The sequence below is a fragment of the Eublepharis macularius genome, chromosome 12 (assembly GCF_028583425.1).
Source record: "Eublepharis macularius isolate TG4126 chromosome 12, MPM_Emac_v1.0, whole genome shotgun sequence".
Lineage (NCBI taxonomy): Eukaryota > Metazoa > Chordata > Lepidosauria > Squamata > Eublepharidae > Eublepharis > Eublepharis macularius.
Window position 1 is genome coordinate 77,047,217 of NC_072801.1, and position 124,761 is coordinate 77,171,977.

The 124,761-nt window shown below is 49.3% G+C and overlaps 5 protein-coding genes and 1 long non-coding RNA gene across 18 annotated transcripts; 2 read left to right on the top strand and 4 right to left on the bottom strand.

Annotated features, from left to right (window-relative positions):
* Nucleotides 1-16,964: 16,964 nt before the first annotated feature.
* On the bottom strand, nt 16,965-44,357 carry ZFHX2 (zinc finger homeobox 2). Of its 2 annotated transcripts, XM_054992958.1 has the most exons (10): nt 44,284-44,357; nt 32,576-35,010; nt 31,619-32,088; nt 31,015-31,246; nt 29,303-29,368; nt 28,460-28,506; nt 26,444-26,644; nt 25,593-25,725; nt 21,033-24,479; nt 16,965-20,166 (listed from the first exon to the last, which is right to left on the bottom strand). In XM_054992958.1, exons 2-10 carry the CDS (start codon nt 34,953-34,955, stop codon nt 19,334-19,336), a joined length of 7,809 nt encoding a protein of 2,602 aa, XP_054848933.1. In that variant the 5' UTR covers nt 34,956-35,010; nt 44,284-44,357; the 3' UTR covers nt 16,965-19,333. The 2 variants fall into 2 exon arrangements, with proteins under 2 accessions (XP_054848933.1, XP_054848934.1); XM_054992959.1 differs by lacking the exon at nt 44,284-44,357 and having other exon boundaries at nt 32,576-35,257.
* LOC129338605 (uncharacterized) lies at nt 17,860-41,123 on the top strand. Of its 3 annotated transcripts, XR_008597960.1 has the most exons (5): nt 32,560-32,635; nt 35,968-36,109; nt 36,222-36,400; nt 38,921-38,957; nt 41,043-41,123. It is a non-coding gene; the product is annotated as an uncharacterized LOC129338605 (long non-coding RNA). The 3 variants fall into 3 exon arrangements; XR_008597958.1 differs by lacking the exon at nt 32,560-32,635 and adding an exon at nt 17,860-17,945 and having other exon boundaries at nt 38,921-41,087; XR_008597959.1 differs by having other exon boundaries at nt 38,921-41,087.
* On the top strand, nt 43,825-54,038 carry THTPA (thiamine triphosphatase). Of its 7 annotated transcripts, XM_054992963.1 has the most exons (6): nt 44,790-44,944; nt 46,666-47,046; nt 49,528-49,749; nt 50,782-50,847; nt 52,481-53,128; nt 53,326-53,976. In XM_054992963.1, exons 3-6 carry the CDS (start codon nt 49,671-49,673, stop codon nt 53,469-53,471), a joined length of 939 nt encoding a protein of 312 aa, XP_054848938.1. In that variant the 5' UTR covers nt 44,790-44,944; nt 46,666-47,046; nt 49,528-49,670; the 3' UTR covers nt 53,472-53,976. The 7 variants fall into 7 exon arrangements, with proteins under 7 accessions (XP_054848944.1, XP_054848939.1, XP_054848938.1 ...); XM_054992964.1 differs by lacking the exons at nt 44,790-44,944; nt 46,666-47,046 and adding an exon at nt 43,859-43,934; XM_054992965.1 differs by lacking the exon at nt 46,666-47,046.
* Nucleotides 54,039-54,244: 206 nt separating this feature from the next.
* On the bottom strand, nt 54,245-79,464 carry AP1G2 (adaptor related protein complex 1 subunit gamma 2). Of its 2 annotated transcripts, XM_054992960.1 has the most exons (22): nt 79,387-79,464; nt 78,102-78,306; nt 77,537-77,661; nt 75,950-76,091; nt 75,215-75,311; nt 74,057-74,133; nt 72,847-72,942; nt 72,303-72,383; nt 71,630-71,728; nt 71,186-71,241; nt 69,178-69,291; nt 68,961-69,101; nt 68,798-68,852; nt 68,149-68,271; nt 63,646-63,735; nt 63,424-63,554; nt 61,072-61,176; nt 58,427-58,580; nt 57,725-57,845; nt 56,260-56,426; nt 56,056-56,154; nt 54,245-55,151 (listed from the first exon to the last, which is right to left on the bottom strand). In XM_054992960.1, exons 2-22 carry the CDS (start codon nt 78,303-78,305, stop codon nt 55,047-55,049), a joined length of 2,382 nt encoding a protein of 793 aa, XP_054848935.1. In that variant the 5' UTR covers nt 78,306; nt 79,387-79,464; the 3' UTR covers nt 54,245-55,046. The 2 variants fall into 2 exon arrangements, with proteins under 2 accessions (XP_054848935.1, XP_054848936.1); XM_054992961.1 differs by lacking the exons at nt 77,537-77,661; nt 79,387-79,464 and having other exon boundaries at nt 78,102-78,216.
* Nucleotides 79,465-86,056: 6,592 nt separating this feature from the next.
* On the bottom strand, nt 86,057-99,440 carry JPH4 (junctophilin 4). Its single transcript, XM_054994991.1, is given in 6 exon segments — nt 86,057-86,137; nt 89,843-90,376; nt 90,378-90,463; nt 92,032-92,150; nt 97,536-98,322; nt 99,062-99,440. Coding segments are annotated over 6 exon segments (1,986 nt in total).
* Nucleotides 99,441-102,890: 3,450 nt separating this feature from the next.
* On the bottom strand, nt 102,891-115,260 carry LOC129338979 (dehydrogenase/reductase SDR family member 4-like). 3 transcript variants are annotated; one of them, XM_054993564.1, is made up of 9 exons: nt 115,179-115,260; nt 114,483-114,677; nt 113,242-113,419; nt 111,769-111,870; nt 110,559-110,629; nt 109,146-109,197; nt 105,729-105,863; nt 105,589-105,644; nt 102,891-103,629 (listed from the first exon to the last, which is right to left on the bottom strand). In XM_054993564.1, exons 2-9 carry the CDS (start codon nt 114,614-114,616, stop codon nt 103,515-103,517), a joined length of 843 nt encoding a protein of 280 aa, XP_054849539.1. In that variant the 5' UTR covers nt 114,617-114,677; nt 115,179-115,260; the 3' UTR covers nt 102,891-103,514. The 3 variants fall into 3 exon arrangements, with proteins under 3 accessions (XP_054849539.1, XP_054849540.1, XP_054849541.1); XM_054993565.1 differs by having other exon boundaries at nt 114,483-114,581; nt 115,179-115,252; XM_054993566.1 differs by lacking the exon at nt 110,559-110,629.
* Nucleotides 115,261-124,761: the final 9,501 nt, after the last annotated feature.

Consider the following 124,761-nt stretch of genomic DNA (forward strand, 5'->3'; position numbering starts at 1 on the left):
GCGGAGGAGTGGGGACTCAAACCTGGCTCTCCGGATTACAGTCCTGCCGCTCTTAACCCCTGCACCAAACTGGCTCTAGACCAATGAGTGTGGACATGGGCAAGGAGAGACCCCGATGTTGCATTTATAGGCCATCTTTCCTCAGAGCTGGGGTGGGCGGGTCTCCTGTTTAGCTTTTGGTCCGGCTTGGACATGCTTAGCTGCAGCAATGTAACAGTGCCAGGTGCCTCAGGGCTGTTCCGAGGCATTCTTGCTACAACGATTTACGTATCGGAGGTCAGTTCTAGGTGGGTAGCCATGTTGGTCTACAGTAGAACAGCAGGATTGGAGTCCATGGCACCTTAAAGACGAACAAGATTTTTTGGAGTGTAACCTTTGAAGCATCAGAGCTCCATTCTTCTGACTCTGGAAAGCTTACACCCTGAAAATCTTGTTGGTCTCTCAGATACCACTGGACTCAAATTCTGCTGTGTAGGAGGTTGCAGCTGTGAGCACCGTAGTAAAAAAAAAAATCCCCTTTGGTTTTGGGTGGGGTGGGATGGAAACAAGACTGACAGAGGCGGAGAGTTGGTTTGATTTGTGCTGCAGGAGGGGGTGTAGATTCGCCAGAGCAACGGGAGGAAAGCTGCCCAAGTGTCTGCATGCGTTTTTTATAAGTCGAGCCAGTGCACTGTGTGTTTTCGGCTCTTTTTTCCAGACGAAAACGTGCTGCTCCATTTGCAGGAAATTTGCTCTCTTCTTTTGGTGTCTGCAACTGGAGATGGGGATGCAAGAGGAACCCAGCAGAGAGCTCAAATAGCTGTGGGTAAACTTTTAAGGAAGAAAACAAAGCCAGCTTCTCCGCTGCCTTTGGGTGTTTTTTCCCCTGCCTGCTGCAGTCTGATGTTAATTTAGCCCTGATGGGCTAAATTACGCAGGCTAGTGCCTTTCGAGCAGTGCCTGTGTAGGCAGGTGGTCATTTGGACAGCAGATTCGAGGTTCAAGCCCAGCTTCTCCAGCTAAAAGGGGGTTTCACCAAACAGTCCAATTAGACAGGCGTCTAATTCTTTTGCGTATAACCACAAACCCTCACCCAAGGTGTTTAAGCTCTCAATGTGTCTTGACTCTTGTTGCCTCCAAGCTTTGGGAATCTTCTTGGCACCGGCAGAGACAATGGTGTGCAGAATTCTAGGCTGGGCGAAGATTTCAAGCCAGAAGTTCATTGGGTCGCGAGGGCCACTTATACCTCAACCTAGTTTCTCTCTCAGGCTTCTAAAGAATATAACCCTCATATCTGACAAAAAGAGATAAGCAAATGGATATTCTATAGGGGCAATACAAGGCTGCTGCCAGGCCTCCGGAGTCCTCCTGTGCAATCAGGTTTTGTAATTTGTGGCACGAGCTCTGGCAGCTGACTTTCCCAGCCCTGCTATTCCAGAGCCTTTTTCTTAAAATGTGGGTGTCAGGAATTGAACCCGGGGCCGTTGGTATGCAAAGCACGTGATCGACTGATGAGCTGCAGTTTTTAATGGGGTGGCAGGATTTCCCTCTTGCATCAGGACTCCTTTCACCCAAACGGATGCTTTTGGGGGCAGTTGCCGGCCTACTCTTGACAATCTTAAAGAGCATCCATTTGGGGAAAAAAACCCCACAAACCTTTTGTTTGAATCTACTTTCAGCTATGGAAGAGTTGAAGGGGGTGGTGGGTTTTCATATACGTGCCTTAAGGATAAAAATTAAACCAGAATTATATTGTCAAAGGCTTTCACGGCCGGAGAACGATGGTTGTTGTCAGGAACTACAATGCCAAGACCACGGCAATACAGCCCGGAAAACCCACAACAACCATCGAAGAATAAATACTGGTGTTGATCTGCCCATAGTCCAAGAACTGTACTGTAGGTTTACCGTCTGGTTTGTGAAAGGCTGTCACACCCTTGGGAGTAAGATAATAGTACGTGGCCAAAGCCCACCGCTGTTTACTCGCCTTCTGCATTAATGTATATGGGGGAGGGAGGCTGGGCTTGGCAAGTTCCATCGCTGGCCGGAGGGGCGAGCGTTTGCCCCGCTGAAAATTCTCTGCATCTGTCAAACGCTTACCAGGAGGCAGGACTGTGTGCTTAGAAAGGAAGTTCTGATTCATGCCGTCTCTGCAAATTAAGCCAGCCAGCACTGTTCCTTGCCTCTGGAGTTTGTTGTTCTGCAACTTTTAGCTATTTTAAGTAATTTTGTTCCTGCTAATTACAAGGAAAAGAACAAAGAGCAATACATAGCACTGACGCCCCTGCCTCGGACGGCCGAAATATCTTAAGTCGGCAACTCCTCTGTTTTATGCAAGTCAGCACGCACTTCCAAGCATGGGGTGGGATCCAGCCAGCTTTTCTGGCGGTGAAAAAGGGAGGAGGGGTCCCTCAGGATCACCAAAGACTGCTAGGCTGAAGATCTTGGGACCTCCATGGCCAAAAAGCCATCTGGGGCTGGGGCTATGGTAAGAAGAAGAATAGGGTGAAATGGATAGAAACAACTTGCCACATCCAACTCGTATCTTTGTCCCCTTGAGGGCTAGAATGTTGCTTTTTATTAATAGAAATTTGGCTTTTTTAGGAACCTGAATTTCACGGTTTGTCAACGTGTGTGCTGCGCCCACCCCCCCACCCCCCACAAGCCCACCATCCCCCATTCCTAGCTGAATGAGACTTCTCTAGGCTTAAAGTGGGAGTGCCAACATGTAAGCCCATTGTGGGGCTAGAAAATTGCTTTATTCAATGAACGAAAGCTTAAGATTCTTGGAGTGTTGCATTCTTCGTCCAGATAATAAACACAGCGTTCATGAAGCCCACGAAAACTATACACTAAAGATTCCTGTAGCCCCTTTAAGACTAACCAACTTTATTGTAGCATAAGCTTTCGAGAACCACAGCTCTCTTCATCAGATGCATCTTTTGAGGACAAAGAGACCAGTGGTTCTCGAAAGCTGACGATGCATCTGACGAAGAGAGCTGTGGTTCTCGAAAGCTTATGCTACAATAAAGTTGGTTAGTCTTAAAGGGGCTACTGTACTCTTGACTATTTTGCAACTACAGACTAACACGGCTAACTGCTCTGGATCAAAAACTATACAATTTCTCCAGTTTTCAGCTGCAGCTTACCAGTATCCCTGGGGAGTATTCCATTTGCAAAGGTAGTTGTTTGGGAGCAGATAACCTACGGTGGGTTAGGTTATCTAAAACATTACGCCTTTCCCAGAAGAACCCTAGCGAGTCAAAGCAGGGCTGATCAGCTCCCGCTTCCTCTTTCCCTACCGTAGCCAGCTGCATGCTTCTGGGAAGCTCCCAAGTAAGGTGCAAAAAGCAGAATCCCTTCCTGCAGGTATGCTACCCCTGAGCATGGAGGTTCTGCTTAGCTGCAGTGGCTAACAGCTTCTGCTGGGCCTCTCCTCTTAGGCTTTGTCCGTTCTCCTTTTTAAGCCGAGGCCATCCCACGTGGCAAGTAACCAGCAGCGTGGAGAAGCGGCACCTTCTTTTGTCCGCCCAGAATACGAGAGAGCTATAAAATTATACACGCTCATCCATCTACCGTTGATCAATTTTATTGGGTCTCCCTGAGTTTCTGTATTTTTAGAAAGACAGAAAGTTCTCGACCCACTTTTCTCCCTCCCCACTCCAGCATAATCTTTGGATCTCTGTCGTGTTTCCCACCCCCTCTGTTGTCTTGGAGTGGGGGGCAGGAAAGCCCCAACTCTCAAAATGGATTTTGTTCATTTTATTAGGTCAAATAAATCACTTTTTAAAAACTATGCCTACTTGATTGACTTTTCCTCAGTGTTGCCGCTCATAATGAACACAGCCCCATCACAGCACAGAACTCAGGCTTCCATCCTGTTAAAAATAAACTTATTAGAAAGCAAATCAAGGGTATTTTGATTCCGTTTTTATTTACCTGATTTATACCTTGCCGTTCTCCCCAGTAGAGACCCAAAGCCGCTCGCTTTTTTTGCCTTCTTCATTTTATCCTCACGACCACCACACGGTGAGGTGTGTCTGGCTAAGAGGGCATGGCTGGCCCAAGGTCACACACTGAGCTTCCAGGCCGGAGTGGATGATTTGAACCTGGGTCTTCCAGATCCTAGTCGGACACGCTAGCCACTAACCCACGCTGGGTTTTGAGGTGAGGTAAAACGGCACAAAGCTAAAGAAACAGTCACTCCCTCAGCATAGCCTAACTTGCAGGGCCGTTGTTAGGATCGAAGGGGCGGGGAAGAACCACGCAAGCTGCTCTCAAGACCCTTGTAAGAGGAGCTGGATAAAAATGTGGGAAGAAACTGGAGGAGAAATTGATAATATACACCAAAGGAAAAGTTTCCAAACTTTTTTTAACAGGACAATCTTACTTGTGGAATAATGATAAATGATAATGGTAATGATAATGAGCCCATCTGTGGGGTGGGCAGGGTATAAATCTAATCAAATCAATAAAAATAAAATAAATAATAAATAACAACAACATTCGATTTATATACTGCCCTTCAGGACAATTTAACACCCGCTCAGAGCGGTTTACACAGTGTATTATTATCCCCACAACAACAGTCACCCTGTGAGGTGGGTCAGGCTGAGAGAGCTCCGAGCTGCGACTGATCCAAGGTCACCCAGCTGGCTTCAAGCGGAGTGGGGAATCAAACCCGGTTCTCCAGATTGGAGTCCTGCTGCTCTTGATCACTACACCAAACTGCCTCTCACACCAAACTGCCACTCAAACCAAACTGCCTCTCGCACCAAACTGATTTTCCTCCAGGCTGCCAAATTACATAAAATAGATCACTGTTTGCAAGACGGTGACAATACATCTCATTCTCGCTGCTGAGAAATGTCGGTTCTGGGGGGGGGGGGTACGGGGGTGTATGTGTGGAAAGACTTTTTTGAAGGAGGGGTTTAATTTGGTGATCACCATAACTAATGTCCCCGCTTTCTCAAACCGCACCCCCCACCTCCACCCCTGCTGTTATGAGGCTCTTTTCAGTCCTGGAACTCTTAATAAAATAAAATAAAATAAAGGGTTACATGATCTGGGTGCATTTGGAGTTTGCAGTTATAAGGCTCCAAGCTGAACAACAACAATAATAACAACATTCAATTTATATACCTCCCTTCAGGACAACTTAACACCCACTCAAAAGTATGTTATTATTATCCCCACAACAATCGCCCTGGAATGCCGAAGGTCTTTGTTTCAGTTCTCAGATATAGCCAGCACTGGGAAGGGGCTGTGGCATAAACCGATGGTCTGATTTAGTATAAGGCAGCTTTATGGGTTGACTTTTCTCTGTCTGAGAACCCCAAGGAGACGTACCTGAGCTCAACGGGCCGGTGTTCTGATTCGGCATAAGGCAGGTCAATGACAGCCAGAGGCCAACGCTTGCATCGTAATTTGAGGACAGGACGTGGCTCAGTGGTGGGGCCAAGGCTGTTCAGTCCCTGGTGTCTCTTGGTGAGGGGTCTGAGACCCTCCCCAAACCACCAAGAATTTTTCAACCCAAAGTTGGCATCTCTTAATAAGTTCCAGCACATCTCATTTTGAAAGGCAACACTCCTAATAATGCAAGAAGTCTAACTTGAAAATATTACAATGAGGAGCTAGATTCCCTGGTGTCTCTTGGTGAGAGGGGCCTGAGACCCTTGGGATTTGCTGCCAGTAGGCAATTCCACAATTAGGTGGAACAAAGGTCTCACTCTGTATCCATTGGCATGGGGCAAGGTCTGAGTGCCTGAGAAGGACCGGGTAGCTGCCACCAGTCCGAGTGGACAATACTGCCCAGATGCAGTTATAAGGCAGCTTCCGCTTCATGTATGCCTGCGATAGTCGCTCGCAGCTCGCACGCAATGGCGTACCTATCTTTGAACCTTCTTTGAATGTTTTTAGGTCACAAGGGGTCTGCATTTGCCATCCAGCCAGTCCCTTAAAATTTCACAGGTCCATCAGAGCATCCTCGCAGATCTCCACTTGTATGTTGGCACACAGACTCTGATTTTTGCCAAGTGCTACTGGCATACTGAAATTTATTTCTGCAGCCGTCAGGACTACAAACTTGTTTTTAAAAAGTGCTGATGGGCATTGTAAAAAAAAAAAGTGGAAAATGTGTACCGCAATAAGCCAAGGTGTCATCCTTTCCTAGTTGAGTTGAATAACCAGTTCAGCCTGAGAGGGGGAGCCTTCAGGAATAGCAAGGTGGGGAGGTCTGTAATGGGAGCTGAGAATTAGTGACAATCACCCCGTCCCTTTCCATTCGTGGGAATTTTCTCCACCATTCAATCCAGTTTGGTGTTGGGACTGTTAATTTTTTTAAGATGCTTTTTAGATATTGACTGTGATTCCAATTTCATTTAAAATGTTGCCAGTTCATGGAAACGTTCCACCATCACCCCTCCCTGCCAAAAGAATGCTAGTTAAGTATAAATCAACACACACACACATATTGGGTTTTAAAACTTTTTAATTGACTGTAATATTTACTGTAATTATCTTTATTCTTTCCCCAAATGTCTTGCTCTGGTTCCTCTTCTCTCTTAGCCCAACAGGCACAACTCCCCACCCCTCTTAGTCCATAGGTTATATCCCTCCTGCCCCATGAAGAGGAACCAGGTATCTCTTGCTGTCAGCGATGCCTTCTGTTTTTCAGCCACATTTTTTTTCCTCCGTCATGGTGCCCACTTCAGATTCCTGCTGAACAGCCCCTCTCCCCCCGCAACACCCCCGCCCCAGTATCGCACTGTCGGAATGTTAATTAGCATCCAGGATTTAATTAATTCAGCTGCCAATTAGTGCGGAGGTGGGGGAGGGGGGATGCAGACGGGGGCACAGATGGTTCTCTATGGGTTGGCACGGTGCCACTTGCTACGAAGGTTGGGGTGGGCGAAATGAGAAGGAGTCAGTGTGTGTGTGTATCAGGGGGGGGGGAGTCCGTTCTCCGGAAGGGACGCCAGGCTTGGTTGTGCACATACACAGCCCTTTTCTCCCCCCACCACTTCCCCCCCGGCCGTGGTTGGCATAAAGAGCAGGGCACCTGCACCAGAGGAAGTAGATGGCATGGGTGCTGGAGCGAGGTTGGCGCTGGTGAAGGAGCGTAAGAGAGAGAGAGAAAGGAGGAAAGGGTGATGGGAAAGGAAGAGAGCGAAGGGCTACTGTTGTGTCGAGGTATTAGAGGCAAGGAAAAAGCAGAAGATGGACAGAATGGGGAAGCGAGACTCGGAGAAGGATGGGGGGAGGAAGGAGAGGAGGTGGCATATGCCAGCCTGATACCCGGAGTGATTCTGCACAGGGGAGGGGCGATGACAGCTGGCACAGAGCAGCCGCCCACCCTGCTACCCTCCTTTCCCTCTGCGGTATTTGCTTTGCTCGCCAGCGCTAATGCCAACCGGACGGGGTGGGGGTGGGGAAGGCTGAGAGTGAGATGCCAGGTTGGTGCATGATTACAGGGCAGGGTGGGGGTAAGGAACGAAAGGAGGCAGCAGCTGGCAAGGCTGTGCCCACGGGGAAAGGAAGGCAGAGAGGGCCAGCGCAACTGACTGGCACTGGGGGGGCGGCTGGCGCGGGATGTCTTGTATTCGTGCAGCCTTCGACGGCTGGCACCAAGCCCCCTGGCTCCATCCACGTTGCTTGGCACCAGCCGGCGGCTGGTGAGGAACTGGGAGGCATGGAGGGGAATGAAAGAGCTGAAAGGGAAGATGAGAGGAAGACTCAGTAGGCTTTGATGGCGACGGGCATCAAAGCCCGGACCCGGGCAGATCTGCGGGCACTTGGGACGAGAGACCAGGAATGAAATAAGAATTGGGTTCGGAGAGGGAGGGAGGGAGAGGGTATGCCGTTGAAATCCATTTGGGAAGCTGGTTGGGGGAGGTTGACTAGGAAGGGCGATTGCTGCATGAGGAGGGGGGAGGAGAGAGTAGGGGCATATTGGGTGTGTCGTGGGGGGCAGCTGCCCAACTGAACAATTGAGACATGGGTATTGGCACCCTGATCAATTTTTCATTCTACGCCTCCTCTTTTCTCTTTCCCCCCCTTTTCACCCTTTCACACCTGTGCCCATTTGAACTTGGCACCGAGTCAAAGCTGGTTGGGGCTGGCATCCACCCGCATTGGCACGTGAACAGAGTCACTGATCTTGGTGCTGCTGCAAACAGCAGGAAGAAGAAGAGTCTGATAGTCATTGCCGTCTCTGCCGTCCGGGCACAGCCTTGGAAAACTGGAGCTGTTGGTGGGCCTGGGAAGGTATAGGCATTAGAAGTGGGGTGGTTTTTGTTGGGCAAATCTCTCTCTCGCCTGCTCTTTTCTGCCTAGCCTTCCATTTTCTGTAATCTTAACCTGCACGTTTTACCGCCGGATTGAGACAGTCTATAGGTCAACGCCAGAAGCTGGAAGGATCTGGAATCTTCTACCCGTGTCCTTCATGAATGATCTAGGTAAGGCTCCAGTTTTTTTTCTAGGCCTTCCGGAATAGATTGTTGGTTCCAGGTTGCCATTTGAGAAAATCTAACTTGTGTTTTTGTGTAGAGGCAAGATGGCTCCCTAACCGTCTTTCAGAATGGCAGAGAGAACGAGGGGCTGACCTGTCACCAAGGAAATGCTTCGTTCTGATTGGTGGAGGGGGAGGCCGACAAGAAACCCACCTCTCTTCTACTACTCCAGGTAAGTTATGATAAGGATGGTGGTAGGAAGTGGGTGAAAGTGGCTAGTTGGAGGCGGGGCATTCACCCTCCCTTTAATCCTCTAATAACAATGTCAAGTGAAGGAATGGAAATGAAAAAGACAGCAAAAATCTTAATTTTTGAAAAATTCTGTTGAGTTCTTTGGGTTTCTTTTTAAGCGGCTGAATTGTTCAACATTCATCAGTTTAATTTTTTTTTCAATAGTCAATGAAAGAAAAAAATCATCAGGTTTTTGGTTACATTTCTCTCAGATATATTGACTCTTAAGTTAATATATTGACTCTGAGATAAATGTACATTGACTCTAAGATAAATTTAATATGAAATATTGAAATGTTAAAGCTTTTTTTTTTTGGTTTGAATAAATTTCCCTCTTGTAACTCCTCGCATTTGTTTTAATTATTTCAATGAAATCCCAGTGTTTATGTTGTCTGTGAGAATCTGAGGTGGGTGCTTTTACTATCTTAGGGTGGGGAAACTCCCTAGAAAGCCAGTTACAAAAGAATTTTGATGAAGGTGATAGTTTATGCTATGTGAGCAAATCACAAAGAGTGTGATCTTGTATACTGCTTGAAGCTGCAGTCAAAGAATTAGCAGGTTAATTCAAATCTGTGAAATTCAGTCTCCTATCTCATCCTTTTTTCTTAGTTCCATCTTGGTCTCCTCAGCCCTTTACCTCGCACCTCTTTCTTTGTCGCCTGCTGTTCCCCTGGCTTCCTGGTTTTTTTCAATACGCTGCCTCCTATCGCCCTATTTTCAACCATCATGCAGCTGTACTTCCTGCTTCTTTGTCTCCTTAATTCCCACTACCTTTTGCTATTCTTTAGCATGTCCCAGAATATTACTAGCCCTAGGTTCTACACGAGACTTAAGTTCCATCCAGACAGAAAACTGGAATTGCTTTATTCCCTGAGCACTTAGAATATTTGTGAACATTCTATGCCATCACTGCAGGCCAGCCTATTGATGTTAGACGCATCACCATTCTAATAAGCACAATACAGTCTTCATGGGATTAACGACAACTCCTTATTGGCTGGGAAGTTATCTAAAATTTGCTGCCTGAATCGAGAGATGCACGTAGATGACTTAAAACAAAGATGCCGACACAGACAGCTCTGATTAAAATCTGATTAAAGCCACACATTTTAATCTATGATTAATAAATTACTTGATTAATCATGTCTATCAGGTCTTCAGCTCTAATAGACTCTAAGAGACAATTTTCATCAAGGAGAATTATTCTCATTTTCCAGAAGCTTCAAAGCAAAAACCATTATGTTGCCAGGCTCTGAGCTGCAATCCGCCTGCAAGAGGATTAGTTTCCATCCAATCCCAAGTCCCATCAGAACTTCAAATTCCCAAACCTTTACGGCTCATCGGTCATTCATGGAAGGGTCTGCATGTTCGGTGGAAAGAGAATGTTTATTTTCACACATTTCCGGTGCAGAGACCATGCAGGTTTTATAGTAATATGTTTTACAGGTAAACATTAATCTGAAAATTATAAGGCTAAATTTGTGTTCAGAGGTTGCTTAAAACTTAGTTAATTAATTTCAAATATTTATATCCTGCCTTGTCTCAAGGTGACTTGTAGGATTTATGTATTCTTTTGTCAGACACAGGTGGCTATCTATACTAGTCCTCCAGAACGTGTCCAGCTCCTGCCAGGTCCAATTCAATGTGCTGGTTTTGGCCTCTAGAACTCTTAATGGCTTGGAAGTTAGAGACCACAAAGCCCACCTCATAACACTATTCAAAATCTACCCACAGGCCCTTCTGACTGTATTACCCCACACCAGATTTAAACATTGTTATCCTATTGAGTATTTCCGGGGATTGTACATCTTTCTTCCCTTAGAGATCCATCAGGCTCTCCGTATTTGCCATAAATACTTCTAATCTTTGGCCTGGTGGAGACATCATGTGAAGCCATGGTTTGTTTTCCTTAACCATGGTTAAGCATGATGTCTGAATAGTTAAAGCATAGCTAAGGACTGGATGCATGATGAGACTGTAAAACTATGATTTTAAGTGGCTTGCAATAACTATGCTTAAGGGTTACATCTGCAAATTACAGTTCTGACAGCTGACTGAGTAGTGTCTGCTGAGACCACAGCTTAGATTGGCACCCAAAGCCATATTTCCTCCTGGTATTTGGGATCACAACCAGGGGTGAAAGCAGCAAACCATGGTTAAGCAATAACCATGCCTTTAGTATTCTGGGTTAGATCCCACAGATCCCTTCTGTTAAAGATAGAGCCTTTAGCGCAGGAAGCTTTCTGGGGAAAGCAGTGCCATGCGCATAATGCGCCAGCAGGATCCAACTATGACTTCCAAGGGACTTTGGTGTTTGAGGAGACATTTAATAGCCCACATTAATTTTAATTTTTGTCTCATGGCTAAATGGTTGACTGGTTCCACGTGTACATGCATCTCAATTCTTCAGCAATTGATGTTTGGCATGAAACATGTAATTTACCCCAAAGACCATTCATTAGATGTCCAAATTCTGGCTGTGGCAGCAAGTCAATGACGAACAAGCAGGGCTTTTTTTTCTGGGAAAAGAGGTGGTGGAACTCAGGACGGCACAATGACATCACTTGGGTCAGCTGGAACAAGGGGGGAGTTTTTTAAAGTTTAAATCGCCTTCGGTGAAAATGGTCACATGGCTGGTGGCCCCGCCCCTGATCTCCAGACAGAGGGGAGTTTAGATTGCCCTCTGTGCCACTGGCACAGAGGGCAATCTCAACTCCCCTCTGTCTGGAGATCAGGGGGCGGGGCCACCGGCCACGTGACCATTTTCAAGAGGTTCCGGAACTCCTTTCCACCAAGTTCCTGCTGAAAAAAAGCCCTGCGAACAAGTATGTGTAAATGAGCTGATTGTTTTTTATATTCTTGTCGTTTAATTGTAGTTAACTCCCAGAGCCCTTTGGGGAGACGAATAGAACCAATATGTCAATTCAGTAAGCCAATAGTCACAGCCCAAACGGAAAGATCCTCTCAACTTATGCATCGAAAGATCAGGGACTTGGCCCTCTTCCTCTCATTTTGGTTTTGCATCACTTCCTACTTCCTGCACTTTTTTTTTTGCATCCTGAAGGATCACAGAAGCACTTTAGACATTTTCAACAGTGGAAGTAGATGGTTTGCTGATTGCAGGAAAGGCTTTTAGCCAAAAGGAAGCTTCATGTTGGTGGGCCCCATTCTTTGTATGGGGGGGGGGGCTAGGCATCATGCCAGTTCACTGATTAACTCTCTAGAGGTGATTGACTTCAGCAGTGCTCCCAGCTAAATCAATGTTTATCAGTAATGGAGCTAAATCAATGTTTACCAGCAATAGTAATTCACATGCGTACCATCAAGGTTTCTTTGGGTAATGAGTAAGTGAACGATCGCTGTCCACAGGGCAAATGTTTCAAGAGCTCTTTGTGGAGACACGGCTGCAGTAGTCTTAATTTCAAACCTATTTCGCAATCATAACATCCAACCTGAAAATCCCCGGAGCAGTAGTTCCGGAAATAAGAATTTTTGACACCATCAGAAGATTGCGGTTTCCAGGGCTGTTGGGGGGTTGGAAACTACAAAGGCTGAACAGGTTTTGAAAACGGTTCGTATCTGTAGTGTAGACATACTTTTAGAAGATGTACAATATTCTGTGGAGTAGGGTTTAAGGAGGTCGAAAATCCACAAGAACCGGCGGCATCCTAATTGATTGGTGTATTTTTGGTTACAGTGGAGGTGTGTTGATGAACCCATCGATTTGCGGAGGTTGAATCGGGGCAGATTTTAATCAGCTTTTGGTAAGTGGCAAATACTTTTTTGTTAATGATCTTGTGATATCATAGCACTGAGAGGTGTCAAAGGGGGTGGCTTTGGCATGGAAACGTGGGAGAAAAGACGGCTGTTTTCTTGGGACTGATGAGGGCGAAGGGTCTTGTAGGAATTGTTAGTTGTCAGGAAATATACCTTTTTTCCCTTACATTGGCAATGAGAGCCTCAAGGTCCCATTGCTGAGAATCAGGGCTTAATTTGGACTGTGCGTGACCAGAGCTTGTGTTCAGGGACAGAGTCTCTAGGCTATTTCAAGTCGAGCGCCCCTGTATCTATGCAGACTATACCATTGCAGAGGAGGAAGTCGCATGCCTGCAGTGTTCACAAGTGGGGGGGGGAATAAATCTCACGTCAAAGCAAAAGTGAGATTAGAACTGTTCATTGTGACATGAGCAAGGAGAGTTTTTTAAAAATGGAGAACGTGCAGCCTCTCCCTCGTTGCCACTCTCTGTGATGGTATAGTTCAAAAAGGACTATGCTTCTATTTCTGAACCCTTTGATCAGCCTAGAGTCACACTTCTCCCACGGTTTTCCCTGAAAAGGACAAGAGAAGAGCTCCGTCTTGCTTAGGGTGCCCCTACAGGATCACAGCCCAGTTCTTCTCCCCCTAGCCCCATGGAAGGCACCCATGGCAAAGGGGAAGCAGCATGGAGTCAAGGTAATAGGCACACTCCTAAGTCCAGTTCTTGCCAGTTTACTTTTGGCCTTCACTGCATGCACATTTCCAACCTTTTTCCTCCTGCAGTCCTGAGGACTAGAAATTTGCTCAAAAACAGAACTTTGACGTTGTCAAAAAGCCAAAGTTTGCTAGAGACCTGGGTTTGTGTTGCGCAGTGTGTTTGTGAAAACGAGAAAAAGCACAGCCTTCGCTATAAAATCCAGATGACTAAGCCTTGGTGCTCATCCTTAGCGGGGTGTGGTGGTGGTGAGAGTGCCCTCAAGTCATAGCTGGCTTACGGCGACCCCTGGTGGGGTTTTCATGGCAAGAGACTAACAGAGGTGGTTTGCCATTGCCTGCCTCCACAACCCTGGTCTTTCTTGGAGGTCTCCTATCTAATTACTAACCAACGCCGGCCCTGCTTAGCTGCTGAGAGCTGACAAGGTCAGGCTCACCTGGTCTACCAGTTCATGGCCTTAGCTGGGTAGTGAAGGTGTTTTTTGCTTCGTTATGTGTAAATTATATTGATCTGTTTGAAAGATAACCTGGAAGACTGGATTGTACTTAGGTGCGAGATGGAGGTGGGGGCATCTTGTGAGGAGAGCTACTGTAGCCATAGGAGACCTGTGAAGAGACTAATAGAACAATTTCTGTTTTATTACTACACCAGGAACTGCAAGACGGGGGGAAACTTGTGCGAGGTGAATGGAAAAATGGAGGTCATGTGCTTTTGGCAAGAGAGGAGTGGACAGGCAAGGAGTTTTGTAGGTTGGAGTTGTGGGTTAAGAGTGCAGCTATAAGGGCAGGGAGTAAAGGCTGAATTTTGTCTACTGGGTTAAGCAGAAGTCTGTGACAGAATTCTCCTCCTTCCCACAATGTCTGAAGAAGCTTGTAATGCATTGGAGTGATGTGTGGTTTGCGCATTCTGTGCATAACAGCTGCTAGGCTTGGAGGGGAGGAGAAGAGGGAAGGGGAATGTTTAGCACATGCCAGATGAAAACATGGTGAATTGTATCCCATCTCTCCTCTAACCAAAGCTAGAAGCCTTCCTCACGTTGGTCTTCTGTCAATGGAAGAACCAGTTAAATTGAAGGATGACTCCTTATGCTGGAGGAACTTCCTTTACCCTCTAGGGCAGAATACTGCCCAAGACTTCTGTCCCTCTCATACTGTTGCAGTGGGAGGCAGGCCAGACCTCCTCCTCCCCCCTCCCTGTTTAAGAGCTTGGCTGTGGCTGAACAGCATCTGAAGGGCCACATGAACATGCCATCAGCTCAGGTCATGCATGACCCATGGCAAAGCAGAGCAATGCCCCACCCCTCCTCCAAGACACTTAAGATGAGGAGACATGGAGTTGCCGTTTTATTCTCACAACAGCCTTGTAAGCTAGGCTCACAGGCGAGTAACATGGTAGCTCAAGGAGCTTCATTTTTTTAACATTTGATTTATATACCACCCTTCAGGACAAACGCCCACGCAGCGTGGTTTACAAAGTGTGTCATTATTATCCTTACAACAATCACCCTGTGAGGTGGGTGGGGCTTAGAGAGCTCTGAGAAGCTGTGACTGACCCAAGGTCACCTAGGTGGCTTCAAGCAGAGGAGTGAGGAATCAAACCTGGTTGTCCAGATTAAAGTCCTGCTGCACAAAACTGTCCAAGCCAGGATTTGAATTTAGGTCTTCCTGGGCTAAGTCTAGCATTCTGTCCTCTACCCTGTAAAATAGCTTTTTGTGGGTCTAGATAGGTCAAGTGTGTGAGCCTTGAGGCGGGGACTTGGGTTTGTCACAGCCTGAGCGAGCCTGTCCAGCCAACCCCCATGTTAAAAGCACGAAGGCCTTTTGAACAGGTTCCCTCAGCTCCAAGGGCAGCGTCCATTTCCATAGCAGCAGAAAGGGCAGCAGAGACCGCTATCCCCCCCGTTAGCAATACACCATGTGGTTGGCTTGAAAGCCAGACTATTTCCTTCCATGTCAGTAAAATGTTTGGGGTAGCACAGTTGAGATGAGGGGGGCAGCAAACGTGTGAATGCATTTTATCTGGAAAGATGGGCGTTGGGGATAAATGGATAGAGAGCGCCCAGGTGTGCCAGGGGTCTAATGCAGGATATGGGCTTGGAGGGGCCCTTCAGTCTGGCTTTGAGAGCAATACAGCGAAGTAGGATTTCACCTGGTGGCCCAATCCTGAACATGGTTATTTGGAAGTAAGCCCTGTGAGGGCTCATCTATGCTGCATACTGTCTTGTGCGCCCCACACAAGGTGAGGGTCAGAAACCTCCTCGACAATCAATAAAAAGTCATGTGGCACCTGGAAGCAAATGTTTTGTAATCTAGAGGCCCCTTCAGCAGCTGCCTGAAGTGAAAACCGTGGATATAGAGGGGGGAAATGTCAGCAGTGGAGTCTACCGTTTTCTCCCTCAGTATCAATTTTCTTCAGGCTGAAGGTTCTCTTCCCACACCTGACAAAAGCGGCCTCTTGTACCACAATACAACTAACTGATTGTCTTAAAGGTGCCACAAGACTCCTTGTGTGTGCTGCAGCAGAGTAAAACAGTGACCACTCTGGAATTTGTCAGCCTACACAGCAAGCTTCATGTGGACTTTGGATTGCTGTGGGCTCTTCATGGCAGCTTTGGCATGTAGGCCGGAGGGCGAAAATGCTCATCTCCAGGAGGAGGAGAACTCCTCTGGCTACACCAGGCTGTTGTTATAGATCTACATGGATTAGCTTGATAAGGGAAGGCAAGGAATAATATAGGCCTGCTTTGTGGCAGCAACCTAGTTTTCCCCCCTCATATCTTGTAAATGTTATGTGGACTGCCCACCTCAACATCTGTACAGACCGAAACACATTTTTTTCATCATGAAGGCTGCTTGCTTTTGGAAGTTCTACAGAAAATTATTTCTAGAGGTCTTACGGTTTAAATCTCAGAATGTGAGAGCAAAAACAGGAGATCCTTTCTTTGTCTTAACCAAGAGCTGATAAGCCAGGGCTCATTAACCACAAAATAACACCTTCGATTTGTATGTGCAGAGATTTGGATCCTTTGAATGGGCTCATTCAGAATTGGGAACTCTCTCCGACTCTGGCTTCCCCATGAATGTGGTGAATGCAGAACAAAATGGCGGTAATGGAGACCCCAGTTATTCAGGGGCTCCGTTCCTCATGAAGTTGTTTTCATTTGCCCTGTGTAAATAAATCCAGCTTCAAACTACATATTTAAATTGCTGTCTCGAGTGCCCGAGAACTGTAGGAGACAGAAAAAAGGCAAAGTGCATCTATAATACATAGGGTTGACAGGTCTTTCTATCCTCCCTTCAGGAGGTGAGGGGACCTGGCACTTACCTCGCGCCAGCAGCGTATCGTCCTTTGCACGTGCATATGCGATGTCACTTCCGGGGGTGACATCATTACAGCGGATGCGTGAGCGTTCCTACACTGCCGATTTGGCCTGTTTGGGGCCAAAATCGGCCCCAAATGAAGCACAGGAGTATTTGCACAGCTGATGTGACATCACCCCCAGCAGAAGTGACGTCATTGCAGCCCCACCCCCGGGGAGCGCACGCATCGTGCATGTTCCCGAGGTGGCGGGTGACCTCTGGGGGGGGCTTGCCACCCCCTGCCAATCATTGGTGGGTTGGCTCCTATCCGCCACATATAAGTTGGAATCAAGAGAAGGATGGCCTGAAATGAATGCCTTCAGAAGTTCATTTCTGAAAAGAATCCGTAATACTTTACAAAAGACATACCAAACTTGGAGAAGATCAATATTGTTATTCTTTGGCCACCACCTCCTGCCAAAAGCATGGGGGGAGGTTTTGGATTTTTTTCAGATCATTTCTTTAATATAATCTTTATTTCTTTTTATTTTTTTAATCGTTCCCCAACCCCCCTTTTAAATACACAACAGAAAGACATTTCCCCCCATTTTGGGGTGTAGAGTTGTAGGGAGAAGGGGGTCTGAGAAAAAACAGAGTGGTCCAGAGGGTGAGCCGTTGTATGACCCCCATCCCTCCGTAACACCCCACATGTAGTTCGTTTGGTTATTTGTGTTTTGTTTTGTAACCCTTTCTTTACCCCACAGGTTTCCACGTTTCATCAACTTCTTAAAATTCACGTCCATCTTTGTTGGGCGGAAGGGCATCAAAAAGACTTGGGGGATGAAAAGAATATGAAAAGAAACCCCAAAAGAATCAACACAGAGGAGGAAAAATGTGAGGGGTTCTCTTTTTCTTTTTTCTTCATCTTATGTCTATTTTTTTAAACAAAAAAAATCCAGGTTGCTTTTTATTATTCCTTTTTGTTGGTGGGTAATTCTCTCTCTCACGGTTGGTTTTCTTTTCTCTTTTTTGGTTATTGTAAAGAAGTTTTTTTTTTAAGAGCTTTGGATTCATAAGAGGATTTGTGTTCTTTTTTTTTCTTTTTTCTCTTTTTTGTGAGGACGTCGGCACACGGTACAAGTTTGTGTGTGACGGGAGGTTCCTTCTTGTTTTTTTTTTCTTTTTTCTTTTAAAGCCATCGGAGTAGATTTGTGTCGTTTCCCGCACAGAGACGGAAGTCACGTCTATCAGGAGGAAAAAGACAGCGAGGTTGTTGGTTTTATTTGGTTCCCCAGTGGACATAAAGATCCACCTGGGGAGGAGGAGGAGGAGGAGAGAGAGAGAGGAAAATGGTGGGAAAGAAGAGAGGTGCCTTCTTCCTTTCCCTGTTTGGTTGCTGTTCAAGTCGTTCGAATCTATCAACAGTTCGGGAATCTGTCCATCCGTCTTTGACGGTAATTTTTTTTTTATACACAATGGGCGGAGCATGCTCTGGGAGGGGTGCAGGGTGGGGGGACTCAGTTTCTCATCTTTGCCCCCCTCCCCCCTTAAGTTTTGTCTCCTTGGGTTAATAATTTTTCTTTCTTTCTGTCCATTCTTTTTGTTTGCTTTGCTTTTTTTTGGCCTTTTTCAGTCAGTAACACAGTCAAAGAGTAGGAGGTGGGTGTGAGAGAGGGAACTCAAGCAGGTGTGTGTGTGTGAGAGAGAGAGACAGAGAGAGAGAGGCTGGGTGCACAAGGAAATGTGTTGAGAGTGTGCCAGCAGCTGTCGGGTGGGGTGGGGGGAGAGGTGTGGCTCTATCCCACACCTATGGTAAGGAGAGGGCTTTGGGCCACCTGTGCAAGGGAGGTATGCAGGCAAAGGAATGGGATTTTGGGGTGCTTGGACTGACGCAAGCAGAGAGAGAGAGTGCCATCTTTACATACCAAAGCTTGTGAAGGAAGAGAGTGCTCACCTTCTAAGGTGAAAAGCCCAATTCTTGAGGAACATCTGAAGGTGTTCGAGTGGCAGAGATCATCTTAAGATGTTCCTGATAGAAAATGTGAACAGTCCATGGGAACAGGGTGAGGATATTTGAGGAGTTTGTAACATAAAGACGTGGGAGAAGTGGAGTCTTTTGTGTGTCTCTCACATCTGAAGTACATGTGTATGCCACAAGAGATGGAAGACTGGAATACACAGGTAGGTGGCAGGAAAGAAGGGCTGGCAAGTAAGGAGAGGGCTGCAAAGAGCATGAATTGGTATCCATGCTGGATTTGGGGAGGTCCAAGTGAGATCCAGTTATCCTTTTCTGGGTGTAGGGAAGAGGTAAGGAACCTGCCTTCTGGTGATATGGAAGGGATGGGTTCAGTTGTACAGTAGCCATATTGACAAGGGCAGCAGACCAATGCAAGAAGATGGGAATGGTTGAGGGAAATAGACGCACACTTTTGCAGATTGTACAAGACTGTTCTAAAGGTAGCATTGTTAGGGTCTGGGGTTCTTAGCATTGTTAGGGACTGTGGCTATTCAACTCAAGGATAACTGGTCTTCTCTTGGGATGGTGTGAGCTTTGGGTGGGGGGGCTGCACAGTTGAATTTACCTGGCCCACATGGCTGCCAGTAGGGTGGGATATAGGGTGTTGCTTTAGGGCAGTGGCTCGGGACAGGTGGCAAGAGGCTGTCTCTCAGATTGATTGGTCTTTTTTCCTTGCTGGCAATAAAAGGGGTCAAGGCTGGGTTGGGTGTTGAGGGGGACGGTTCTTGAGTATGGGCAGAGGGGACACCCAAGTGGGTGCCCACCCCTCCACTGGCTGGTTGGTTAGTCATTCTCTCTCAATGGGTGGCAGTGTGGCATCCATCTCTATAAAGCTAGAAGTGTCGTAGAGGTAGCGTTACTTTTTGGGTTGGAGTCCGAGTGAGGTAATTTGGATTCCTCTTTGGCAAACACCGATGCGGTTGCTGCGTTGGATCCGGCCTTGCGCCGGTGAGCACTGGAGCGCAGGTGAGCCCCCAGTGCCTCGCGCCCGCTCACAAGCACCTCGCAGGCCAGGCAGTGGTAGGTGCACACGGGCACCCGCAGCGGGGGCGGGGCTGCTGGCGGCTGGCGCCCGAAGTAGCAAAAGGCAGCCTGGTGGGCTGCAGCCGCCCCCTCGCTTTCAAAGGCTGCCTTGCATTGGCGGCAAAGGTACTGGTGAGTCACGTCAACTGTAGAGATGCCAGGGGCCTCGGACACCTCAACGGACGGCTCTGGCGTGGGTGCTGGGAGCAAGGGGTTGGGCAGCAGCCCCATGAGCGTCTGAGGTATGACGGGGTTCATGGGGAAGAGCCCCTTCTTCATGCCGTAAAGCTGCTGGAAGTAGGCCCCGGGCAGCTGGGCTCCAAATAGGGAGGGGGCTGCTGCTGTTGCTGCCGGCAACGGGAAGGGCAGAAACTGGCCACCCAGCAGGGCCGGCACTGTGGCCTTCAATGTCTTGAGGTTCTTCATCGTGGCAGTGGAGGTCAAGGAGGGTTCCTGGGCTGAACTTGAAGATGGGTCCGCCTGACTGTCACTCGGGGCGGTTTCTGGAACAGGAGCAGGCTCTGTGGAGGGACCAAGCTGGGCCGGTTCTGGTGTGAGGCGCTGAGGTATGGGAGGGCCTGCCTGGGTCGAGGCCAGTGGGGAGCTCAGAACACCAGAGGAAGAAGAGGAAGGGCCTGTTGGAGAGGTAGAAAAAAAATCAGTGTCTGCGGTCGTCCTTTTCGCTGTCCCCTACATCTTCCACGCATGTTTCCTGTAGGCATTCTTGGTGCCTGCCAAGTGTTTTTAGAAAGTGGGTGGGGCCAGGTGGGGCTTCTACCAAACATGGCTTCTGATTGACCATTTAGAAATTTGGTTGGCTGTGCAGATTTTTAAAAACATTGCTTTGACAGAAGCTGCTTCCACAGCACAAGGATATTCAGTGTGTGACTGAAGGTAAGCAGTATTAGCCATTTTGTGGCTGGCTCCGCCTCCTGCGGCAGCCATTTTGTGGCTGCGCCCACCACACTGTCAGAAATCCAAATGTGCCCGCAGGCTCAAAAATGTTGGAGATCCCTGTTCTAAAGCTTGCTTCTAAAGGTGACAGGTAAATCCCTCCCCAATGCAATACCTGTTTTCTTCAGTTATCTTTTTCATTCTGTCTGGAGTCCTTAGTAAGCCAATGTGGATACAGGCAGCAGAGTTGGAGGATGAGGGTCCTGTCCTGCCTACACCCCCAGAACCCCCCAAATATATTGACGTGGGAGAGGGAAAGGAAGGGGGTGGGTAAGCTAATGAGAAGGTGAAGACAAAGCTGGAGGTGGGAGAGGACGGCAAATGGCGTTAAGAGTGGGAATGAAAATGAGAGACGGACAAGCTGCAAGTGAAGCTGTTTGGGGACTTGTACTCAAAATGGTAGACAGCATGAATTGTAGGGATGGAGATGTCAGGACAGCTTGTGGAGAACTGGTGATGCATTAGGTGGGAGGGGTGAGGATAGAAAACAAGGACCCTCCCCCCCATCTTATCTTCAACATACCTTACCTGTTTACCTCTCACTCACCTGGTACAAAAGAGGCCATACTCCCAAGGGGTGGTGGCACAGTAGAGGGGGGCATAGAGGCGCCCAGCCTGGTTGGGGATGGCGTCCCTTTGTCTGGCACCAGCTCGTAGCACTTGCTCTCGCTTTTGAGCTGGGCCTTGATGGCCTCCTTAAGTCGGGCTAGGTGGCCACGAGAGAAGAGGTGACCACGGCAGGACACGTAGAAATCGTACTTGACTTCACAATAAGTGCATTCAGACTGAGTGTGCGTGTTGGGAGGCCCATCGTCACCGCTGCTGGTACCGCCAGAGGCCGCCTTGGCCTTTTTCTCTTTGGCCCTGGCGTTCTGAAACCACACCTGAATCACCCGCTTGGGCAGCCCGATTTCCTCGCCCAGCACCTCGCACTCTTGCATGGTGGGCGTTCGGTAGGCCTCGTAACAAGCCTTCATGATTTTAAGCTGAAGACTGGACATCTGAGTGCGGTACCGACGCTGGCCCAGAGAGTCATGCATGCCTCCGGGACCGCCCTCGGTTGCTCGACTCCGTCGGCTGCCTGGGGAATCCAGATCAGCCAGAGAAGATGTCGAGGATGACGAATCGCTCAGCTCCCCGCCTGACAGGCTTCGGTCCTCGTTCTCCTTCGGCGCCTCTTCCTCGGCGGCTTCGTCCTGGGCTTGTGAATCCACAGGAACTTCTGGCTTGCTTGGCAGTGGCTGAGCACTGACCACAGGGAGGCTGGGGGCGAAGGCAGCTCCATAAAGGACAGGAGGGTCTCGTGGTGGAGGGCTGAACTTTGGGAAGGTGGTAGGGAGCGCTGGGGAGGGCTTGGTGGTTGGGATGGCGGCGCTGGTGTTGCAGCGGAACTGGCCCTTCCTCTCTCGGGCCCTCGTGTTCTGGAACCACACCTGGACCACCCTCTTTTTAAGCCCAACTTCTTCTGAGATACAGTCAAGCATCTTCCGGGTCGGGTTGGAGTCTTGCATGTACCACCGATACAAGATCTCCAGTTGTTCTGGCAAAATGGTGGTGCGCAAGCGCTTGTCTCGTGGCGGCTCGTTATCCCCTCCTGCCATGCTAGCGCATTCGCTGCCAGTGGGTGACAAGCTCCCGTCCTCGTGTTTCCGTTTCTGTGTGCGGGAGGGATCAGGAGGAGCAGCACGCTCGCCAAACGCCAAGGAGGGCAACTCCAGGAGTTGTTGCGGAGGTCCGACGGTGACTGATGGAGGAGCGGCTGCTGGCGCATGAGTGATGTGGTGGGCGTTGAGAAGATCAGCGCTGGAGAACTTGGCTGGGCACTGGTTGCAGGGGTGGCTGGCTGAGCTGTCTGGCAGGGCTTCTGGAGATGGCAGCTCTTCCTCAGGGAATTTGTCTCCAGCTCCATCGGTCTTAGTGGCTCCATCAGTGGCTGAAGGCTCCTGGTGTTCCTCTTCCTCCTCCTCCTCCTCCTGCTCTTCTTCCTCGTGAGTCTCATTCTCTTCCTCGGCACCGTCTCCTTCCCCTTCCTCGGGCTGGTCGTTGTAACACTTCTTCAGGTGACGTATTAGCTCAAAGATGCAGCGGAAAGACGTCCGGCATTTCTTGCAGGCAGGCTGCGCGGCAGTGTTTCCGCTCCCCACCCCGGCTTCGCTTCCGCATTTGCGGGCCTTCTGACGTGCATTTTGGAACCAAACCACAATAACTCTATTGGGCAAACCCAAGAGCGCGGACAGACGCTCGACCTCGCCGTCTTTGGGATAAGCGCTCGACTCAAAGAAGGACTGCAGAGCCTGAGACTGGAACTCTGTGAATTTTGTGCGGGAGAAGCGCCGGGTGGCAGGAAAGCCACCCCGGGAAGGGTCAGGACCCGCAGAGGAATTGCCACCTTCCTCCTCCTCGCCACGAAACCACAGGGATTTCAAGTGCTCTGGAGACACCCGAGGAGTCTCGCCTTCGGGTGGTGGAAGGGCCACTGGGATGGGTTGCATTAAAAAAGGAGGGCAGAGGGAGGGAATATCCAGAGGAAGGGAGGCTGGTGGGACAGTGATGGCGGAGTTTTCTGTGCTGGCAGCAGCAATGGTGGTTGTGGGAGCAGCAGCCGTAGTGGCAGTGGTCTCAATGGGGAGTGCCGGAGGAGGGGGTGGATACATGCTGTCGTAACTCTTGCGGAACTGTGCAGCATAACGATTGAGCGCCTCAAAAGGCAGGAAGCGCCGGTGTACATGCTCCTCGTGTGTTTTCAAGATGAGCATATTGGAGAACTGTTTGCCGCACGTGCCGCACTGGAGCTTGCCCGCCGGGGGTCGAGGGGGGACAGCCAGGGCTGTTGCCGCTGCAGGTTGCTTGCCTTCGTTGTACTGGATCACGAGTTCGAACCCGAAGTTCTCCAGCAGGGCCTTGGCCGCTGTACGGGACGCCTCACTCCCGGGCTGAGCCCCCTCTGCCTCCTCTGCTTCCGCCTCTTCTGTCGGCTCTGGCTTGGTGTTGCTGGCTGCTGGGGCCTGCTCTTCCTTGGCTGGGGGAGGTGGCAAGAGTACAGGTGGAGTGGCTGGGAGGGTCAGAGCTGGCGCTGCTAAAGCCAATTTGGGGGCCACCTTGAGGTCATGTAAGTAAAAGGGGAGCAGAAGCTGCTGCTGTTGCTGCTGCAGTTTTAGGAGAGACTCTGGGACCAACGGGAAAGGTGGCAGCAGCGGTGGCGTAAATAGGGGCGTGGGGAAACGTTGCAGCTCTGCCGTAGACGGTGCCAAAAAAGGGAGAGCCGGCACTGGCATGCAGCCAGCCTCCAAGAGCTTGGGGGCCTCCGTTTCCACCGGTGCCTCGCTTGGGGGCTCGGCTTCGGCAGACACCATCTCCGCTTTGCCAGCAGCTTCCATCTTAGCGACACGGGAGCGGGTCTGGTGCAGAACGGAGCGCATGTGGATTTCTAGCGTGGAACTCTGGTTGTACGAAACTCGGCAGGTGGTACACTTGTACGGCTTGTCCGAGGATGGCTGGAGGGCGCCCGGGGTGCCTGGCTCGCCTCGGGATGGCGCCGAAGGGTCAGCGGACGCCTTCTTCATCTTGTGCAGGTGGGAGACAGAATTGTAGTGCACCAGGAGTATGTTCTTCTGGGTGAAGGATTCCTTGCACACTGTGCATTTGTAGGGGCGCCCTGGGTCCAGAAACTTGTCTAAGGCAAAATTGGTTGCCTTGCGATAGGACAGCGGGTGCCGGGGATCCTGGCTGGGCTGGGCAGGCAGTGAGGCCTCGGGAGGCTCTGCTGGGGCCTGGGATGGCTGGGGCTGCTCTTCGGGCGGGGCGCTCGGACGAGGAGGGTCTTCGTCTTCGGACTCTGGTGGAGCAGCCGGGGGAGGAGTTGAAGAGGTGGGGGGCGGCTTTTCCGGGGGGGCGGCAGGTGGTGCTGGGGAGGGGACAGGGGCAGGAGGTGTTTCAGGGCACAGCACTGGAGCCGAAGGAGCTTTTTCCCCAGAGGGTGCTGGTGGTGGTGGTGCTGGGAAAGGAAGAGGCATAGAAAAGGGATTGTTAGAAACAGGTCAACGTGCAGCATCCAGGCCCCTTCGCAAGATCTTGGGTGCAATACAGAATGGGGCACATGTCGATCTTGAAGGGGAAGGCCTGCTTAAAGGAGTCTCCAGGTACCACGTTTACCTGAGGCTGGCTAGGCCGCAATGGAGATACCCAGGGTCATGTTAAGAACTGACGGCTAGTTGCCAGAGTACGGGATCTGCTATCTAACGATGCACGGTGACTTTCTTTTCCCCTTCCTGGATTTTCCCTCTGGCTTTCCTGCCTTGCAACCAAGCCCCCAGTCATTCAAAAGCCTGGATCGGAATAACTTCTGCTGCATCAAAGACGAATACAAGTCTACGTTTGCATAATTGGGTTGGTTGCATTTTGGGTATAGAGCCATCCATCTTCTCTTTATCCTTAACAGATATCCCTCTGCCGCGGTCACGTGCCACTGGCGCTTGTATTTGTACTGCGTTACTGCTACGACTGGCCGTTTATCACTGACTGCGTTTATGGCGTCGACGGAATCTTCACCCTTTCATTTAAAAACGAGCGAGCGAGCGAGCTTCTAACCCCCGTGGCTCCAAAATGAAAAGCCTGAGAAGATGGTGGCGGGGTCTGGGATGAGGCACAGCCGAGAACCGTGGACCAGCCGGCCGGCAGCCTTTTACCACTTCCATTCACAGGGGATGCTAAGAGAGGAGGCTGGAGCCAAAGACAAATGAGCTTGTAATGAATTTAACCGAAAGCTTACTGTGCAGAGGGGAGACTGTGGTGTGTAGAGGCAGTGTGGTGTAGTAGTTAGTGTTGGACTAGGTCTCAGGAGACCCAGGTTCAAATCCCCATTCGACCACGAAACTGATCGGGTAACCTTGAGCCAGCCCGTCTTTCTCAGCCTAACTTCAGAGGGTGAAATGGAGGGGAGCCACATACTCTGCCCTAAATTTCACGGAGGAAGGATGAGATAAAAAAAAAACACGTGGAAATAAGATAAGGAGAGCGATACCTGAGATCTCAATTCTATTCTGAACAAAGCCAACCAGAAAACATGAAGGCTCTCCTATTCGAGCTGCTGGAAGAAGGTACAGCTTACCGACAAGGGGGCTTTGGGGTTCACTGGCACCTCCTTGCTCAGGGCTGGACGTCCCATCTGGCTTTGGTGTGTCAGGAGAAAGGCTGAGGCCCGGTACAACTTTGGTGGCGAAGGTCATTTCCACAGTGGTGGCCTTGTGAAAGGCAAGGAGGGAAGGGAGAATCAATGGAGTGCAAAAATCGGGTTATGACTAGGAAAGAGTCCAGTAGCACCTTTAAGGCTAACCAATTTTATTGTAGCATAAGCTTTCGAGAACCACAGCTCTCTTCGTCAGATGCATCTGTAGCACAAGCTTTTGAGAACCACAGCTCTCTTCGTCAGATGCATCTGTAGCACAAGCTTTCGAGAACCACAGCTCTCTTTGTCAGATGCATCGGCAGATGAAGAGAGCTGTGGCTCTCGAAAGTTTATGCAACAACAAAGTTGGTTAGTCTTAAAGGAGCTACTGGACTCTTTACTATTTTGCAACTACAGACTAACATGGCTAACTCCTCGGGTTATGACGGACTCTCTGCAGAGCTGTTCAGAAAGCTGCAGGATCCTGTGAGGGAAAGGAGGCTTGAAGCCCCAACCCCAATCCTACCACCAGCCACAACCACTATGGCTCTCACGTGGTGTGCTGTCCCACCCCCTGTAGCTGCCAGAGATTTTCCTGGTCTATCTCTTGGCAGCAGCTGCTGACAGGCCTACTCAAAAGGCCAAACTACCCCACTGGACCCGCTCAATCTCTGCTGCCCAAGCACAGCAGCTGGGACAGAAAACAAAGGGTGTGTGTGTGCCTACTCTAAGTGGAAGGGGGAAGAGAAAGCAACACCCCCCCCCAGCACACACACACACAAACTGATACTTACCACCAGCAGTAGCTTCTCCACACACTCAGGCACCACGTTGTGGATGTGGCTGAGGTGAAAGTGGAGGTTGGTCCGGCCCACCAGCTGCTCTTGGCACAATGGGCAACGGAACTTGGGCTGCACGGCATGCTGGGAGACGGTGTGAGCCCGCACGGCTTCGGCAGTCTGGTCCACGAAGTTGCAGTACGGACAGCAGAACACCTGAGTGTCGGGAGAGGAGGAAGAGAAAGGCGTTGGAGAAGGATGGGGGTTACGGATGACCCGACTCCCTGCTTCGTAGCTGGGGGAGGGGGGAGGATTTGTACTGAAATCTTAGTAACCATCCCAACAGCAAGAAACATGAGGGAAGGCAGGAGGGGGGGGGGGCGGAACAAAAGTTTTTAAAAGGGTGAAGTTGCGAAGGCGTGTCAAAGGTATCGGCTCTGTATTCCCAACCTGCTTGTCTCGCTTCCGGGCCATATTGGCACAAAACGCCTCCCCTCTCTCCCTAGCTCTGCTTCTCTGCTTTCCCCTTCCTTATAAACAAATGGCCGACTGCCCCATGTGGCTGAGTGAGGAAAGGCCGAGGCGGAAAGGCCGAGGCGGATGATTTGTCAAAGTTCCCACCTCCAGACGGAGACTGCCCAGTTTTCTAGCCACCGTCTGTTGGAAAGTACAATCGAGGATTCGGGCCAGGGGTGGACTGCCGTTTATGTTTTTCATAACTACACTGGGAGGTGGTGAAAGATTGCGGTGCTTGAGAACAAGAAAGCCTGCCGGCAAACACCTCCCTGCGTACGATCTCTGTCTTCATCTGCAGCAGGGGCATAATAATGCCAGCCAGTTTTGCCAAGCTGTTTTCAGGATCACTGCAAGAATGGAGGGACAGCTTTGCATTTCGGCCTGACAGGAGGTGGGAGAGTACTGGTTTTTCAAAGCTCTGGACTGGTTATCCTCACAGATTCAGGGGCCCAAAAGCGTGTATTTAATAACAACAATAACAACAAAACATTCATGTAGCATGTTCAATGTCCCCTGTTATAGTAATATAATAATAATATTTGATTTATATACTGCCGTTCAGGACAACTTAACACCCACTCAGAGTGGTTTACAAAATATGTTATCATTACCCCCACAACAACAATCACCCTGTGAGGTGGGCAGGGCTGAGAGAGCTCTGAGAAGCTGTGACTGACCCAAAGTCGCCCAGCTGGCTTCAAGCGGAGGAGTGGGGAATCAAACCCGGTTCTCCAGATTAGAGTCCTGCCGCTCTTAACCATTACAGCAAACTGGCTCTTGCAACCCTTCCAGTCAGGAAGGCCAGTATGAAAAGAGCTCTGCAAATTGCAGCCAGAGTTGAAATTCCAGATCAGAAGTCTCCGCCAGTATGCAATGCCAGCTAAGTAGCAGTGTTATGAATAACCTACTGCATTCCTAATTGGCTTGGTTCAATTTGGGTCCAGTGAACGGGCTGTGTGTGTCTGTCTCCCCCACCTCCACCCGTTCAGCTTCATTGCTGTCTTCATTCAGCGACAGACAGACTCCAGGCCAGAATGAAATCTACCCACTGAGGTATTCCACTCAGATTTAGTGGGATTTCATGGCTGCTCCACTCAAAATATGTTGGGGCAGTGGGTGTTTTACTCTCACAGCAGTGATTCAGAGGGAGGAAAGAGGTTGCTTACAGACACATGTTCCAACAGAACAAACTTCAAGCCCGTTAGCCCATTGAAGACCAACCATCTTTTCCAGGGTTCACGAGTCAAAGCTCACTTTGTCTGAGACTTTCGAGCGTCATTTGTGTACCGGCTTAACATCTGGATGGCCAGTGTGAGGTAGGGGCTAGGAAATGGGGAGACCCAGGTTCGAATCCTTGTTCTGCCATGAAAGCTCATTAGACGACCTTGGTTGGGTAAGTCACTCTCTCAGCCGAACCTGCCTCGCAGGGTGGTGGTTGTGAGGAGAAAAGCAGGCTGTAAACATCTAAAGAAATCTATACAATAATGCACCCACCCACCCCCCGGCCCTACTTACTGTAATGTTGCCCACACCTCCGGCTTTTGCTTCAGTCTCGTCGGAACCTGCAAGCAGGGGGAGATTTTCAAAATGTGAATAGGGGACTAAACATAGTAAGGGGCCCTGGATGCAGAGGTAGAGAGGAGTCCAGAGAGCTGGCCAGGTATTGAGAGATGAGCTTTAGGGCCAGGCTTGCAGAGATGCCTTTTTGGCCATGCCACCCAAGGGGTAAGTGCTTAGGGCATCGCAATTAGGAGGGCACTGTTGCCCTGCAGGGGTTTCGCTTTCTTCCAGCCCTCAGCGGCACAGCTGGCAACTGGCACCCTCTCCTGTACTGCCCCCAGCAGATTCCAAGCCCAGAGTCCTTCAGCGTTTCCGCAGAGGTTGGGCTTGGCGTGGACCCAAGTGGTGAAGACCTGGGCCCAGGAAGAGAAGATGCACCTCAACAGGGCAACAAACCAGCCCTGGCTACTAGGTTGGGAAGGTTGGCATAGAAGGGTAGAGACTAAAAGATCCCACTGGGTTTGGCTTGCATGTGACTCGACATTTGTTCCACAGCGCTGAGAACCCATGTCCTTCCAAAACGAATGTTAAGGCGGACAGGTTCCAAAGGATGGTGAAAAGGGGCATCGTACATCTGTGCCCAGAAGCACGCATGGGTTTTCATGAGGTTTTCAACGGGATGTTGCTTTTGTTATTAAGGCAGGAGTTGCTAGGGTGTAGAAGGGAGAGGGTTTGCCTGAAGAACACATGCAGGAGGAGCTGAGGGCCGGGCTCACGAGGACTGCAGGTGCGTTTGTGTATGCACAGGAGCAATAAACTAAGGGATACGGTTTGTATGAGAGAGGCAGGCCCACTTACCAGGCATCTGAGCTTTATTCAGTGTTTCTTTCTCTGGGGACTGCACTTCCATCGCTGTTTCCTTCCCTGGAGTTAAGAAGGAAGTCAAATGAGAAGTAAAAAAAGGGTGCCCCCAGGTGCTCCGAGCACCATAAACCCACCCACACCCTTTCTGGGCTGCTTTCCTCACTTCCGTTTTCTAAATGCCCTGATTATTTTGTCTGATGGGCTAATAGTCCTTCCCTTTCTTTCATTCAGGAGTTTGAAAGGCGGGAAAGCGAAAAAAGTACTGAGAGCAAGAGAGATCGAAAAAGGGAATTCCGCCACGATGTTGTGAGAATGACGCACGGTCCAGGACTTTATCCTCGTCAGATACTAATTAAACTCTCAACCCAAGTGGGATCGTTAATATCGAACGGGTTTGCCTCCCTGCCTGGCAGTAGCAACCTCACCGCCATTGGCAACTCAATTAACGCTATTCAATACACCCGCCAAGATGTTAAGACCTCCATTTCTCACCACGCAGGGTGTCCGTCTCTTCATACCCCCCCCTTTCCAACTTCACTTCTTGGGGTCACAGCTACCTCAAAAGTTTCTCTGGATCCCCCCTTCTAAGCATTCCCCTCGGAAGCCTTCACGTCATCCCCATTTTACCTTCCGCTTCACCCAATATCACCCCAATTCTTCACTCATCTCTGCTTCGGATGCCTTTTGCCCTTGCTCAAAGGCCCCCCGTTACCGCATTCCCCATTTCAAGGCCTCCCCCTTTCCCCTTTTTATCTCGTAAGGTTGATCCTTGTTGACTTCTGATCACAAGGAGAGACCCTGCCCTGGGTCAAGGGTGTTTTGAAAGGTAAATGGAGGCTGGGAACGGGGCCAACCGGCGTCACTTGGAAGGGCTCCCCCAGGGCGCAGGAGGGGAGCCGGTAGGGGCAGCTACTGGCTGGAGAGGGGGGAGACAAAAATATATCTCTTTCCTCCGTTCCTTCTTTCTCTCCTCCCCCCCACCCCCACAGCTGCGGTTCCTACATCTTTCTCATTTCTCCTCTCCTTCATTCTTCCGACGGGTTGCTAGGCAACAGCCCCAGTATCTGTCATAATCCATTATGAAGGGGGGGCGGAGGTTGGCGGCAGAAGAGGAGGAGGAGGAGGGAACTACCTTCGGCGGCTTCGCGGTTCAGTATCCACGGACACAGGCCGTGCATTAAGCACAGAGCCAAGGGGGCCCGTGATGGAGGCACGGCAGACCATGTGGGCTCTGCCCCTTGTTTCTCCTTCAACAGCCTTAATTCCCCCTCTACAGCCACCAGTTTGCTATCACCAAGGCAGAGCATGAGAGGGAGGGCAGGAAGGGTTGCATCAGTGCTTAGCTCTTGTGGCCCCTTCTTACATGCCCAGGGTAATGCCGATCGCCACTTTGGGGTCAGGAAGCAATTTTCTCCGGGCCAGTTTGGCCAAGGATTCTGGAGGGTTTTTGCCATCTTCTGGGCATGGAGCAGGAGTCACTGGGGGTCTGTGGAGGGGGGGAGGTAGATGGGAATTTCCTGCATTGTGCAGGGGGTTGGACTAGATGACCCTAGAGGTCCCTTCCAACTCTATTATCTTTCTGCCCCTGCCTCAACAAACAGCCCCTTCAGTGCCCCCGCCCCCACCCCAGCCACATTCCCCAGCCCTCATCCTTGTTGGCACAGGCCTGCAGCCTCACGTGCGCGCGCAATCCACGGGGCGGTTACCGGTGGGGTTTGCAGGGGCGAGGCAGATGTATCTCTCCAGGCCGGGGGTGCCTTCCCCGTTCTGCAGCAGCTGGAGGCGCCACTGGCCATGGGCATCACGGTGCTGGGGGGAGCGGAGGTGCTGGATCATCACCAGGCGGTTGGAAGCATCGGTGCTGCAGAGGAGGCAGCGGAACTGGGCAGGTTCAGGGCCCAGCGGTGATGCCGATGTGTTCTCCAGCTCCAGGAGGAACTGGCGGGAGAGACAAAACAATGGTGGAGGGCAAGAGACCGGTGGTGCCACCTGGAAATCAAGCCCTACTTCTCGCCCCCACCCCCTCTTTTCCTTGGCAGAGTCTCAGTTAGGTCCCTTGTCAAGTTAGGTCACTTGGCAGCATCTGAGGAAGAGGAAGGGCCTTTCCTTTCAGGGGAGATGCCAGCCCTTGGCCCTGGGGCCTTCTGTTTACAAGGGAGGCGCTCTGATCACTGATCCAGTAGGTTGGCCTTCCTTCCTTGGGGGTTTCTCACAAGACCCACTGCTGTTTTGAAGCCCTTCTTCCCCCTTGATTGTTGCCCCTCCCCACCCTGGGGAGCGGTTCCCCCCCACCTGCAACCAGCTTAGTACCTTGTAACCTTGCAACGCCTCCTGGTGGCTGCCTCCTGCAACGTGCAGGCGCATCTTCTCCTTGCTGTTGGTCTCATATTCACAGAGGTTGCAGTGAAGGTGAAGGGGCGGGCCCAGAGGAAGGTCCGCCCCCAGGTGGGCTCCACTGTTACCTCCTTCGCGCAGGTGGGCCACCAGCTGGTACTTCAGGGCGTGCTTGTCAGTCTTGAGGTGCAGTTGGAAGTTGGCCTTCAGCTGGGTGCCGTAAGCACACAGCCGGCACCGGTGCAGGTCGCCCGACACCTCTTTCCATTCTCCCTCGGGCAGCGAGCGTGGTGCCGACGCGTGCCTCAGGAGCGCCTCAAGGCTGTCGGTGCCGAACACCTGGCAGACCAGGCAGCCAAACAACCTCTGCGAAGAGCCCGGGTCCGATCCGGAGTGGGGCGGCAGCGGGGAAGGCGGGGCAGGCTCTGGAGAGAGTGACGCGGGGGCTGCGCAAAGCAAGGGAGACAAAAATGAATGGACGGCTATAAACGATTCCTCCTGGATGAATGAGAGGTATAAAATATAAATGGGGGGTTGAGAGAGAGCAGCAAGAGGATGGAACAAAGGAGAACTGGAGGGGATGAATGGAAGGAAGGAGGCTGGAGGAAAGGGGATCATGTCAGCTGACTATTGGAGGGGGGTGAGACAGAAAGTAAAACCAGGACTGAAAACTATTATAATGAGTGAATGAATGTCGAAGAAGATATGCAGCCAGCAAAGGGAAAGCAGAGGAGCGCAGGAAGGAAGCAGGTGACGAAATGTCAATAAAACATGGGTGATGGCCTGAGAACAGATGTTTGCTGCTTAATACCAGTGGAAAAGTTGAGTGACCGGAGGCGCGGTCAACCTCTCAGTCCTGCATGGCCTGGTCTGATGGCGGCCAGGGAGCGGACAATGGCCTCAAAAGAGCAGGGGAACGGCGGTTTTCCTTACCTGAACCCAGGGAGGCCATCTTCCGGCCAGGGGTGCTGACGTGTGGGAAGCCTCCGTTGAGTAAGAGTTGCGTTTGCTCCATAGGCTTGTCCCCCCGCAGAGCTGGGCTGGCCCCAGAATGAGTGTGGTGGGCATGGGGGAGATGGGAGTGGCCGAGGGCCTGTGCCCCATAGAACTGGAAGAGCTCTGGCTGCGGCTTGCCTCCTGGCGAGGTTGGCGGTTGCCCCAGGAGTCCCGGCAGGGCCAAGGGCAGCCCTTGATGGAGCAAAAGCATGTTTTGCATGTGCTTCTCGGACGTCATGTGGATGCGAAGGTTGCGTGAGATGTTGGTCTCGTAGCTGCAAACCTTGCACTGCCAGGAGGACTTGCCTTTAGGTTCCTTCTCCTCGGGAGAGGACGGGGTGGGGGCTGTGGCAGGTACCACCGAAGAGGTCCCGTTGCCGCCCGTGGCCTGGTAGCCTTGCAGGTTGGCTAAGTGCTTGTCGGACTGCATGTGGATGCTCAGGTTGCCCTTCGTTGTCGTCGAGTAGTTGCAGGCCTCGCAACGGTAGGGTTTGTAGCCACAGTTGTAGCTTTCGCCCCTGGCCAGGCGAGGGTGAGGCCCACCGGTGCTGCAGTAAGCGCAGTGGCTGTTGTTTTCGGGGTGTTTCTCCTTCATGTGGACGTCCAGCGTTTGCTGGTACTTGTAATGCCAGTTGCACTTGGGACACTTCAGAGTTTTGCAGGAGTTGCGTGAATGCAGCAAGGACATGTGGCCAGATAAACTCAAGCCAGAGTAAGCCATGGCTGTAAAATCTTCCCCAAAGCCAAGCGGGGCCGACCCATTGTGGCTGCTGTTCACCTCGAACCCAACGCTGGCGATGTCGTTGGCCGTCCCCATGTTACCAACACTGTGAGCCAACTCAGCAGCGCTGGCATCATGGGCTGACCCGGAGTTGTTGGTGTCTGCGGTGTGGGTTAGGTCATCGCAGGTTCCTTTGAAGCCTAACCCGGAATCATTGGGTTTGCCAGCTAATTCGGCTTGAGCAACGTCATGAACCAGTCCTACACTGACCGCTTCATTGGTCAAGCCAGCAACCTTGTTGACCAACTCCGCGTTGATGTCTTTCTTGGCCAACCCAACGTCGTTGTCAACCTTTGTCGGTGGTGTCTCCAAGACGGGGGCGTTAGCACCCATGAGTGGGCTTTGGACATGTGAGCTTTGGTCTGGGGGAAGCCTTCCCTCCTCTTTCTTTTCTTCACCCTCCTCTTTCTCCTCCTCCTCCTTTTCGTCCTCTGGTCTGTTCTCCAGGCCCCCCTTTGCCCAGTGCGCATCGCCGACCCTTGAATCTTTGGCATCAGGTGGCTCGCGTTGTCCCTCTGAGCTTCCTTTCTTCTCTTCCTCCTCCTCCTTCTCTTCGGATACATTCACCCATCTGCTACACATTCTGGCACTGAGGTCTGCCTTGGTGATGGGGCTATTTGGTTCTAGGAAGCCAAGTGTGGTGCCCTGGAACACGGCAGAAGCCCCTCTGGATAGGGCCTGGCATTGGTTGGTGCTCAGTTGCACCCGGTGGGCCACATGAGCGTGGGCTGCCAAGGAACGGCCCCGGTGGAAAGAAAGGCGGCATATTAGGCACAGCCAGATGGGTGGCCTCGCTCGCTCCTCTTCTTGGCCAAGGTTGGCTTCCCCTTTGGGGTTTTCCTCATCCTCCGCATGGGTGGTGGGGGCATCTTTGGGTTTGGTGGGAACGTTTTTGGCAGGTGTGGTTCGAGCGGGGGCCCCAGCCAGTCGGTAACTGTAGAAGGCGCCATGAGGGGTCCACTCGCCTGGCGCTGAGGTATTCTGGGACATTTGGTCAGTAGACGTAAAGCCTTGGTTAGGGCCTCCGCCGCGCTGGACGTGGAGGATAGACACCGGGGGAGCTGTGGTGCAAGGGGAGCCCTTTGGTAAGAGAATGTGGCCACCACTGAGCAGATAGGCCGAGCCTTTGGCAGAGAAGAAGAGCCGGGCCTCGATTCCACCCTCCTCTCCATCGTCGTCTCCGTCATCTGCTGCTGCTTCTTCCTTACTCCCATCTTCTCGAGGGCATGTCGGCTGAGGGAAAGGGGACGGGTTTGGTATCGCTAGGCCAAGGTCAGCTTGCCGTTGTGGTGAGGTTAAGATGGCTGCCGGGCGTTTCGTGGGGCTGGGCACTGCCTGGGAACTGGAGCTGGGCCAAAGGACTTCATCAGGAGAGGTGGCAGAGGAGGAAGGGTCCGAGAGGGGGGGTTCTTTGGTGGCTGGAGAGGCAGGAGAGTCCTGAGTGGGCCAAACTGTAGCCCTGTCATCCTGCCCATCGGCCGGGAGGACAGCAGCGGTGGAACAGGAGGAGGAGGCAGAGTTAGAGGGGGCGTCCATGGCGGTGCAGGCGTGAGGGGGGCGGAGGGGTCATCTCAGCACGGGAGCCGAGACCCTGTGAGGAAGCAAGAAAAAAGACAACGGTGTGTAAATCATTCCCTCCCACCTTTAACCTAAAAGAAAAAGCAGAGAAATGATCCTCCTAAATAACCTCTCGCAGGCACCCTGGATGTTGTATCCAGATTGTCAAGAGGACGGGTGGCATCTAAAACACCACCTCTGTTCCTCCCAGAGATAATTCTGGAGGAGACTCACACTGCTGTCTTTGCCACCCAATGCAACATCAAACTTGCATGTGAGAACCAGCCAGGTACACAGTTTTTGTACTGTGCTGGACTTGTGTGTGTGTGTGTGTGTGGTGGGGGGAACCGCAGCCAGATGCAAGCTATCGAGGGATGTTCCTTCCCATGTGAATCCGCTCCAGCTCTGGGGACAGGAGAACAAGAACCCCAGGCATCAGATATGCCTTGGGGGGTGGGGGGGGGGAACAAGATGCCGCCCTCTTGGTGACGCCAGCTCCCAAACCTTGCAAAACGTGTGTTTTTCGGATCTGGGCTCAGAAGAGATTTGCAATGCAAATTAATAGCTTAACCTGCTGCTAGCTGATAAACGACAGGATGGGCGGAGGGGGGGGGATCCCTCTGCCGTGAAATTCATATAGCACCTTGTCACACCTCCATCCCAGCATTCTCTGCTCATATCCCACATGCTCTTCCTCCTTCCACTCCATTCAGGTTCATGTCCCTCTTCAACCTTCCACTGCCACAGAAGTGTTCCTGAGCATGTGCTAAGAGCCTTCCCTCACCACTAAGCAGCCACAGCTAGTTCAATGCAGGTGTGTCTCTCTGATTAACCACAGTGTCCGTACTCTGTGACACCTTGACACAGGCAGGGCCCATGCATCCATTTCAACAGCCACCATTAATTCACACCTTGCAACATACTAATATAAGGGTTGCCAAGCTGGCTTGGACCAGAAATCTGTGCAGCTCCATGTTCTTTTTTCCCATAGTGGCAAGAGGCACGGAGAGGGCCATGTCCCTGAAAACGGAGATTCCCCATCTGGCGGTTATGACCAGTAGCCAACAACAGCTTGGTCTAACATGGAGTCATCATCCATATCAGAAAAAGAAATGACAGCACATCCTCTGGCAGTGAGTTCCACTGATTAACATGTACACAGATCAATGTGTATTCCATTTCCTGACTAGCAATTTCAGTCTCATTCTGGGAATTCACTTTATCTACCTGTCTACCAAACTTCAGTCTCCAGCAACACAGTCCACATCTTCATCAGCCTACCAAGAACAACAACGTAAGGATGGAGGCGCGCGAGTAGACTTTCCTGCACTGCAGGGCCAGTCTAGGATGGGCCTAGATCCTTGAGAACGATCCAGCAAGTGCCAGGATTATGGGCCAACGCAAGTTCAAAGGGATCTCCTCCGGTAAGAAACCTTGCAATTCCACCTGCGATTTCTACTCCTTTGCTTTTTTGGACTGCCGCCCACGCAGGTCACGCGCAAGGTTGTCTTTCTGCCAAGCTCCCCGAGCACAACTAAATTATGTACTTAAACCAGATCGTAACAGGTGTGAACTGTCACGGCCTCCCTGCCTCTCCCAAGAATCCTGGGAGGCGAAGAAGTTGAGAATCTGGGGGCCAAATTCCATCACCCGCTCATCGAACTACAGTTCCCAGAGTTCCTTGCTTGGGAGCCATGACAATTAAACAGAACTGAAACTGGTTTAGTTGGAAGACCCCCAAGGGACTGGTGGTGGTGGTGGGGGTCATATGTGGCATTCATATTGGTGTAATTTTACCAGTTCCTCCCCACTCAGTGCCCCCTCCCAAACCTATCCATCTCTCCTGGAGTTGCCAGAGACCCCAACCTCCCCCTCCCCCTTAAGGTTATTATCTTTGTGTCCCTGGAGTAAAGACACCCTGTTAACATTTAGTATTTTCTGTTAATTCCTGCACTTGATGGAGGAAAGAATAGACAGTAGGGGGGGGCGAGAGGAGAAAGTGCTCTGGCCCCTCCTGCCCCCCTTCCCTTCCCCCCTTCAGAGGGTGGTTAGTGGATGCAAATTGTCTCATTAAGGAGAGAAGGAGGCGGGAGACATAATTAGACGGCTGCTGCATATTTATTATCAGGGAGCTTGAGACACAAAGGCGTGGGGGGGGGGAGAAAGTGTAAAAGGAGGAAAGAGAGAATGGATGGACGGATGAACGGAGAGAAGGAGAGAGAGGGAGGAGGAGGCACAGAAAGTGTAAAAGGAGGGAGGAAGAGAAAAAGAATGGATGGATGGATGGAGAGAAGGGAGGAGGAGGAGAAAGCATGAAAAATGAGCTCTGAACTAAAGCGAGCAGGCAATGAAAAAGGACCGAGGGAGAGGAGAAGATAATGCAGGAGGAAATGGAGCAGACACAATTGAAGGGAGGGAAGAGATAAGGAGCCCTTCCTGGGAGGCAAACCCCACTGACTTCAATGGGGCTTACTTCCAGGTGAGCCTGCCCAAGATAGAGGCAGGAACGGGGGGGGGGGGTCCGGTGGATGGAGTGGAAGGGATTCAAAGGACAAAGCCTGGTGGGCGAGGGAGGGAAAAGGCAGCTGCGATGTAGGAGATGGGCGACTGGGCGAGCCAGGCCCAGATCCTGGCCAAGGAAGCCCAATTCAGGCTGTTGCCATCCTCCAGGTGGGGCCTGAAGGTCTCCTGGAATTCCAGCTGATTTCCAGATTGCAGAGACCAGTTCCCCTGGGGGGAATTTAGGGCGTTTATACCCTGCCGAGGCCCTCCCCCCTCCCCAAAGCCCACCCTCTCCAGGCTCCACCCTAAATCTCCAGGAATTTCCCAGGCCAAGAGTTGGCAACCTTAGGTCGGAGGGAGAGAAAGCTCCAGAGAGGCAGGCAGAGAGAGAAAGGGAGGCTGAGGATGGGCTCGGCTGGGGGGAGGGAAGTGGAGGGAGGGGCTCCGTGCAGGGCGATTAACGGGGAGATTAATGGCGAGGGGTGACAGGGGAGGCAGCGCGAGTCAATAAAACGAGCAGCCCGGTGACAGGCAGCGCTTTAAATTACCCTGCGCAGCGGGGGAGGCAGCCGCGGAGCGGAGGCACTGGCTGAGCTCCTCCCCAGCCCTGGGCTGATGATGATGATGATGGTGATGATGCCCTGGTTTGGATTTCCAGCCCCCCCCCCCCACATATCCCATCCTCTCTGCTCTCAAGTCAGGCCCAGGCCAGTACCCCCCCCCCCCCAGCATCAAATATTTGCTAAACTGGTCACTCAAATGAGACCTGTGCTGGGGGGTGGGGGGTCTGGAGATTGCTTTTGCCAACAGGGGTGGCTTTTGTAGATGAGATCCAAGGAAGAAGGCCTGATCACTGCAGATTGTATTTGGGGGGGCAGAGGGGGGAGAACCAGGGCTGGCAGGATGAGGCTGTGCAAAGAGACACCCTAATGGCTCCGCCACTTTCACCTCCCCTCCTCCCCGCCTTGCTTTTGTTTAATCCCGCAATGCATTTAGGATTTCATTTGTATGTGATTTGCATACAATATTGAGCCAGAGGCACTCTGGTCTTCACACCCTCCAATCTGCTGCCTTTGAGGGTGGGGGGAGAGAGAAAGAAAGCTGGAAGAAGAGATGGGGGGGCCTCCTACACACACCCCAATTGTGTATGCAAATCTACTTTTCCCCATCCGTGAACCAGAGGTCGGTGCATGGGTGTGAAAGTTAGTTTGGGAGTCAGAAGACAAGCCTTCCCTAGTCTCAGCTATACCAGCACCCCAAAACCAACCTCTGCAAAACATGCTAGAACAAGAACCCGTTTGGGGGGGGGGGGGAGACAAGCTTTCGGAGGAAGAGAAGAAACCAAAATTCACATTTGGAAGGACCTCCAAATGTGAATTTTGCTTGTGAGAAAATTCCAATTTATGATCTCCTAATTGGATTTTATTTTATTTTTTCCCCAGGCATCTTACAAATTATGGATACAACCGGATTTAGGAGGTATTGAATTTCACAGGCTGAGATTTCCACTTGATTACCTTAACAATTCATCAATAAGACATAAGCTTTGGGGGGGGGTGTTAAAAGGCATTCTTCCCGTCCCCCCTTCCTTAAAATCTTAGCTTCAGTACTGACATTTGAAAGTTGCCAGGAGAAAGGTGGATTTGAATTGTCGGGTTTTGCTGAGTTTTGGACCTGCATGAAATTTCATTGCAGTGTATACGCTGCTGCGCTCGGAAGCTCCGTCCTCCCCAAGGGCATCTCTGTCTTAAACACCCAATTGCACGACACCAGAAGGAAAGAGAGCAGCTCAGGGTACAATGTCTGCATCCATTGTGAAAGCCAAGAAGATGTGGTTGGGGGGGGGCATACACAATGGGCGCCATTTAGCATGCACACGCGCGCACACACAGCTATTGGGAATTTTTGAAAGAAGCCCTTTCACTGAGGAGTACTTTAAGAAACAGACTCTTTGCTTGGAAGCTCCTTGGGGCAGGAACCTGGGAAAAGAACTAGTTTCAACGCCGACAATGTATTTATGGAGTGCCGTTTACTTTCGGTCCCTTACGGTCTTAAAATTTGACACAAGGGAGGAAGTAGCAAAGGGGAGGAGGAATTTGCTTTCATTTCAGGCGCACACGTTCAAGCTTAGCTAAACCTTTAAATGGGTTCCTTTTGACGGGCCAGGATATGCCAGCATCACCCAGGGTGTTTGGGCATGACCTCCCGAAAACCACACAATACTCAACTGCTTTCTGCTGTTTTAAAACTGTCTTATCTGGAAGAGTTTCAGCTGATGTGCTCGTGTGGACAGCAGATCCACTAATACTAGGACGATCTGGGTGCTAAGCTTCACTCAGTTATGAAAATCAACGCCAGTCGGCCTAACCTACCTCGCAGGGTTGTTGTGGGAACAAGGGTGCAGCAGCTGAACCCTGCGTGCCACGCTGAGCAGCATAAACATGCAATAGTCATTGTGGAGACTCAAAGATCCCCACCTGTGTATGGCCCTTGTAGGCAGTCAGTTCAACCACACAAGCAGACTAGGCGGCCACCTAGGGTGGCAGAAATTCAGGGGCAGTTGCCACACAAGGAGCAGTGGGTTTTCTGCCACTTCCAGAATGGCTACCTTCCTGTAAGGACATGGCCCAGAATCCCTTGCAGAGGACTCCAGGGCGCACACTCAGTTTTTTGCAGGGATATTAGCTCCTGCTGTCGCCCCAGGCCGAAAGGAACCTGGAGCCAGACCAGAGTGTAGGAGATGCTTGGCTCGGGCAACTTTGGGCGTGTTTGCCATGTTTCCTCCTCCGTCCTGAGGCCAGCTGCAGGGGGATTGGCCCCAGTCAAAGGAAGGACAGGCTGTGTCTAGTCTATGCTGTAAAACAGAAAATCGAAATTTTGCACTCAGAATAGATTTCTGTGGTCTGCGTAACTGGGGTGGGGGCATACAGAGTTACACTGGACATCTCAAAGTCCACCCACCCACCAGTCCTGTGGCGACATTCCTACCTAGCTTCTAGTATTTCAGCAGGGATAACTCACATATTTTCAAGCCCATGTTTGCTTTTATAAGGACTAGAAACCTGATGAGCAGATGGAGTGCTATTGCTATAAGGTGGTTGGTTGTATTCACTTTGTTCTGCGCGCACAGTTATTCACACAAAAGGGAAAAATGGGAGTATCTTAGGCCTTGACACTCTAAAAACGCTGTATAAATATCCTGTCCTGTAACTATAGGCACACTTTCAAGGCGTACACATAGGTCTGTTCTCATACAAATATCACAAGTAGCCCCAATAAGACCTTGAAGAAACTTCTCTCTCTTAGACCTTCAGTTTTACACACACAAAGACACACATTTGCTTTCGCAAAGATTCAAAGACGTTGCCCTCACCTCTACATCCATGTGTGGATGTTGTCTTTCTAATTTTCTTTATTCCCTCCTGCTAGGCTGTATCTCTCAGGATTGGCCTAACTTATTCACGGACTGAAGGTGTTTTTTTTTTTTTATTAAAGAAAGCTCCAAACTTTTGGGATTCTTCTAGCATCTTTACCTCTCCTCCCTTCTCCTTTTTTTCCCTCTAGGGCTGAACAGCTAAAATGATTAAGATTGTTGTGAAACTCAGAGGCTTGCAACCACTACTTGGGTTGTTTCTAATAAAAACCTGAACTACTGTTGTTATTGTGTTATGTGGAGCATTGTGGATTAATGCTGGAGGGAGGGCCTTCTTCTCTATGTTGTATTATAGTGGACCAGGGACGTGTGTGTGTTTTGTTGCCATCTAGCCATTGTACTGTGTATATTGTCCACAGGAGTCATATAAGCTCTGGCAGCTCTCGTGTATATTTATTTATGAAGTATTTTGTAGGGTCTTGTCACTTCACTGGACTGTATGGGCTTGTATGCTGTATGGTAGGTACATCATGTGTTTCATCCCAGACTCCATCAGGACGAAGCCTTTTGTGTGAGAAACTGTGGCACATTTGCTATTCTTGGGTCTAACCAGAATATTTTTCCCTGGGATTGAATTCTATGTAAGACTTGGCCTCTCAGGTTAGACCAAAGGATGTTTTCAAGAAACCTTCTTACAGACCGAGCAAAAGAAGATGACGCTCTAAGGGGGTTGGCTGTATTGTGGTGTGTGGTTGATGGAGTGTACGGCATAGCCTATCATTGATTTATTGACCCCCGTGTGGGATTGTACAATTTTCGTCAGCCTCAGAACTAATTTTCAAACCAGGGCAAAGTCCTGGAACATGTCATAGTAAGAATTATCCATCTGCCTCATTGTGACAGGATAGCCCCAGCCAACTCACAATTATCACAAGCTTTGGGGCCCAAACAGTCAAAAATAACAGAGAACCTGAGTGAGATGTGGAAGGGCTGGGTTCGAGACTTGGCTCTGCCAAGAGCGCGCAGCCTTCGGAAAGTCACTCATTCTCAGCTCCTGTTCCCCAAATGTTGGTGTATAAGCAACGTGTGTTTTGTTGGTGTATAAGCAAAATTGATGGATCCTAAGACTCTTGGCAAGGAGAAAGTGTGAGGAGCTGCATGCCTGAACCGTAGCACTTGATTTGTGTGTCGTGTGTGTTCTTTTGTGTGTTTCCTCAATTACTTTGGTGCCTGCTTCCATGTTGTGCACTATATTGAAGTTATATGATAGTGGTTGGCATCCCTTAGTTTGGAAGGCGTCTGAAGGATGTTAAGAAGAACCCTGATGGATCAGATCAAATGCTGCCTCTTGCCTCCCTCACTGGCCAACCAGGTGCCTCCAGAAGTCCCCAAACAAGGCCACAATCTTTTGCCGGCAATTGGTGTTCAGAGAACCAGGTTGTTTCAGGTAGCATCCTGGCTAACGGGCACCAATAGGCCATGGACATCTCTAGTCCTGCTGAGTCAGTGGCTGCCACTGTATCTTGTGACAGTGAGTTCCATAAGCTCTGTTGGCTGTCTGGGGGCTCAGCTCTCTGTGATGTATTGCTATACCGCTTATGGCTTTCCAACACTTCTGACCACTGTTTCCTGGCCCTTACACAGACTTGGCCATTGCAAACCGCACCGGAAAGAAGTCACTCCAAGACCAGGAACAGAGGCAAAACACTCTATGCGTTATGTACAACAGGCAGCCTAAAGGCAAGCGGGATATGCAGAGCGCCAGAGACCCAGGAGGCTTCTTGGATGCTAATATAACTCCTGCAACGCAGCATTCCCCCCACGCCTGGCCTGGCCTGTCGGTCAAACACACTCATCTCTTCCTCTGGCCCGACATGACTAATTCCTGATGTGACTTTCAGAAATCCAGAGTTCTAAAACACGTGGCCCACCGAAAAGGGAACTAGGCAGGGCTCTAGAAACAGAAAGGAAAGTTGAAGTTCATTTCAAAAATTGCCAATGCGGTTAGAGGGTCCTCTCCTTTTTAAATTTCACATCGTTTCAAATTTTATTTCTAAAGCAGCTTCAAAGGGTACTCGTTGATTTTTTAAAGAATGTTCAACATCCACTTGAAACTCCCCCCTCCTCAGCTGCTGTGTCTGGAATCGGCACTTAGGGAGGGGGGAAGAACAAGAATTCAAATTCTGAGTGGCAAATTCAAATTGAGAAATTTTGACTTGAGGTTTTGTTCACTCTGGATTAGCCTGAACTGTAGCTGGAAGCCCACCCCTGCCACCAAGTCATCTGGGCAAGTCGCACACACACACACGTTTTCCCACCTGCATGCAGGGCGTCACAGTGACCCACCACAGAGGACGGTCACAAGGGCAACCCGATCGAGAATCATGAAGCTTACTTGAAACCACTGGATAGGAGACCTGTGCCACCTGGTAGCCTATTCCTTGGGGATTAATGGAGTTAAATCTCAAGACAGACTCATTTCGGAAATCAGCGCTAGACCCCATCAAGTAAAGGCAAGCTAGAATGCTTCCGAGCATGTGCAGAGTGCCTCTGGCATTCACAACCCTGCTCCCCCTACAAGGCTCTAGGATGGGTTCCAGCAGTTGCAAAGCAAGGGCAGGAGCCAGAGGCGCATCCCCAGATCAGACAAGGCAGGCAAGGGGGCTCGATCCCCTCTTCCCTTTGTAATCCTCCGGCCAGAGAGAAGGAAAGCATCCCCCCCCCCTCCAGATCTGGGGCTCCCTGCCTCGCTTTCCCCCGCCGTCCCTTTCCCAATCGCAGCTTCCATTCGAGCAAATTCCGGAATGGAGAGCCGAAGGCAGCCAGAGTGGAGGTGAGCCAGCCAGAGCCGGGCGGGGAGGGAGGGAGGGAGGCAGGCAGCGGAAGAAAGATTGTAAAATCAATTAAATGAGTTGCTAACGGAGCGGCGGTGTCGACAGTCTGTCGCCGGGTGCAAAATATGAGCTGCCCAAATACACTCGCGGCGCGCACACCTCCGCCAGCCGCCCTTCCGGGTCCCTCCATCACGCCGCCTGTCAAGAGGGCTGCGCGGGGGGAGCCCCGGGCCAGGGCTCGGCGGGCAGGTGAGGAAGAGCGGGGCGCGGGGGGGGGCAGGATCGGGGCCGGGGGGAGCCCAGAGCCGGCGGCGCAGGCGAGGGGAGGCTTGGCGAGGGCAGGCGGCGGGGATGGGGGCCCGGGCGGGGGCGCAGGTGTGGCGGGGGGGCGCGCCGGGGTGCCTCCCCCCCCCGGAGCCAGGCGAGCCCCTCCGCGCCGGGCGCCCCTCCCGGCGCGCCCCAGGGCCAGCGCCCGGCCACCCTCTGCCTTGCCCGGGCGGGCGCGCTGCCTGCCGCCCGGCCGCCCGCCCCGCCGGCCGGGCTGGGCTCGCTCTCGCGGCCGGCTCGGCGCGCTCGATGGGAAATCGATGGCACTTACACCTCCGCGGGAAGGAAGAGGGGACCAGCAGGCGCCGCCGACGCTCCCGGCCGCCGGGCGGGCTGGTGGGCGGGAGGGCGAGGGGGCGGCCGCAGCCGGAGCCGGAGCCGGAGCCTCCTCCGCCGGCGGCTTCTCTCCTCCGCGGCCGGCTCAGGCAGGCAAAAATCGATGGGGTTCGCCGCGCCGGGGCTTCCCCATTGATTTCCACTCGTCCGCCTTCCCCGCCTGCCTCTTCGCTGGCGCCCCGGACCTGGCGGCGGCTCCAACACAATGGAATAATCAATGCCTCCCCCGCCCGCCTGCCTCCTCCGCCTCCGCCTCCCTCCCTCCCACTGCCAGCCGCCGCGCGCCCCCTCGCGCGCCCCCGCCGCCGCGCCCTCGCGCGCGCGCCCCCGCCGCCGGGAGGAGGAGCCGCCGGGCAGGTGCGCCCGCGCCGGGTGGGAAATGTAGTCCGGAGGCGGCGCGGCGGCGGCTCTCCGGGCGCGCCCTGCGCCGCGCCGCGCCGCGCCACGTGGGCCGGCCGGCCGGGATCGGGGCGCTCGGGCCGGCTGGCGCCTGGAAGCCTTTGGTCCCGGGGAGACCCGAGGCGCCGAGCCCGGATAGAGCCCCTCTGGGTGCCTGGAGGCTCGGGAGCAGGATCGGCGCCTTACAGACGCACCAGGTCGCTTCGTGTCGTTTGTTTGGGGCGTGAAGGGGACGGCTTTGGAGAACCGGAGCGCCCTCCTTCAGAGACAAGGAGGAGTGGACGACCCGGTCAGGCTGTTGCAAAGAAGGGAATCGGGAGGGCAAGTGACAGTGCAAATAAGCAGCTTGCGCAGGGGAGGAAATGCAGAAAATTAGCCTCGATAGTGAGAGAACACCAGGGCTGAAGGCCAGTGGCGCCTTAGAGACCAGCAAACTAGTAAAGAGCCCAGTGGCACCTTTAAGACTAACCAACTTTATGGGAGCATCAGCTTTCGAGAACCACAGCTCTCTTCGTCAGATGCATCTGACGAAGAGAGCTGTGACTCTCGAAAGCTAATGCTACAATAAAGTTGTAGCATAAAGATACGAATTTTCAAGAGTAAAGAGAAAATGCGGAAAGATATGAATATTCAAGAGTAAAGATACAGATTTTCAAGAGTAAAGCTTATACGCTGAATATCTTGTTGGTCTCTTAAGATGCCACTGGACTCATCCTACTGCAGACCGACATGGCTACCCACCTCGCTATAAGAAACAAAACTACCTTCATGGAACCCTTAGAAGGGTGTAACTCCACATAACAATCCTCCTGTTAAGAAACTGTGTTTTAGTCCAGTGGAAACTTGTGGGGGACTACGTCCCCCTAGCTGGGACTCCCCGTCTATTAGTTTAGCAGAAGTAGCAGATAGTCTCTGCATTTTTCCTGGCTGGATTTGAATCTTTCCACATTACAGCAGGATTTGAGCCCAGTCGCACCGTAGAGACCAACAAGATTTTCACTTTCCAGAGTCAAAGTTCCCTTCTTCAGATTCAGGGAGGAGCGGAGATCCTTGAGCCTTTATATCCCATATAGGAGGTGGGTGGGGTGAAAAGGTCCCAGTTGGCTCTAATCCTGCTGTTCTAGTGCAGACTAACACGGCTACCTACCGGAATCTTTCCTCCTTGCATTTTGTTCATTTCGTGGCCCCACGCTGTTTGCTTCCTACATTAAACCACAGCATCGTGAGGGGTTCTTCCATTGCACCTGAAGAAGTGGGGTGTAGTCCGTGACAACTCTAGAGATTTTCTTTCTGGGGTCCCCCCCCCCCCCACTATCAGAGTATGTGGATCCATTCTTTCAGATGCACCGTTCCCTACTTTTTTATATGAGGAAATGAAATCCTGCCCTCCAGTCATTGTTGATTTATGGCAACCCCTGGTGGGGTTTTCCTGGCATGAGATGATCAGAGGTGGTTTGCCATTGCCTGCCTCTGCAACCCTGGTCTTTATTGGAGGTCTCCCACCCAATTACTAACGAAGGCCGACCCTGCTTAGCTTCTGAGATCTGGCAAGATCAGGCTCTCCTGGGCTATTTTATATAGGAGGTTTGAAAAACAAAAGATCAGCAAAGCAAAGGACATGAAGGACAAGATGAAACGTAATGATGTGAAATTCAGACCTAATGAAGAGAAATACGCTACATACCCATGATCGTAGTGTAACCCTTAGAACAATCTTACAATGCAGAGTAGAATGATGGTTCCCAGATGGGAACGGGGCTCCGGCTGTGAAAGATCAGGGCATCTAAGACCACTGAGTAAGTTCATTGCACAAGTGAAACTTGAACTTGGAGCCTTCTTAGTTGACGGCTCAGCCTTTCTGCCACACCAGCTGTATGCCGAGACCCCACCTGGGCTGAGCCCTCTTTTTCACTTCCAGGGCTTATTCATGAACATACATACTAAGAGGAGGCCAAAGTGTTCCTGAGCAAGTGCGGAGTGCATTTCCCTCACTGTGGGATAAACAGAGACTCTTCAGGCACCAGGAAGAAAGTTTTCTTGATTCAAGGCTGTTGTTCCCAGGTAGTCTTGAGTCCGCTGAGAAAGTCTGAAAAGGAAATGGAAATGTACAATAAGGAGGCCAACTCCTGCCTCCTTTGAACAGGAGTTGGCTGCCCATTCTATGCTCTGTCTCTAAGCTGAGGCCCCTCCGATCTTGGCACCTGCCTTCTTGACCAGACGTGAGACCTTCAGGTTACCCATTTGATATTAGAACCTATTACTCTCTCCTTGGGCTGCTGGCTGCTCTCCAAGAATCCAGGTAGGGGTTCCCTCAGTCTTTTGAAAAGTGTTGTGGATTTGAACACAGGACGCTACACTTTAGGGGACAGCTCTTCTGCTGTGACTATCAATGAGGCTTATAGGGAATGTTTCCCCTCATTGCCATAGTCCCTGTTTCCAACAAGAGGGGGGGGGAGACAATTTAAATAATTAAATTAAGACGGCTAGGCATTGCAGTCCCCCCCTCTCTCCCCAGTTGCAAAGGGTTCTGGGAGATGTAGTTCTTTCCAAGGACAAGCATGGTGTAGTGGTTAGAGTAGCAGACTAAAATATGGGAGAGCCAGGTTCGAATCCCCGCTCTCACAGGGTTGTTGTGGAGATCAAACGGAGGAGAGGAGACTGGTGTAAGCCACCTTGGATCTCCACCTAGGAATGGTATATATAAAATAAACAAATAAAACTAACACCCAGGACTTCCTAGGTATTTGATTTCTGTGGAATTTCCAGCCGGTGCATTCCTTCTTCCCTGTTCCCAGATGCGTGGAGTCTAGTTGTGGTTTCTTTGGGATGAAGGGAAAGCGCCGGCACAGCCCTGGACACCGTCTTTGGTACAGGGTTGGAAAGAAATTCTGAATTTCAGCCTGCGTAGGCCCCAATCCAAATGGCCATTCAACACAGACACATAACGAGGCAAGATGGATCTGGGACGCCATTAAGGGGCAACATATAATTCTGATCCGGGGCATGAATGCGCCTTTTAACGTTTTTCTTGGCGGAGGGGTGGTATGTTCTGAAAAGGTAGAACAGGCAGGCCAGGTATGAGCCACAGAGCAGTTGTAGATTCCAATTCCAGCGAAGACCTTAAATCTAAAGGGCAGGTTTAACGCTTTGAGGAGGAAGCTAGTCTGGTTTTTGGATAGCAGAAGAACAGGAAATACTTGGGAGGAGGAGGAGGGCAATTCAGCCCCACAGCCTGGGGGACAGAGCCTTGGGTCAGTCGTAGGGTAGGAGGGGATTGCTAATTTTTGCCCTGGCCTTGCTTCTGTCCAGCAGTCTGACACACAGGCATTTGGGTTGCTGCCTCCTTTACATCTGCTCAAGAGCCAGGCCCATTAGATTCAGTGGGGTTTACTTTTGAGGTAATGCATAGAAAGAAAGCACCCCTGCTTTGGCCACTGCATATTTCTGGGCATGCCGCAGAGCCGGGCGGTGAACTCTTGCGGGGTCCCCAAACGGGGGCTGCATTCCATTGAGTGCATCATGACTTCTGCATGACTTCCCTGGGCCAGGATTCATTCATTCATTCTCTCTCATCCTGCCTTCTCCCAGTGGATTTAAGGGGGGACTACCAAATTGCAAAGGCATAAATTGACAAAATTCAAACATAAAACTTTGCTTGTGCAGCGTCTTGGTGGCAAGCTTTCGAGACTCAGGAGCAGGGCCAGAAAAAAATTGGCAGTCCTCCTTTCTCTGTCCTCTTCCAGCTTGATCGTTCCAGAGGGGGAGCCGTGTTAGCCTGTTACAGTGAAAATAAACCACAATTTTATTCCAACATAAATTTTCACTCTGCTATGAGTGGATCCTGGCCGTGCGACTTGTTTCCCGTAGGAGATATGAAACCAAAAGCAGGACCCAGGAGCTATGAAGTGCAGGAAACACTTCAGGGTGGTGTTCAACAATGATGTCAAGCTAATCAGGAAAAACAGACTGTTAACGAGTTACACTAAGCTAAGAGTTGTGGAGTCCCTGGTTTTACTGAAGAAGTAGACGGTTGTGGATTTTCCGGGCTCTATAGCCGTGGTCTTGGCATTGTAGTTCCTGACATTTCGCCAGCAGCTGTGGCTGGCATCTTCAGAGGCATCTTCAGAGGAGAGACAGAGATCTCTCAGTGTCACAGTGTGGAAAAGATGCTGGCAGGTCATTTATATCTACTCAGGAGGGGGGGGGCTGAGTCATCCTGTAAGAGTTTCCCAGGGTGTGGAATGCTAATGGCGGGAGGCTTCACTGTATCCCGAGGAGGTTCTTTTGCATCTGGATTGGTGCTTGATATGCTAATCTTCTCTGCAGGGCTATTGTCGGGTATAGAGTGTTTTGTTAGCCTGGTGTTTTTCAGGACTGGAAACCATGCTCTATTCATGCTATATTCATTCATAAATCTGTTAGGTCTTTAAGATTCCTACTTAATGCTCCAGGTTGGACGTTCTGATGTATCTCATAGTAACAACACACCGCATTTATAATGCCCTTTTGTGTGTGTGTTCAAAGCAGGTCCCAAAATGATCTTACCAGAGCCCTGCAGGGTAGGCCAGTTCGATTTATCCTCTTATTGAAGAAGGGGTGGAAGACTGCAGAGCATGGCTCGTCCACCTAGTGAATTTTGGGTAGCGGGAAGATGTTGAGGATTGCAAGTCAGGCTGTGTTGAAGCTACTCCCCAGACATGCATGGTACCCCCCCCCCCCCACACACACACAACAGCTCTACTTCTCCCACAACCCATTTAACCACCTCCTCTCCTTGCAGTGAACCAACCAACCCTGGCAGAAGAATGACAGTGGCTGGCGCTGTACCCCTCCAGCATCCTAAGAAAGATTATTATTATTATTATTAATTGTTCATCTCTTTTCTAAAACGAGTCACTTTAAAGCGACTTGCCCAAGAGAGAAATGCCAGGATCCGCACGGCCAACCAGAAGTGATACTGGGTCACGGATCTGCAGGGGGAACTCAAGAGCCCTGGTTTCAGGTGGGTAGCCGTGTGGGTTTGCAGGAGAAGAGCAAGATTCAGGTCAAGTGGCACCTTAAAGACCAACTAGATTTCCTGGGTATGATTTCCTGGCTTTCAAGAGCCGAAGCTCCCTTCTTCAGATACATTTAGAAATGGAAGTATGCAGGGTTTTATCCGGCCAGAAGGTGGGAGTGATGCTTAAATTAAGGGTGTGTGGTGTAATAATGCTGTAATGAGCTTGATAAGAGTTGGGGTGGGATAAGCAGAAAAGCAGCATCTGTAGTGTGAGAAGACTCCAATATCCCTATTAAGCCTGGGAAGGGGGCATTGTTCCAAATTTGCGAATAAATGCAGTATCAGCAATTGTCGTTCTAATTTTCCTTTGAAGTTTCTCTGCTTGAGAAATCTGCTACAGCGAAATCCTAAGCAGAGTTACTCCAGTCTAAGTCCATTGGGCTTAGACTGGAGTAACTCTGCTTAGGATTTCACTGTTAGTTCTGGTTTTTTCCGCCTCCCTTTCTTTTCGCTTTCCCTTCCTTGAGAACTCAGGAGTCCTGGATCCTGGCTGGGAAGGGGTTAAGCCTCATCTCCCCCCCTTCCCCCCTTCTTTTGCCTTGCTCTCCCCTCCCCCTGCTGCTCTTAATTGCAGCTTTCCGGTTGCCCTGGCAACTGTGATCGAGGGAGCGAGACAGTCGCAGGGGGAGAGGAATAAAAAATAGAACGTGGAGAGGAGGGGATCAAAGGCAAAGCCAGGAAAGAAGGATGACAAACTCCAGATGCACCTGCTGGGGGGGGGGAGAGGGAGGAGCATGGGGGACTACAACTCCCAGGTGCCTTTGCAGCCAAATCTCCTCCACCAACGTTATTGGAATGCTCCCCGCCCCCCAAAAAATCAGGAATTAAAAGGGGGGAGAAAGACAAGTGTTTATTTAAAATAAAAATAAATTAAGACGTCTGGGCGCCGCAGTCCCCCCTTTTCTCGCTAGCTCCAGTTGCAAAGGATTCTGGGAGATGTAGTTCTATATTTATAAGCCGGCTATTTCTTTGCAGGAGTCATGGCGGCTGGCGTTGCTTGCAATGCTCCGGCTGCGGTTTGTGGCTCCCACGCAGGCAAAGGTTAGTGCCGAGCAACGCTCCCCCCGCCCCATGCACACAAATTAAACAATGCCTCGCCCTGCACCCAGGAAGCGCTGTGCTGCGGGGAGGGGGTAGAAAGGGCCAGGAGAGGTAATGCCAGGGGTTGCCAACTCCAGGTCGGGAAATTCCTGGGGATTTGGAGGTGGAACCTGGAGGGGTGGAGTTTAGGGGAGGGACCTCAGTGGAGCCCACCCTCCAAAGCAGTAATTTTCTCCAGGGAAATTGATCTCTGCGGAATGGAGATCAGTTGTAATTCCAGGAGATCTCCAGCCACCACCTGGAGGTTGGCAACCTTACTTACCGGACGGGGCTCATTAGAGCAAATGAAACTAGAGATGGGGTGGGCTTAGGGTGTTCTGCGGGCCCACCCAGGCAGGTACATCTCTGCTTCCCATTTGCTCCAGGGTGAGCTTTGCCCTGGGACTGGGTTTAGGTGGCTGCGTAGGGCTAGGGTTGCCAGCCTCCAGGTAGTGGCTGGAGATCTCCTGGAATTACAACTGATCTCCAGGCCACAGAGATCAGTTCACCTGGAGAAAATGGCTACTTTTGGGGGAGGACTGAATGGAATTATGCCACGCCAAGTTCCTTTCCCTCCCCAAACCCCACTTTCTCCAGGTTTCACCCCCCAGATCTCCAGGAATTTCTCAGCATGGAGCTGGCAACCCTACATAGGGCAGACCTGAAAAGTGACACCTCCAAAGAAGTGAGTTTGGCAGAAATGTCTGAGGCGGATAGAGGATGGATGGAGCAGACGGTGTGGCGGTGGAGCCAAAGGAGGTGGCAAAAGGCTGGTCAGACCACCAGATTCTGCGTATGACTAGATGGAGTTGCCTTATCCTGAGCGAGCCCCTCCATCTCCCTGGCCTAGTTTCTTCTGATGGGCAGGGGCATTCCAGGGTCTTGGACCAAAAGGGGCCTGATCCTACCAGGCAGGGCTTTTTTTTTCAGCTGGAAGGTGGTGGAACGGAGTTCCAGCACCTGGTGAAAATGGTCACATGGCTGGTGGCCCCGCCCCCTGATCTCCAGACAGAGGGGAGCTGAGATTGCCCTCTGTCTGGAGATGAGGGGCGGGGCCACCAGCCATGAGGGCAATTTAAACTTTAAAAAACTCCCCCCTTGTTCCAGCTGACCCAAAGTGACATCATGAGTTCCACCACTGAGTTCCACCACCTCTTTTCTCAGAAAAAAAGCTCTACTACCAGGGATTGAACCCGGGACCTCATGGAAACAAGGCGTGTGTACAGAGAGAAGTAGGATGGCAGACTCTGACATAATGTGGAAAGCTAGTGAAAGAACTGTGTCTTTGGATGCAGCCCTTCAAGAGGGCTGCACAGTGGAGCAGTTTTGAAAGCCCGACCCGGGGCTTGCAAAATGTTTCTGAGCATGTACAGACTGCCCCCCTCGTGGCCAGCTGACTGCTAGGTCTTCAGCACCTGGGAGTGGGGAAACGGGAGTCTGTCACAGTTGCAGGCAGCAGCGTCGAGGCTGGCTTGCCTCTGGAATTTCTCTTGGAAAATTAAAAAGGATTAGAAGCAGCACGGAGACCTAGAATCGGGCCAAAGTCCAAGAGCATTTGAGTTTTAGTGCATTTTTCTTCTCCTCTTATCTGCAGCTGCAGCCAGCCCAGCCTCAGGAGCCATCGAGGTGGAACAAAAGTTCCTCTTTGGGCCTGGCACCGAAGAGAAGCTGGTGACCATGGGTGCGACTCTGGTGGGAAGCGTCTCCTTCCGGGACCGGTACTTTGACACGCCAAACTGGCGCCTCACCCTGGCTGACCATTGGCTCCGAGATCGCGAGGGGGCTGGGTGGGAGCTGAAATGTCCCCTGCCTTTAGAGGGTGCTGGCATTTCAGGCCCAGCCACAGAAAGCCAGAGCCCCCGGGGCTTCCCGCAGGCACATGATGGATCTCTCCCAGACCATTCTTTGCAGCTGCTAGAGGGAGCTGACAGCCCAGGTCCCACTACTCAATACCAGGAAGTGACACGCACCCAGGATATCGTGGCCCGTGTCTGTGGTCTGCTGGGCGTGGACTTGGCAGCAGGTTGGCACGACAACGTGGCCAAAGCAGTGGAGGAACTCGGCCTGGAGGAGTTTGCCAGCTATGTGACCTCTCGACGTAAATATCAAGTGGGCGAGCTGAGCATCGACCTGGACGAGGCAGATTTTGGCCACGCCGTGGGGGAGGTGGAAGCCGTGGTTGAGCACCAGGAGGATGTGCCAGAGGCCCTGGAGAGGATACAGAAACTGGGCAGGCAGTTGGGTGAGTGTGGGCTTGGCTGCCTTCCTTTTGCTTCTGGGGCTGCTCATTGAGGCATGGATCACTCGTCAAGATTTTAAAACTGATCCAGAAAAAAATTACTGTGACGTTTTAGAAGTGCAAAAATGTTCAAACGTCGTTTGAGTATCATGACAGGATTTGCGGGTTTGTAAATTCCTCTCCCTTTCTTTCTCTCCCAGCAGGCTTTGATGAGAAAACCCGAATCCATGGAAAGATGTTTGTTTACCTGCAGAAATTCAGGCCCGCCCACTACGAAAGCCTGGTGCGAGCCAGGGGGCTGAAGAAAGTGGTGCGCACGGCAGCTGTGGCAGGGGAGAAGGGCTGAGCACAGCTTCGGGGTGGGGGGCCCTATCCTTGGACAGGAGACCCCCTGGCTCTCCATCACAGACAGTTCTGCTCTAGCATCATCCTCAGAAGAGAAGGATGAGTTTTTATGTGAATAAAATAGAGAAGCCCCAGGTCTGTCCTGCTTGCCCAACCTTTGGTCACAACTACGTGGAGGAGGGCTGAGGAGAGGGGAACCATTGACTGTCTGGGGCGGAGAAGGAAGGCAGAAAGAGCAAGCAGACAAGCATTTCGCAGGTTCTGGAAAACGGATATATAGCATTCAGCTGCCGCCTTCTGCATCCTTTCAGTCCATTCCACCACCACCACCCTGCCCCAACCACTTAATGCATCTGATTGTGTGAGCCCCTCTCTTCAGCTGTCCTGGTTTTTGGCATTCCATGGCAGACCCTTCAGTAAGAAAGTTCAGGAGCTTTGGGTGACATCACAGCAGTTCAGCCAATGGTTGGAGGTTCAGGGGAGAGGAAGTCAGGAGATAGTTTTTGGCCAATTAGAAAGAGTATTGCAGAGAGAAAGAACATCGGGAAATTTATTCACACTTAAAAACTCAAGACCATTCAGTGAGATTGACATGGAATAAATTTAAGGAGAAAAAAACCCCCAAATGAAACGAATGCTACTGTTTTTTCACACAATACATTGTAAATCTGTGGAACTCATGGCCACAATATGCTGTAACAGTGGCCACTTGCCTCAGAGGCCTTGAAAAGAGACTCGAAGAATACATGGAGGCTGGGATAGGAGGCACCTGTTGGAGGCTAGATACTGGGATAGCCAGAAATATGGCCTTGTTTTTTCCATCTCCGGTTGAGGATCCTCACCCAGGGAGGGCCAAAACCAACACCCCTTGCTTCTGACATCTTTCCCTGCAACCCCTGGTTGTCCACTCTTAGTAGACAGAGTACTGGATGACAGGGCCCCTTGACTTTACTCAGCTTAGCAGGGGACTGACTGTTGTGGGGGAGGGGGGGCACACTCATTGCAGGTGCTGCCTCCAGAAAAGATTGGACATCCCCGTTTCTGTATAGCAGCAGAGCAGAAATGCAGATTGGGGCAACGGACAGGCATGGGTGGTGTGTATTTATTTTGCTGGAGAATTCTGATTTTTCCCCCCTTCGCTCTTTATCTTCATTGATTTCCACTTAGTCTCGCTCAGTTGTTGTGGAATCTCCCCATCGAGCTGATCAATTGAATTGATTTGCCAGCTGTTGGGAGGGAGAGGGGATTCCCCCTTCTGTTCCCCCATTACTCTGTCCTGGCTTGGCTGTGTTTCCCTTTTTTTATTTGGAGGATCTCCCCTGCAAGAACGTTGTGCCCCCCCATCTGCCCCCAATGCAGTCATCTAGGGCCACGCCACCACCAAAGCAACCCCTGGGCTCCCACCTGCTTGTGTATTTAATGGTAGAGAGGCCTCCAGGGTAGAACAAAGGTGCCACCTGGTGGTGAGTTGTTGCAATTGCAAAAGCAAGACTTTAGTCCAGTAGCACCTTACAAGGGCTTTCTTTTGAAGAAAAGCCAGGAGACAGCGTTGGTGGTCCCTTGGGTTGCTCGCCAGTCACTGCCATGCGGCCTCTGGGAATGAGCTGACTTCTTCAATCCGCTGGACCGCCGTCCCAGAGGGCAGGGTGTAGGCAAGACGCAGCCGCATCCGGAGCGGGAGCTGGGATCGAAAAGGGACAAGTCATAGAATCATAGGGTTGGAAGGGACCCCCCAGGGTCGTCTAGTCCAACCCTCTGCACAATGCAGGAAATTCACAATTGCCTCCCCCCAACACCCCTAGTGACCTCCGTTCCAAGACCAGAAGATGGCAAAACACCGTCAGGATCCCTAGCCAAATTAGCCTGGGGGAAATTGCTTCATGACCCCAAAATGGCGATCGGCATTACCCTGGGCATGTAAGAAGGGGCCACGAGAACGAAGAGCTGATGTAACCCTTCCTGCCCTCCCTCTCGTGATCTGCCTAGGTGCACAGAACCAGCAATATTAGTAATGCTTTCTGTTTATATCCTGCACTGATGGAAATTCTGCACACAGAACAGCTTCATCTTGGAACTGTGCAAACTTTATGCAGGTACTGAATGCAGGATTTTAAACTGGGAAAACCCCAGCTCTCTTTTTGAAGACAGCCAAGTCCCTTAGTCCTTAAGGTTAGTAGGAGAAAGAGGAATGTGTGTGTTGGCATCATAGAGAAAGATGCTGAGTTTTTGCTGCCAACAGCGAGTTTCTGTTGCCGGAGAAACCGCGATGAGGCCAGGGCAGCTGCTCCAGAGAAACAGGAAGTAATGTTGCTTATGGTGCCTGTTATGCTAGGAGGACAGAGACTTCCTGTGAATGGGCAGGAAGTGACATCACAGCAGAGGAAAACGTTGAATATGTCTGTGTGATGTCACCAGTAAAGTATCCAATAGGAAGTCTCTATTGTCACGTTATAGGGAAGAGCACAGCAGAAGAGACATCAGTGCTTTGCCGCTGACAGTAACTGCTTTTGAGGGCCAGATGACAAAGGGCATCTGTACAGGCTTCTGCCTTCAATAGGATCTTGGCCCCTTCCCATCATTCTTACCTTTCTAGGGTTCAAGATGCGAATTAGTTGAGTGATAGGGGGACCACCCTGACCTGGGACTGTGGAACCGCTGGGGGCCAGGAGCTCTACCTGGAAGGACTGTTGGAAAGAGGAGAGATGAGCAAGTTGAAGGTATTTCTGCTAAAGACGCAATGGTGCATGCCAGGGTCATCCTGTGAGCAGCTGCCATCAGCCTCGGCTCACCTTGGGCACAGCCACTTGCAGAGAGAATCCAGTCACGTCACCGGGAGCCCTGTTGGATACCGTGGCCGTGATGAGCAGTAACGTGGGTTCCAGTGGTGGGCGCTCCATTGAGAATTCAACCAGCAGCTCATCTTGTTCATAAACAGCCAGTGGGGAGAGAGCAGCGGCTGGTGGGACAGGGAAGCCAGTGGACAAGCACGTTTTTAGCGGGGTATTGAATGTTTCCCACCTTCCTCTCACCCCACCATCAGCCAATCAACAGAGGATGTAACTTTTTCCGACGGAATCCAAGCAAGGCCTTAATAAATTGGCGCTCAACTTGCAGCAACCCAGGAAAAGTTGCAGAGTTACGGAGTGCATCTGAGCATGTGCAGAGGGCCTTCGCTCTGAGTAATCACTGCAAGACCACACACATCTGACATCAGGGCATCTAGGTGGCAAGGAAGCGACTGAGGGAAATTTGACCTTGGCCACGTCCTTTCTGTGCGCCGTATTGCTAACAGGGATCACCTTGGAAGAGCTGTACACCTGGGCCAATTCCAGATGACTAACCTTAAGGCGCTTCATGCCGCCCTCTTCCGGATCGCGACGGGGAAAATGTGAAATATCGCGTTTCCTCGCGCGAGTTTTGCGTGTCGTTGCGCAAAACTCGCGCGAGGAAACACGATATTTCGCATTTTCCCCGTCGCGATCCGGAAGAGGGCGGCATGAAGGGCCTTAAGGTTAGTCATCTGGAATCGGCCCAGGTATCCCTGGAGAGGAAAGGCTCTTTTGTATACCCTGACAATGCCACAAACATCCTTAACGGTAATGTTGGTTCTGTAAGAAATTTCAACGTTGATTTTTTTTTAAATTAAGAAGAGCAGTTTTTTAGTCTTCATTGTTTGTTACACAGAAAATAACAGTAGCACTTTAGCGTCCAACTTGGGACAAAGGCAACAGCTACTCAGATCAATTCATGGAAGGTCAAAATAAAAGCCCAGAGAAACGGAGGCCTAGAGGAATATTTTTGCTGTCGAAGTCACAGACTCTGCGAATCATTCCTGGGTGGCTTGCAGGGAGTATTGGCACAGATATTTAGAGGAGGGGATGTACAGAGAGGATGAGACCCTTTGCCATGTACTTGGGAGGCTTTGAAGGGAAGGACACCTGCATTTTTGTGTCTTGTTCGCCCCATTCTTATAGAATCATAAAGTCACAGAGTTTCAGAATCATAGAGTTGGAAGGGCACCCTAGGGTCATCTAGTCCAACCCCTGCACAATGCAGGAAATTCACAACTGCCCTCCCCACATCCTCAGTGACCCCTGCTTCATGCCCAGAAGATGGTAAAACACCATCAGGATCCCAAGCCAAACTGGCCTGGGGAAAATTGCTTCCTGACCCCAAAATGGCGATTGGCATTACCCTGAGCATGTAAGAAGGGGCCACAAGAACTAAGCACTGAAGTATTCCATGGTGCTTTACCTGGGGGTTTTAGATCCCTGAGCAAGTCAAGGAAGGATCCCGTTGCCACTGGGGTGCTTGTGACAGGCTGCAAAGGAGAAGGATCTGTAGGGTCCCCAAGAAGATTCAAGAGATCAGAGACCTAGAGGAAAACAAGACAGTGCTGAAGAGGTTGCAAAATAGTAAAGAGTCCAGTAGCACCTTTAAGAATAACCAACTTTATTGCAGCATAAGCTTTCAAGAACCCCAGCTCTCTCCGTCAGATGCATCATGTGATGAAGAGAGCTGTGGTTCTTGAAAGCTTATGCTACTGGACTTTTTACTATTTTGCAACTACAGACTAACACAGCTAACTCCTCTGGATCGATGCTGAAGAGGTGAACAGCTCCCTCTGGGGGGCAATGGGGAGGGGCACAGAGATAGGTTGCAGAGACAGAAAACTGAGGAAGGGAAATTGCACAAGACAAAGCTGGCACGCACACAAACCCAGACTCATGTACTATTTTGCTCATGTTCAAGTATGGGCCAGCCACACACACTCAGCCTAACCTACCTCACAGAGTTGTAGTTGTGAAAGTGCAGTGGAGGAGTGGAGAATGCTGCCAGCCAATTTGGGGTCCCCATAAGGGAGAAAGATTAGGGTATAAATGAAGCCAATAAATGTGGTTCTCCTTAGCTCTTTGGCACCTCCTGGTACCAACCGTTTGTAGATGTCATGCTTACCTGACTAGATTCTGGTGGTTCGGAATTGCCAGACAGCACCGCCTCGGAGATATGTAGGGAAATGCTGGTCTCTCTTCCAGGCTGTTCTTTCTCACTTCCATCCTCGCTGTAGCCAGCTTTTTCCACTAAGGGCATCTTCTCCAACAAAGATGACCTAAAAGAGGTAAAACTGGTAAGAGTGGGCCGGAGGGTGGCAGGTGCACCTGATTTATCATTTCCCATCTTCTTCCTCCTCTGCCTCCCAGTGCTTCATGGTTCCTATGCACATCTCCCCCTCCCTGCCTCAATCTCTTGGGACTGCATGCAGCACAACAGAGAAACGGGGGTTCGCCATCCATAACACATGACATGTCTGCAGACAATCTGAGGAATTCTTGTTTATCGAATTTACCTCCACTTCACAGCAAGTAAAGCTCATACCAAGACTATTTCCAAAAATAAAATAAAATAGAGTTAGGGCATTTAGAGCAGGTGGGAGGGGCCTGAATGGGTAGGTGGAGCCAGATGGAAGGGCTTGAATGACTAGGCGGAGCAGGGGGTGGAGCTTTCATCACTAGCAGTTTCACAAGGGGGGCCACCCTGCAGTGGCTCTACTTGGAACAATCTAAACAGAAGGTCAGGACACAGACCAGCATGCAACCATCTGCTAGGCCTGTGCAAAATCCAGCCATCCATCATTGCACACACTTCCTATTTAATTATTTGCTAGAAGATTTATAGCTCACTTCTCCATTTACCGCGACTAGCAATCGAGCCAATTGAAAAACAGCAAATCTACAAGCGTAGCCCCGTGCGTCTGGCACAAAACTAAGGGCCAAGCTAGAAAGGACACCAGACACATGTTTTTTAACGTGTCAGGGATGCAATGTGTTGCAATCCCAACGGAGAGAGGAGTACAGGACCGTGTCCCTAGCGCAGGGAGGGGAAGAGCTGGTAGTTCATCTCTTCACTGAAACTGCAAGAAAACAATTGCAAAATTCCTCTCCCCCAGCGACCCTGCGTGGCTCTCTTTTAAAACTGTCTTTGAAAAGCGCTTCTCTTTCCCTGCACTAGAGACATAACGCTGTTTTCAACTACATTTCCCAGGTAACATTGCATCTCCCTCACTTGTAGCTTGGCCCTGAGCAGCATGAGAATCTGCACATTCATATTATTTGTTTGTTTGTTTGTTTGTTTATGTCATTTATAGTCCGCCTTTCTCACTGAGACTCAAGGCGGATTACATAGTGTGAGATTAGCACAATCATTATCAAGGATATTTCCATATAATATCAAGGACATTTCCATAAACAATGTGTAGGGTAAATAAATACAAGTTTACAAAGACAGAGCATTAGCAAGGATCCAATACAGAATTGAAGAAACAGCAAATAATCAATTCTATAACTGACATCAGGCAGCATGAAGAACAGGTAGCTCATAGGAGCACATATTTAAAACAACAGATGGCGCATAAGGCAACATAGGCTGATTCCGCACACGTTGGATAATGCACTTTCAATGCACTTTATATCAATCGTTTGAGGTGGATTTTTTGTTCTGCACACAAAAAAATCAATTCCAAATGATCTATAAAAGAGGATTGGAAGTGCATTATCCAACGTGTGCGGAATCAGCCATAGTGGTGAAATCTATGGTCTTTAACTCATTAGCGAAGCATCTGAGAGCCCCTCCCTACAATACAAACGCCTTTTTGAATAATTCAGTTTTGCATCATTTGCGGAAAGCTAGGAGAGTGGGGGCTCTCCTGACCTCCTCAGGCAGGCTGTTTCACAGGGTGGGGGCCACCACAGAGAAAGCCTGTCTTTGGGCTAAATCAAAAAGAGTCCAGTAGCACCTTTAAGACTAACCAATTTTATTGTAGCATAAGCTTTCGAGAATCACGTTCTCTTCGTCAGATGCATCCATGCATCTGACGAAGAGAACGTGATTCTCAAAAGCTTATGCTACAATAAAATTGGTTAGTCTTAAAGGTGCTACTGGACTCTTTTTGATTTTGCTACTACAGACTAACACGGCTAACTCCTCTGGATCTATGTCGTTGGGCTGTTGCTGATTTTGCCCAGGTAAAGCAAGTTCAATTCTTATGGGGGTTCACCGTATTTTTAAAAAGAAGATGTTAATAAGGAATTGGGAAGGAACAGGGTGTGGAGATTGAGGGGAGGGGTCTGGAGGGGCAAAGGGATGAAAAGTGCTTTGAGGAATCCTGAACTGGAGATGCTGAGGATTGAACCCAGTACATGCCAACACATGACCTACCCCTGAGCCACGGCCCCTCCCTGATGGTGGAGCTGAGATTGTCAAGGGTCTGAATTTCTGCATCTGATATGAGATTCTGCGCTGACACACAGGCTGATTCCGCACACGTTGGACAATGCAATTTCAATGCACTTTATCAATCATTTAAGGCAGATTTTTTGTTCCGCACACAAAAAAATCCGTTCCAAATGATCTATAAAGAGGATTGGAAGTGCATTATCCAATGTGTGCGGAATCACTGACAGCACTCACGCAAGTTTGACATGGCACTGCTCTCAGACTCTTTACAGACAGAACTTGGGGGTCCTGGAATTCTCTCATTTTCATCCAACAGGGGCAAAGATTTCCTGGATTCACACCCTCCCGTGTCCACCTAGAGAACTCACCTGAGATGGTCATATTTCCGGAAAAGGGCGTTATATTCTACTGCCCGCTGCTGCAATTCGATGTCGTGACAGCTGCAGTAAATAGAGACCAACCTTCGGATCCGGCTTGAAAGGGGAAAAAATGAACATGAAAAGGTTAGGACTCAGCAGGGCTTTTTTTCAGCTGGAACGCGGTGGAATGGAGTTCCAGCACCTCTTGAAAGTGGTCACATGGCCAGTGGCCCCGCCCCCTGATCTCCAGACAGAGGGGAGTTGAGATTGCCCTCCGCGCCTAGCTGGGCGCGGAGGGCAATCTAAACTCCCCTCTGTCTGGAGATCAGGGGGTGGGGCCACTGGTCATGTGACCATTTTTGCCGAGGGCAATTTAAATAAAAAAAAAACAAACCCTTGTTCCAGCTTTCCCAAAGTGACGTAATTGTGCGGTCCTGGAAGCGTGCGTGCACTTTGCGCTCACACATGTGGCACCACCTCCTACCAGGAGTTGCCCCCTGTGCTGGCAACCCACTGAGTTCCACCACCTCTTTTCCCAGAAAAAAAGCCCTGGGAATCACCTTAATTTTAAGCAGAAGAGCAGGAAGCAAAAGGAGGGGGAGAAAAGCGGGAAGGCTGAGGAGAAAAGCAGTGGGGGCAGTGAAATTTGAGGGTTATGTACAAATTTAGGGCACTTGGAGTTTTTTTAGGGGTGTCAGCAGTTGGCGGATGTATTTGTTTTTAAACTCAATTCTCCTGAAAGCAGTTCACCAAACCCTTAAGTACAATTTTTAAAAAACCAGATAATAATAGTGTTGCTGTGTGTATGTTAAGAGTCAGCGTAGTGTATTTCTTAGAACAGGGCTCTTTAACTTTTTTGAGCCTGCAGGCACCTTCGGAAGTCTGACACGGGATGGTGGGCACAACCACAAAATGGCTGATGTGGGAGGTGGAGCCAACCACAAAATGGCTGCTGCGGGAGGTGGAGCCAACCATACACCCAAAGGAAGTCCATGTTTAGGTGGAGAAGACGAGTAATTTTAAAAATACACTGAAAAAGAGGAATGAGAGAGAGAATAAAACCAACACTGTGATGGCAGCTGCCACCAAAGCAATCTTATTTTAAAGCAATGGGATCTGCAATGGCCAATCAGAAGATGTGCTTGGCTTTCACCCCACCTGGCCCCACCCACTTTCTGAAAACACCAGGTGAGGTGTTTGCGAGCACCATGGTGCCCTTGGGCACTACGTTAGGGACCTCAGTGTTGGAATGTCGGATTAAGATCAGGGAGATTTAGGATCAAATCCCCGCTATACTTGAGCCAGTCATGACCCCTCTCCGCCTAACCTACCTTTGGAGATCATTATGAGGCTAAAGCAGGGAAAGGAGAATTGTGTTTGCCTCTTAGAGCTCCTTGGAGGAATAGAGGATTATGCTATACTAGACTGACTGATCTGTGTCTTAGGTTGCTAATCCGAAAGTGGCTTTAAACAAGGACCACAAATGGGATACAACACACCCCCTGGGCAGATATGAAGGGCACACAGTAACTTTGACCGGAAGCTCTCTGATACGCCGTCTCGTGGCAGCTTCCATGAGTCTTTCCACACAAGACATCTGACACGTGAAGAACACGTGTCGGGAGATGCAATGCTAGCTAGGAAGGGTAGTTTAAAAAGACAGAGCCAGTGGTAGCGCAAAGGCTTTGCTGTACACTGAAGCTGTGTGAAGGGGCTGTGAAATGCCAGAAGGGAAACTTCAGCCCATTAGAACCTCCTCAGGTCTGGAAGGCAGCTCCAGCCCATTTCCATTCCTTGCTGCCCTCTGGTTGTGATCCCACACAGTTTTAGACTGGAGAGGTGAAATTGACAGAGCCTGAGAGCAAAAATGAAATTAACACACTCTCTGAAGAGTGATCTCCACAGGCTCTGTCTTTTAAAACTATGCTTCCCGGCTAATATTGCACCTCCCTACACTTGACAAACACACGCTGAGGCGCCTCGTGTCGAGAGATTCTTAAGAATTGATGGGTTTTAGGGGCTGCCACTGGAGGAAAGAATATTTGACTCTGTGAGCCTTTCCATGGTTCCTGTGCCCCTCCATAAAGAGGGAGCCGATGGATAAACAAGTCATGTTACAACATGGAATCACTGTCCCTTAACAACAATTAACAGTTCTTCCATACTGATAGTCTTGGGGGGTGTTAAAGGCAGTTTCCTTTCCTCTCCTTTTTCAAGGGCTCCTTAAGGGCAGAGAACAGATCCAAATATGCTGGAGTCATTGCAAGCACAGAGCTGGGGGCGGGCTGCTGTTTTAGGTGTCTCAACCTGAGGTCCAGGAAAGGGCCGGGGCTTTAAGGAGTTTGGACCAAGCAAGCTCACTTGATGCTGTTGCCTTGGAGACGAGACCCGAGTTTCATGAGGGCGGTGAGCGCGTAGCCCCTGGTGGCTGGGAGGGAGAGGTGCGACTGGAGCACCCGCTCCAGAAGGGAGAGCATCTCTTCTGGGTCTACCTGCACAGGTTGAGGAGGAGAAGGGTTTCAGCGGGGTTGGGGGGGGGGTGCGATGCGAGCAAATCTCCTCTGCTCTCTCCCAACTCCTTACCTGCTTAGGCTCCACCTCTTCACAGCTCCCAGCCAATAGGAGGTTGCCGTACTCCCCAATGCACCAAGTAGCCACCTGCACCAAGGGTTGCTGGTGAGGGGGGGGAAATGATAGAGTAGAGAAGATAGATGATATATTTTGTACTGGGCACATCCGCTCCTGCATCCCTTCTGGGACAATTTGTATGGCCTGTCAAAAGTAAATGCCCCCCCCCCCGCACTTTTATAATAGCTCTGCACTTTGCAAACCTCAAAGCTCAGAGACTCTTTTGCAATCTGAGACTTTCAAAAGAAACAGGATAGCAAAATTCGAGTCCAGGAGCACCTTAAAGACTACCAAGATTTCCAGGGTATAAGCTCTGGAGAATTAAAACTCCCTTAGTCAGAATGGGAGTTTTGCCAAGGCCAAGCCTGCTCGATGAAAGCAAATTAAATTTCCAGCTTTGCTGAACCTCAGTTCCAGGTAAAAGCCTAATCCCTTTTTCGTTCTTTCACGGTTTCTTTCATGCACTTAAGTTATTTGTGTACTATGTCATAGCCACAAGGTTCTCGTGAAGGTGCGCAAGGATAAAAGCAATCAGTGACATCAAGAGCGAGTGCTGACACTAAGAACAGCATCAATTAAGCTGTAAGAACTGCAATGTGGCTGCAGCCAAAAATAGGAGGATGCGACTGCATTAAAATTGATTTATGAGCAATAAAAATCCAAGAAAGCGGATGACGGAGAAAAATGAGACATATGCACGCACGCATGTAAAAATGAATCACAGCAAGCCCAGGAGAATAAAAATGTTTTTATCGGGCGCTCAGAATTTAACAAAGAAGGCCTCTGATGTATAGTGGTGGGGAGTTCCGCAAGCAAGCTGCCACTACACAAAAGACCCTGACTCTTGAGGCCACCCATATTACTTCACTAACAGAAGTGCAGGAAGCTTAAAAAAATTTCAACTCTATACTGGATCCTCGCTAAAGCTATGTCTTTGTAAACTTGTATTTATCGATCCTATGGCGTTGTTTATGGAAATGTCCTTGACACTGCATGGAAATGTCCTGGATACTGATTGTACTAATCTCCCACTGTGTAATCCGCCTTGAGTCTCAGTGAGAAAGGCGGACCATAAATGGCATGAAATAAATAAATAAATAAATAAATAAATAAAAAGCTGATCTTCCGTGTCCGAGCAAATGCATGAGGGAGACGGCAGGTCTTACTTTCTAGCCAATCTATTGTTTAAAGAGGTGATCCCATGTGATGCTGAAGATCACCGAGTGGGCTTTGTGATTGAGTGCGAATCTATCGTTTGACGGTGACGGTGACGAGACAGTTCCGCCAGGTCTTAAACACGTCACTGTCAGCCAGCATTTGGTTGTAAGAGCAGACAGGCCAGGAAACACTTGTAATAGTTTTTTGTGCGAGTAATGCTGTGTGATCCATACATCGGGAATCACAGGATAACATCCAGCTACAAGCAGTGCCGTAAAGGAACTTGGCCTTTGAAGTGTGACCGAGAGCCAAGCTACAAGTGACGAATGACAATTGAACGGCAAGTGAACAGACTCACGTGTATTCCTCCCTGTTCACTTGCGTGGAACGTAAGTGGAGCGCAAATGAACAGGGAGGAATACACGTGGAGCGCAAGTGAAGGAATATACATGGAGCGCAAGTGGAGCGCAAGTGAACAGGGAGGAATACACGTGGAGTGCAAGTGAAGGAATATACATGGAGCGCAAGTGAACAGGGAGGAATACACGTGGAGTGCAAGGGAAGGAATATACGTGGAGCGCAAGTGGAGCGCAAGTGAACAGGGAGGAATACACGTGGAGTGCAAGGGAAGGAATATACGTGGAGCGCAAGTGGAGCGCAAGTGAACAGGGAGGAATACACGTGGAGTGCAAGGGAAGGAATATACGTGGAGCGCAAGTGAACAGGGAGGAATACATGTGGAGTGCAAGTGAAGGAATATACGTGGAGCACAAGTGGAGCGCAAGTGAACAGGGAGGAATACACGTGAGTCTGTTCACTTGCCGTTCAAGTGTCATTTGTCACTTGTAGCTTGGCTCGTAGTGGTAACTTTCTCCGCTGGTGTGGCAGCTTGCCAGAAGAGAGTGCTGCCAGCCCGATCTCAATTGCACCATCCAAGCCACTCGCCTGCGGGTAGTACTGCAGCTTCCAGTCCCACACTTGTCAGGTGACATGGGGGGGGCAATAGGTATCCCTCTGGCCCTATAAAACCTCAGACTGACCACTAAAGCTATTGCAGAAGCAAACAAGCGGCTGCTTTCCTGGTGAGCTTGCTCGCTCAGGAAGGTTGTCAACACTGGGTTAGTGAGCCAGAGGAGTTAGCCGTGTTAGCCTGTAGTTGCAAAATAGTAAAGAGTCCAGTAGCATCTTTAAGACTTACCAACTTTATTGTAGCATAAGCTTTTGAGAACCTCAGCTCTCTTCGTCAGATGCATCGATGCATCTGATGAAGAGAGCTGTGGTTCTTGAAAGCTTATGCTACAATAAAGTTGCATCTGACGAAGAGAGCTGTGGTTCTCGAAAGCTTATGCTACAATAAGTATGCTACAATAAAGTTGCATCTGACGAAGAGAGCTGTGGTTCTCGAAAGCTTATGCTACAATAAAGTTGCATCTGACGAAGAGAGCTGTGGTTCTCGAAAGCTTATGCTACAATAAAGTTGCATCTGCTGAAGAGCGCTGTGGATCTCAAAAGCTTATGCTACAATAAAGTTGGTTAGTCTTAAAGGTGCTACTGGACTCTTTACTAATATTGGGTTAGAAAATTCCTGGCAATTTGAGGATGGAGCCTGGAAAGGACACGGTTTTTAAATTTTACTTAATTTATACCTCACCTTTCTCCCCATTTGGAACGTAAAGTGGCTTACATAGTTCTCCCCAGTTGAAGCCACATAATGTCGTGGTTAAGAGCAAGAGGACTCTAATCAGGGCCGTTCCCACATGGCTTACCTGAACCCAGAACGCTGCACAGCGTGCCGAAAAAAAACGCGGAAGATCGTGTTTTCTCTCACGAGTTTTGCACCATGTTGCGCAACATGGCGCAAAACTCACAAGAGAAAACGCGATCTTCCACCTTTTTTTCGGCATGCTGCGCAGTGTTCCGGGTTCAGGTAAGCCGTGTGGGAACGGCCCTGGAGAGCCAGGTTTGATTCCCCACTCCTCCACTTGAAGTCAGCTGGGTCACCTTGGATCAGTCACAGCTCTTCCAGAGCTCTCTCAGCCCCACCCACCTCACAGGTTGATCGTTGTGGGGATAATAGTAACAGTTTCATGTAGTGGTTAAGAGCACGGGACTCTAATCTGGAGAACTGGATTTGATTCCCCACTGCTCCGCTTGAAGCCAGCTGGGTGACCTTGGGTCAGTCACAGCTCTCTCAGAACGCTCTCAGCCTCACCCACCTCACAGGGTGTTTTGTTGTGGGGATAATAGTAACATACTTTATAAACCTCTCTGAGGGCGAAGCTACAAGTGACGAATGACACTTGAACGGCAAGTGTATTTCTCCCTGTTCACTTGCACTCCACTCAATCCACTTGCTGTTCAAGTGTCATTTGTCACTTGAAGCTTGGCCCTGAGTGGGCATTAAGTTGTCCTAAAGGGTGGTATATAAATTGAATGTTGTTGTTGTTGTTGTTATTATTCTCCTCTCCTCCATTTTATCCTCGTAACAGCCTTGTGAGGTAGGTTGGGCTGAGAGGGTGTGACTGGACCACTGTCTTCCACTTTTCCTAACATTATTGTCTTTTCCTGAGAGTCTTGTCTTCTCATGATGTGACCAAAGTACGATAGCCTTAGTCTTGTCAGTTTAGCTTCTGGGGAAAATTCAGGCTTGATTTGATCTAGTGCCCACTTATTTATCTTTTTGGCCATCCATGGTATCCGCAAAACTCTCCTCCAGCACCACATTTCAAATGAATCCATTTTCTTCCCGTCAGCTTTCTTCACTGTCCAGCTTTCACATCCATATATAGCAATGGGGAATCATAGTTAGGATTATCTTTTTTCTTGGTCCCCAGAGAGACATCTTTATCTTTAAGGATCTGCTCTAGCTCCCTCACAGCTGCTCTTCCAAGTCTCAATCTTCTTCTGATTTCTTCACTGCAGTCTCCCTTTTGGTTGACGATTGAGCCAAGGAATAGAAAATCTTGAATAATTTCAATTTCCAAATTGTCAGCTTTAAAACTGTAATTCCTCAGTAGTCATTACTTTGTCTTCTTGATGTTCACCCTCCTAAGCAGCCATTTTCTCCAGGAGAACATATCTCTTCAGTCTGGAGCTTCTTTATAATTCCAGTACATCCCCACGCCCCGCCTGGTGAAAAAGGGAGCTTTGACTCTCGAAAGCTTATACCCTGAAAATCCTGTTGGTCTCTAAGGTGCCACTGGACTCAAGTCCTGCAACCCTGCTTGGTTCACCTCCAGACTGCTGAAGTTGGCAGTTATGCCCCCTCCCAGCCCTGAAACACGCCCCCCCCCTTTGCACCTGTGAGATATCTTGGGCCAGGGCTTCGTATAGTTGTTGCACCGCGTAACTGTGAAGCTCGGTTGCACCTCCAATCAGGTGGATGAGGTTGGGGACTGCATCGTCCCGCACGTAAGAACCAGCCTGCAAAGGGAAAGGAAACGGATGGAGGAAGGCGAGATTGCTGCAGTTAGAGAAACATTTCTGTGCCCCTTTCTTCTTTCTCCTGAAGGGTCTTCTTCCACCCCCAAATACCCAGTTTTTCCATACTGAGGATATGCTAAAAGGACTGGACAGCTAATGAGAACCATATGGAAGGGGTACCTACTAAAAGAGGCGTCAAAATTAACTTTTTCAACATGCTTAGAACAGCTGTTCTAAAGGAGTGCCAGAAACAGAGGCTACGAGGGCAGATACATTAAATTATTGAAAGAAAATACAGAGACTGGACAGGTTATATTGTGAAGAGACTTTGGTTTCTTGAGGACATTGGCTGCCATTTTTGTTTTGTTTTTAGTCCCTATGATCTTGAAGAAAAGTAGTATAAAAATGTATGAGGTGCATCTGTTGAAGGGTCAGAAAGAGAGAAAAGATGTTCTGTGAGTGCCACAGCCCTCTGCTGCTCCCCTACAGATCCTAGCGCCTCCTCAGCCATCCTCCTCCATCTTACCATGGTCAGCACTTGGAGGACGGTGTCTATGTGCCATCGCTTGTTGGGCGCAAACCTGAAGGGGGTGGAAATGAGGACTCGCTCAGACCCATTCGGCTTCTTGCAGCCAACTGACCTCACCCCCAAGCCTCTACAGTGGCGCCTGCTACCAGGGGTCACTCACTTCTCAGCAGCCAGGAATATTCCAGAAGCGCAGTCTGACTTCAGGTCTGGGGCGCAGGTGCTGAGGAAATCCAGGAGTTCCTTGATGGTTGCCCTCACGTTGCTGCTGTTCACCAAGGCGAGGCTAAGTTGCAGCGCTCGCCTGAGGAGAAGGGACAAAGGTGTTATTCTCCTCAGAAATTCATTCAAGTTCTCCTTCCCCGCTTTCCCTGTCTCACCTCTTCACAGTCGGGTCAGGGTCAGTCAGGCATGCCAAGACGGTGGACCGATGTCTCTGGACTGCGCAGCCCTCCGCTTGCAATAATTTCTGTAGTGATGCTAGAGCCACGTACCTAAGGAGGTAGATCAAGATGGGTAGCCATGTTAGTCTGTCTGTAGCAGAAGAAAAGAGCAAGAGTACAGTAGCACCTATAAGACTAACGAAATCTGTGATAGTGTATGAGCTTTTGTGAGTCACAGCTAACTTCTTCAGGGAGAGCAGGAGTCCAGTAGCACCTGTAAGACTAATGCAAATTGTGGTAGGGTATGAGCTTTCTTGAGTCACAGCTCACTTCTTCAAATACCCAGAGTCCAGTAGCACCTATAAAACTAACTAAAGTTATGGTAGGGTATGAGCTTTCGTGAGTCACAGCTCACTTCTTCAGATACAGCTAGAATGCGAGTCCATCTGTTCTAGCTGTATCTGAAGAACAACTGCCAGAATTCAGCCGTATTTTAATGGAGAAGTGGTCTTTTTTGCAGTTTCACTTGTAAGAAAAAGACACCTCAGAAAAGAAAGTAGAAGACAGTGTAAGTGTGTATATTTTACTATACATCCCTGCGTGTGACTGTCTCATAGCACTCTTTCTTGCAAGAATTTATGGATTTATTTACTTCAGTTTATACTCTGCTTTTCTTCCACCAAACATTGGCCGTTTCCACAGCTTCATCTGGAACACTGAGGAACGTCGCGAAAAAAACCGCGGAATATAGCATTTTCTCGCACGAGTTTTGTGTGATGTCGCACAAAACTCACGCGAGAAGACGCTCTCTTCCTCTTTTTTCGCGATGTTCCGCGGCATTCCAGATGAAGGTAAGTAGCATGGAAACGGCCCAGGTTCTCCTCGTAACAACCCAGGTTTATCCTCATAACGACCCTCTAAGGAAGATTAGACTGAGCATGTCTGACTGGCCCAAAGTCACCCAGCAAGCTTCCAGGTTCGAATCTCCACTCTGCCACGGTTCTTCCAGATCCCGTCTCAACTCTCTAACCACTATACAACACGGCCTCTTTGTCAGGAAGCACATTCATTCCTCAGTCTTCCCAGCACTTCCCCCTCCCAAAGTTGAGGCTCTTCTAACCATCTGGGGACGTGTGTCCCATCCCATCCATGTGAGATGATGAGTGGGCCCTCTTCCTTGCTCTGATGGACAGCATGTTCCAGAACAGATTGTAGGGGAGAGATCTCCAGCCCCCAGAAACAAAAATATCTGGGCCGAATCCACACTTCCCTACCTTCCGCTTTTCATGTGCATTAATTGCGATGGATTCTATCCCACAATGTCCCAGTCTGTGTTCACATCCCTTCTCTTACTGCCTCTGCCTCGCGCTATACTTCGTCCACATCCCTGGTAGAATCGCGCAATACGGGGCGGGTTGTGAAACGCTTGTGAAACACTTCTATTTGTCCACATCTACGGTGAGAACCGTGCAAAAGAAGCGTCTGAACGCATGACAAATTCGTCTGAGGCGCAACACGAAAGACGCGAGAGAATGGCGGGATTGAGGTAAGAGTATGTGAACAGCCCTCTGAGAAGCGAATAATGGGTGGGAAAAAAGCGGAAAACTTGAGACGTGTGGATTCGGCCCTGATCAGTTTTCACATGACATTGTTTTTGGGGGGCGGGGGGGAACATGTCTATGGTTACATCCTTTCATGGAGAATTTGCACTCGAAAGAAGCTGAGGCACCCCCTCCTAGATGGATTGGGGTCAGAACATTGGGAAAATGGGTTAACCCCTCCCCACCAAGTGCCATTTTCACAAAATAAAAATCCACCCCCCCTTCCCAGCCCATGTAATTCAGTCCTGAGTCTCTAACTGGAATACTCTTCAAATCCTGGGCACAACCTTAAACCTTTTTAAAAAATCAACCCCACACAAGGTTTTTTTGAAAATTTCAAATGCCTTTGAGCTAACAGCAAATTTCAGGTGTCCAGCAGCCGTTTTTTCCCCTTTTATTTTTACCTGATATTCCGATCTTTGTTAACAAGAAATCGCCCGAGGATATTTATAGCGAGAACCTGTGTGTGGAAAAGAGAAGAGCCCTAAAAACGTGACTGTATTGAGGAGTGAAGAATGGGCAGCCACAAACCAAGCTGAGAGCCACCTGCTGTTAGTCTATGGAACTACCCAACTCTTGATCCTCCCTTGACATGATCAACTGCAGATGGAAACTGGAGGGTCTTTTGCTAACCTGAGTAAATTCTGATTGATTCTATGCATTCAGGGTCTAGAACTGGGCATCCCAACCGCACCAGGCAGCAACTAAAACTTTGGATTTGTATCCACAGGACCTTCCAAGGGGTTGGCAACAAAATGCAGGTTGGGCTCAGTCAATGGTCAGCCTGTTTGCATTACGACATTTCACTATACCCGGAGTCCTGTTTGCATTACGACATTTCACTATACCCGGAGTCCACTAGCTGACTGCACACCCATGATGGTCAGAACAGTCTCGTACAAGATGGCGTTGCCCACATTCCGCGTCGTCTCTGTGTTGGTGGCCACCTGGGGAGAAGCAGAGAAGCTGGAGTGTCACTGCTGTGGCATCAGGATGTCCCCTCCCTCCTCCTCCAAATCTTCACCTCCAAATCTTCACCTTCAGATCTTCCTCCTCCACTTCGTTAACAGCACAAGAAGAGCCCTGCTGGATTAGACCAGCGGTCCACCTACCAGCCAGCACCCTTTCCAACACAGTGGCTGACCAAGCTGCCCTGGAGGGCCAACAAACAGGGGCCAGAGGCTGAGGCTCCCCCCGCCCCATGTTGCCTCCTTGCACTGGGTTTCAGAGTTTACGGCCTCTGAATATGGTGCCAATGGAGGAGAAACAATGCAGTAGAAACATTAGAGCTCTCTGCCCAAAGACGTTGCAAAAGCTGTGGTTTAGGCATATCAGACCCGCACAGCCATTTTATCTAGCTCCTCCCAATACCCCCTCCACATTTTAATGAAAATGACATAAGCCCATGGACTACAAATGACATTAATGATGATGATGATAGAGAATTCCTCTAGGTCACAGCGATCCCTCCCTTTTGCCTGGGTCCCTTGCTCCAATTTCCAAATCCCCCCCGGCTTTCACCTGGGCCAAGGCATCATTCATGCTGTCACTGGTCTCTTCGTTGTCTCGTCCCAGAATCCTCAGCAGCCGTAGGATTTGGATCTGAGCGGGTGAGGATAAATGACAGGAGTATAGTGTGAGGAGTGGAGTTCCCGGTGTCAACCTTGCAACTGGAGATAATTTCTTCACGCAATGCAAGCACTGAGCTATGCCCCTCCCGGTCTGCTTCTTTCCCTGCCTTGTTCACTTATGGGCCATTTCCACACTACCTACCTTCATCCGGAACACTGCAGAATGTCACAAAACACCCGCAGAAGATAGCGTCTTCTCGTGCAAGTTTTGCACAAGAAGACACTATCTTCCGCGGTTTTTTCATGACGTTCTGCAGCATTCCAGATGAAGGTAGGTAGTGTGGAAACGGCCGTGGTATTGCCTGTATTCCCATGTGCAAAGCCAAGAACACCACCCTGGGGAGTTGCCTGAGGATAAACATTTTCTTGGACTGAATTGTTGAAGGAAGCCACGAGAAGGAAGTTGGGGTGACAGAGTGAAGCTGGCCTTTTACCTGCAGAAAGGGATCGCTGATGCCGGAGATACTGTTGTCTGGAGAGTAACCAGCCACCACAAGATTGTGTAGAATTCCTACCAAGTGGGGCACTCGCTGCAAGAAACAGGGAGACAGACAATGCGGCAGGTCAGCCCCACAGAAAGACCCCCCACCACAAGTCTCTCCAAAGCTACAGCGCAACGCCTGGTTCTCTCTCCTCTTGGGACCTTATTTTTCCTCCCCAGCTGGCCTCACAGCACCGTATAGTTTCTGAGAGGTGTCGCTCCTACTTCTACACAATGCTGTATCTTGAGTTGCCAGCACCTGGAGCACCTCCTGTCAGGTGGTGCCCCAGGTGCTGGCCAGGACCGTGTGATGACATCACTGTCGGAAAATAACATCATCGCGCAGGTTGTGGCCGCCCTCCCTGCCCTGGGAGCACTCCCACAGTTCGGGCTGCAGCTCTCCCCTCGGCATAGCAGGTGGCGCAGGCAGCCTCCCAGCCCTCCTGCGCAGCCGCCTGCACTGCCATTGCCAGCTCTGCATGCTCTTGGACAGCAGCTGCACCCAGCACCCTCTCTTTGGCAGCGCCCAGGGCAAGTGACCCCCCTCCCCCCCCTAAATACGGCCCCGCTTCTACATAAGATGCGTTTTGAGTGTCGCTTGGGGCTGCAAAGAGGGAGACCAGCAGGCCCCCTTTGAGTTGTTCATCAGCATTTCTTGGAGAGGGTGGGAGTTTGGCACGGGCAGAAGCACAGGATGGGTGGAAGGGGCTGAGCCAAAGTTCTGTTCTCATGCCTTGGGCCTGTAACGTTTGGTGCTTTTCCTTTAAAAGGATCCATGTTTTCCCTTCACCCTCAGTTTGACCTCTTCTGTCTTCTCCAGGCCAATTCCCCATGCACATGCCCACAGCCCCGATTAATCTGTGGGTGCAGGCAGGTACCAACTGGGAGAATGGGGTAACCGTGTACAAAGGATGGTGAGACATGGCAGGGGAGAGTAGAATGCTCTTAGACAGGGGATAGCAAGGCCTGGAAGGAGAGCGCAGGAAACTGTGGCACTCTTAGGGCATGCCTTTCAAGCACCACCACCAGGCGGGGTGAGAGGGCTTGGCAGAACCTTTCCTTGAGGCCTAACTGCTGAGCTCAGAGCCCTCCTCACAGGCAGTTGCGCCAAGAGGATTAATGGCAGGGGGAGGTGGGGGGAGGTTCAGTTCACACTTGCCCACCTTGCAGAAGTGTTCCAAGGCCTGTGGGTTTTGTTCGCACATCTCTGCGATCAACATGACAGCGCCATGCGGAACGCCTGAAGAGAGATGAGACAGGAATCCGTCACTTCCCGGATCACTTGACCCGACGAGGGGAGAACTGCACTTCCGATCCCTCACCACCAGGGCTTTTTTTCAGCAGGAACGTGGTGGAACGGAGTTCTGGCACCTCTTGAAAATGGTTACATGTTCGGTGGCCCCGCCCCCTGATCTCCAGACAGAGGGGAGTTGAGATTGCCCTCTGCGCCGCCAAGTGGTGCGGAGGGCAATCTAAACTCCCCTCTGTCTGGAGATCAGGGGGCAGGGCCACCGAACATGTGACCATTTCCGTCAAGGGCAATTTAAACTTTTAAAAACTCCCCCCTTGTTCTAGCTGACCCAAAGTGATGTCATTGTACAGTCCTGAGTTCCACCACTGAGTTCCACCACCTCTTTTCCCAGAAAAAAAGCCCTGCTCACCACGCACTCCTTTGAGTCCTTCCTTGAGACCCATGTTCTGCTTCCCTCCCCCTGTATGCTGATGGGCAGGAATCTGGAATGGACTCCATCTTGGGACAGTTATTATCTGTTTGTTGATTTTATGATGAACTGTTGTTTTATGAATTGTTTTAATAATCTGTATTATATTTTCATAACTGCTGTACCTCGCCCTGAGCCCTCTTGCGGGAAGGGCAGGTTAGAAATGTTGTTGTTGTTGTTGTTGTTGTTGTTAATAATAATAATAATAATAATAATAATAATAATTCCCAAGAAAGCCTCACTTGAGGGATCCCATCACTTCCATCTCCTGAACTTTTAATTTAATCTCTGTCTTGGGTCCCTTTGTCCATCTTGCCCCTCTGATGTAGGTGGATAATGCAAAACAGATTTCTGATGTTCACACATGCGTGCATGCTCACCACTTTATGACCTGCCCATGTGGAAGCGGCTCAAACACCTCCCGAAAAATTTCTCCTGTCTTCTTGCATCATGTTAAAATGCGATCCTTTCCACTAGAGTTGGGTTCATACATTCAGCCGTGAGTCAAATAACATACACCCATGTGTGAATGTGCCCCTATGACCATCCAAAAGAGAATTTTTGCAGCAGGCAGCCAAGTAAAGGGATGGCGGTGCATACCGTGAGTTCGGTCCGTCAACAGCTGATCACCAAGAGCCACAAATGCGTCTATAAGATCGGGCACCTTCCGGATAATGAGTACGGCGCAGACCACCGCCTACAATGGTCAGCAGAAAGAAAAGAAGGCATGCAGAGTGAACTCAGTGCTGGGGCTGGGGCAAGCAGAGATGAGTGACATTTAGAGTTTGGGAGAATCCTGAGCAGTCCAATTTGCCTTCAGAACATCTGCGGGGAACTTTCTCTTCTTTGTGGACTGGTTACAATCAGTTCAGGCTTAAGAATTGGGTTTAATTTGCACCTGACTTATGAGCGCCTCTGAGCAGGTGTAGTGTACACTGTCTTCCCTTCTCTACTGAGAGCCAAGCTACAAGTGACGCCTGACACAGGTTGGACACTTGTCAGCTTCCCTCAAGTTTTGATGGGAAATGTAGGCATCCTGGTCTTGCAGCTGTAATGGAGAGCCGAGCTGTAAAACCAGCATGCCTACATTTCCCATCAAAACTTGAGGGAAGCTGGCAAGTGTCCAACCTGTGTCAGGCGTCACTTGTAGCTTGGCTCTCAGTCAGCTCAACTACCCACCCGTACCTTGGAGGTCAGAGGGCCATTAAACGAAATGAAAGGCTTTGACATATATTAAAAATGGGATACTGGGTACAAGGCAGACGCTTTTTAAACGTGCCGAAGAAGAAGAGGGGGCACCGTTAGGGGTTCTGGGGAGCAACCACAGCCTCTCACCTTCCTTCGCACGGAGGGTTGTCCCTCTCTGGCCAGCTGCTCCACCTCCCCGGCCAAGTCCCGAAACATCGCCGCCGAGCCCAGAGAACCGAGGGTGCTCAGAGCCAAGCTCTGCACCCAAGCGCTGGGATGGAGGAGGTCGCTGGAATAAATGGAAGGGGGCTGTGAACACAGAGATGGATGATTGCAAAGAATCTCTCCCCCCGCCCCACCCTGCGCCTGCTCTCTTCATTCAAGCACCAGCAGCCCATGCCCCCACAGTCCTTTCTGCAGGACCCCCCCCCCTCTCTCCCATCCCACCTTCCCGATTTCCCATTGGACTCTCTCATCTTTCCCTGCCACTCAGGGAATGTCAAGTCCAATGGGAGTGAAAAGGGCAAATTGCATACTACAGGTTGCCAAGGGGAGGGCCAGGCAGATAGTGAGGTGGGTCTTACCCCCAACCTACTTCTCTACTGAGCCCTGTTTATTCATCTATTAGTTCATTAATTAAAACATTTATACCCTGCTTTGCATTTTGGTTCACGTTTGTAGTCTTCCTGCAGTCTAAGGCATCTTCCTCTAACTTAAATGGCTCTTCTGTTATCGAAAGAGTTACTTAAGTTGAAGGGATGCTACTTACAGGATGGTGGGATCGTCCGGTTGGATCTTCCACCGCCACTGCCCCATTCCAGCTGAGGACCCCAAAGGTGAGGGGTTTGGGTGGCCATGGCTGGGAAGAGGCCCTTTAATGCAAGGTCCATCTCACAGCTGGGCAGAGGTGCCAGGCCCTTTAAGAAGCCTCCGCCTGCCAACCAGCTATTTGAGGATGGCCCGGTGGGAGCCATGTGACACCCAGGAAACAGAGGCCAGGTTTCATGCTGCCTTCATAGAGGGAGAGCTCATGACACTCTGGCTGGCTGGTTCTGGTTCCAGGTTGCGGAAGAGTATAATCAGAGAAGAGGACCACCCCCTGCAGCAGTTAAAAACCCCTTTTTTAACTGCTGCAAAAATTTCGTATTGTTTTAGAAATTTTATTGCAGCTGCTTAGATTAGCTGGTTCAGAAATCCAGAGGAGTTAGCCGTGTTAGTCTGTAGTAGCAAAATAGAAAAGAGTCCAGTAGCACCTTTAAGACTAACCAACTTTACTGTAGCATAAGCTTTCGAGAACCACAGTTCTCAATGCACCTGACGATGCATCTCGATACAGCTGACAAAGAGAGCTGTGGTTCTCGAAAGCTTATGCTACAGTACAGTTGGTTAGTCTTAAAGGTGCTACTGGACTCTTTTCTATAGATGGTTGGGTTGCTTTCCCTAATTTTTGTGGATATATTATTGTGTGCTTCTAGTGTGTGTTTTATTAGCGAGCCCTTGCAAAAGTCTTTGCTAGGAGGCAATCTTTTAAATGAATAATCATTAATGAAATAACATCCACATTGACTGTACCGTCTGCTAGAGTCCTTGAATCTCCCCCACCCCGTTCATTCCAGGTTCCTCTCTTTAAGCAAATCAGAACACGAATAGTTGTTTGATTTCCCAGATTTGATCTTGCTCACTTTGGGGTTCCACCTCCCCCCCCCGCCATGTTCTTTAATTCTAGTCTCTCACTTCTTGATACTATTGGTCAGTAGAAGATGGGTGTCCTGCTTCTCATCCAATAAGAGGGCAGCACCGAGGTAGCCGATCCGTTTTTCGTGGAATTTCTGAGAGGCAATTAGCTTCAAGCACTCCATCTGATTTGGAGCAGGAACAGAAAGCAATAATTTTAAAAATGCCAATAAAAACCACCACTCCCACTCCACAGCTGGGATCCCTTGGCTTTGAGGCAGGGCTTAAGTTAAGTTCAAATGGTCCAACCTTTTCTCCTAAATCTGTATTGCAATGCCAGAGCTCAGCACTGCAACATCAGAAGGAGATGAGCAGATTTGGAGGCAGATTTACTAACCTCCAGTTGGGACCTGGAGTTACAACTGATCTCCAGACTATAAAGGTCAGCTCCACTGGAGAAAATGCCTGCTTTGAAGGGGGGACTCTATGGTATACTCTATGGTATACCATAGAGTCTAAAGGAAACGGAAGTTCCTTTCTGGGCACTAGCCCCAAATCTGCAGGAATTTCCCAAGTCAGAGCTGACAACCCTATTTGGAGGTAGTAGTGGGGACATCATATGTACTTGTCCAAAATACGCTGGATAGCCCAGCATATGGATGTAGAGCAACTTGGCTAAATTGGAGGCCCGGCTGTCAGGTTCATCATCCCGGAAGGCCCCCCGAATCTTGGCACTCTCTCGTTGGACCAAATCCCGTTCTTCCGCTTGGGTCCGTGCGTTCCGTATTGTCCGGATTAGGGTTGGTAATGTCAGGGGTGCTTCTGGCATCCTATAATAACATTTGGATAATAACGTTTGATTTATATACTGCCCTTCAGGACAACTTAACACCCACTCAGAGCAGTTTACAAAGTATGTCATTATTATCCCCACAACAACAATCACCCTGTGAGCTGGGTGGGACTGAGAGAGCTCCTAGAAGCTGTGACTGACCCAAAGTCATCCAGCAGGCTTCAAGCAGAGGAGTGGGGAATCAAACCCGGTTCTCCAGATTAGAGTCGCACGCTCTTAACCACTACACCAAACTGGCTCTGCTAGTGATGAGTGGTGAAATAAAGTGTTGAGGAATGCATGTGGCACCTGTGGAGACCCCAGCCCTACTCCTGGTTGTATGGGATAGAAAGTCTACCCGGAATCAGAAGCAATTAAAGCTCAGCTGCAACAATTGCTTTCCAAACTCAGGAATCGAGGCTGGAACATGGGTGCCTCTGGGAACGTCCAGAGCGCCTACTCTTTTCCTTGTCAGTTTTTTGTTTGTATAATGGATCAGGCCATTATAACCTCGATTTGGATTCTTTAGAGCTCTAATTACTTCACACAGATCAGTTACTCTCCATCAAGGTGGTCAAATAGCAGAACCCCCGCCCGGCTTTTCTGCATGCATTTAGAATGGAGCAGATGGCAGCTATTCTGGATGAATTTAAGCAGAGTATAAGGGCGAAATCTTAGGTATGTGATGTCAGAAAATAACAACTGTTCCCCAAAACCCTGGTCAGAGCCCTTCTACCCACCCCCCTTTCCCTTTCTTCCTTAATCACTCCCTTAACAGCAGGCCCTAAGAATTCTGTTCTCAAGTCCGCTTGGGTTTCTCAGTCAAACTGACCAGGTTTTTGGATCCCCTTCTGGGAGTTTTGTTCCAGTCTGATGAACAGCTTAAAATTGGCGTTTTTGAATGAATTGGTTTATGCAAATGGTCAGTAGATAAGAATGTGTGTGGGTGGTGGTGGCCACGATACAAACAGCCCAGAGCACTCATCTACATTCCCATAGCGACTTCCTCAGCTTAACTCCCGGCAATATTTAAGGCTTCTTTTCTTTCATCTCCCAAGGTCATATCTCCACTCATCACCTGTCCAGAAGTCCAATTCACTCTCTTGCCTCTCACACCTTTCGACAATGCTGGGCCACACAAGCAGCTGGCACCCCCCTCCTACGTCCTCCTCTTCTGCCTGGCCAACTTCTTGCGTTTCCGGAAAACGGGCTGCTTACTTGCCAGGTGAATTCACCTGAAACTCAGAAAGTTTCTGGACCCAAGAGAGCCATCTGCTGGACACATCTGGGAAAGGACTAATTCAGGTATTTGGGCAGAGGCAGGCAATGGCAAAGCACCTGTTAGTCTATGGTTGTTGTGGGTTTTCCGGGCTGTATTGCCGTGGTCTTGGACCACGGCAAGACCACGGCAATACAGCCCGGAAAACCCACAACAACCATCGTTCTCCAGCCGTGAAAGCCTTCGACAATACACCTGTTAGTCCCTTGCCATGAAAACCCCATCAGGGAGTCGCCATAAGTCAACTATGACATACGGCCAGGATTTCATTTCATCTTGAGGCCAGGCAGCCAAGGTGTTGCTAAAGATCTGTTGAAAGATCAGCTTTTCCCCAGACCCTCAAATGATTCATTGAGGGGCCTGAAGATGAGTAGATATACAACATACAGCTATTGGCCACTGGAGCTAAATAAAGACTCCATGTCCCAAGGCAGTATATCCATGAAAACTAGATAATAAATACAAACAAGTGTGTGTGTGGGGGGGGGGGGGGGCGTCATCTTAATGCTTTGTCTGTGAACTTCTCAGGATGATGGACTCAAAGGATCTTGGTTTGGTCCAGAAAAGAGCAAGAGTCCAGTAGCATCTATAAGACTAAAAAAATTTGTGGTAGGGTATGAGCTTTTGTGAGTCACAGCTCACTTCTTCAGATAGCTCACTTCTTCTGCGAAGTGAGCAGTGATTCACGAAAGCTCCTACCCTACCACAAATGTTGTTAGTCTTATAGGTGTTACTGGACTCTTGTTCTTTTCTACTGCTACAGACAGATTAGCACAGCTATCCATCTTTAGCTGGTCCAGAAAGATCATCTTTATCCTTTTTTGATTTGCAGGAGACTTCCCGTCTTCTGGTCTCCACTGCCCAGGCAAACTGGCGTTGATCTGCCAACTCGATGGGTTGTCACTTTTCTTTTCATAGCAGAAGCTGTTGTGCCCCTTGTAGCTTCAAACCACCAGGGTGAAATTCGGACAGTATACCTCCCTCAACACTTCTTTGCCACCTTGGGGAGAATCTTTTCCTGTTGAATCTGTGCCCTGCATGCAGTTGTTAAAGACCACCAGGACCTTACCATGAAAGTAGCATTGCCTCTGCTTCTGATGCCAGATCACCTTTGCTGCGATCCTTCACGTACCATTTGGCAAGGTTTGTTCCTTCTTGATGCTTTTCGACTTTTTAAGGTTTTGGGGTGGTGTTTTTGTTTTTTTTTGGTGGAAATTTTTAAAAAGCGCGTGTGTTTATGCAGGTTCAATGAGTATAAAGAGTCAATGCAAACTTTTCTGGCATGGAACTAAATAACTGGCCCCTCCAGCTGGCCTTTTAATATCAAACTGATATTAAAAGGCCAGCTAAAGGGGCCACTTTACAAGCTGGCAAGCCTTTGCAACTGTAATTTGACCCGGGGGGGCGCTTCTGCGTCTATCCACGGGCCCCTCCTTGGATTCAGAACTGCTTCGGTGAGTCCTCCACCTCGGACACAAAGAGACCAGCTCTGTCAAAAGGACAGGCAATGACCAAGCCACACGCAGCCACAGAGAGGGGGGCCTAAAACGTAATGACCGCTCTAGGACTAGACCACGCCTCTTCTTCCCCGGAGGCCTCTGGATAAAGCTTCCGCCTCAGGCTGGCCTCAGAGGGGATAGAGAAGGCGGCAAGAGCGGCTCCCTCATTCTTTGTAGCCCAAAGTAAGGGCTAGAGCGGAACATTGGGAGGGGGAGGTCCTCCAGGCGGCCCTGAAAGGATTGCCAACTCCAGGTTGAGAAATTCCTGGAGATTTGCAGGGGTGGAGCCTGGAGAGGGCAGGGTTTGGGGAGGGGGTACAGTGCCCAAGATGCCACCCTTTAAAGCAGGCCTTTTCTCCAGGGGAACTGATCAGTGTGGCCAGGAGATCATTTGTAATTCTGGGAAGTCTCCAGTCACCACCTCGAGGTTGGCAACTCTTAAGATTCCTGGAGATTTTGGGAGTGAGGGGTCTGGGGTCTGGGGAGGGGAGTTACATGTACAGCTGAACATGTAACTGAAACCTCACATTTATCCAGGTACGGGCCCTGGATTTCCAAAGCAGCCTTTTCCCAAGGGGAACTGGTCAGTGTGGCCTGGAGATCAGTTGGAATTCCAGGTCTCCAGCCACCACCTGGAGGTTGGCAGGTGTGGAGTTTAGGAAGGGCCTGTAATTATTACAAAAGCGAAACTGAGACTCTGCAGGGAATCGTGTGTGCTGATCATTTGCAGCTCGCCCAATCCTTTCCCTCTGGTAGGGTTGCCAACCTCCAGGTGGGGGCCTGGAGATCTCCCAGAATTACAGTTTATCTCCAGAGGCCAGTTCTCCTGACTCAGAGAAAATGGCATAGAGAATTACCATTGCCTCACATAAAAAGACCAGGAATAATGGAGCAGTAGAATTCTTGGCTTGAAAAAGCAACTGCAAAACGGGCTGTCTAAAGAGCTGGTGCACCTGTTGCCAACTGCCCAGGAGATGGGGAATTTTTCCTCCTGGCGCATACTCACCCATCGTTGGATGTCAGTGGAAATCCTGCCTAAAAACAGAAAAACATATCAAAGAGACAATTATTGAAATCAACAGATGATTGATACTTACCTGAAGATTGATACTTACCTGAATGGGACATTGTGACAATTGACCAATAATGCGATTTCTCCAAAGGCTCTGGTTGTGATATGAACAAACCATTGCTCAATTGTAGTAGAAGGATATTACATTGTTACATATTTTTTGACCAAAATATTGCTATACTTGGTTTGACCTATAAATTGTATTTATTTATACTGAGACAATCTTCATTATTGTATTAGTGGTCTCTTAGGAATTTCCTCCTTTGTTCAGTTTGTATTGGGGACCACTTTCCCTCATTGTTATTATACCCCTGGAGAAAAGGGCTCCTTTGGAAATCCAGGGCCCGTACCTGGATGTGAGGTTTTAGTTATATGTTCAGCTGTACATGTGTTCACTGTAATATGAGAATTACGCAACACAAAGAAAAATCCAGTGTATGCTGTACATGGGTTGTAGATAAGTTCACTGTAACCTGCGGACACGGTTCTGGTAACAGGAATTTGGACACTGGCATAGAAATCAAAGGGGCAAAAAATTCTTGGAATTTTCTCAAGACGTCCATAGGGTCAGAATTCAAGTATAGGTCCAGACGCGTGCAGGTGGATAAGACCCTCTAACGGGCCGACCGGTTCGTTGGGTGTGTGTGTGTGTGTGTCCCGTTTCCGAGTCTTTTTCAAAGATGGTTATCACACCAATGTAATTCTCAGTGTTCAGAAGCTCCCATTTAAACTCCACTCAAAAAACCAACTTTTATTTGGGGCTTAGATGACACGCAGCCTTCTCTAGGAGCAGCACCCGACGCTTTTTGAGTGGAGTTTAAATGGGAGTTTCTGAATACCGAGAATTACGTCGGTGTGATAACCTTCTTTGAAAAAGACTCGGAAGCGGGACCCCCTCCCCCCAGATGAACCGGTCGGCCCGTTAGATGGTCTTATCCAACCTGCACGCGTCTTGACCTATACTTGAACTTCTTGAGAAAATTCCAAGAATACTGATGGACTTCACCGGCCAGAGCCCCTGAGGATGGGCGGTATATAAATTGAAATATAAAATAATACTTGTTCATAGGTGATACCATCATGACTTTGCACTAGCACTTTATGTATAGGTCTATATATGAAGACTGTGTGTATTGATGAGGTATTGAATGGCAATTGGAATTAGGAAATAACAGCAAGAATACTTTTGTAATTTTTCTAAGCCTTTATTTCATCAGGATTTCACGATTGTTTATTGCAGCCTCCGGGTAGTGGCTGGACATCTCCTGGAATTACAACTCATCTCCAGGCCACAGAGATCAGTTCACCTGGAGAAAATGGCTACTTTGGGGGGTGGACTCTATGGAATTATGCCATGCTGAGGTCCTTTCCCTCCCCAAACACCACTTTCTCCAGGTTTCTCCAGATCTCCAGGAATTTCCCAACTTAGAGCTGGAAACCCTACTTCCTACAGACACTTCGGAGGACTGAAGTATCCCAGAAACGTGTTTATTTTGCTGCTGCTCAATGTCCTTAAACGGCACTGCGGTCCTACATGATGCCAGTCTTACCAACACTTGGATCAACAATTTCAGAAGGTTTACATCTACAAATGCAAACATACTGGCAGCATACTGGCATACTTCCAGATATGTGAATGGGGCTGTGGCTGGAACAACGCTCTTAACATGCTCAGGAATACTCCTTACTAGTCCTTCATACCCTCTCAATCTGAGCCCTCATGTGAATTCAATTAGTTGCACAGCAGACAAGAGACTGGTTCCCATTCCACCCCTCCCCGAAATAAAATGTGCACCTTTTCAAACAGTTTTTATTAATATATTTTTATTAAATTAGTTTTCCTGCAAGACTTATTTAATGTTTTTTTTCAATCCCAAAGACACGAAATAAGAAATATCCAGTCAAAAAGGCAAACCGGGAAGAAGGGTTAGGGCAGGAGGGAAATTCTTCGGATCAAGGCCGGAGCAAAGCATTGGAGAATAGGGGGCAGGCGGTAGAAAACTGTAGGGAAAGGTTTAATTTTTTTTTCTGTTTTTGTCGGCTATACAGACATTCCCAGTATACACGGCACGCAGCAAAGGATCAGTCGCTTCCTCATGCAGAATCCAGGGAGGGGCTGAGCGGGAGATTCCTGGCGGAGGATACCCCATAATATGTTAGAGGACCTCCACCATCATCCTGTACCTATCGATTCTCCTCTCTGGTTCCCAGTCACCCACAAAAAAGAAGGGATATATTGGAGGCCACAGAGACCCCCCTCCCTCTCAGTCACCCACAAAAAAGAAGGGATATATCGGAGGCCGCAGAGACCCCCCTCCCCATTACAGCCCTCTTGTGACTTCTTTTGCCCTTAAAATGCCTCTCCTTGCCATCTGGAAGGCAGGACTTCCTGTATTGCACTCTGAGCACCCTAACTAAAGGTGGGGCTTCTTTTGCCCCCTCCCGCAGGGTCTCTCCTATTGCACTTTTCCTTTCCAAAGGCACAACTTCTTGCGTTTTTTTCCCCCATAGGGGTCAACTCTTTCACCCTCAGTCTAGAAGGCGTGAGATCTCCTTTTCCATGGTTGGGTCCTGGTTTCTCCCTTCCTTTTTTGACCTAAGGCAAGACTTCCCACTTGACACCATTCAGGTGTTTCATGCCACACCAAGAGACCCTTCCCCACTCCCCACCCCCATCCCAAGAACGTGCTGTCCCCCCAGTCCTGTATATAGCAGGACACCCTACTTTTTGCCCACACGCAGCTCTGCTTCCAGACGAGGAGGCATGCCCTGGTTTTGCTCAACAACAGCCACTTTGCCGTGTCTGGACTCCTCTTGTGGAAACTGCACGGCCTCCTTTGAGAAATCCCCCTTCTTCCAAGCAACAGGAATCTCCCTTTCACCCTCTCGTTAATTTATAGAGTTTTTTTTTTTATTCAAACGCTGCGAGAAAAATGTTTATAAAAGCGTAAATAAAAAGTAACTTTTTTTGTTTCTTCATTTGTTTGTTTTTTTGTTTGAAAAGAAGTTTCCAGTGCCCTCAGGGAAAGGGGGCAGCAGAGAAAGGGGGGAGAGACGTGGAAAAGGAGAGTAGGCCTTAAGCCTCTCCTTCAAATATGCCCCCCAATTTTGCAGATGCTGTCGGGGCAGGCCTCCCCCTTCCCTCTCTGCCCCAGGGCTGCACAGCGCCGTCTACTGTTAGAAAAGGGAAAAGGAAAAAGGAATTTGTGACATCCCCTTTCTGAAGAAAATGTTCTGCCCACTTCAGAATTTTAGGGGAGCAGTTGTGGGTGGCTGGGGGAGTCAGATACAGAATTAATGCTCACATGGTTGAGGAGGAGGGCTTTCTTGGCAAACTGCTCCCTCTTAGGAAAAAAAGAAACCTCAGTGGAGGAGAATGGGGGTTGAATTGACCCCCTTTAAGGACAATGAGTGTGTGTGGGGGGGGCAACATCATGGCAGGCAGACAGATCAGGAATCTCTACAGTCAGTGGCCCCAACAGAAGTAAAAACCCCACACGGCTAAAGCTCCTTGCTATACATTACTCCATTTCTATGATTCTCCCCTCCCAAGGCCCCCAGCTGGAAAGATCTAATGAGAACAGTTTGATGAATAAAGACGGATGTAGCCGGATGAAAAGACCAGGACAAGTGAGGCGGGGATGGGAGGTCATTTCCATATCGGAGAAGTAGCAAGAAAAAACAGAGAAATCTCTGGTAGAAAGAGAGCCCTTCGTATGTAAACAATCTAGAAAGGTTAAAGGTAAGAGCTGGGGAGGTTAAAGACGTGAAAAGGGAGAAGGGGGGGGCAGGAGGAAGGCAGAAGATGGAGGAGAAAAGAGTCTGTTTACCAAACCAAAGTTGCAGGGGTGGGGAGAGGAGGAACCGGGGGCTGAAAGAGATCCCCCTGCCCCCCATCTCAAGTGAGGAGAAGAGAGAACAGGTACGCCAGACTCACGTCAATCAATAGGACGGCAGCAACGACCAATGGATTAGCTCCCTGCAAGAGAAAATTGGGAGGTGTCAGGAAGAGCAAACTGCCCCCCCCCATGTTAAGCGCAACCAAAAACTTTTCAAAGTTTTAAAAAAATTCAGCAGAGTTTTAGACTTTCACTTTTGGACACTCAAATATGTTTGTATTAGTTGGACCTAATAAACGTGTTACTCTGCTATAACCAGGATTCTTTGATCAGGGTGGGGGGACATGGCAGTTAATTAATTCAGTTTCAAACCAAGTTAAACCGGCAATGTAGATTTGACAGGTTGATATATTATCAGTGTAGCTTTGATGAGAGTTAGCTTGGAGGGTGTTAGCATCAGTCTGAATGTCTTAATGCAAGAAGAGGGCAAAGGTGGTGGAAGTAGAAAAGAGCAAGAGTCCAGTAGTATCTATAAGCAGGGCTTTTTTTCTGGGAAAAGTGGTGGTGAAACTCAGTGGGTTGCCCTCGGAGAAAATGGTCACATGGCTGGTGGCCCCGCCCCCTGATCTCCAGACAGAGGGGAGTTTAGATTGCCCTCCGCGCCGCTGGAGCGGCACGGAGGGCAATCTCAACTCCCCTCTGTCTGGAGATCAGGGGGCGGGGCCACCAGCCATGTGACCATTTTCAAGAGGTGCCAGAACTCCGTTCCCCCGCATTCCCCCTGAAAAAAAGCCCTGTATAAGACTAACCAACTTTACTGTAGCATAAGCTTTCGAGAATCACAGTTCTCTTCGTCAGTTGCGTCAGATGACGCAACTGACGAGAACTGTGATTCTGGAAAGCTTATGCTACAGTAAAGTTGGTTAGTCTTAAAGGTGCTACTGGACTCTTCGTCAGATGCGTCAGATGACGCAACTGTTGAAGAGAACTGTGGTTCTGGAAAGCTTATGCTACAGTAAAGTTGGTTAGTCTTAAAGGTGCTACTGGACTCTTCGTCAGATGCGTCAGATGACGCAACTGTTGAAGAGAACTGTGGTTCTGGAAAGCTTATGCTACAGTAAAGTTGGTTAGTCTTAAAGGTGCTACTGGACTCTTCGTCAGATGCGTCAGATGACGCAACTGTTGAAGAGAACTGTGGTTCTGGAAAGCTTATGCTACAGTAAAGTTGGTTAGTCTTAAAGGTGCTACTGGACTCTTCGTCAGATGCGTCAGATGACGCAACTGTTGAAGAGAACTGTGGTTCTGGAAAGCTTATGCTACAGTAAAGTTGGTTAGTCTTAAAGGTGCTACTGGACTCTTCGTCAGATGCGTCAGATGACGCAACTGTTGAAGAGAACTGTGGTTCTGGAAAGCTTATGCTACAGTAAAGTTGGTTAGTCTTAAAGGTGCTACTGGACTCTTCGTCAGATGCGTCAGATGACGCAACTGTTGAAGAGAACTGTGATTCTGGAAAGCTTATGCTACAGTAAAGTTGGTTAGTCTTAAAGGTGCTACTGGACTCTTCGTCAGATGCGTCAGATGACGCAACTGATGAAGAGAACTGTGATTCTGGAAAGCTTATGCTACAGTAAAATTGGTTAGTCTTAAAGGTGCCACTGGACTCTTTTTGATTTTGCTACTACACACGGCTACCTCCTCTGGATCCTTGTTCTTGTAAATGTCCAGACAGAGCTCTCTGGCTGGATGCAGCAGCAAGAGACATGCTGAAAGCCCTTCGACTGATCCAGCAAGGCAATGTTTACGTTCTCTTTTTCCCCTGGCAGTGCGTGTTGCCTGCCTTGCTGGAGCTGGGGTGGGTGGACAGGCACCGCTCATCTCTTTTCAGAGACAAGGAGACAAGAAGGGGTAGGCTGCTGTGTTCCGGCATTCCCTTCACACCCTCCATATGAGCAGCAGGAGAATTACTCATAAGCAAGTATTATTTTCTGGGGTTTCCTCAGACGGATGGAGGGGGGGGTGGATATCAACCGAAGCACATGGGAAGTGCTTCACAATTGCTGGTGCGGCAGCACATTGATGGGATAATTAGCCCTGCCAGACACCCATCATCCTTCACACCACCCTGTCTCCTGCCCCTCCCTGGAAGCCCTGAGAAAAAGGATCGGACCCAGGAGACGTGGCACTCAACTGGCTGTTTCACTGTTCCTACTAGGACCTCTGGATTATTTATGACCTGCAGTCCTGCCTTCCAGCATCTCCCAGCATCCCCCACTGCGGCTTTCTTGATGGGTGGGGCCACGATGCTGCAGTGGGGAAGGTGGGGCCAAAGGATGCTGCTGAGAGACGGATGCTGGTTGCTATGAGACAAGAAGAATGCCGGCCAATCTCCTTTGGAGCTAGGCTGCTGGGCTCCACCCTCAGCCCCTCCCACATCTGTTTTCTTGCAACACTTCTAGGTCTGGAGGGAAAAGTGGGGGGGGGGATCCCAAACATGCAGCCCAATGAATAGAGGAGAGAGAGGAGAGAAAGTTTGGTTCTACAGGAGAACAGATGGGCCTGGAAAACAGGATTGTCAGAATTTCTGGGAGGGCCTTGGGACTGTATGAGTCCAGGGTAGAAATCAGGACTTCTTGGTTCTATACAGGAAAGGGCTAAAGTGGGGGTGCAAGGAGCAAGGACTTCTGGGTCATCATAACCGCTGGCTCTGGGAGGGAAGGAGAAGGGAGAGGAGTGGGTTAAAAACAGGGGATGCTGGAAACCACAAAGTCCGGGTTCTTCAGGTTAGGTAAAAAGGGGACATGAGATGGCACAGAATGTGCTAATTTGGGGGGGGGGGGGGATGTGAATATTTTCTTTTGTAGTTCTCACCTTGGTAGTGCCATTCCCATAATACTCAAAATGTTGGTACAAATCCCCCCAACTTGCGCTCGGTGCTCTCTTGGGCCTCCTTCCTTGGAGACGGCGAAGTGAGTTCTACTGCCCCAGTTTTGCTTACAACTTTTTCAGTTTAGGGAGGTTTGCTGTGACAACACCGACTCGGTGTATGTGCGTGCGCACTGCAGAAATTGGCTCACCACCACTGAATGGACAAAGCCTGTGTGACTTTAGGAGAGGGGGTGACAGTCAGAAACCCAACTGGACCAATGAGCAGGCAATGCTTTGTATGCAGAACAGAAGAGGCTCGACAGACCCTGTTCTGTGAGGCTCAGAGATCACCCCTGGATCCCACACCCCTGAGGAGAAAACTTCTGCAACACCTTTCAGGAACTTCTGCTCTAACATAGTAAAGAGTCCTGTAGCACCTTTAAGACTCACCAACTTTATTGTAGCATAAGCTTTGGAGAACCACAGGTCTCTTTGTCAGATGCATCTGATGAAAAGACCTGTGGTTCCCCAAAGCTTATGCTACAATAAAGTTGGTTAGTCTTAAAGGTGCTACTGGACTCTTTACTATTTGCCAACTACAGACTAACACGACTAACTCCTCTGCTCTAACATAGTTTCAGGTAGGTAGCCAAGCCAAGCTGGCCTGTAGTAGAAGAACAAGATTCTGGTCCAGAAGTCCCTTAGAGACCAACTAGATTTCAAAGGGAGCTTTGACTCTCGAAAGCGCGCACCCTGGGACTCTAGCTGGCCTCTAAGGTGCTACTGGACCCGAATCTTGCTCTAACATACAGGACGATACTTGTTTCTGCCTAGAAGGCAGGTTGGACCTAACGAGTTAAGAGGGGAACTGGGAGGAGGAGTACAAGCTAGGACTCCTGGGTTCTATTCCAAATTTCACACAGGCTAGTGAGATACAGCAGGATCAACTTCAGCACGTTGTACCCATCCCACGTCCTTACCTGTCTCTCCCTTCTCCACACAGCTCTTAGGGCCTCCCTTATGTCCACCATGGAGGCCCCGGCGCCCCTAAGCAGTTCTTCGTTCTCTGGTTCTAGGTCCCCAGGAACTCCCACTGGTGCTGGTTCCACAGGGGCCTCCCCAGTGTAAGGCCTAGAAGTCGCCACTTCCTCCTCCTCTTCCTCCTCCTCCTCTTCCTCCTCTCTGAGGCTGCCAGAACTGCCGCTGGCAGGGCTGCCGGGCTGAGGGTGCCCGGGGACCCCTGCATAATCTCCTTCTTCTGCTTCGTAGCTGCTGAGCTGCTCCCGCTCCTCCTCCCCCTCCCACAGCCCCTCGGGGGCAAACCCCGGTGTTCGAGACGGGAAGCTGCCACGGCAGCCCCACTCGTCCTCGGGGTCAGAGACCTCTGGGAGGTGCTGGCGAGGGCCCCCATTCTCCAAGGGGGGCCAAGTCCGCCGGGGGTCCCCTCGCCAGGGCTGCAGAGGTGTAGGAGGGTAGCTCGGTGGTAGGCTCGGATCGGGGGTGACATCGGAGGGGGGTGATGCCATTCTCGTAGACCTGGGGGCTATCATACTCCTGGAAGTCTGTGTCGGTGCCTTCCGAATCCAACCGGGCACGCGGTTCTGCAAAAGGAGAGGAGTCCAGTGGTTAAAGCAGGAGGAACTGGGAGCTAGGGGTCCCAGGTTCAAGAAAAGCCAGCATGAGCTACAAGAGACCTAGGCCTCTGGATTATGTCTCCTGAGGGAAGGGATTCAGGTGGGCCGAGCTGACAGCCCAGTCTCCTGGGCTCTGTTTTGAGCTCAGGAAACAAGGAAGGTTGGATGTAAGTATTTTTGTTTATTAGTCTTTAGTTTCATAGCACCATTTGTGTTTAGCCAGTTTGGTGTAGTGGTTAAGAGCACGGGACTCTAATCTGGAGAGCCGGGTTTGATTCCCCACTCCTCCACTTGAAGCCACTTGGGTGACCTTGGGTCAGTCACAACTTCTCAGAGCTCTCTCAGCCCCACCCACCTTGCAGGGTGTTTGTTGTTGTGGGGCTAATAATGACATACTTTGTAAACCGCTCTGAGTGGACATTAAGTTGTCCTGAAGGGCGGTATATAAATTGAATGTTATTCTGTTGTTATTTACAGAGCCACACACAAGCAAAATATAAAACTCCCTGCCCCAAGGAGCTTCCAGTACTAGGTGCCTTTTTGGTACCCCTCAAAATCTGGTGCTTTAGGTGATGACCTAATAATAATAACATTCAATTATATACCCCCCTTCAGGGCAACTTAACACCCATTCAGAGCAATTTACAAAGTATGTTATTATTATCCCCACAACAACAATCACCCTGTGAGGTGGGTGGAGCTGAGAGAGCTCTGGAAGAGCTGTGACTGACTCAAGGTCACCCAGCTGGTTTCAAGTGGAAGAGTGGGGAATCAAACCCGGCTCTCCAGATTAGAGTTCCGCCACTCTTAACCACTACACCAAACTAGGTTTGCCTAGTGGTTAGGCTGGTCCTGGCTCTCCTGCTAATGGCACTGATAGGTAAACTCTAAACACGGAGGCTCCGTCCAGCCATATAGGCGAATAGCTATGGCTAGCTCTATCTTCTGAGAATATGTCTAATCTCTTATTAGAGCTAGCGGAGCCTGTCTTGCAACAGTGAATTCCAGAAGTAAATTGTGCATTGCGTGAAGAAATTCTGCCTAATTGCTAAATGAGTATGTTGTGGTAGGGTGAGAATCAGTTCAGAAATACATTTTTTTTTTAGAAATACCTTTTTTACCATAAACCTTTACAAGTTCGTTGAAAGGTGCAGATTCAGAATAATAAGGATTTAATAAAGAAAAGGTTCCCTGTGGAAACGGAGATGGGGACAAGGGTAATTTAGACTACCAAACTCTCCACACTGCAAACTTCCCAGGAAAGAAAGGTCGCCAACCTCCAGCTAGGCACTAGAAATCTTCTAGAATTACAACTGATCTCCAGGCTTCAGAGATCAGTTCCCCTGAAGATAGTGGCTGCCTCGGACAGTGGACTCTGTGGTTTTATACTCTGCTGAGGTCCTTTCCTTCCCCAAATCCTACCGTCCCGAGGCTCTACCCCCAAATCTCCAGGAATTTCCCTGCCCAGAGTTGGCACCTCTAAAGGAAAGCCTTTCTTTCTGGTGGTAGCCCAGCAGTCCTCCTGAGAACCTCACCTGGCTCAGTTAGGATGGGCTGGAGTTCTTGGGCCAAAATTTTGGCCAGGCGGGCAGCTTCCAGGGCTTTCTCGGCTGCACCGAGTGCAGTGGCGGCTTTCAGGCGAGCATCTGCAGCCCTGTAAGAGAAAGGGGTTTTTAGGAGTTAATGCCACCACAGCCCTGTCAACATGGGATCCCTGACCACTGCTTCCAAAAAACAGCCCTTCCCCTTTCCAGCTGTCTTAAAATATCTTTAGTAATGTTGGTGCTCCCGTCCTGCGGATCTCTGCCTTCCTCCTCCATGTGCCTTCTATCTCTAAACTCAACTTTAATATAATTAAATGCTAGGAATCCAAAACTGACTTATGGCAAGAAATGAACAGAGGTGGTCGCAATTTTCCCCAGGCCAGTTTGGCTAGGGAACCTGTGTGTTGCCATCTTCTGGGCATGGAACAAGAGTCACTGTTTGTGTGTGTGTGTGGGGGGGGGATAGTTATGAATTTCCTACATTGTGCAGGGGGTTGGACTAGATGACCCTAGAAGTCCCTTCCAACCCTATGATTCTATTGTTTGCTACTTTCTGCAAGGTTTTACGTGAGTTGCCATGTTGGTCTGTAGCAGAACAGCAGGATCTTAGTCCAATAGCTTCTTAGAGACCTGATCCTGCACTGGGGGGGGGGGGGGGTTGGACTAGATGGTCTGTATGGCCCCTTCCAACTCTGTGATTCTATGATTCTAAGATTTTCAGAGTGCAAGTTTTCGAGAGTCAGAGCTTCCTTCCCTTCTTCATGGTAACCCTGGCCTACCTTGGTGGACACCCATCCAAGTACTAATCAGGGCTGACCCTGCTTAGCTTCCTAGCTCTGATCAGCTTGGGCTAGTCTGGGCTATTCAAGCTGCTACAACTGAACTTTACGCACAGCTTCCTCTGCAAAGGGTGTAGTGGGGGGGGCATGTAACCTAAAACGTTATGAGCACAAACTAACCTTTCTATATATTTTCTCCATTGTGGGACGGGAAATTTAGCAAACTCTAGAAAACTAAGCAAAATCTCAAACGCCCTGCTGAGCCATAAAACCCACAAGTGGGGAGAAGGAAGGAAGGGCAGGATGAAAACATAACACACAAATGAACAAATACATTTCAAACTGGTTTACGTTTGTCGCATAGCTAACACCCGATTGTCTGGGATGTCTTTCACCCCCATTACAACCACAGAATCTCTGTTACCACAAGTGACCCTGAAGGGGGTGGTGGTCTTTCGTTGTGGATTCCCCAACACTGACACACAATTTTGTGTGTTAGTGAGCTGTGACTCACAAAAGCTCATACCCTATTAACAAATTTTCTTCAGATACTTGAATTTTCTTCAGTTTTTCTTCAAAAATTTTTTCAGATACCTTAAGAAGTGAGCTGTGACTTACAAAAGTTCATACTCTACCACAAATTTTCTTCAGATTTTCTTCAGATACATAAAAGAAATGAGCTGTGACTCACAAAACCTCATACCCTACCACAAATTTTCTTCAGAAACCTGAATTTTTTTCAAATTTTGTTCAAAATTTCCTTCAGATACCTGAAGAAGTGAGCTGTGACTCACAAAAGCTCATACCCTACCACAAATGTTGTTAGTCTTAGAGGTGCTACTGGACTCTTGCTTTTTTCTACTGCTACAGACAGACTAACACGGCTACTCATTTTGACACAATTTTGGACCTTTTTGGGAGGGGCCATGGCTCAGAGGTACAGCCCCTGCTTTGAAGGTTCCAGGTTCAATTCCCAGCATCTCCAGTTAAAAAGACTAGGCTGCAAGTGATGTGAAGGAGCTCTGCCTGAAACCCCAGAGGGCAGCTACCAGTCTGAGTAAACAATATTGATCTTGATGGACCAAAAGTCTGATTTAGTATAAGACAGCTTCATATGCTTATATACTCCTGGAACAATTCAACCAGTTTTTAATAGATGCACAATTTCTCACAGAACCCCTCTTTTCTCAGGCTGGACAACATGGGATTAGAACTGCAGACTGGCCCTAAAAATCAGCCATAAAGGACCCCCACAAGTTGCTCCGGCAGTAAGGAAGAGTTTAAAAAAACCCTCTTTCCCAAATGACCCCTCCCTCTGCAGCTTCCCGGTAGCGTGCAATAGAGTGCCTGTCTTTTTTTCTCTAGCAGGGCTAATGAGGGGGGGGGCATTTCCAGTTATAGAACAGGGCAAGGAGAACAGGTAACTCCTCTTCCCCACTACTGCATCTCCACTCTATTTTGGGGGCCCTGAGTGTTTTTTAGGGACAAGTTATTTGTCTAGAATTTCAGTCACACAACTCGCCTTAAGCAGGTTCTCTGGAGAGATGGCATAAATATTTTCTCAATACACGAATAAATTCCAGCACTCAGAGAAGTCTGCCCCCCAGAATATTTTCTACAAGCCCCATTATGGGATGAATTTTCTATCATTCTCATATACCAATTGGGACGCACTAGTTTGCTGTTGCATACACATGTGGCAAATCATGTGGGCCACATATATACACATCCTATACACATCCACTGTCATGTATGATGAATACACATTATTGTGGATGTGTATATATGTGGCACACACGAGTCCCTACGTGGAAATGATACGTGTGGGAAATGGGCCATGTATGAAACAACCCAGTTTTTCCAGAAACAACCCCCATCGCAGGGAAATGCCTACAGCTTTCTTAAAAGTATTGCTTCATTTTGTTTTTATAGAAACATCTGTCTTTCAATGATGAAAAAATCACTTTGTATGAAGCTTCTTTCCATAACTTTGAATTCCAAGTGCTGAGAGAGGTTATGGACACCCCAGGGGAGCGGAGGTAATTCCCCCTACTCTGAAATGAACTGGAGGATATAAATGGCACCCAGGAAGACAGGCCTGGAGATAAATCAGGGAGCCTTCACTTTCCCTCGTGAACATGTTCAGCATTGACATTTAAACCTGGCTTTTTAATATTCACTTTTGTCTCCAGCGCATCTTGAGACCTTTGTTAAAAGTGTGGGGGGAGAATGAAGTTGCGGTTATATATTAAAAGCGCTTCATAGGGCTGCAGCCTCCACCCCCCCCCCCCCGCCCCATCCCACACACAAGAGTGTTTCACTCCTTACATACAGCAGAGTATCTTTGTACTCACCCTCCCCACACTTTGTTAGGGATCACACCCACGCAGCCACCTGCAACCCACCTACACACCTCAGCCTGTTTATGTACAACACAACAATTAGCACCCCTCCTTCTCCCCCAAACCCATGAAATCTTGTCTCATATTTGCATGCCTCCCAGCTGGCCTTGCTGATTTGTTAACTGCTCCATCCCTAGTTTGAGGATGGAGCAGGGCTTATATCCTTTCCCCCACAGGCACCAGCACAGACACCCATCCAGCCATTCTTGTTCTTTTTCCCCATCCTTCTCCATCCCGTCCCATCCCATCCCTGCTGGTCCCTGCCCAGCAGATGCTGCTGCTCAGCTGTTTCCATAGCAGCCGCTAGCCAATCACCTTACCGTTGCCCAGTTGCCTTGGAGACCAGGCAGCCTACTCCAGGCTGCTAGGCCCTGGCGGAAGCGACTTCCCTGTTCTCCTCCCTGCCAACACACACAAACACAAGCACACACACCCCAGGCTCCTCTTCTTGCTTGCTGTCTCCCTCACACACACACACACACACACACACAGACACACACACACACACACTCAGAGGCCTGACTGAAAGCAAAAAGCAGGAAAGGGAGCACAGATGGAAGTTAAGCAAGACAATAGCACATTGCAGATGGAAACAACATCCTTATTCTCTTACAAGAATCACTGCCTGAGACCTAGGGTTGTCAACTCTCAGTTGGGAAATTCCTGGAGATCTGGAGGTGAAGCCTGGGAAAGATGAGGTATAATGTCAGAATCTACCCTCCAATTTGGCTCCAAAACCGCCATTTTCTCCAGAGGAATTGACCCCTGTAGTCTTGAGATGAGTTGATATTCTGGGATATCTCCAGGCTGCACCTAGAGGTTAGCAACCTTACGGAGGCCCTGCACCTTTCATCTACCTGTTTGCTATTCTGTTCTCATCCTATTCCTTTGTTTGGCAATTCAACAGTCTTTGCTGCAGTCATTTCTGAGCACACATGGGGTGTGTTGTTGACTATTTCACCCCTCAGACATCTAACTTCTACAGAACCAGGGGAAGATGGAGTAAAGGCTTGTTGTGTCCATTAATAAACTTTTTTAAAAATTCAGCCTCATAAAGTGAAATAAGAGACAGTGTTTTAACTCCGGTAAATGGAAACCATTGGAGCGTATGGGGGAGAAAGTGGAGAGTTGATTCAGAAGTAAAGCAAAGAGACAGGAAAAGAAACAAATCAAGGAAGGAAGACAAAATTGGAAGCAAATGAAAGAGAAAATGGGGGTGGGTGGGGGAAGAGAGAAAACCAAAGACACAGCAGTGCAGAAGAGAAGCCAACTCCGGCAGGCACATGCAGCCCTCACGTCCTCGCCGGCAGCATCTCATTTTCGATCCATATGGGCAGACCCCCAAGGCCTGGTGTCCCTACCACTTCCAAGCCCGGGGCGGGGGGGGGGCAGTTCTAGACTTCTGCATCCTCTCCCTGCCCTGCAATTTATTATCTTTATAAACAGTTTCTCCATTTGGAAGCATATTACTAAGGTGAATTTAAAGAGATTCTTCCAAGTCTATTTGGGACTAGGATCCAGTGAGGGGAGCCTTCAGTCAATTGTAAAATGGCTGCCTGTGTTTGCAAGAGGGAGGGGGAGAGATTATCATGAGATAACCAGATTGTAACATGGCTATCAATAGCAAAACTCCCATTAGGGCATGCAATTGTAATGTCACACCTTCAAAATGACATTTAAACCTTTAACAGTGCAATCCTACGAAGAGCTACTCCAATCTAAGCTCATGGGCTTTGATTGGAGTAACTTTGCATCAGATTGCACCGTAAAGTACCTTTGTTTGTGAGGAAAAGTAAAAAAAAAAACAAAAACGTGGAAACCGGGATTTCATTTTCTTCTAAATCTGAGGAAAATGTAATTGTAAATTGGGTCCTTAAGGCCTAGTTTAAACTCGTGTCCCATATTGCAAAGATAAACATAAACCATCACCCTCTTTTTCATACCATTCTCCCAAAACTCACTCTTAGCATAAATTCATCGTTAAGCAACGAGACATTTTAAACTAACATATATTAATACAAGAAGCAACCAAGTGTGCTTTCCCTCCTCTTTTTCCTGTTTACTACCAACCTCATTCCCACATGTTCCTCCACTTTTTTAGAGCACAACACCCCAAGTCTTTCTTCTCTCATAGCATCCCTTCAGAGCACCACCCCAAGGTGTATCTGTGGCGTGACCTGCTTGTTTCTGGTCATGCCTCTCAAGTCCTAAACCCCTCACCATAATAGTAAATGTAAGGAAAATCTCTGTAGCTATGTGACCATAGCAGCTTTTGCCATATCCCTGATTGCTTAAGCCTGTTTCCTGCCCTCACCTGGCAATGGCAACCTCCTGCTTCTGCCGTGCCATACTGACGGCCCTCCTGGCTACTTCCACAGCCCGGTCAACCTTCTCCTTGACCTTGCTTCGACGAAGCGGGATCAGGTTCTTCATCTTGCCGCTCACCAAACGATTGAGCTTGTATTTGCCCTCTTCCTTGGAGCCATCAGGGTAAGTGGTGCGTCCGTAACCGTGCCGGCGATTGCCCAGCCATTCGCCCTCGTACCGCAGCCCGTTGGAGCGGCGGCTCACCCCATAGCCACTGCGCCGGTCAGCCCGCCATTCTCCAGCATAGACCTCAGTAGAAGAGCCCTCAATGGTCAGGGTTGAAGGCAGCTCGGGTTCTGTCTCGGCATAGCTGAGTGTGGTGGCCTCACTCCCGGCTGAACTTACCCCTGCCTCACTCTTGAGGGACCCCCGTTTGCTCCCCAAGGAGGCCTTAGACTCAGCCCTCCGCACCCGTAGGCCACTCAGGAGCAGAGAGCGTCGGAAAAAGCCCCCTGATTTCTTCTTGGCTCCCTTAGGGAAGTCTGGATCTCCAGGGAAGGCCAAGACAAAACCACCCCTGGATCCTGAGGCTGGGCTGTCACCTGGGAGTGGTGGAGGAGGAAGAGGAGGTGGTGGGAGGGGTGGTGGAGGAGCGCTAGGATCAGTTTCACTGTGGAGTGATTCCAAAGAGGTGCGGCGTGGGGAGCGCACCAGGGCTGCTTGCCGATAGGGGACACTCTGGCGCACTCCATACCCATGACGCTTGCCAGATTGCCATTGGCCCTGGTAGGTACCTGCAAAAGGAAGAAGAGTTAAGATGAAAGGACTGGAGAGGAATAGAAGGAGACATACAGAAAGAGGTCAAATCAGAGGTGATCAACATTAGGCCCAGAAGAACAATAGCTTCTCTGACTTTTACCAGTCGCCAGTTTCTGGCCACCCTAATTCTTTGGCAAATGAAATTGTAACCTGTTGTTTAGTGCTGAGTTGGGGGGCATGCAAAAGGGAAGGAGTTAAGGGCAGTACCTTACGTGGGATCAGCCATTAGTTGGGTCAAAGTCAACATGGTGATAGATGGGGGGAAATGGAGAGACGTATCAAAGAAAGAAACTGGATGAACTTGAGTCGTCATGAGCTGGTTTCCTGTATCCTACACTGTCTCCGAGAATCTTGTAATGGCTAGATCAAGAGCATCTCCAGGCCTCAGCAGGGATTTGAATCCAAGTTGCCACCCACCTATCTCTCTGCTATGCCACACCCCCTCTCAATGTGAGATGGATAGACAGAGTAGCACAGACCCAACTGGGTGGAGAAGGGTAGGCCCAGCGGAGAGAAAAGAGGGATGGAGAGGCCTGGCATGGGAAGTAGGGGGATGGTCATGGAAGTAACTCAGTGAGCAGGCAGAAATAAAAACATCTGGCATTAACTGGATGGGTGGCAGTGAAGGGAGGGTGCTATTCGCATGTTGGTGGTAGGACAGGCAGGGGAACGCCTCCCCCCCCCGTTCTTCCTTACTAAGTCCTGCTCTCTCACCTCCATCAGCATAAGTCTCCATGCCATAACCATCCTGCAGGCCCTCGCGCCACATGCCTTCGTAGATCACTCCCGAGTGGCTTTCCCAGATGCCCAAGCGCCCCTTCAGCCCGTGGCTCCACTCTCCCTTGTAGCTCCACTTGCTCTTGCGTTCCACGCCCAGTCCACTGCGCTTGCCTTGACTCCAATGGCCTTGGTAGGTGTTGCCGCTGGGCCACGTGTAGACACCCAGCGACTCAAAGCCACGGCTCCAGCGCCCGCTGTACTCCCCCTGGGCTCCAGGGCCTGTACATACCCCATAGCCATGCGCCCGGCCCTCCTCCCAGTCGCCCACATAGCAGCCACCATCGTCAAACTCGAATCTGCCTCCGTTGGACATTCATGTAACGTTTCTTCCCGGTCAATCGGGCTCCAGTTACCCACGAGTCCCTGCACGCATCTCCGTTCCCCCTCTGGGTTGCCTCTACATGGCACTGTCACGTACAGAGGAACCGCTGCCCTTCGCACCTCCTTCCCGGCAGCCAAGCATCCGGCTGCCTTCTTTCTTTTCCTGGACCTAGGGATTTCTAGCTACAGCTGTAAGGCTACAATGCCTGGACTTTATGTTTTTAGGCAGAGGCATGTAAGGAACTACAGACAGATCAAGACTTGGTAACTTCTTGAGTACAGGTTCGATGTGCTTCTCTGGTAGCTGGAACAGAATGAACCTGCAACTGGAGCAAGGCCAACACTTAGTGGTTAACAGCATGCATTAGAGCTACACCTATACTGAAGTTTACACTCTTCATGCTACACACACAAAAATGCTTAGAAATCTCTGGTTATTTGTGAATAATGATATAGGTTGTTTGAAGCTATTGGGAGACTGGACGTCTCGATGTTTCTGTGTACAGGATTGGCCAGGGAGGGCGGTCACTGCAGCTGTGCCAGGGCTCAAAGCTTTACCACTTCTTCAGGAAGTCTCTGGCTGTCAGTACGTTACAACTGCATGTCAAGACCCAGTGATCTCTAGACACTGGCCCACAGTGCTTTGGGGGCTAGAGGTATACGGAGAGCCCTGCCTGGACTACTGTTGAGCACACAGATATGTGAGGGAGCTACAGCCATTTCAAACTGCAGGCAGAATTTGTTTTTGGACTGCAATCGTAGGACGGCATTAGACAAAGAGGGGAGGTTGGGTTTTCCTGGCTAGCACCATACATTCTCAGGTTCCTCGCGGCCTTTTGTCAATAGACTGCAGTGTTTCTCAAGTTCTGCGGCAACAAGTATACTTCTCTGGAGTCAAGCATTCATGTGTCTGTTTTCAGGTTTATATGGTGTTCCGCAGCTGGCGTTGCTGGTTAGACTGAAAGCTGAAAAAGTCTTCTTGTAGATATAGGCATAAGAGGGCCAAGAGGCTTTTGGTTTACAGGCATACGGTGTTCTCAAAATTAGAGTGCTCAGTGTACACCACCTGGGTGTCTCGCAGAGGAAAGAGAGCCTGGGCACACACCAGTGACTGCGCTGTCCTCCAACTACAACTGGACAAGAAGGGGGCAGCAGTGCTGGTATTGGTTGGTGGGTCCCCGAGAGTTCCTCAGATTCAGTTTTCTGGCTGGTCTCCGTGTTTTCAGGCCCCTGACGAATGGAGGAACTGGAATTCTCTGGCTACAGGAGTCCACCGCAAGAGGCAAAGCATAGGCTCTCGTTTTGTTTTCCCAGACTAATGCCCACCTGGGCTCATCAGGTGCGTTCACAGGAACTGGACAGCCTCTTCCAAGGGTGGAGCAGAGACAGCAGGGCTGCCAAAGGAGGCCACATGGTACAGGGGGTAGGAAACAACCTGCGCCAAGAGACACATGGTTTAGGGAAGCACAACTGAATTTTTCAAGCAGGGAGACAGGCAGGCGGGCAAGGGATCTTAGGGGGTTATCTCCTAGCCCACAAACGCTGAATTCTGTCATTGGACTGGGACCCAATGCACACACACAGAGATACCCAGAAGGGTTTTCAGCGATGCACATGCGCACGCAACCAACCCACAAAATCATCCATACAATGCACGTATATTTCTGTAAACAGTTTTTTAAAAAACATGCTCATGTTTCAAAATGACATGTTCTCAACAGCAGCCAGGTTGACACCACTCCAGAGCGATCATGCCCAGACATATACAGAAACGTACTTGAGATTTTTGGGGGGGAAGCAGGATACCCGTACCGTACCTGTAAGCCTGCATAACGCTGAAGGATCCCGCTAATGCTTGCTAAGTCAGCACCACAGGCGCACGCACACACCGCACACATGTAGCAGCGTGGACACACAAAACATGTTTTTAGCAAAGATGAGCAAGGTCCTCGCATATATGCATCCCAGCAATCACAAATGGGTTTTTTACTCAAATGTAATTTCGTAATTTGCAGATGCTCACACACGGCTCTGCTTGTACACACAAACAGCATAGACAGATTAGAACCCTCCTCCTATGTGCACAGATGCATGCATTTTCTGTTTTCACAGCAATAAAATGTCACAGATTCATATAAAACGAAGAGGCAGCTCTGCAAACAGAGAAGCAATCTATCTAGGGATAAATATAGTGCTCAGAAGGGAACCAATAGATTTCTTTTTTTATTTCACGACATCTGCATGCAGAGGGGGGAAAAAATGAGAACAATGGCTTGTCAATACACAGACAGATAAAGGGACCATCTAAAAATCATTTCCACACTTACCATGTGTTTATTCCGGAGTCGGCAGAGGAAATAAAAAGGCACACGCCTGGAGAAAAAGGAGAGATGACACACCCAAGCCTGGAGCGAGTGCAGAGACAGGGAGAAATCTCAGCGGGGAATAGCATGGATCATGCTCCGGAGAAAAGACAACCCAGTGGAGGGAGCCAGATCGTATGGGGGGGGGGAAGGCAGCTGGAAATGGGAGCTGAAAGATGAAGGGGTGCTGAAATGGACCAGCATGGGTGGGGGGAGGAGGGGAGGCACAAAAACACAGCGAGAGCCTTGAGGTAGATTCCAAATGGAGGGATCAGGTGGGAATAGTATGAAACATAGTGGGGGGGGAAGGGGGGGTGAGAAAAGCAAGAGCCAGTGGAAATCCAGAAACTGAGCAGCTGAAGATGTCAGTGGAAGATGGGGTGGAAAACGAGCTGCCGTAGGAAGAAGAATCACGGAAATGGCAGAAAACAGCAGACCTCAGGTGGTAAGACGCCTGGGCAGAGATCAGCAGGGAAATGCCACAGATCCAAGACGAGAGATGTGTGGGCGGTAGGAAGGAAACCCTCACCCAAACTATGGGGGGCGGGGGCGGGGGCGGGGGGGGGAGAATAGCCTGTGGAGCTCTGAAAAAAATTATAGTGATAGGGAGGTAAAAATTACAATATTTATCAAAACACTCCTGCCAGTGGGGGAGAAAGGTAGAAAGGAGAGCTAATTTAAAAGAGACAAATAGGTATTTTCCCCAAGGGGAGGCAAATTGTCAGTGGGGAGAAGAAATCAGCCACTTGTGAAGCAAGCAAGAAGGGAAAATAATATCCAGGTGGAAAGATTCTTGCAAGCGAATGTGCAGAGATGTCCTACTGAAGGTTCCTGGGTGCTGGAACGATGGAAGGGGTATTGGATTGTGGGGCTGGAGACGTAGGAGGGGCTGCCAGGTTATTAAAGGGGGAGCCCCTGTGTTCCCCCACAGCCACTTCTGGCATGGATTAGATGTGAGGGGTGGCGTTGCAAAGTTGGTAAGGGGGGGAGGGGAAAGAGACTGTGCTAAAAGCAGGCTCCACCCTTGCCGTCCCCCTGGTGACATTGGGTTCCCCCCACAAAATGAAAAAGACACCCTCCAAGGAGTCAAAGACAAGTCTTTTATTTGATTTCTAACATGTAAAAACATACAAGGCACTGAGAAATGACACCCCCCACCCCCTCCCACTGCCAAGCCAGGAACTGCCCTAACTTTCCAGCACCCTTCCAACTCTTGTATGCAAAAGATTTACAAAGTGTTCACCCCAGCTCAAGTCCTGCCTTTTGAATGCTCTTCCTGAAGAACCCCCAAACACCACAAAAGAGGCTGCCCTGAAGATGACCACCCCCACACAATCGCCCAGCTAGCCATTTATGGATGCAGGTGATCTCCGCTGCTCTCCGTGAAGCCAGGATTCCCTATATCTTCCCCAATTCAATATGGGACTCTGAGATCCATTGCTGTCCTCCCCCAATCTGCCATTTATGTCATCTTGGAAGGAAGCTCTCTTCCATGCCTTCGTCTCACCTCTTTGCCATTCAGAGGGAGCCAGCCCCCGCCTAACCAAATGCCTCTCCTATCAAACTACCCACAAGTTTTTGACACTATGTCACCCTCCCTCACCCAGATCCCCATGGTTTTTCCCCGAGAGAGGTGAAGTGAGCCATCCATCAATTGGTCCGCTGATATATTTCGGTAAGTAGGAAGGCAGGCTGGAGACCCGTCAGAGACGGGATGGGGCACCTCCACCCACCACCATGGTCTCCCCTGTGATGTAGTTGGCATCCGCAGAGCAAAGGAAGGAAACCATCCCTGAACAGTCAGACGGGACTCCAATCCTGAAGGGAGAAATGGAATAGACTGATTAGGTCGCCGAATGAAGGGATTGCTTCAAAGAGATTCATGGTGGGAGTAGATTAGAGGAAGGGATGGAGAGAGACGTAGAGCGGAACCACAAGTGACAAAAGGCACAGATTGGACACTTGCCAGCTTCCCTCAAGTTTTGATGGGAAATGTAGGCAGCTTGGCGGAATGTTGGACAAGTGACAGTTGAAAAGTCCACTGGACAGCAGTCAGAGAGCGAAGCTGCGAGACCAGGATGCCTACATTTCCCATCAAAACTTGAGGGAAGCGGACAAGTGTCCAATCTGTGCCTTTTGTCACTTGTACTTCCGCTTGTACAGAGAGAGAGGAGAGAAGAACGAGAAACATAGGCAAGAGGCTGGGGCGAATCTAGGCAAGTAGGAAGAAGGCCGGAGGTAGGACAAGTCAGCGGGAGCAGTTGGTGATAAACAGCGGGCAGTATCAGAAGAAAAACAGTTGGATATCGGGATTTTCAGAAAGGGCCCTGGAACCAAAGCCAAATGGAAACCTGAGGTAGGAGCAGGGCTTTTTTTCTGGGAAAAGAGGTGGTGGAATTCAGTAGGTTGCCAGCACAGGGGGCAACTCTTGGCGGGAGGTGGTGCCCCTGGTACCACATGTGCACGCGCAAAGTGCACGCATGCTCCCAGGGCCAATGACATCACTTTGGGTCAGCTGGAACAATTTAAAAGTTTAAATTGCCCTTGGTGAAAATGGTCACATGGCTGGTGGCCCCACCCCCTGATCTCCAGACAGAGGGGAGTTTAGATTGCCCTCTGCACCACCCGGCATGGAGGGCAATCTCAACTCCCCTCTGTCTGGAGATTGGGGGCGGGGCCACCAGCCATGTGACCATTTTCAAGAGGTTCCGGAACTCCGTTCCGCTGCGTTCCAGCTGAAAAAAAGCCCTGGGTACGAGTTATTCAACTCAGGGTCATGGAGGCTGGTTGGTGGAGCCAGATTCACCAGGCGAGATCTGGTGATGTGCCTGTCCCCCCCGTCCCATTACCATTTGGTTATGGTTCAATGGGCTGGCCCCTGCCTTGCCCTTCGCCTCGCTTGCCTTCTGGAGAATTTCTAAAGTTAATTTTTGAACTGGCACATGCACAGCTTGCCGCTCGTACAGGTTACCAATCCATAGGATATAGGCACATTGATTAAATACCAGCGTAACCACACACAAAAAAAGAGAAAGAAATCCTGGTGTAACCGTGCCATTTCATCTAGATTCCTTTTGGCACAGCATTTTCCTCTATGCACCCTGGGCACCTGCATGAGGTATGGAATAAGATGCAGGTTGGAAACATTGGCAAACCGTGCCTAGACAGCAGCCTCAGTGAAGACCAGGCATCAAAAATGGACACCCAGCTTACTGTTGCCATCCTGCTAACAAGATCAGGTCATTTGGAATTTTGTAAGCATATTCCAAGTTCCCACCCCCAGAGCAAGAGGATCCTAATTCAAATCCTCCCCAAACCCCCAACAGAGGCAGCACGCCGATGAGGGTAAGAGAGTAGATGGGGGAAGTGCCCAAGAGGCAATGAGAGGTTCTTGCAAGTTCAGAAATGGTGCCTCTCTTCCCATTTACTGCTCCAAACTGAGGTTCACAGCAATCTACAGGGTATCAAAAAGCATCTCTGGGAAAGCAGGTCTGCTGGGACTAAGCTACAAGAAGTGGCTGTGCACGGAAATGCTTCATTCTGGAGGAGGGAAATAGACGGGCGGGCCTTGTAGGCCACTCTGTGGGTGACTGCTGCCATGGAGTTGGGTCAAGAAGAGCAGAGGAAGGCTTTTTTAAAAAGCATACACAGTGTCAGGCATCTAATTCAAACAAGCTGTTTCTGACGTGGTACAGCCCCGACAGGAATAGTGTACGGAGCTGCAGCTGGCCCACAGACTACCCCACTGGACCACTGGAACGGAAGGGCCGCCATTACCTCTGAATCCGCATGGTCTCCAGCATCTTGTTTTCGTTGGATTTGTCCTGCCAAAGCTGGAGGGAAAAGACTCATCAGTTGATCTGGTTCTGTTCTGTTCCAGCCCCGTCAGGTTCCCCTTCCCACCCTCCGGTACTTACGGCTGAGCTGAATTTTGTCCGGATCAGTCCAGGAGCCAGCGAGTTGATGCGGATGTTGCTCGGGGCCAACTCGGGGGCCAGAGTGCGGGTGAGGCCCAGAAGAGCTGTCTTGCTGACATTGTAGGGGCCCAAGCCCTAAGGGAAACAGCAAGAAAAGAGCTTGGGTGCTACAGGGGCTGATCAAAGCCCAGGGCCGATTCCAGACGGCCCTCCCCATGCCGAAACGTCGCACGTCGTCGCATGGAAAATGCGAAATATCACGTTTTCTCGTGCGAGTTTTGCGCGACGTCGTGCAAAACTCGCGCGAGAAAACGCGGTATTTCGCGTTTTCCGCACGACGCGCGACGTTTCGGCATGGGGAGGGCCGTCTGGAATCGGCCCAGGGCTGGTTCAAGGGTAGGTGACTGTGATAATTGCTTAGGGAAGAAGCAGATTTTTGAAGCCTGCGTTGTTTTCACACGTTTTTACCCTTGCGCAAAATCGCGCAAAACTCACGGAACGAGGGCGTCTTCATGGCGCGATTTCTGACGTCACCCCATGATTCCGTTTTGTGGTGCGATGACATCAAAAGTTGTGCCGTGAAGCCGCCCTTGTTCCATGAGCTTTGCGAGATTTTGCGTGAGGGTAAAGACGTGTGAAAACGACCCCTCTCTGAGGCACACTGGATCTTGGAAATTTCCCATCAAATTTCCACATCCTTCTCTGGTTTTGGACAGTGCAATGCTTAATCAGTTATATTAATAGCTCTTAAACTCTTCTGATGGTATAGTGGTTACAGCAGAAGCAGGGAAACCAAAAGCTAATGATGAACTGGAGAGGTAATAAGTATTTTAATAATAAAAGTGTTGTGGTCCCAATGAATTTCGCTATTGCTTCTTCGGGGGGAACTATAATACAATCCAATTAGCTAGTAATCTGGCTATAAGAGGGTATCCACACCAGATACTGCAGTCTGCACGTTCAGAACTTTATTTTCGTATGAAAAAACCCCCCAGTAGTGGTAGGCTTTCATGTAGTTTTAATAATGTGAGTGTTGGATTTTTAAAACAGTATTTACAGAAACTGCTATATTTTAGAGGGCATTTCTGTGTGTGATAGGTAAAGGTAAAGGTAGTCCCCTGTGCAAGCACCGAGTCATTACTGACCCATGGGGGGACGTCACACTGTGACGTTTTCTTGGCAGACTTTTTATGGGGTGGTTTGCCATTGCTTTCCCCAGTCATCTACACTTTACCCCCAGGAAACTGGGTACTCATTTTACCGACCTCAGAAGGATGGAAGGCTGAGTCAACCTTGAGCCTGCTACTTGAACCCGGATTCCACCGGGATCGAACTCAGGTCATGAGCAGAGCTTGGGCTGCAGTACTGCAGCTTACCGCTCTGCGCCACGAGTGTGATAAGATACCAGTAACTGTGTTTAAGAGGACTACCGATTTAAGAGATTTCCTAGTAATATCTATCATCAGTTGAAACACAACAAATTTTGCCAATCACCAGACTTCCTCAGTGACATTTTCCTTGTAGGAACAGCCTCACTGTAAATTTACGTGTAATATGAAACAATTTATTAATCCTGTCAATAAAAACAGTACATACTCTTTCAAGTTGGACTGCAATAGAACAGCAAGATTCCAGTCCAGTAGCACCTTAAAGACCAGCAAGATTTTCAAGATAAAAACTTTCAAGAGTCAAAGCTCTGAAGAAGGGAGCTTTGATTCTTGAAAGCTTATACCCTGAAAATCTTTAAGGTGCCACTGGACTCAAATCCTCTAGTACATACTCGAGAATTGTACTACGTGCAGTTCCAACTGAGTTTTTTATATCAAATGTCCTTGGGGTAAGCTATAGGTGAGAAAAACAAAGAGGAATTTAAAGCAGCACATTGCAGAACACAAAAATAACATTAATTTGGGGAGAGAAAGGTGGTTTTCTGGTTAAACATCCTATAGAATATGACCACTGGTCTATAGATTTTATGTTTTGGGCCATACAGAAACTTGATTGCCAGAATGACAAATTGCTGTTGAAAAAAAAGAGACTGAATGGGTTTTCAGATTGCTCACACTGGTCCCCAAAGGATTAAATGAAGATTTGGAATTCCCCACAGCTGCTCTAGATAGAAGATTGCAGTTTCATTCTCCTCCTTTCACTCCGTTTTTGCCAGTCAGGTCCTAGACACAATTAACTAGCAGGTTGGTTATATCCAGGGGTCATTTCATAGAAAAAGAGCTGGAGGAACTCATTAGCATAACTCATTAGCATATGCCACGCCTCTTGCCATCACCGGAAGTGCCATTAGTATAACTGATTTGCATGTGCCACACCCCCAGACATCACCTGTTCTGGCTGTTTTGGACCCAATCCTGGCCATTCAGGGCCGAAATTGGGCCCAAAATGGCAAAAGGGGGCTGAAAATGGCTGAAAAGGGGCCCAAAATGGTCACGATCGGGCCGCTGATGAACAGGAGAGTGATCCACCACTCGTCAGAAGCCCGATCCAGGCCATTTTGGCCCCGATCCAGGCTGAAACGGGCCCAAAGCAGCTGAGAGTCAGGTGGGCGGGGCCACCTGCCATGTGACCTCTTTGGGGAACTGCTGGAACCGCATTCCTGTGCGTTCCCCCTCGAAATGAGCCCTGGTTGTATCTATTCCAATAATATGTAGGCTGTATAGTTTTTATTAAAATATTTATTACTTTTTTCTTCATTGCCCTGGTAGCGTTTTGCTCCATTCCCTCCCTGCCCCGCTTTTACTTTTCCACTGGCAGGCCATTTTGTTCTCCTTTTTTGTAGCGGTTAGTATCAGGTTAGAATCTGAGAGGCAGTTTCACTCTCTCATCTTAACATACCCCACAGGGTTGTTGTGAGGACAAAACGAAGGAGGTGAGAATGATGCTGTAAGCCACCTCTGAGGGAGAAACACAGGGTGTAAATGTTTAAATATATGCTATATCAACACATGCCATTCTCAACATGGCCTCATCTGTGGATACTTAAATTCAGAGACTGGGGCCATGAACAGACAAGCTATATCTTTCCACAAACCTGAGAAAAGCCCCAGGTTTGCAGAAAAACCTGGTATCTAAAAAAAAAGATGTCAAAATCAGAGGAACAAAAGTAGTAGAGTTAAAAACCCCTCCTCTGTACCACACAGGATGGGAAATCTCCTGTAAGATAACCCCTGTGCTGTGGGCCTTCTCGCTTCAAGACAACTGCTGATACTCACATCCCAAAGTATGCAGATTTAATAAACTCATTAAATCAACTCATTAAATGTATCAACTCAAACATCTTCAATCAGCTGAGAGCCCTGAACCTGTCCTGAGGCTTGTCTGTTGAAGCTCAGCTCAAACAGAAGGGCCAAAGCAATTCTCGGCCTCCAAAGAAAGTCTAGTGGGGCAGGGCCATTGCTGACTTACCGGAAATGGTGAATACGCAGCAATTGAAGAGACGATAACGATGGAGCCACCCCTGGAAGAGAAGGGGAGAAAAGAGATTTTGCCCCTGGTGCCCTCTCTCCTTCCCCTCCATTTTCGCATTCCTCCCTCCCATCTTCCTGTCTCCCTGACTACCATTTCCTTTTGGACTAGGGGACAGGAGCCACCCATTCTCTTCTCCAAGGAGCTGCAATGGAGGACGGGGAGAAGAGGTTGGGGGTAGGTGGAAAATAAAGATGTCTTAGCGGAAGTGGCATAGGAAGGAGCCACACAGGAGTCGGGGAGCAGGCAAGGCAAACCCAAGGTAGATCAGAAAAGATTTCGCCCAAGAGATGAAGAAGGGGAATCGTTGGGACTAATGCTGAGTTTCATCTGTGGAGCTTCTGAGGCCACCTCAGAAGACAAAGGGCAGTCATATCCCACCAAGGCCATAGGGGCAGACAAACTGTTATGTCCAAGAGGGATCTGGCTAGAGCTCTTAATTCCAATGACCAGGAACGAAACCCCCATTGTGCAGCAGAGCAGAAGCCACGGAAGAGCCCCCCCCTGCAGCTTTCCAGAACGTCGCCACCAGTAGGTCCATCAAAGGTAGTTCAGAAATGCAGAAGTATCCCTTTAGTGACTCAGAGCTCACCTCTTTAAAGAGGCCAATCCGCCCCTAAAAACCTGGAATCCTGCCAGAAAGGAGGCCTTTTCACAGCCAAGCTGTAAAAGGGTGGAGCTCTGTTGTACTTAATTCCCTTGCTGGGGGCAAGGAGCTGCTGTTACAGCCAATTACCTGACACCGGTTCTTAGGCCTAAGTTTGCCAGACCGGTTCCTAGAACAGCTTGCCCCAGAGAAGCTCGGTGTTCTGGATTTCAGCTCTTCAGAGCTTGCTTGGTGCTCTGAGGCCAGCAAGAGGAAGCCAAAGCTGCACCTCTGAAAAAGGTAGAGGAGGAGCACTGTGGGAGAAGCTGGGAGGAGACCAAGGGTGCCGGATTGAGCTTGTGTAGAGCAGTGCGTGTGTGAAAAGGGCTGCCAGGAAACGTGAATGGAATGACACTAACAGAGCAATCCTACATCCACTGAAGCAAATGGACTTAGAGGGGAGTAACTATTCTTAGGATTACATTGCAAGAGTTGCAGAAAATGCAACATTTTGAGTTGACTAGATGTTGAGTTGACTTTGAGTTGGATGGGTGGTAAAGCCCAGCATCCGAGTAAGTCCTTTGTGATAGCAGCAAAAGGGAAAGAAAGCTGGGAGGTGGGTAGCAGAGGCTGCCTTGATGGTTCCCATGTCAGAAGAGATCTGCCGGGAGGGAGGGAGAGCTGCCTAGGTGAGAGGGGACTGGTGGGTGGGCCAGAGTCCAGTTCCCCCTGCCCTGACTCTTCTAGGGCCTGCCCCTGGGGCTCACCCCCTCTTTTCCATGTGAGGCACAACCAGCTTGACCAGTAGAGCAGTCGCCTTCACATTGATGTCCAGGATCTGAGAAAGAAAAGAGGCAGAGAAGGCTACTGAGAATGCAGGCGTGCAGCTCCCTGAAGTCATGCCAAGTCTGAAACGGGGGGAACAGAGGCCTAGAGTGAGGTTTCCTTCTCGACGGGAGCAGACAATGTGAGGAAAGCAGCAGAGGTCAGGGTGGGAGGCTGCTCCTCCAGCCATGACCTGCTTTGTGTGGGCAGTTGTGTGGCAACCATCTTGGTCCAAGTGAAAAGAGCAAGAATCCAGTGGTACCTACAAGACTAACAAAATTTGTGGTAGAGTATGAACTTTCATGAGTCACAGCTCACTTCTTCAGGTATCTGAAGAAAATTTTGAAGAAAATCTGAAGAAAATTTGTGGTAGAGTATGAACTTTCATGAGTCACAGCTTACTTCTTAAGGTATCTGAAGAAAATTTTGAAGAAAATCTGATTTTATTCAAAATTTCAGGTATCTGAAGAAAATGTGTGGTAAGGTATGAACTTTCATGAGTGACAGCTCACTTCTTCAGGTATCTGAAGAAAATTCTGAAGAAAATTCAGGTATCTGAAGAAAATTTGTGGTAGGGTATGAGCTTTTGTGAGTCACAGCTCACTTCTTCAGATACCGCGAGTTGTGACTCACAAAAGCTCATACCCTACCACAAATTTTGTTAGTCTTATAGGTGCTACTGGACTCTTGCTCTTTTCTACTGCCACAGACAGGCTAACACGGCTACCTATCTTGATCTATCTTGGTTCAAGGCAAGCTATATTTCCCACAAGCCCTTGCTGGATGCCAGCCTGTCGGCTTCATCTGATTGGGTTGCACATCACAAGTGAAACTAAGCCAGGAAGGTGTGACAGACTTTTGCACACACATTTCAGTCCCCTCTCCAGAAACTCAGCTTTTTGGTTTGCTGACTTCTTTAATAGCCCATGTGCCTTGAACCTCATTTGAAGGCAAGGTAATGCTAAAGCTCCTCTCTGTGCTGTGAAAAACTTCCCCTGCCAATTGCTGTGCCTCAACTTGTTATTAAATGCAGAAAAACAGGCAGAGTTGGCAACTCTAACCTTCCCTCCCCGCATGACTTATCCTGACACACACACACACACAGGCCCTCACAAACACAGTATTTTCTGATTTCTCTTCAGACTCTCACACCTTGTCCCACACGTCTTCCGTGGCATCGAGAGTGCTGCCGAAAAATGGATTCACGGCCGCGTTGGACACCAAGATGTCGATGCCTCCATGGCGCTCGAGTGCCTGAAACAGGAGGCCGGAATTTTAAAACAACAAGGCCAAATAAACTTCCATTTTAAAAGCCCTCCTGACACAGAATATACCTGCCCCGCATCAATCTCTTTTTAATTTTGGAGTGGAGCTGCTCCTTCCCTGACAGGTGATAACTCTCACTCCCTGGAAGAATCCCAGTCAAGAGCTGATAAACGGGTCGGTGGAAGCACCATGGAACAAGATTCATGGAGAATCTTGCTCTATCCACTAACGCCACCTCCCAAACACTCCCTATGATGAAACCAAAGACTCTTCAGCAGTGGGAGAGGCTAGATAAGGAGCTAACAACTTCTGAACGTGGCAACATGCCCTCCTTCTAACCCAAGCGTTCTCTTTTATAGGGTACAGCTGTTGGAGCCACAGTGTGAGCAGCTACCATAACTTACTGTATCTGTTTTTCATTGAATGTCCCAGCTGTTGGTCATGTAATTTTGCTGTGAATGTCCTAGCTATTGATGTTTACTATATTCACTTGTAGTATGTAATCCGCTTAGATCTTGGATCTCGGTGAGAAAGGCGAACTAGAAATAAACAATAATAATAGGTGGGGGCAAAGTGATTCCACCCCGGAACGGCAAAAAGTCCAGCAGCACCTTTAAGACTAACCAACTTTATTGTAGCATAAGCTTTCGAGAGCCACAGCCCTCTTTGACAGATGATTGCATCTGACGAAGAGAGCTGTGGCTCTCGGAAGCTTATGCTACAATAAAGTTGGTTAGTCTTAAAGGTGCTACTGGGCTCTTTGCTATTTCGCTACTGCAGACTAACATGGCTAACTCCTCTGGATCTACACCCCTGAATAAACACTTTATTGACTTCCACTGCCCCTTTGAAGTTCCTTGGGCTGGATGAGGAAAGAAGGGGTGGGTGGGAAGAAGAGCAAGTGGGGGAGAAAGGAAGGCCAGCCGGGCTGCAGGCTGCTTCTTGCCCATTGGCCTCAAGGCATGGTGGTGCAGGGACATGAGAGCAGGATGGTGGTGCATGTGCCCACCAAGAAGGTGGCAATGGCGGGGCAGTATCTTGCTCTCTCAACAAGCATGTCATCTGCTGTCAGTGTTGGCAGGTAAGGCCTTGTGGGAGCTACAAATGAGAACCCCCCTGCATGGTCGTCAGTAAATTCTCACGTCGCCAAAGGTTTTAGGAACTGTTCTAGGGCATATGCAGTAATACCAGCATGATGCAAGCACCTCTTTAGAACTCCCTGATGGCCATTTAGTGACACATGATGGGTCAGTTGGCAGACCCCCCGTCATTAGCAAGTGGTGGGCAGAGGAACCCCCACCGCCCAAGTCAACCCCTGGTTTTTTTGCAAGTGCGCAGTCTCAAGACCCACATGCTCACCGCATCGATCAGGCGCTGCCTGTCCTCTGCCTTCCCTACATGACACACCAATCCCGACACACTCAGGTTCTCTTTCTGCAGTTCAGCCACGGCCCGGTCCACGTTGGCTTGCTTCCGGCTGCTCAGAACCACGTGGGCTCCATCCTGGCCTAGGCGACGGGCAATTGCAAAGCCGATCCTTGCAAAAAAGCAAGCACGAAGGGTGGGATAACGTTACAGAGACCGAACGCCCTAGAGGCAGCAGTGGGAATCCCAGCCTGAATCTGTTACGGGACGGAGCTGAGTGTCTCTGGCGAGGAGAAATCCTGGTTTTTATAAACTTATTACTTCGTTTATTAAGTTGTGAGATGTGTCCCAGAGAGATGGGTAGATTCAACTATAATTTCTACCACAGACTCACGGGTGGGGTCACTTAGGCAAGTCCTCAATCGCAATTTAAATTAAGGGCTTTATCTTATGGGCTTTTTAATGGTCTGCTTTCTGTTTTACGGATCTTTTTCATGCTTTTTACGTCCAACAGCTTGTGTTTTAATATTGTGGTTTTTAATTGCCACCTTGATCAGAACTCCTAAGAGGCGGCACAGAATTATTCTAAATAAATAAATAATAAATAAATATGGGGATCATAGAGCTAGGATAATGATGGATAATGCTAGGAAAGGTGGAAGGTAGCCGGAAAAGAGGAAGACCCAACATGAGACGGCTTGACTTAATAAAGGAAGCCACGGCCTCCGATTTGCAAGTCTGTTAATAATTGTACGTTTTGGAGGTTGTTAATTCATTGGGTCACCAACAGCTGTTAGCGCCATGACGGCTGACAGCGCACAGCACTGGATACCTTACAGGGCTGTTATCAGGACTGCTGAAAGAAGGTTTGTGATGTGATTTAAAAATATAAGGCACTATTATAATCCTTCCAGGCTCAAAGCCCTGCTGGTTTCAAGGCATGGCTTCATTAAACACAAATACGTTACTCCTTTTTAAGTTGGTTCCATGGAGGATTTCTTGTCTGGTGTCTGAGTTAACCATTAGCTGGGGCTCTAATGTAGGAACAGAGAATCACTGTCAAATGTGGCTTTTGTCACCACCAAAAATTCTCCAGGGGGGGGCTTAACCTGAGCCAAAGATGACCCCTACCTATGCATGAAGGAGCCCTCCCAGGCAGTTCAAAGGGCTCCTCTTGGGGCACAGGCTGCAAGCCCCAGCACCTCTTGGCTTTGGGGAGAATGTAGTGAACTCACCCCTCGGTAGAGGCGGTCACCAGCGCCACCTTGTCGGCGAGGGTCCCATGGGCACGACTGCTAGTGCTGGCCATCCGGAGAACGCGGTGCAGAGCTTGCCTGGGGTGGAGGGAAGCGATGATAGCGTGGATCATCCTAGGCTGATCACAGTCACGCCTCCTTTGGACTCTGCCCCGTTCCGGAGTCCAGGAGCTCCTGCAAGAAAGGATGCCAACCTCCAGGTGGAGTCGGGAGATCTCCCGGAATTCCAACTGATCTCCAGACTACAGATAGCGGTTCCCCTGGAGGAAGGGGCAGCTTCCGAGGGCAGGCTCTGTGGCATACCATAGATTCTAGGGGGAATCCTTCCCCAAACTTCCCTTCCACAGGCACTGCCCTCAAATATCTAGGAATTTCCCAGGCCAGAATGGGCAAAACTCTAATTCGCACCTGGCTCGTTCAAGGCACACATACGGATCAGTCCCCCACCTCCACTCATCCCTCTTTGACTTCGTCTCTGCGTCCTGCCCCATCCCGCAGCCCACCAACTTTGCTCGGCATTGCAAGGGGATTGCAGCTCCCTTCCGGGTTGGTTTGCAGTGACTTGCAAAAATCTGACACACACCCCTCCCTCCACCCCCGCCGCTGCTTTTTAGGATTCTTTCTTGCTCTGCATTGCATTCTTTGCAAAAGGATCCCAGCTGCAAAACGCCTCACCTCCCAGATCTCTCCCGATCCAACGAAGAAAAGAAGAGAAGAACTAGGGGAAGACACGAAGTTAGGAATTGTAGAGGGAGGGGGTTGGCTGGGAGAAGAGGGGGGACGCGATCGCCCCCCGGTGGCCGAAAGGCGTGCGGACGGGAGGCGCGTATCTAGGCCAAAGGCTGCCGAGAGGGCGGAGAGAAGGAAGGCTGGTTTAATGGAATAATGAAGGCTCCGGGGAACACAAAGTATCTGCCCACGGAGGAGGCTGCCCGCTGCGTCTCTGCATGATGTGGCCTTTTCTCCTCCAAATTGGCTCCCGCCTGGGAACGACAGAGAATTGAATAATCCAATTGCACCCAATGAGTCAAAATCCCTCCAGAAGCAGGAGCATTTTATTCCTGGTTGCAGCTTCGTCTGAGTCAGGGCTCCAGGCATGTGTGTGTGAGAGGTGCCACTGACTCATGGCGACCCTGAGGGGTGATCAAGGCAAGAGACTTAACAGAGGGGGTTTGCCATCGCCTGCGTCTGCTCAGGGACGCCAAACTCTCCTGGTGATCTCCCATCCAAGGATTAACCAGGGCAGATCCACATAGCAGCCAAGATCTGACTAGAGTGGACTAGCCTGGGCCTATGGTTGCCAGCTCCAGGTTGGGAAATTCCTGGAGATTTTGAGAGTGGAGCCTGGAGAGGATGCTGTATGGAGATAGCGGGGTACAATGTCATAGAGTCTGCCTTTGGAAGCTGCCATATTCTAATGAGGAACAGATCTGTATGGCCTGGAGATCGACTGTAATTCCGGGAGGTCTCCAGCCACCACCTGGAGGCTGGCAACCCCATGCTGGGCACCAGCCAAAGCTCTTTTTGATGACGTGATAGCACGTTCCGAAGCACTAGGGGACGTTTGTTGCTCTGAAAATGTGATCCTTTGTAATCTAAAACGGATGTGCACCTTGAGTTTTAATTCTGACCCAGAAGGTGTGCTTGACCTATCAGAAGCTGGAAGGTAGAGGACTTGGGCTGGTGGATTATACTGCTTGGAGAAGGGGAAAGATGGGGCTCTGGGTAGTAGATCCTGATCGCGTGTCTGAACAGGGCCTTCTGCACATACCACCCTGCATCTGGGCAAAATCAACAGTTGCCCGCACACGTGCTTTCTCTGTGGTAGCCCCCACCTTATGCAATAGCCTGCCAGAAGAGGTCAGGAAATTCACACTCTCCTGGCTTTTCGTAAACTATGCAAGCCTGAATTATTCAGGAGGGCTTTCTACCCAGGTTATAGGGCTGGGTCATAAGAAATTGCTCAAAGAGATACCTTGGGAAGGGACAGGGAATGTAGACTAAGCTACTGGGTACTGTCCACTGATGTAGATACCCTCCTACTGGATACTGTGACGTTGCTAAAGATGTCATGTTAATTACTTATGTTTTAATTCAGAAAGTTTTCATCTACCATTGTAGGGAAAATGCTGGTTTATTTAGGCATGATGGGTTTGCCCAGTAATCACACCAAGACTGGAGATTTCTGAAGAGGAAATGCTTTTCATGAAATAAGGGGGAAAGAGTTTCAGCGAGTAAAAACACTCTGAGCAAAATAATTGAAGAAATAAGGTCTATAACAGGATACTCTATTCCAAAATCTCCTGAAGTAATCTTGTTAAATCTTTGAGAGAACCTGAGATCCCAACTGCAAGTTTAAATGTTATTTTCTCTCTCTTGGCACTGGCTAAAATGGCAATAGCCTCATCCTGGAAACAAAAAGCTATTCCTTCAGTGAAAAGTTGGAAATCTTGTATTTGGGATCATTTCATCATGCAGAAAATCACAGATCAATTGTCACAGAGGGAAAATCTGAATTATAAATCATTTTTTTTAGAGCAATGGCTCCCAATTCTGGATTATTTGACCAAAGAAGATAATTGGACAAATAATAAATCAAAACTAGACCTCTACTATTCTATGGCTTATCTCTAATTATGTAAAACTGTCTTTTGTATATATAGGATTTGAATTTCTTAAATACGGACTTAGAGATATTTAGTTATTGAGATGTGAAGTGGTTTAACAACTATTACTATCATTATTGTTATCATTATTATTTTTTTACTGTTTACAGTTCGATTGTTGTTATTACATGAAGTTGTTGAAAGATTCCTGTTATTGATTTCACAAGGTTGCATGTTGTAAAACTAATATAAAAACAAAATAAAAATATAATTAAAAAAAAACACTCTGAGCTCCTATAAAAGGAAGACCTTTTATAGCTCGCCCTTTCTGAGACAAAGCCTCTATTCTTGACGAAAACCCACCTCCTTCTGCTCTTCTGCTCAAATGGAACTTTCCTTCTCATCTCTCTAGCTCAAACTACCTCTTGTTTACAGCCACTGTCTCGGTTCAGCTATTCCAAGCACAGCTACATTTCAACTGCCTGCTTCGAATTGCATGCTAGGAGAAAAATGGCTGTGCTTTTGCTTATACCATAACCTACTGTACCTTCCATGGAGATAGATGAAGATGAGTAGCCGTGTTAGTCTGTCTGTAGCCGTGGAAAAGAGCAAGAGTCCAGTTGCACCTATAAGACTAACAAAATTTGTGGTAGGGTAGGAGCTTTCGTGAGCCACAGCTCACTTTTTCAGATACAGTCTATAAGAGGTTAGTCTTATAGGTGCTACTGTACTCTTGCTCTTTTCCACTGCTACTGTACCTGTATTCATTCAATGCCCTAAGGATTATATTGTATTTTTGCTCTATACGCGTTCTAGCTATTGATTATATCATGGTCACTTGCAGTATGGAATCCGTCTTGGATCTCAGTGAGAAAAGTGAACAACAACAACATACTTGCCAGCCCCTGGGGATTCTGCCCTGGAGAAGGCTGGTACTTACCTGCATGCTGGAGTTCAAACAGCCAGGCAGGTCTTCCTTAATGCAGCCCGGTGTACCAGCAACTCCCTGATGGCCTGCTTCAGTGTGGGAGAATGTGTTTCCACCTTTTCTTTGTCTTCTGGCTCAGCCTGAATGCTCGAACAGACTGTGTGTGTTCTTTTTATTCATGTATTAAACTTTTATGTTTTGGATGCTCTGAGTCTGATATCTGGAAACATACCACACCTATTTGGGCTTGCTATCTGAAGTGCGATCACAGGCAGGGACATTGGGTAGTTTGGTGTAGTGGTTAAGAGCAGCAGGACTCTAATCCGGAGAGCCAGGTTTGATTCCCCACTCCTCCGCTTGAAGCCAACTGGGTGACCTTGGGTCAGTCACAGCTCTCTCAGAGCTCTCTCGGCCCCACTCACCTCACAGGGTGTTTGTTGTTGTGGTGATAATAATGACATACTTTGTAAACCGCTCTGAGTGGGCGTTAAGTCGTCTTGAATAAATCGAATGTGATTATTGTCATTATAGATCGCCCCCACGCTAGCTTGAAGGAACTATAGAGATGCACAAGTAGGTAAAACAACCCGGGGATGGAGTGCTAGACATGTGACTCGGTTCAGCAAGAGATATTTTCAGAGTTGCTGGGGCAGCGGGAGTTAACCAGTTTGTTGTTAATAAAAACAGGGAGTGAGGGTAAGGGGCATAGTCACTGAGTGGTGACTCGGAAGGGCCATGAAGTTTTCCAGTGGCCCAGGGATCAACCAAAGGAACAGGGAGGGCTTATGAACCTGTCCATTCACACTTGGCACTGGCCAAATATCCGTGGGGACAGCATTCCACAGTTGAGGTGCCACCACTGAAAAGGTCCCACCTCAAGTGATCTCCCACCTAATAGTGGCCCAGGAAGCCAGGCATCTGATTGTAGTTAATTGGGCAGGTTCCAAATATTCTGGTTCTGGACCATGTACAGCTTGCAAAACCATAGCTGGCACTTTGAAGAGAGCCCAGAAGCTGATTCTTAGCTACTGTAACTGTATTGTTTCATTTCTGCCAAAGAGTGATTTCGCCACTATGGTGAAGCTTCCAAACTGTCCCCAAAGCAGGGCCCTCTGCGGATACTACACTGGAGTTGGGCAAAATCAATAGCTGCCCACACACGTGCTTTCTCTGTGGTAGCCCCCACCCTACAGAATGGCCCGCCTGAGGTGGTCAGGAAAGACCCTATTCTCCTGACTTTCTGCAAACTATGCAAGACTGAAATATTCAGGAGGACTTTCTGTTCAGATTATAGGGCTGTGTTGTAAGAACCAGCTCAGAGAGATGCCTAGGTAGAGACGGGGGCTAAACGCTACGCTATACGGTACTGCCTGCTGATGTAGATATGCACCTACTTGCGAGTTTCCACGCTGCTCAACGTGCCATGGAAATTGGCATGAAAGAGATTTCATCTTGTTGCTCAGCTTTATGCTTGTTTAAAAATTTTGTGCTACCACTCCCTATTGTATCTGTTTCCCTGAATTTCCTAACTGTTGTTCGTTATTGTACTTAGTAGAAAAGAGCAAGAGTCCAGTAGCACCTATAAGACTAACAACATTTGTGACAAGGTTTGTGAGTCACAGCAAGCTGTGTCCAGTAGCTTATAGGTGCTACTGGGCTCTTGCTCTTTTCTATTGCTACAGACAGACTAACATGGCTACCCATCTTGATTCACTTAGTGAACGTCCTAGCTGTCGATTATACAACACAATATTGTATATTCTCAATTATATAATACAATATTATATATTTTATTTCCACTCGCACTGTTGAAATCTGCCTCAGATCTCAGTGAGAAAGGCGGACTATGTTCTGGGTTGACTAATGTCAGTCCTAGAATTGCTCATGCTCTGTTTCAGCATTTCTTCAATTTGTATTGGATTTTTGCCAATGTTATGTCTTTGTAAACTTGCATTTTTTTAACCTTATGGCATTGTTTATTGAAATGTCCTTGATATTGACTGTGCTAATTTCACATTATGTAGTCCACCTCGAGTCTCAGTGAGAAATGACAAATAAAATAAATAAATCTTAAATAATTTAAAAATAAATGAAAATAAAAAGCAGACCTGCAAAAAGCACATTTCAGTAATTTAGCTTGGATGTGGTTAGAGCATGGATGACAGAGGTCAAATCCTGGAAGCTGGAAACAAGATGCTGGTCTTGACATCTCATTCTGCCTAGGCCAGCAGGAACTGTTTTACGGCTTTTAAGGCAGCTGAAGTGGACCTTTCCGGCTCAGGCCAGGATTTGAAAAGACATCTCCACTAGAGGTCCCTTTAACACGCACAATTTCCTTTTCTTTATTTATTTTCAGTTCAGTTTAGATATTTTAGCACCCCAGTTAGCCCCGTTTGGCCTGAACTCGTCAGGGCTTTGGAGATAAGCAGGGTTGGCCAAGGTCAAGATTTTGATGGGAAACAGCCAAGGAAGATGGAAGTTGGTTGTTGTGGGTTTTGTAGTTCCTGGCATTTCGCCAGCAGCTGTGGCTGGCATCTTCAGAGGTGTAGCACCAAAAGACAGAGATCTCTCAGTGTCACTCAGTGGTGTCACTGAGAGATCTCTGTCTTTTGGTGCTACACCTCTGAAGATGCCAGCCACAGCTGCTGGCGAAACGTCAGGAACTACAATGCCAAGACCACGGCAATACAGCCCGGAAAATCCACCACAACCATCGTTCTCTGGCCGTGAAAGCCTTCGACAATACAAGATGGAAGTTGTTAGGTGGGAGAAAACAATGGCAAGCCACCTCTGCTCATCTCATGTCTGAAACGCCTTGTGGATGGGTTTGCCATGAGTCAGTTGTGGCTTACTGGAACATTCTTCTTCTTCTTCTTCAGACATCCCCCCCTTTCTTTCCTAAAAGCTTAAAGCTTCTTCAAAGGGGAACCTGAAAGCCACAAAACAATGCCACCGGAGAGGCGGTCAAGAGATGCCCGGGATGAGGTATTTTTTGCTGACATCAAAATATTTCATGCTATTTGCTTTCTGCTTATACCTGCCGGTTTTATTATTTTATTTTTAGATGTTATTTGTCTTTTTCAGTGTTTACAGCTTTTTAAAAAAAACCTGTTGCATTTGGATTTTGATGGAAGCCATTCTGAGAAACTAAGCAGACCGAGGTGTGCGAATGCTTGAAAGAACTAAGTAGTATTAAAATGATTGGATGTCATTCACGAAAGCAACAGTTCAATCCATTCTCTGCAATAAACATACGAATAGTGAAACCGCAATCCTAAAATGGTAGCGAAGGAAATCTAGAAAGAGAATGAATCTAGAAAATGACATTGCATGTCAACTGGGCCAGTGGAATCAACTGGAACAGAGAGCCAATCAGCTATGAGAACTGGGGGGGGGGGAGAATGTTTTCATTTGTTGCCAAGCGATTCTCTTTGGGGAAAGAGTTACAAAGAGAAGACCCCTTGCAAGGTTTTTTTTCTGGGAAAAGAGGTGGCGGAACTCTCAAGAGGGAAATGAGAAAGAAACACACAGTTCTTTTAAATAATATTATTTTCACACACTATTGCCAAGTATTTTCAAGAGGTGCTGTAACTCTGTTCCATTGCGTTCCCGCTGAAAAAAAGCCCTGACCCCTAGCATCTTCTCACCAGAGGTTGCGGGAATACAAAAAAAGGGCTTCTCAACAAATTTTTAACTGATAGAGTGGCATACATAAATATCCTGGTCTCAGATGTTTACGGGAGGTTTAGTGAGGACTGATACCTTGAACTGTGCCAGAAAAGAACAGGTATCCTGCAGTTTTTTTTAAAAAAGTGCCTTGTATACCAACCAAAAATAATGGCTTTGGAATTGACAGCGATTGAAGCTTCCAAACAGTCTTTGAGGGGTGGCCCCATATATAGCCCATTGCATCAGGTCAATTTGGCGATGATCAGACAAATTTCTCTCTGTGTCATATTCTTGAATTTTTTTATTACAAATTGGCATTGCTGTGGCAGGTGAGATCCTGAAATTTCACCCGTGTAATTATACCCTTTTCTTTCCTTTTTGCAAAACCCAGAGCTAATGAGATTGTTCCTTGCTGTAGGCTGGTTGGTTATTTTTAAAAAAACAAAATGCAGGATGCAGTTTTTTGAGTTATGCAGATCTCTTTGTCAGGCCATCTATTCTGATAAAAACCTCGCCACCAGTTTCCCAGGATTTGTACTTCTCAGTTGGTTTTTCAAGGCTGTTTTTAGCTTCTCTGTTGCTTTTTTTGCTCAATCACAAGGGAAAGGGAAGGAGAGAAATCACAAAAGTAAAAACTGCTTAAAGCAAGCAATCATTGGATTGCATCCCCTGGCATCAGTGGGTCATCTGCCTCGTCTGCCCCTTCAGAATATGTGGTTTATCAAACCTTGGCGGGGCCCCTTTTGGTGGCTTGGAGGTACCCTTTATGAGACAGGAAGTGGCTATGCAAGGAAATCAGTGGCAGAGAAAGGAAAGTCACAGAGAGATATGGGGACCGCTTGCATACAAACAAGAGTACAAAAGAGTCTTGAGGCTGTAATTGGTCTGCTACTCCCTCTGTCTGCCATTAAACACACCTTTCTCATTTTTTGGTCCTAGAAACAGCTCTGAAGAATCAAAATAACTTCTGAGCATGTACAAAAATGCTGCTCAGTCTCCTGCGTGGACTCATGGAGCATTCGTGCACACTTGAGGTTAAGAAGCAAGGCTTCCTTCTGGGGCAGAGGGCAGGGCTGCCACGCTGGTTAATTTTAGAAATTAACCACTGCCTGCATCTCCCTTGTCAGCAACCTTCTGCAGCACAGAACAACACCTGAGCTGAACAAGGGCCTGAGGTTTACATACCTGCAGATCCTAAAAGGAGCTTTGGCACCTGTAAAATGGACACCCTCATGACCAAGAGATACACTGGGCCCGAGTGTGTTCTTTGGTGCTTTGCCTGGTGATGTCCCCGGGGCCAACACTAAGGCCTAAGGAAATGACCCTGAAAGAAGCTCTGAGCCAGACATTTTGTCTCTCCTTCCGGGAGGCTGTCAGGCTGCTGCTGCTGCTCGGTGGGCCCCAGGTGTCACCTTGGCCCTTCCCACTGAACATGTGTGCCCTGCTCATATCCTTCTGCTGCCCACTCTCTCCCGGGTCCAAGCCAGCTGGATCCCACTAGTCTGTGTGCCCTGCAGCAGGGGGCAGCTTCCGTCGCAGGGTCTTGGGGCTGCCTAGGCTGGGGGTGGGGGGTCTTAAGGGCTGCCGCATTAGTGGTCAGCTGGAGTTCACCCCACCAGGAACCACTTCTCCCCTATCAGTGAGCAAGCACTACTGCGGGATGTCCAAAGAGGAGAGGATGCTTCAGGGTCTCCAACACGGGCCTCTGTTTTCATCTTTCCAGGGACTTCCAGGCAATAACAACAACAACTCAAGATCTAAGATTTTGTACCCCTCTTTGTTCTGATGATGATGATGATGATGATGATAATGATAATAATAATAAAAAAAAATAACAAAGATCTAAGATTTGAAGTTCAGCATCTCCCGGAGAAACATACAATGGTTATTCGTGATAGGAGCACTCGGTGGGAATCCCAAAGGACTAACTAAACACTGAGGCGATATCGACACAGGCAGGGCCGATTCCAGACGACTAACCTGAAGGTGCTGCATGCCTCCATGTTCCAGATCGTGACGGGGAAAACGCGAAATATCGCGTTTTCTCGCGTGAGTTTGGCATGACGTCGCACCAAACTCGCGCAAGAAAACGTGATATTTCGTGTTTTCCCCGTTGCGATCCGGAACATGGCGGCATGCAGCGCCTTCAGGTTAGTCGTCTGGAATCAGCCCAGGATAACACAACTGGCCAGTCACAAACAGCCGCCCTCCTTGGAACTTGCCACATACTAAGGTGATGCCGTACCGGTTCCTGGATTCTTGGATAAAATACAAGTCCACAGAGGACCAAAAATTCCAGCCCAAACACCTGGTGGACTGTGATAATGTCAAACAACAACAGTAATAGCATAAAACTATTGCTATCTTCAGCCCAGACAACTGGTGGACTGTGGAAAACAACCACAACCACAATAGATAGGATAACAGCCGGTCAGTTGCTGCACTACGTGGAATATACCACATGCTTAGGTGATACCTCCCTGACTCCTGGATTCTTGGATAAGATGCGATTCTGCGGGGGGGGGGGGGGGCGGCAAAAACTCCAGTTCAAACATCCGGTGGACTGCGGATAATAATAACAAAAATGTATGTCATTTATAGTCCACCTTTCTCACTGAGAATAATAATAACAACTTAATAATGACTTAATAGTAACAATAATTTAATAATAATAATTTATTTAGGTCATTTATAGTCTGCCTTTCTCACTGAAGTGAGAATATCTGAAGAAGTGAAGCTGTGGCTCAGGAAAACTCATACCCCGCTACTAATTTTGTTAAGTCTTATAGGTGCTACTGGACTCTTGCTCTTTTCCACTGCTACAGACAGACTAAACACAGTTACCCATCTTGATCGTTCTGAGTCTCAATAATAATAATAATAATAATAATAATAATAATAATAATAATAATAATAAACGACAGAACTAGTGGTAACACTAGTAATGATAATAATCGCTGCAGCAGCTGTTGTGTTCCAAAGTCGCATCAGTCCGAAAGGTCTCCGCCCGCAGCAGCTTACAATCACTTGTGGGGAGGGGGGCGGCGGAGGGGCC

Bases quoted from the DNA above. Each gene is read 5' to 3' on its own strand.
- THTPA (XM_054992964.1), top strand. From the start codon at position 49,671: ATGCCAGGATCCGCACGGCCAACCAGAAGTGATACTGGGTCACGGATC. The intron at 49,750-50,781 runs GTGGGTAGCCGT...ATTTCTTTGCAG, and splicing joins CTCAAGAGCCCTGGTTTCAG to GAGTCATGGCGGCTGGCGTT. The intron at 53,129-53,325 runs GTGAGTGTGGGC...TTTCTCTCCCAG, and splicing joins GAAACTGGGCAGGCAGTTGG to CAGGCTTTGATGAGAAAACC.
- ZFHX2 (XM_054992958.1), bottom strand. From the start codon at position 34,955: ATGGACGCCCCCTCTAACTCTGCCTCCTCCTCCTGTTCCACCGCTGCT. The intron at 32,089-32,575 runs GTAAGGAAAACC...TGCTTTGCGCAG, and splicing joins GATGGCCTCCCTGGGTTCAG to CCCCCGCGTCACTCTCTCCA. The intron at 29,369-31,014 runs GTAACCGCCCCG...TCTTAACTCCAG, and splicing joins CGCCCCTGCAAACCCCACCG to GGAAGGAAACAGCGATGGAA.
- LOC129338979 (XM_054993564.1), bottom strand. From the start codon at position 114,616: ATGATCCACGCTATCATCGCTTCCCTCCACCCCAGGCAAGCTCTGCAC. The intron at 113,420-114,482 runs GTGAGTTCACTA...CTTTTTTGCAAG, and splicing joins GTGACCGCCTCTACCGAGGG to GATCGGCTTTGCAATTGCCC. The intron at 105,864-109,145 runs GTAAGTCAGCAA...TGTTTCCCTTAG, and splicing joins CTGCGTATTCACCATTTCCG to GGCTTGGGCCCCTACAATGT.
- AP1G2 (XM_054992960.1), bottom strand. From the start codon at position 78,305: ATGCCAGAAGCACCCCTGACATTACCAACCCTAATCCGGACAATACGG. The intron at 72,384-72,846 runs GTAAAAGGCCAG...TCACCCGCTCAG, and splicing joins TCAGCGATCCCTTTCTGCAG to ATCCAAATCCTACGGCTGCT. The intron at 71,729-72,302 runs GTGAAAGCCGGG...GCTTCTCCCCAG, and splicing joins TGAATGATGCCTTGGCCCAG to GTGGCCACCAACACAGAGAC.